The 144,179-nt window shown below is 34.1% G+C and overlaps 3 protein-coding genes and 1 long non-coding RNA gene across 6 annotated transcripts; 2 read left to right on the top strand and 2 right to left on the bottom strand.

Moving 5' to 3' along the window:
- Positions 1-22,375: 22,375 nt before the first annotated feature.
- LOC148945559 (uncharacterized) lies at positions 22,376-71,617 on the bottom strand. 2 transcript variants are annotated; one of them, XM_089098706.1, is made up of 6 exons: positions 71,592-71,617; positions 61,648-62,279; positions 55,210-55,311; positions 53,225-53,288; positions 35,444-35,614; positions 22,376-24,763 (listed from the first exon to the last, which is right to left on the bottom strand). In XM_089098706.1, exons 2-6 carry the CDS (start codon positions 62,236-62,238, stop codon positions 24,258-24,260), a joined length of 1,434 nt encoding a protein of 477 aa, XP_088954832.1. In that variant the 5' UTR covers positions 62,239-62,279; positions 71,592-71,617; the 3' UTR covers positions 22,376-24,257. The 2 variants fall into 2 exon arrangements, with proteins under 2 accessions (XP_088954832.1, XP_088954833.1); XM_089098707.1 differs by lacking the exon at positions 71,592-71,617 and adding an exon at positions 57,160-57,211 and having other exon boundaries at positions 61,648-61,771.
- A 3,369-nt stretch (positions 71,618-74,986) lies between these two features.
- Positions 74,987-82,756, top strand: LOC148945560 (uncharacterized). The gene is made up of 4 exons (XM_089099081.1): positions 74,987-75,182; positions 79,508-79,863; positions 81,933-82,074; positions 82,745-82,756. The coding sequence occupies exons 2-4, from the start codon at positions 79,715-79,717 to the stop codon at positions 82,754-82,756; spliced, it is 303 nt and encodes a 100-aa protein (XP_088955207.1). The 5' UTR covers positions 74,987-75,182; positions 79,508-79,714.
- LOC148945561 (uncharacterized) lies at positions 78,328-78,780 on the bottom strand. The gene has a single exon (XM_089099080.1). The coding sequence runs from the start codon at positions 78,778-78,780 to the stop codon at positions 78,328-78,330; it is 453 nt and encodes a 150-aa protein (XP_088955206.1).
- Positions 82,757-105,593: 22,837 nt separating the features above from the next.
- On the top strand, positions 105,594-120,437 carry LOC148945562 (uncharacterized). 2 transcript variants are annotated; one of them, XR_016142690.1, is made up of 3 exons: positions 105,594-105,676; positions 111,700-111,801; positions 120,220-120,437. It is a non-coding gene; the product is annotated as an uncharacterized LOC148945562 (long non-coding RNA). The 2 variants fall into 2 exon arrangements; XR_016142691.1 differs by having other exon boundaries at positions 105,600-105,919.
- The last annotated feature ends 23,742 nt before the right edge of the window (positions 120,438-144,179 follow it).

Below are 144,179 nucleotides of genomic sequence, written 5' to 3' on the forward strand. Positions count from 1 at the left end.
TTTTGAATTTCTTTCGTGAAATGCATGAGTTGGAATATTTCAGTAGTGTTTTGTCGTGGTTTACCTTGTCACAGTTACATTCTCTTGATTTTTCAAAGTTCATTTTGAATTTCTTTCATGAAATTCAACAGTTGGAATACTTCAGTAGTGTTTTGTCGTGGTTTACCTTGTCACAGTTACATTCTCTTGATTTTTCAAAGTTCATTTTGAATTTCTTTCGTGAAATGCTAGAGTTGGAATATTTCAGTAGTGTTTTGTCGTGGTTTACCATGTCACAGTTACCTTCTATTTATTTTCCAACATTCATTTTGAATTTCTTTCGTCAAATGCAAGAGTTGGAATATTTCAGCAGTGTATTGTTGTGCTTTACCTTGTCACAGTTATATTCTCTTGATTTTTCAAAGTTCATTTTGGATTTCTTTCCTTGAAATGCAAGAGTTGGAATATTTCAGTAGTGTCTTGTTGTGGTTTACCTTGTAACAGTTAGATTCTCTTTATTTTTCAAAGTTCATTTTAAATTTCTTTCGTGAAATGCAAGAGTTTAAATATTTTAGTAGTGTTTTGTAGTTGTTTACTATGTCATAGTTACATTCTCTTGATTTTTTCAAGTTCATTTTGAATTTCTGTCGTGAAATGCAAGAGTTGGAATATTTAAGTAGTGTCTTATAGTGCTTCACCTTGTCACAGTTACATTCTCTTGATTTTTCAAAGTTCATTTTTGATTTCTTTCGTTGAAATGCAAGAGTTGGAATATTTAAGTAGTGTTTTATTGTGCTTTACATTGTCACAGTTAAACTCTCTTGATTTTTCAAAGTTCTTTTTGAATTTATTTCGTGAAATGCAAGAGTTGGAATATTTCAGTAGTGTTTTATTGGGGTTTAATATGTCACTCTAGCATTCTCATATTATTTCAAATTTCAATTTGATCATATTTTATGAAATGCATTAGTTGGAATATTTAAGTAGTGGTTATTCGTGTTTTACCATATCAAAGTTGCATTAACTTGATTTTTATAAGGTCATTTTGATTTTCCTTCGTGAAATGCAATAGTCGGAATATTTCAGTAGTGTTTTGTCGTGGTTTACCATGTCACAGTTACATTCTCTTAATTTTTTCAAGTTCATTTTGGATTTCATTCGTGAAATGGAAGATTTTGAACATTTCAGAAGTGTTTTGCCGTTGTTTGCCTTGTCACAGTTATATTATCTTGATTTTTCAAAGTTTGTTTTGAATTTCTTTCGTGAAATGCAAGAGTTGGAATATTTCAGTAGTGTTTTGTCATGTTTTACTATGTCATAGTTACATTCTCTTGATTTTTCAAAGTTCATTTTGAACTTCTTTCGTGAAATGCAAGAGTTGGAATATTTCAGTAGTGTTCTGTCGGGGTTTACCTTGTCACAGTTACATTCTCATTATTTTTGAAAGTACAATTTTAATTTCTTGCCTTGAAAGTCAAGAATTGCAATATTTCATTAGTGTCTCGTTGAACTTTGCCCTCTCACAGCAAAATTTCCTTGATTTTTAAAAATTTGTTTTTAGTTTCTTTTGTTTAGATGAAAGAGTTGTAGTATTGAAATAGTTTCTTGTTGTGATTCACACTTTCGAGGCTAAATTACTTTGAATTTTCGAAGTTCAATTTGAATTTCTTTCATCGAAATATAAGAGTTAGAATATTTAAGTAGTGTTTTGTCGTGGTTTACCTTGTCACATTTACATTCTCTTGATTTTCAAAATTTATTTTGGATTTCTTTCGTTGAAATGCAAGAGTTGGAATATATCAGTAGTGTTTTGTCATGGTTCACCTTGTCACAGTTATATTCTCTTGATTTTTTTCAAAGTTCATTTTGGATTTCTTTCGTTGAAATGCAAGAGTTGGAATATTTCAGTAGTGTTTTGTCGTGGTTTACTTTGTCGCAGTTACATTCGCTTGATTATTCAAAGTTAATTTTTGGATTTCTTTCGTTGAAATGCAACAGTTGGAATATTTCAGTAGTGTTTTGTTATGGTTTACCTTGCCACAGTTACATTCTCTGTATTTTTCAAAGTTCATTTCGGATTTCTTTCCTTGAAATGCAAGAGTTGGAATACCATTTTTCGGAAAGTGTCAGAGTGAATAAATTCATTATCAACATCCTTTGGAAGTTACATAAAATGAAATTGACAAAATCTAAATTTCAGAATGAATAAATGCTTTAACAACATCATTTATCGAATATGGTGGCTAAATTTGACAAAATCTAAGCATCAGAGTGACTAAATTTTTTATCAATTACCTTTTCCAGATATATCAAAAAAAATAGATAAATAATAAGTGTTAGAGTGAATATAATTTTTTAAAAACGTACTTTCCCAGATACATCAAATAAAATGGATAAAATCTAAGTATCAGAGTTAGTAAATGCTTTATCAACATCCTTTATCAGATATGTCGGATAAAATTGACAAAACCTAAGTATCAGAGTAACTAAATTCTACATTATCAACCCTTTCTCGAATACATGGGATAAAATTGACAGAATCTAAGTGGAATATTTCAGTAGTGTTTTGTTGTGCTTTACCTTGTCACAGTTACATTCTCTTGATTTTTCCAAGTTCATTTTGAATTTCTTTCGTGAAATGCAAGAGTTGGAATATTTTAGTAGTGTCTTCTTATGGTTTAAATTATCACAGTTACATTCTCTTGTTTTTTCATATCTAGATGTGGATTTCTTTTCTTTAAATGCAAGACTTGGAATAATTAAGTAGTGTCTTGTTGTGCTTTACCTGGTCACAGTTACATTCTCTTGATTTTTCAAAGTTCATTTTGAATTTCTTTCGTGAAATGAAATGAACTCTTGATTTTTTTCAAAGTTCATTTTGGATTTCTTTCGTTGAAATGCAACAGTTGGAATATTTCAGTAGTGTTTTGTCGTGGTTTACTTTGTCGCAGTTACATTCGCTTGATTTTTCAAAGTTAATTTTTGGATTTCTTTCGTTGAAATGCAACAGTTGGAATATTTCAGTAGTGTTTTGTTGTGGTTTACCTTGTCACAGTAACAATCTCTTGATTTTGGATTTCTTTCCTTGAAATGCAAGAGTTGGAATACCATTTTTTGGTAAGTGTCAGAGTGAATAAATTCATTATCAACATCCTTTGTCAGATACATCAAATAAAATTGACATAATCTAAATTTCAGAATGAATAAATGCTTTAACAACATCCTTTATCGGATATGTCAGCTAAAATTAACAAAATCTAAGTATCAGAGTGACTAAATTTTTTATCAACATCCTTTGCCAGATACATCGAATAAAATTAATAAAATATAAGTGTTAGAGTGAATAAATTTTTTTATCAACATTCTTTGTCAGACACATCAAATAAAATTGACAAAATCTAAATTTCAGAATGAATAAATTCATTATCAACATCTTTTGTCGGATATGTTGGATAAAATTGACAAAATCTAAGTATCAGAGTGAAAATTTATTTTAACAACATCCTTTGCCAGATACATCGAATAAAATTGATAAAATATGAGTGTAAGAGTGAATAAATTTTTCTATCAACATCCTTTGTCAGATGCTTCAAATATAATTGACAAAATCTAAATTTCAGAACGAGTAAATGCCTTAACAACATCCTTTATCAGATATGTCGGATAAAATTGACAAAATCTAAGTATCAGAGTGATTAAATTCTATATCAACATCTTTTTCTCGGATACATAGGATAAAATTGACAAAATCTAAGTGTCAGTGTGAATAAATTTTTGTATCAACATCATTTGTCAGATACAGCAAATAAAATTGACAAAATCTAAATTTCAGAATGAAAAAATTCATTATTGACATCGTTTTGTCGGATATGTCAGATAAAATTAACAAAATCTAAGTATCGGAGTGAATAATTTTTATAACAACATCCCTTGCCAGATACATCGAATAAAATTGATAAAATATAAGTGTCAGAGTGAATAAAATTTTTTTATCAACATCCTTTGTCAGATACATCAAATAAAATTGACAAAATCTAAGTATCAGAGTGACTGAATTCTATATCAACATCCTTTTCTCGGATACATAGGATAAAATTGACAGAATCTAAGTGTCAGTGGGAATAAATTTTTTTATCGGCATCCTTTGTCAGATAAATCAAATAAAGTTGACAAAATCTAAATTTTAGAATGAATAAATTCATTATCACCATCCTTTGTCGGATATGTCGGATAAAATTGACAAAATCTAAGTATCAGAGTGAATATTTTTTTTATCAACATCCTTTGCCAAATACATCAAATAAAATTATAAAATATAAAAGTGGCGGATAAAATTGACATAATCTAAATTTCAGAATGAATAAATTCTATATCAACATCCTTTGTCGGATATGTCGGATAAAATTGACAAAATATAAGGGTCAGAGTGAATAATTTTTTTTATCAACATCCTTTGGAAGATACATCGGATAAAATTGACAAAATCTAAATTTCAGAATGAAAAAATTCTTTAACAACATCCTTTATTGGATTTGTCGGATAAAATTGAAAAAATCTAAGTATAAGAGTGACTAAATTCTATATAAACATTCTTTTCTCGGATACATAGGATAAAATTGACATATTCTAAGTGTTAGAGTGAATAATTTTTTTTATCAACATCCTTTGGCAGATACGTCAAATAAAATTGACAAAATCTAAATTTCAGAATGAATAAATGCTTTAACAACATCCTTTATCGGATTTGTCGAATAAAATTGACATAATCTAAATTTCAGAGTGACTAAATTCTATATCAACATACTTTTCTCAGATACATAGGATAAAATTGACAAATTCTAAGTGTTAGAGTGAATAATTTTTTCTATCGACATCCTTTGGCAGATACATCGGATAAAATTGACAAAATCTAAATTTCAGAATTAATAAATTCATTATCAACATCCTTTGTCTGATATGTTGGATAAAATTGACAAAATCTAAGTATCAGAGTGAATATTTTTTTAACAACATCCTATGCCAGATACATCGAATAAAATTGATAAAATATAAGTGCCAGAGTGAATACATTTTTTTAATCAACATCCTTTGTCAGATACATCAAATAAAATTGACAAAATATAAATTTGCAGAATAAATAAATGCTTTAACAACATCCTTTATCGGATATGTCAGATAAAATTGACAAAATCTAAGTATCAGAGTGACTAAATTCTATATCAACATCCTTTTCTCGGATACATAGGATAAAATTGAAAGAATCTAAGTGTCAGAGTGAAAAAATTTTTTATCAACATCCTTTTGTCGGATATATAAGATAAAATTGACAAAACATGAATTTCAGAATGAATAAATTCATTATCAACATCCTTTGTCGGATATGTTGCATAAAATTGACAAAATCTAAATTTCAGAATGAATAAATGCTATAACAATATCCTTTATCGGATATGTCTGATAAAATTGACAAAATCTAAGTATCAGAGTGACTAAATTCTATATCAACATCCTTTTCTCGGATATATAGGATTAAAATTGACAAATTCCAAGTGTTACAATGAATAAATTTCTTTTATCAACATCCTTTGCCAGATACATCGGATAAAATTGACAAACTCTAAGTATCAGAGTGAATAAATTCATTATCAACATCCTTTGTCGGATTATTCAGATAAAATTGACAAAATATAAGTATCAGAGTGAATAATTTTTTTATCAACATCCTTTGCCAGATACATCGAATAAAATTGACAGAATCTAAGTGTCAGAGTGAATAAATTTTTTTTATCAACATCCTTTGTCAGATGCATCGAATAAAAATTGACAAAATTTAAATATTAGAATGAATAAATACTTTAACAACATCCTTCATCGGATTTGCCAGATAAAATTGACAAAATCTAAGTATCAGAGTGATTAAAATCTACATCAACATCCTTTTCTCGGATACATAGATTAAAATTGACAAAATCTAAGTGTTAGTGTGAATTTTTTTATATCAACATCCTTTGCCAGTTACATAGGATAAAATTGACAAAATCTAAGTTTCAGAGTGACTAAATTCATTATCAACATCCTTTGTCGGGTATGTCGGATAAAATTGATAAAATCTAAGTATCAGTGTGATTAAATTCCATATTAATATCATATTCTTGGATACATGCGATAAAATTGACAAAATCTAAGCATCAGAGTGAATAAATGCTTTATCAACATCCTTTAAATGAATTATCAACATCATTTGTCGGCATTATCAGATAAAATTAACAAGAAAGACATGGAGTGTACACCGCAACGGCGCATATATAGTGAGAGAGACATGCAAAGTCGACATAGCTTTATTTCATTTTTTAAGGTTAATTTAGACGAGGTTACGTGCGCACACGTAACCTCGTCTAAATTAAGCTTAAAAAATGAAATAAAGCTATGTCGACTTTGCATGTCTCTCTCACTATGTATGCGCCGTTGCGGTGTACACTCCATGTCTTTCTTGTCAGTTTTATCCGATATAGCCGACAAATGATGTTGATAATGCATTTAAAGGATGTTGATAAAGCATTTATTCACTCTGATACTTAGATTTTGTCAATTTTATCCAATGTATCCAAGAATAGGATATTAATATGGAATTTAGTTACACTGATACTTAGATTTTATCAATTTTATCCGACATATCCGAGAAAGGATGTTGATAATGAATTTAGTCACTCTGACACTTAGATTTTGTCAATTTTATCCTATGTAACTGGCAAAGGATGTTGATGTAAAAAAAATATTCACTCTAACACTTAGATTTTGTCAATTTTAATCTATGTATCCGAGAAAAGGATGTTGATGTAGAATCTAATCACTCTGATACTTAGATTTTGTCAATCTTAATCAAAATATCCAACGATTGTTGTTGTTAAAGAATTTATTAATTATAATATTTAAATGGGTTAAATTTTTAACCGAGGCATCTGAAAACAAATTTTGATAAAAACAAATTTATTAACTCTTATACTTAGACCATTTATATTTTTTTCGATGTATATGGCAGTGGATGTTGACCAAAAAAATTATTCACTCTGATACTTATATTTTGTCAATTTTATCCGAATAATCCGACAAAGGATGTTGATAATGAATTTATTCACTCTGATACTTAGAGTTTGTCAATTTTATCCGATGTATCTGGCAAAGGATGTTGATAAAAAAAAAATTATTCACTCTAACACTTAGAATTTGTCAATTTTATCCTATGTATCTGAGAAAAGGATATTGATATAGAATTTAGTCGCGCTGATACTTAGATTTTGTCAATTTTATCCGATATATCCGATAGAGGATATTGTTGAAGCATTTATTCATTCTGAAATTTAGATTTTGTCAATTTTATCCAACATATCCGACAAAGGATGTTGATAATGAATTTATTTATTCTGAAATTCAGATTTTGTCAATTTTATCCTATGTATCCGAGAAAAGGATGTTAATAAGAAAATTTATTCACTCTGACACTTAGATTCTGTCAATTTTATCCTATGTACCCGAGAAAAGGATTCTGATTTTTAATTTCGCCTCCATGAGACTTAGATTTTGTCAATTGTATCCGACATATCTGATGAAGGATGTCTTTAAAACATCTAATCATTCTGAAATTTAGATTTTTTCAATTTTGTTTGATATGTATTGAAAGAGATGTTAATAAAAAAATGTATTCACTCTGGCACTTATATTTTATCAATTTTATTCGATGTATCTGGCAAAGGATGTTGTTAAAAAAAAATATTCCCTCTGATACTTGAACTTTGTCAATTTTATCTGACATATCCGACAAAGGATGTTGATAATGAATTTATTCATTCTGAAATTTAGATTTTGTCAATTTTATCCGATGTATCTGCCAAAGGATGTTGATAATAGAAATTTATTCCCTCTAACACTTAGAATTTGTCAATTTTATCCTATGTATCTGAGAAAAGGATGTTGATATAGAATTTAGTCACTCTGATACTTAGATTATGTCAATTTTATTCGACAAATCCGATAAAGGATGTTGTTAAAGCATTTATTCATTCTGAAATTTAGATTTTGTCATCTTTATTTGATGTATCTACCAAAGGATGTTGATAAAAAAAAATTTATTCACTCTAACACTTAGAATTTGTCAATTTTATCCTATGTATCCGAGAAAAGAATGTTTATATATAATTGAGTCACTCTTATACTTAGATTTTTTCAATTTTATCCGACATATCTAATAAAGAATGTTGTTAAAGCATTTTTTCATTCTGAAATTTAGATTTTGTCAATTTTATCAGATGTATCTGCCAAAGGATGTTGATAAAAAAACAATTATTCACTCTGACCCTTATATTTTGTCCATTTTATCCGACATATCCGACAAAGGATGTTGATATAGAATTTATTCATTCTGAAATTTAGATTATGTCAATTTTATCCACCATATCAAATAAAGGATGTTGTTAAAGCATTTATTCATTCTGAAATTTAGATTTTGTCAATTTTGTTTGATGTAACTGACAAAGGATGCTGATAAAAAAGATTATTCACACTAACACTTAGATTTTGTTAATTTTATCCAACATATTCGACAAAGGATGTTCATAAAGCATTTATTCATTCTGAAATTTAGATTTTGTCAACTTTATTTGATTTATCTGACAAAGGACGCCGATAAAAAAATTTATTCACACTGAAACTTATACTCTGTCAATTTTATCCTATCTATCTGAGAAAAGGATGTTGATATAGAATTCAGTCACTCTGATACTTAGATTTTGTCAATTTTATCCCACATATCCGACAAAGGATGTTAATAATGAATTTATTCATTCTGAAATTTAGATTTTGTCAATTTTATTTGATGTATCTGACAAAGGATGTTGATAAAAAAATTTATTCACTCTGACACTTATATTTTATCAATTTTATTCGATGCACCTGGCAAAGGATGTTGATATAAAAATTATTCACTCTGATACTTAGATTTTGTCAATTTTATCCACTATATCCGACAAAAGGATGTTGATAATGAATTTATTCATTCTGAAATTTAGATTTTGTCAATTTTATTTGATGTATTTGACAAATGATGTTGATAAAAAAATTTATTCACACTGACACCTAGATTCTGTCAATTTTATCCTATATATCCGAGAAAAGGATGTTGATATAGAATTTTATCACTCTGATACTTAGATTTTGTCAATTTTATCCGACATATCTGATAAAGGATGTTGTTAAAGCATTTATTCGTTCTGAAATTAAGATTTTGTCAATTTTATTTGATGTATCTGACAAAGGATGTTGATAGAAAAATTTATTCACTCTTACACTCATATTTTATCAATTTTATTCGATGTATCTGGCAAAGGATGTTGATAAAAAAAATATTCACTCTGATACTTGGATTTTGTCAATTTTATCTGACATATCCGACAAATGATGTTGATAATGAATTTACTCATTCTGAAATTTAGATTTTGTCAATTTTATTCGATGCATCTGGCAAAGGACGTTGATAAAAAATATTCACTCTAACACTTATTTTTTATCAATTTTATTCGATGTATCTGGCAAAGGAAGTTGATAAAAAATTTAGTCACTCTGATACTTAGCTTTTGTCAATTTTATCCGACATATCCGATAAAGGATGTTGTTAAAGCATTTATTCATTCTGAAATTTAGATTATGTCAATTTTATTTGATGTAACTGACAAAGGATGTTGATAATGAATTTATTCACTCTGACACTTAACGAAAAATGGTATTCCAACTCCTGCATTTCAAGGAAAGAAATCCGAAATAAACTTTGAAAAATCAAGAGAATGTAACTGTGACAAGGTAAACCATAACAAAACACTACTGAAATATTCCAACTGTTGCATTTCAACGAAAGAAATCCAAAAATGAACTTTGAAAAATCAAGCAAATATAACTGCGGCAAGGTAAACCACGACAAAACACTACTGAAATATTCCAGCTCTTACATTTCAACGAAAGAAATCCAAAATGAACTTTGAAAAAAATCAAGAGAATGTAACTGTGACAAGGTAAACCATGACAAAACACTACTGAAATATTCCAACTCTTGAATTTTAAAGAAAGAAATCCAAAATAAATTTTGAAAATCAAGAGAATGTAACTGTGAGAAGGTAAACCACGATAAAACACTACTTAAATATTCCAACTCTTACATTTCAACGAAAGAAATTCAAAATGAACTTTGAAAATTCAAGAGAATGTAACTGTGACAAGGTAAAGCACAATAAGACACTACTGAAATATTCCAACTCTTGTATTTCAACGAAAGAAATCCAAAATGAACTTTGAAAAATCAAGACAATGTAACTGCGACAAGGTAAAGCACAATAAGACACTACTGAAATATTCCAACTCTTGCATTTCAAGGAAAGAAATCCAAAATGAACTTTGAAAAATCAAGAGAATATAACTGTGACATGATAAACCACGACAAAACACTACTGAAATATTCCAATTCTTGCATTTCACGAAAGAAATTCAAAATGAACTTTGAAAAATCAAGAGAATGTAACTGTGACATAGTAAACCACGACAAAACACTACTGAAATATTCCAACTCTTGCATTTGACGAAAGAAATTCAAAATGAACTTTGAAAAATCAAGAGAATGTAACTGTGACAAGGCAAACCACGACAAAACACTACTGAAATATTCCAACTCTTGCATTTCACGAAAGAAATTCAAAATGAACTTTGAAAAATCAAGAGAACCACGACGAAACACTACTGAAATATTCCGACTCTTGCATTTCACGAAAGAAATTCAAAATGAACTTTGAAAAATCATGAGAATGTATCTTGGACAATTTAAAACAGTATAAAACACTACTTAAATATACATACTCTTGAATTTCACGATATAAATTCAAAATGAACTTTGAAAAATAAATAGAATGTAACAGTTAAATTTTAAACCACGACAAAACACTACTGAAATATTCCAACTCTTGCATTTCACGAATGAAATTCAAAATCAACTTTGAAAAATTAAGAGAATGTAACTGTGACAAGGTAAAGCACAACAAGACACAACTGAAATATTTCAACTCTTGCATTTAACGACAGAAATTCAAAATGAACTTTGAAAAATCAAGAGAATGTAACTGTAACAAGGTAAACCACAATAAAACACTACTGAAATATTCCAACTCTTGTATTTCAACGAAAGAAATCCAAATTGAACTTTGAAAAATCAAGAGAATATAACTGTGACAAGGTAAAGCACAACCAGACACTACTGAAATATTCCAACTCTTGCATTTCAATGAAAGAAAATCAAAATGAACTTTGAAAAATTAAGAGAATGTAACTGGTACAAGGTAAACCACGACAGAACACTACTGAATTTAAGTTTGTTTCATCTGATTCGAAGACATTTAAAAAAAAGTTGAAAAAAATATATCATGTTAAAAAAAAGGGGGGGGGGCAAAAAGTTGGAGGGAGGGGTCGCCCCTCGAGTCTGGGGATAAGGGACCTTTGGGGAGTTTATGTCTCTGCTGGTTAGGGAAGTTGGTGCTTATGATCCTTGATGGTTCGTACTCACATAGGACCAGCTCACCTTCACCACGGAGACCAGCTCACCTTCACCACGGTCCAGGTTCGTCATTTCAAAATTACTCGAACACATAGTGTTCAAAACCCAGGAAACTTTGCCAATGGAAGAGCCATCTACTAGCGATACTTTATTAGTGCAGAGAATTTGCCTTCAGTTGTAAGTAAATTTTTTTTAAAATTGGTATATTTTTTTCCTGCAGAATGCTATATTTTATGTCTTAGAAAAAAAGCTATTCAAGAGCTATTTTAAAAGATTTGGTAATTGTCTGTTACCTAATATATCTCTCAGTTTATGCTACCACACTCTTCAAAATCAATTGGCACCATCTATCAAGAGTTACAGATTAGACCAAAACTTCATGTAGATAACCCTTTGCCCACGTTTGCCATAAATTTCCTGCTCAAGTTCGCCAGGCTAAGGTATGGCGAACCATGGCTGGTGAACCTGGGCTGGTGAGCTTTCATTTGGTTTTCATTGTAGTATTTTGTTATGTGTTGTTGTACTATTCTGTATTTTACTAGTTCTGTATTTTTCAGAAATATTGTGTATTTGACTAGTAATATTCTGTGTTTTACTAGCCTATCTAAATGAAGAGTTGTTACTGGCAATAATAATAGGATAAAAACAATTGGATCGAGTCAATTTGCATGCCCAGAAGTTGCGACATTGATTCGAAATTTAAGAGTTTGTTATGTTGATGTAACATTCGACAAAGAATATTGAGACGAAACGTATTACCTTGAGGTTACTACGTAAAAAAGACCTCTTAAAATTTTATTTGATCTTTCAAGCTCAGAACACATTATATTTCTGTTAAAAACAAACTGGGCAATCCAACTAACATATTCTAAAGTTTGAAGTAGTCAATGTTGTTTCCTTGCCAAAATAAGTAGGTTATACATCATGACAAAAGACAAGGCTAAAAACTTTGAAAAATTTAAGACTGGACATGTAGGGTAAACTTCTTCTGCAAAAATCTTCAATGTTACATCAAACATATTGGTGCACTATTCTGTATTTTATTAACAGTATATTTTCTTTTGTTTTCAGACATCATGCGACCGCCAAAGCCTGCTACAAAAAGGAAAAAAGGTACGACTGAACCAGAACTGCTTCATGAAGCTGTGCTAGAAGTCATTGAGAAGCAAGTTCCAAAGGCAACAGCTTCGAGAAAATACCAGATTCCTCGTGCAACCTTACGAGATTATTTGAAAAGAATCAGCAAGAACGGCCTGGAGGTTAGAAGTTTGCCTCTCTCTCTTTTTTTCACCACGATACGCCAATCGTAAAATTTTTACGGACGAACAAGAACGGGCTCTTGTCAAATACCTGCAAATAATATGCCATATGCATTATGGACTATCACCCCTTGAGGTACGTCAACTTTGTAACAAATACGCCACGTCGAAACAGCTTAAAATTACAGTTTAATGGACTTGTGGTGAAAAAAATCAAGCTGCGGGAGAGGATTGGTATCGGGGATTTATGTAGCGACACCTCGAGCTTACAGTCTGACAGGCAGAACCTACCAGTCTGGAAAGGGCTACTGCCTTCAACCGCTTTACAGTTCAGCAGTTCTTTAACAATCTTCGGACTCTATACGATCGTCACTGCTTTAGCCCAGAAAATATTTGGAACGTCAATGAGACAGGATTATCGACTGTTGGGCCAAAGGCAAGTCAGAAAGGTAACGTCTGGCGAAAGAGGGCAGAATATCACGCTTTGTATCTGTGTTAGCGCTATTGGAAATACAGTTCCTCCAATGATGATTTTTCCCAGAAAAACGTGCCCTGATATCCTACTAAAGGGAGCTCCACCAGGGACCATTGGATTCGGAAATAAAAAAGCTTCTGGAATGATGACGACCGAGCTCTTTGTCATTTGGCTGAACCACTTTATTAGTCATGTAAAACCAACAAAATCAAAACCAGTTCTTCTTATTTTGGACAATCATATTACCAGATATTCTAGCGATCTGCTTGAGCTGGCTAAGGAGAACGGTGTTAATATTTTAACCATGCCCCCACATACGACTCATAAATTGCAGTCTCTGGATCGCTCTGTTATGTTTCCGATTAAGGCATACTACAATCGAGAAGCCGCAGTTTTTATGGGCAGAAACAAATGCGAAACCATAGCTATTGCTAATATCGCAAAGATTCTTGGCTAATCTTACTTCAAGGCTGTTACTCAAGAAAGCATAATCAGCGGGTTCCGCTGCACAGGAATTTATCGATTCAACCCGGAAATTTTTCAAGACCAGGAATACCTAAGTTCATCCGTTTCCGATAGACCAGAAGTATCGCCACTGGCCCCTTTCAGCTCAGAAGGTAACTCTGCGTGATATTCAGAAGCACCATGTGCAAGTGAACCACCCCTGAGAAACTTGAGTCCAGAACAGCTGCCTGCTACAATGTCTGGTTCTGTTAACGATAGCTATTCAGAAATTATAGATCTTTTCCCATTGCTGAAAGGATTCCCCAGGAAGCAAAAAAGAAGAACTGCAAATAGAAAGAAAACAGAAATCCTAACAGATACACCAGTAAAAGAAAGAATTCAGCAAGAGGTGTAAAAGAAAAATAAGAAACAAAAAGTGCTAGAAATGAAGAAACTAAGCATGACAGTTGCAAAGCAATATAAATTTCCAAAAAGGAAGCTTTTTTGCGAAGCATTTGAGTATAAAAGCAGCTCTGAAGATTTTGTAGTTGATTATGATTGTTGCAGTGACGAGAGTCTGAATGTTGGCGATGTCGAGACTGAAACTGAAATATCTAGAGAGATTACAGTCGGTGATTTCATTCTCACTGGAATCGATGTGAAAAGAAGCGGGAAAACATACTATGTTGCGTCGGTGTTAGAAATCAATGGTGATTATCTTGATGTCAAATTTCTCAAAAAGGTTGAACCAGACAAGTTTGTTTATACAGATGAACAGGCTTTTGTAGAGAGACAATCAGTGGAAATTAAACTTGATCAACCCGTCTCATGCGGAGGGACTAAAAGGCAATCAGAAAAGCTGACATTTGGTGTCGATCTTTCCGCATACAAAATAAAATGATCAGACAAATGTAATATGAGTTACCTGTATTAAATATTCTTATACCAAGAGCTGATGAGTATTAGATATATTCTTAAATAAGAATGGCTCTTCATATCTTTTTAAAAGTTGTTTTCAATGCTTGGCGAACCAGAAACCGGGGATAGCGAAGCTGTACTGGGGTCGTACAGGCTCGCCATATCTGACCAAGGTCATTGTTCTTTGAATTATGGCTATAACTGATAGGCTAAATAAAATATCAAAATTTTGCTTGATGTCCTGAATGTGTAGGTACATTTTGGTGGGAAAAAGTTTACTGTAGGTTGACAAGCATAGTAGAAAAAAATTATTTTCTAAAAAAGTGATGAACGTGGGCGGGTCTCCCCTACACCTTACTACTTGATTTGCAAGGATTTCTAAGGTTTGTTCTGAATTTCATTATTAAAATTTTTTTCTTACCATCTACATCTCTCTTAGTATCAACTTTTTAGTATACTAAAACGTTAGAACCTATTTTAAATTGACAACACTGTTCAAACATCACTTGTGTATTATACAGTACACAATCAACCCATCTCCCCCAAAAAATATTTTATTCAGAGATTTCATGTTAAAAAGTTATCCAATCACTAATTAGAATCAATCACACTCCTATTATTCAAAACATTATTAATATCGTTCATAGTGTCCAATTTGCGAATTCCTTATCCCTTTTTGCAAAAATGTCAATCAAAACAATTCCTAAATACGCAATTTGACAATCTCTAGTTTTCGATTAAAAAAAAAACAGCAGGGAATCCCCCCTCGTAATTGCTATCACTTTAACCCTTTTTCTCCATCGTCAAGTACATGCTCTGGAAAGGTGCCATGGAACGTAAACCCTTAGAATAGCATAGGAAGGAACATAAACCCTTAGAATAGCATGGGAGGGAACATAAGCCCTTAGAATAGCATGGGAGGGAATATAAGCCCTTTGAATAGCATTGGAGGGAACATAAACCCTTCGAATAGCATGTGAGGGAACATTAACTCTTATAATAGCATGGGAGGGAACATAACCCTTAAAATAGCCTGGGAGGTAATATAAACCCTTAGAATAACATGGGAGGGAACATAAGCCCTTATAAAAGCATGGGAGGGAGCATAATCCACCCAAATCCATAAGTACATGCTCTGGAAAGACACCAAGGAACATAAGGCGAGCAAATCCATAAGTACATGCTCTGGAAATGTTTTTCCTATATGTCTCGGCAAATAGCATGGCAATTAATATATGTCTAAGCAAAATGGTAGGTACTACTCTACTGGGGCATAACTTAAAACACTTGTTCCCGGGCTCTGGGGGTTTGTGCTAACCTCGAAGATTTTATTATTTGATGTTTGAACTATTGTTAACAAAATAGCTATCTCAAAATTTTTATTGGATGGGTTTTGGGAAACAAGGGCGTGGAGGGGGGGGGGGGGCTAATTGGCCTTCAATCTCTGTTGACTCTATAAAAGTGAACTAGAACTTTCAATTTTAAATCAAATGAGCCCTCTCTGAAGTTTATACGATCATTCCTTCTAGAAGAACCACATATGCCCCCGGGTGTAACTTACAGCGCCTGTCCCCGGACCCTGGGGGGTTGTGTCAACGCAGAAGTCTAACCATATGGTGTTTGAATTATTCTTTATCTTAGTTGATTTTATTTATGCATTAAATTTTTTGTTTGATGCATTTGGGGGGAGGGAGGGAGGGGAGGGGCTAGTTGCCCTCCGATATCTTTTGACTCTTCAAAAGGGAACTAACAGTTACACTTTTCAAACAAATGAGCCCTCTTTGAAGTTTATACGACCATCCCTTCCATAGGAACCATAAATGCCCCCAGGGCGTAACTTACAACGCCTGTCCGCAGGCCCTGGGGATTTTGTTGACCCCAGAGTTTTTGTTATCTAACCTTTTAACTATTTTTAACAAAAGGGCTATCTCAAAATTTTTATTTGATGCACTTGGGTAAAAATGGCGTGGAGGGTGGTTGCCCTCCGATCCCTTTTGACTCTTAAAAAGTGATCTAGAGCTTTCACTTTCCAAACAAGTGAGCCCTCTCTAAAGTTTATACGAGCATCTCTTCCATAAGAACCATATATACCCTCAGGGCATAACTTACAACACCTGTCCCTGGACCCTGGAGGGATGTGTCGAAACAGAAAATTTTGTTATCTGACCCTTGAACTATTATTAACATTCTAAATGATTTTTTTTGGTAATCACCAGTTTTCTTCTCAATGTCTATGAACATACAGTCAGCAACACGATCAAACGGACAGCAGACTTTTCAATAATGGAAATTTTTTCTATAGTAAGATGAAATCTTAGTACTTTAAAGCATACAGCATACCATAATGCTATTATCTAATTGCATAGAACAATTTTAGAGTAAAATCAAGCCTATGGCCCAAAGTTTTTTCAAAGAATTCCATTTAAAAAATCTCCTAATGAGATGTATTACAAGCAAAATTTATAATAAATTTATCAATTTCAAGCTAAAATTTGTTAATGATACATAATCCTATGTAAAATCAATTAAGTTGTAGTTCTAATAGAATAGTATATACAGTTTATACATGCTTTTGTGTCTAAATGAATTTTTTTTGGTAATCATCAGTTTTTTTCTCAATGTCTATAAACACACAGTCAGTAACACGATCAAACGGACAGCAGACTTTTCAACAATCGAAATTTTTTCTTTAGCAAGATGACATCTTGGTACTTTAAAGCACACAGCATACCATATTGCTGTATGCTTTATATACTCCTTCTTTATTTTATCTGAAGGCTCGTGGAGATTTACATAATTTCGGCATGATGTTCTCTTTTTGAGGCATATACGACCCCTTCCCTCGCCAAACACATGACCCACCACCCCTCCTCGATAATAGCTGCTGCACTCTTATATAATTTTCTTCGTTATTTTTATTTGTCTGCATTTCCATATGGCTGCTCTGCTCAATTTTAAATGTGGGGATGATTTCCCAGGGTGGAATTTTTCTTTAAATTTTTTTAATGTAAAACTGAATATGATATCTTATTTTTATTTATATAGAATAATTTTTAAAACACACGGTCAGAAAACTTGTCAATAATTCTTTTCACAGTTATTATCGATTTCAGAATGTCTGACTTGATTAGAAATTTACATCAGAATAATAATTTAATATGTAATAGATTGTTAATTTATTTTTCACTATCTTATACATTTTATGTAATTCATTCTCTGTTATTCGTACTTGTTTTCGTTCACTCCAAACTACAAAGCGATTTTTACAGCAAACATTTTATATGTAAATGATTCAAACCATGATTAATGGGAGATATGATTTATTTTTAGTCTTTTTCTACTGTTTATACCCATGATTCTTAACACTTGGCGAAGGCCCCACTGGTGATAAGTGAGAATATTTTGGTCGGACGTGGGCAAAACGTGGAACTTTCGACTGACTTTAGATTAGAGGCTTAATTTTGAAAAAAATTGCCTTAATGACGCCACATTCAAATGCATTTAAAGAGAAACGAAATAATGGAAAAACTGTTTATAATAACGCCACTTTATGATGACTATTGCCTTAATGACGCAACATTCAAATACATTTAACGAGAAAAGGAATAAAAGAAAAACTGTTTAATGTATAGGTTTGACCAAACTTATGAGACTGAAATGAAAAACCAGATTTGTATAATGAATTTGTCTCGGGTTAGTTTTTGTGGACTCATCAGATATTTCTAAAGCAAAATCTAAGGTCATATTTTTTCTTTATTTATTCAGAATAATTTTTAAAACACGGTGCAAAAGCTTATAAATAGTTCTTTTCACCGTTAATATCGATTTCAGAATGTCTGACTTGATTAAGATGAAAAAAAACCAGAAAATTTTAATTAAACACATATAGTTTTCTTTAAACATAATTTAAATACTATAAAACCCGATAGTTTGAAATAGTTTGCATCTGTTAACAGCCTGTATATATATATATATATATATATATATATATATATATATATATATATATATATATATATATATATATATATATATATGAGTAACTATATATAAGTAACTATATATATATATGAGGACACCAGAGTAACTCTTGAGTTACTCTGATGTCCTCACTGAAGTAACTCTATATTAGCATCTTTTCCCTACGTGGATTAGTTTGCGCCGATTGGACTTTTTTTTTTTTTTGTTTGTTTTTTTTTTTTTTGTGGTGGTTTTATTGGTTTTTAGTTTTTTCTTGTTTTTTTTTTTTTTTTTAATCTTGTTATTCTTGTCTTTTTTTCGTGCTGAAGACGCCTTGTTTGTATACAGGCAAAATATCTGCGTTGTTTTGTTTTTGTCGTTTTCTTTTCTTTCCACTGGCCGCGGTCTCGTTTGTTTGTTTTTTTTAGAGATTTTTCTCTTTGTTGGTTATATATATATATATATATATATATATATATATATATATATATATATATATATATATATATATATATATATATATATATATATATATATATATATATATATATATATATATATATATATATATATATATATATATATATATATATATATATATATATATATATATATATATATATATATATATATATATATACATATATATATATATATATATATATATATATATATATATATATATATATATATATATATATATATATATATATATATATATATATATATATATATATATATATATATATATATATATTTGAGATATACCTTGACTGTCAAAAGATGTGGCGCCAAATTCCTGGGTATCGCATTGAAGTTTACAAGATGCTGAAAACTCAGGAAAACTACCCAAAGCAATATCTTTACGTTTTGTGGCCAGACATCGCTGTGCCTGGTTTTCCAACTATAGATTTCATTGCACATTTTTGTTCATCTTTACGTCAAAAAGTTTTTTCCATGGCTTTTGCTTCAGCAGTTTGTATTCATACTTCATTTCACACTATCTATACATCAACGAATATTTACGGTTCGATCGTCAATTACGTTGAATGAAACTAGAGCAAAACACGAGTTCAATATTTTAATACGTTTATGAAACTCTTCAGAGAGAAAGTGACGTCCTAAAATAAGGCAAACCAACTCATTTGGAATTTGTAGGGGTGACAATGCTATTCGACCATACAAGCAGCAATCTCCAAATTAATTACCTTTGTTTCCTACTCTTTCTTTGGGAAAATGGAGGGCTCCACAGTGAATACAAACAATGTTGAAGGATCCCAATGACTCATATGTAACGCTTACTGAGTTGATGGCATCATAAGATTTCTTTTTTTCTTTTTCAAGGTTTTTGAATTGTTGTAATCCATTGTTAGGTATAGGTTGTTCATTTTTCCTCTACGCATTATTATTATTATTATTATTTATTTCTAACCCACACTGTACAGAGGTACAATACGTGGAGTATCACGAGGAAAAACACATAAAATTAAACACAAATCAATATATAAATCAAAGATTACCAGTTACAGAGTAACACATAAAAATTTAAAAGAAACTAAAACAAAATAGAAATAACATGAAAGGAGGGGGAAAAGAAGAAGAGAGAAAAAAAGAACTCACAACTTGCAGAATCTAATAAGCAGTAATATACACAAATATGGACACAAGCTGTAATTATTATTATCATTATTTGATTTTTACTCACTCTTTACATTGCTAAAAAATGTAGTTATGAAAAAAAGCAAGTAAGAAACCGCTTCAAACGCCTTTTGTAAATAGATTAATTACACTTGGTATTTTATACTGAGCCATGTTTCTTTGTAATGTTTCATTCGTCATAGATAAAATTCCGGCAAACCTGATTTCAATTACTTTGTTTTGTTGCGCTGAAAGCAACAAAACGTAATCCTACTGGTTTTTATTCTGTCGTATATCACTATAAGTGGATTTGACCTAATGGAAAATAAAACTTCTTTTAAAATTTTCAGGTATTTTTCTAGTATAAAGTGAAAAATTTATTTTTGATGAAACACCATTAATATTTTTGCGGTTTATATATATCTTGTCAATCATTTGTTTCTTGTGTTTTTTTTCCTGCATCATAGACACTTAAAACGATACAACCACTACTAAAGCAAATATGATGTATGTATTCTTTTCGAATGTATTCATAAATATGACGTCATTTACATAATTATTTGTGCCAAAATTATGGCTGTTAACGAATTTTCTCAGACTTCTAACTTATCTAGATCGTTTTTTATACAAGAATATCCCAAGATACCAATTTTTAAAAAAAAAAAATATAGAGCCGTTTTCGAGAAATAGAATATATACCTTTTTTTTTTCCCCATTTTCATTTTTGATTCTAATCATCGCATGTCTTGTAACCCCATTCGCTGCCGCTTATCTTTTGGACAAATCAATGCGATAAAATATTAATATAGTGCATAATTAAAAAAATATATATAATTGAGAGGTCAAATTATATTAGTTCTAGTCCGTGGAGACCAAAAATTACGTCAGAATTAGAAAATTCCATCGCTTAGTACTCCATTTCCACACAAGCAAGGTCAGAGGAAGATGAAAAATCAGTATCTTAACTCTTGCAGTATTTGATGGATAGAAAGGTCGTTTCCTATTAATTAAAGTCTGGGGACACCAAAAATTACGTAAGAATTGAAAAATTCCATCACGTAATTGCATGATTGAAATACAAATAGGTAAATAGATTAATAAGTGATAATCATTTTCAGTTTTAATGTGATTTTCGATATCCTAGGACTTAAATTATAGGAAATGATCTTTCAATCCAAGAAATTTTGCAGAACTTTAAATTTGTAATGCCCACCATTTCTCTGGCGCATTTCTGCATGTCCCATTTTGGTAATGTTATTAAGCTAATTTTCCTAATTATTTTGGTATCAAAAACATTTCTATTGCTCAAAATGAAAAGTGTTTGGCCTTTTTTCTTAGTTTTACTGGACAGCTTTTGTTTTTCCCGAGTACATATAATGACCAATCCGATAAAAGAACCCATTAGCAGATACCCGCTGGAATGAAAATCGTTGGTAGAGCCATTTTTCTACGGATGGTTTTCTCTAAACACTGCCAAAAGAAAAATCAGCATCCAAAAAAATTTCCAAATAAATCCATGTAAATACTTTGTCTTGGGAGCCTCTTTCGATGTCAAACAACTAAACTAGGAAATTATGTTTAATAATTTAAAGGATATACCAGGATATTCACGAAAAAGAGGAAGATAAACAATGTAAAAAAAATAAATTGAAATATACAGAGTTGTTTTTGTCAGCGTTCAAGTTTTCGATTAGTTAAAAAAACGAGCAAATGTATTCCCCAAGATGAACGAATCAATTACTATCTAAATAAATTATTTAGTAGAGTACAAGGAAAGAAAATTCGCAGGCAACCTTTAGGGTTAATTTGGAAGTGTTGTTGCTAGCCTTTGCCATGGTAAGTCCATCAAGCTAAATTTTTTTTAAAAGAACCTAAAAGACTCACATCTAGGATACATGGTGATCCAGTAGCAAAATTTTCAATCAGATAAACATAATAAAATTAAATAAGACAATAATATAAATAACAATACTCAATGGCCTGTAACTTAATTGAAAAAAAAGATAATAGTTAAAATACAAAATCGTAGATATATTTCAAAACATATTTTTGTAATGAATAACCAAGAAAAAGATTCCCTTCCAAGAACACAAAGCAATCTATTGCACTTCAAACGCAATTATGACTAAAAAAGTCAGTGGCACAATCAGAGGAAGGGTACAATTAAAACAGACCAGGAGAAGGAATAGTTTAGGGTTGAGAAAGCTTAAAAATAAGTGAAATATTTAGAAGGGTTTTTCTAGTTCGGTGCCTATGAGTGTATATTTTAAAAAGCCCCAATTAAACTGGTGTCTCAGTTATGGACCTCAAAAACACATACTCTTATATAATACAGAGGTTTAATTTTGCTTATTTTTCTCCAGGAAAAACCATCAATTCAATTTTTGAATCCAGCTGCAAAACGGTTTGAATTTGAATACTTTGATTAATTTACACAGTTTAATGCATTTCAAATGTTTTACAGAGGCATTACCTTGAATTCATTAGCTGCTGCATGAACTATGAGTAACTAAGGTGCCTTTTTAAATTATTTAGTCTAATACATTCTTATAAATATTTACTTAAGCAGGTGATATTAATCTTATATGCTTGAGAATTGTCTAATTTTTGTTACTTTTTTTGAAGATAGATTTATACAATTTACTTCATCTTACAGAGATTTTGTTCATTACTGTCAAAATATTCCCACAGAGATGGTGATTTACTGTAAAATAAAACACACCTTTCTGTGTTTATTTGGGATGAATGTTTTTATTCAGGGAAATAAAATAGTCAAAATTTACTTACTATTTGCCATTGTAAGTTTGCATCGCTATTCTTGGATAATGATAACAAAATGTTAAGAAAGCTAAACACAAAGATCGATTGCAAAGTGCTACAACTTTTTGAAATTTCAACAAATAGCTGGTTTTCTCTATTTTTATTAATTACTATTTCTATAACCTTTTTGTTCTTTTCATCCTTTTTCTCTAGCGTTCTTATTCTCTTCATCTTTTTTTAGCATTAAAGATGTAAATTTTGGATAAATTTTTGGATGCTTGCAATAACTAATAATAATTCTTTCGAAACCGCAGATTCTTTAGTTTCTGTACAAATTGCCTATTCAAGAAAATATTTTATTGCAAACTAAACATTTGGGTATTTTTATTATGATGCAATATTTCTTTTTCTAATTGATAAGTTTTCATGCACAAGAACTGCTATGGAAATAAGTTCAATTTCACCTCTATATATCTGACCCTTTCAGACCCTGGTCTTGATTTTTATTCAAAAAAGGGTTCAAAAGTCTTTTTATACCTCATATTGGCCATGTCCCTCCATAAGTTATGTTAGTACAAATAAAAAGAATGCCTTTTCAAAACCTCTAATAGAAAAGGATGAATATAGAAAACGATTAAAAAAATAAGGAGAACAGATTAGAGAGACTGAGAGTAAGTCAGAGAAAAAGAGAGAAAGAAAGACAATTATTAAAATTAACCCTGGTCTTGATTTTTATTCAAAATAGGGTTCAAAAGTCTTTTTATACCTCATATTGGCCATGTCCCTACATAAGTTATGTTAGTACAAATAAAAAGAATGCCTTTTCAAAACCTATAATAGAAAAGGATGAATATAGAAAACGATTATTAAAATAAGGAGAACAGATTAGAGAGACTGAGAGAAAGAAAGAGAAAAAGAGAGAAACAAAAGAAAATTTATAAGAAAAAAATTTTTTCTTCTTTTTTTTATACGGGGAGTTCAAAGGTCTTTTCATACCTCTCCTTGAACATGCCCCTAGATTATACAAATTTCATATCTGTTTATATAAAAATACTATTCTGTAAGAGGTTTTTATTGTAAACTATAAACTAGGATGCCCTTTCCTATAATGGGTTGACGTATGACGGTTCAGATTCGATTTATCACAAAATTCTCTCTCGCGTGTATGTACTCTTTGGTGACAATACAAACTGCTTGATTGACTAAAACACTTTATGCACGAATCACACTTAAACAGTTGCTAACGCGTATGCACTCTTTGGTGAAGATTCAAACTGCTTGATCGAGTAAAACGCTTTTTGCAAAAATCACATTTAAACGGTTTCTCACCTGTATGCAATCTGTGATGGTTGTTCAAATGGTTTGATTGAGTAAAACACTTTTTGCACAAATCACATTTAAAAGGTTTATCACCTGTATGCAGTCTTTGATGTTCTTTCAAACTGCCCATTTGAGCAAAGCTCTTCTGGCATATAACACATATAAACAGTTTTTCTCCCGTATGAACTCTTCGATGAAGTTTCAAACTGCTGGATTGAGTAAAACACTTTTTGCAAAAATCACATTTATACGGTTTTTCTCCCGTATGAACTCTTTGATGTTCTTCCAATTTTGAATGGAAAGGAAATCGTTTATGGCATATATTGCAATCATAGTCTTTTCTGAACTGTTTCTTATGCAAGTCAATATCAGAATTTGAAGCTTCCATAAGTGCATTGATATTACTTGATGATGTATCTGCAACTTCTACAATAATATAAAATAAAGGGGATGAAAATCCTAATACTTTATCATAAAACACTCTCAATCATATATCCTAAAGTAGTGATACTCACAAAAAAAAAATCAAAAAAGAATCTGACAAATTAAGAAAAAATAATTAATAGCCAAACGAGAGGCTTGAAAAGATTAAAGCCTATTGCTGTAAACATTATAAAAACTAAAGCGCAGAGAATATGTTGCCCAGCGGCGACTAGAGTACCAGACCTTGCCAATCCAGTAATTGTCAATCCCCAGCCATCTTATGCTGTTGTTCTCAAAATACCAAAATATTTCGAGAACCCAAATGCTTGTAAGCAGTTTTTGGACAGCATTTTCCCCGACTCAGCGGAAATCAGTGAGTTAAGAAAGTTGAAACAGGAATGGAAACTGTATGTCAAATCTAAATCATCTGCTGAGAAGATTGTTGAAAAAATAAAAGCTAGTAAGCATGAGGTTGCTGTCATGCTTAAAGAGAAACTATTTATTGCTCTCCTGAAACAGGTTTCGCCAAAAAGGATTCATATTGATGTAGAATCCCTTGTTCCAAATGCATAAAGGGCAATTGAAATCGGTAACTATGAACGTTCTAAAGTGTTTATAAGCTGTATTTCAGGACCAGGAGGGATCTTTAAGATTTTCTTGAAACATGAGTTCGGATACACCGGCACGCGACAGGCTTATATATATGAATTCTCACTGTCACTTGTCTTCAAACCGCACATAATTTGAGCCTTGTCTTGATGTCATGACGCCAAAAAAATGCTTTTTTTGGCACTTCTGTTTTTTCCAAACTTTATGAAGGTTTCCTCTGTGACTGGCTTAAGGATAAAATTTGTCCGCGTATTGACACCCGGCAGTTTGGTAACTTAAAGAAAACTTCCAGCACCCATTACCTTGTGCACTTAATGCATACCATCGTAAGTAACCTTGATAAACCAAATGTCTGGCTGAACCTTGTCTTGGTTGATTTCCAAAAAGCTTTTGACCTGGTTGACCACACAATCCTAATTCGTTCACAACTGGTTAACTTTAAACTTGATCCTCTGTTAGTAAATATTGTTATCTCGTTTCTTTCAAATAGATCCCAAATTGTTAAATACAAAAATATTTTCTCTAACCGCCTCCCTATATATTGTGGAATTCCTCAAGGAACCTTACTGGGACCACTTTTATTTCTAGTCATGATTAACGATATTGGTAAGGACTTCCCCCAAAGGTGGAAATACGTGGATGACTTGACGATCCTCGAAGTATGTCACAGGAATATTAAAGGTGACCCCCTTGAAATTCTAACCCACATTTCGGATGAAGCTAAGAACCTAAATATGAAAATAAATTCCACTAAATCAAACATAATGACAATAAATTTCTTGAAATCTATTCCCGCCTTCCTTGACCCTATCCCCCCAGATATTTTTGTGTCTTCCTTTAAATTACTTGGTGTTACAATTTCCTCTAATTTAAAGTGGGATATCCACGTGAAAGATATTGTCCGTAGAGCTAATGCGTCCATGTCTCTCCTTAAGCTCTTGAATAAATTTAACGTCCCCCCATCCCATTCTTTAAGGATTTATACTTCCTTTGTTCGCCCGCATCTTGAATATGCTTTTCCAGTTTGGCATCGTGGCATCTCCTGTGATGAATCCAATAAAATTGAATCTTTTCAGAAAAGAGCCCTAAGAATAATTTTTAAAGAAACTTTGGTACCATATTCACTCCGTCTAAAGAAGGCCAAGCTGGAAACTCTTGAGCACAGGAGAGGAACGCTGTGCCCCCGTTTTGCAAAAAAATGCAATAATAAACCCTCGCACGGAAAACATTTTCCCCATAAGACAATCCCCATCCAGACACCGCCTGCCACGTACTGTTTCTGAACCTGTCCCTATCTTGTCCCCCATCCGTTGTTTAACCTCCAGGTATGAAAAAACTTTTGTCCCCTTCATTACTGATCAAATAAACCACTAGTTTTTTGTTTTTTTTGTACTGGTGATACCCATGCTGGTGTCCGTTTGGCTCTTCCGTTCCCTCCCCTTTTTATATACTCTCTTTTAAACCTTTTTAACACTATTTTTATCTCATTTTTTTGGGGGTTTTGTTCTAATTTGTGCCTTTTTAACTTTCTTACATTTGACACTTTTTGTTTTTTAGACTAATGAATGGCTTTGCCTTTCTGATATTGTTGTTTTTGGCATTGTTTAGCCAGTTTTTTAGTTGTTGTGATATTTCTATGTCTTTTTTTATTATATGACCCCGAAATGCGAATTCGGCCCTTCGGGGCTTGTGATAGTCATTTTTTGAAATAAATATCTTATCTTATCTAGCCACCACAGGTTCGATACAACCCCCCTGGGAAAAATATAAATTCTTTCTAAAATTTCTGACTTAGCCTATTTATATTGTGTTTGGGGCCAGACATCGCTGTGCCTGGTTTTCCAACTATAGATTTCATTGCACATTTTGTTCATCTTTACCTCAAAAAGTTTTTTTCCACGGCTTTTGCTTAAGCAGTTTGGATTCGCATTAGTTCATTTCATTAAGTTCGTTTTGTTGCGTTGAAAGCAACAAAACGTTGTAAGCCTACTGGTTCATCGTTACGTCAAAAAGTTTTTTTTCATGGCTTTTGCTTAAGTAGTTTGGATTCGCATTAGTTTGGATTCGTACGTCATTTCACACTATCTATACATCAACGACTATTTACGGTTCGATGATCATTTACGTTGAATGAAACTAGAGCAAAACACGAGTTCAAGTTTTGAATACGTTTGTGAAACTCTTCAGAGAGCCAGTGGCGTCCTAAAAAAAGGCAAACCAAATCGTTAGGAAATTAAGGTAGTGATATTGCAATTCGACCATACAAGCAGCAATCTCCAAATGGATTACCTTTGTTTACTACTCTTTCCTTGGGAAAATGGAGGGATCCACAGTGAATACAAACAATGTTGAAGGATCCCAATGACTCATATGTAACGCTTACTGAGTTGATGGCATCATAAGATTTCTTTTTTGTTCTTTTTCAATGTTTTTGAATTGTTGTAATCCATTGTTAGGTAAAGGTTGTTCATTTGTTCTCTAGGCATTATGAAACCGCTTCAAACGCCTTTTGTAAATAGACTAATTACACTTGGTATTTTATACTGAGCCATGTTCCTTTGTAATGTTTCATTCGTCATAGATAGAATTCCGGCAAATCTGAATTCATTAACTTCGTTTTGTTGCGTTGAAAGCAACAAAACGCTGTAAGCCTACTGGTTTTTATTCTGTCGTATCTCACTATAAGTAGATTTAACCTAATGGAAAATAAAACTTCTTTTAAAATTTTTAGGTATTTTTCTAGTTTAAAGTATAAAATTTTAATTTTGATGAAACACCATTAACATTTTTGCTGCTTAAATATATCTTGTCAATCATTTGTTTCTTGTGTTATTTTGCCTGCATCATAGACACTTAAAACGATACAACCACTACTAAAGCAAATATGATGTATGTATACTTTTCGAATGTATTCATAAATATGACGTCATTTACATAATTATTTGTGCCAAAATTAAGGCTGTTAACGAATTTTCTCAGACTTCTAACCTATCTAGGATCGTTTTTTATGCAAGAATATCCCAAGATACCAATTTTCGAAAAAAAAATGTAGAGCCGTTTTCGAGAAATAGAATATATACTTTTTTGTTCCCCAATTTCATTTTTGATTCTAATCATCGCATGTCTTGTAACACCATTCGCTGCCGCTTATCTTTTGGACAATTCAATGTTTGTGTTCCAGTCAATGGGGACTTTCAGTCTCAAGGATTGAAAGGTCGTTTCCTATTATTCCGAGTGTGGAAAAACCGAAAAGGACATCAGAATTGGAAAATTCCAGCTATTAGTACCCCATTTTCACCCAAGGTCAGAGGGGGATGAAATACAAACATCAGAATGTATATTTGTGCAATATTTGGTGGGTGGTCGTATAGTCTAATATTTGGTGGTTGGTCGTATAGGAAAGGTCGTATAGTCTGAGGTGACCGAAAATGACATCAGAACTAGAAAATTCCATCACCTAGTTCCTCATTTTTACCCTAGGCAAGTTCAGAAGGGATAAAAATACCATTTGCGATAAAACAATAATATAGTGCATAATTGAAAAAAACATATAATTGAAAGGTCGAATTCTATTAATTATAGTCTGTGGAGACCAAAAATGACGTCAGAATTAGAAAATTCCATCGCTTAGTACCCCATTTCCACACAAGCAAGGTCAGAGGAAGATGAAAAATCTGTATTTTAATTAGTGCAGTATTTGGTGGCTAGAAAGGTCGTTTCCTATTAATTGAAGTTTGGGGAGACCGAAAATGACGTAAGAATTGAAAAATTCCATCACTTAGTTGCATGATTGAAATAAAAATGGATAAGTAGAGCAATAAGTGTTTCAGTTTTAATGTGATTGTCGATCTCCTAGGACTTAAATTATACAAAATGACCTTTCAATCCAGGAAATGTGGCAGAACTTTAAATTCGTAATCCCCCCCCCCCCTTTCCCTTAAAAAAGGCGTTTTTCTGAATGTCCCATTTTGTTAATGTTATTAAGCAAATTTTCCTAAACATTTTGGTATCAAAAACATTTCTATTGCTCAAAATGAAAAGTTTTTGGCCTTTTTTCTTAGTTTTACTGGACAACTTTTGGTTTTCCCGAGTACATATAATGACCAAACCGATAATAGAACCCATTAGCAGATACCCGCTGGAATGAAAATCGTTGGTAAAACTTCGTTTCTACGGATTTTTTTCTCTAAACACTGCCAAGAAAAATCAGCATCCAAAAAAAATTCCAAGTAAATCCATGTAAATACTTTCTCTTGGGAGCCTCTTTCGATGTCAAACAACTAAACTAGGAAATTATGTTTAATAATTTAAAGGATATACCAGGATATTAAAAAAAAAACCAGAAAGATAAACACTGTAAAAAGAATAAATTGAAATATACAATTTTTTTTGTCAGCGTTCAAGTTTTAGATTAGTTAAAAAAAAAAGAAGCAAAAGTATTCCCCTGGATGAACGAATCAATTATTATTTAAATAAATTATTTATTATAGTAAAAGGAAAGAGAATTTGCAGGCACCCTTCACGGTTAATTTTGCAGTGTTGTTACTAACCTTTGCCATGGTAAATCCATCAAGCTGAATTTTTTTTATGAAGAAGGAAAAAAACTCATATCCAGGATACATGGTGATCCAGTAGAAAAATTTTCAATCAGATATAAACATAATAACAATTAAATAAGACAATGCTATAAATATCAATACTCAATGGCCTGTAACTTAATTGAAAAAAAAGATAATAGTTAAAATACAAAATCGTAGATATATTTCAAAATATATTGTTGCAATGAATAACCTAGAAAAAGGTTCCCTTGCAAGCGAACAGAGCAATCTGTTACACTTCAAGCGCAATTATGACTAAAAAAGTCAATGGCACAATCAGAGTAAGGGTACAATTAAAACAGACCAGAAGAATGAATAGTTTAGCGGTGAGAAAGCTTCAAAACAAGTGAAATATCTAGAAGTGGTTTTCTAGTTCGGTGTCTTTGAGAGTCTATCTTAAATAGCCCCAATTAAACTGGTGTCTCAGTTATGGACCTCAAAGGCACATACTCATATATAATACAGACGTTTAATTTGGATTATTTTTTCTCTAGGAAAAACCATTCAAGTTCTATAATATCATATATTTGGATTCAATTTTTGAATTCAGTTGCAAAACGGTTTGAATTTGGATACTTTGATTTATTTACACAGTTAAATGCATTTCAAATGTTTTTACAGAGGCATAGCCTTGAATTCATTAGCTGTTGCATCAGCTAAGAGTAACTAAGATGAATCAACTAAGGTGCATTTTTAAATTATTTAGTCAAATACATTCTTATAAATATTTACTCAAGCAGGTGATATTAATCTTATATGCTTGAGAATTGTCTAATTTTTGTTACTTTTTTTAAGATAAATTTCTACAATTTACTTCATCTTACAGATTTTATTCATTACTGTCAAAATATTCCCACAGAGATGGTGATTTACTGTAAAATAAAACACACCTTTCTGTGTTTATTTAATATGAATGTTTTTATTCAGGGAAAAAAATAGTCAAATTTTACTTACTATTTACCATTGTAAGTTTGCATTGCTACTCTTGGATAATGATAACGAAAATGTTAAGAAAGCTAAACAAAAAGATCGATAGCAAAATGATCCAACTTTTGAAATTTCAACACATATCTGTTTTTCTCTATTTTTATTTATTACTATTTCTAGAACCTTTTTGTTCTTTTCATCCTTTGTCCCTAGCTTTATTATTCTCTTCTTATTTTATTGTAGCTTTAAAGATTTAAATTTAGTAAACATATTGGTATGCTTGAAGTTACTAATAATAATTCTTTCAAAAAATCATATTATTTAGCTTCTGTACAAATTGACTCTTCAAGAAAATATTTTATTGCAAACCATACGTTTGGATATTTTTATTATGATGCAATATTTCTTTTTCTAATCGATGAGTTTTCATGCACAAGAATTACTATGGAGATGAGTTCAATTTTACCTCTATACATCTGACCCTTAATACCCTGGTTTTGATCTTTATTCAATAGAGGGTTCAAAAGTCTTTTTATACCTCTCATTGGCCGTGTCCCTTCATAAGTTATGTTAGTACAAATAAAAAGAATGCCTTTTCAAAACAGCCAATAGAAAAGGATGAATATACAAAATGATTATAAAAATTAGGAGAACAGATTAGAGAGACTGAGAGAAAATCAGAGAAAAAGAGAGAAAGAAAGACAAATTTATAAAGAAAATATCTTTTTCTGTCTTTTTTTATACGGGGGGTTCAAAGGTCTTTTCATACCTCTCTTTGACCATACCCCTGATTATATAAATTTTAAATCTGTTTATATAAAAAAACTTTTCTGTAAGAGATTTTTATTGTAAATTATAAAGTAGAATGCCCTTTCCTATAATTCGTTGATGTATGACAGTTAAGATTCTATTTATCAAAAAATTCTCTCTCGCGTGTATGCACTCTTTGGTGACGATACAAACTGCGAGATTGAGTAAAACACTTTTTGCACGAATCACACTTAAACGGTTTCTCACGCGTATGCACTCTTTGGTGAAGATTCAAATTGCTTGATCGAGTAAAACACTTTTTGCAAAAATCACATTTAAACGGTTTCTCACCTGTATGCAATCTTTGATGGTTATTCAAATGGTTTGATTGAGTAAAACACTTTTTGCACAAATCACATTTAAAAGGTTTATCACCTGTATGCAGTCTTTGATGTTCTTTCAAACTTCCCATTTGAGTAAAGCTCTTCTGACATACAACACACATAAACGGTTTTTCTCCCGTATGAACTCTTTGATGTGATTCCAAAAGTGAATGAAAAGGAAATCTTTTATCGCATCTTTTATGCACTGAAAATCTTTTCTGAACTTTTTCCTATGCAAGCCAGTACAAGAATTTGAAGCTTCCATAAGTGCATTGGTATTACTTGATGAAGTATCTTCAACTTCTACAATAAAATAAAATTAAACGGATGAAAAACCTGAGACTTTATCATAAGACATTCTCAATCTTATATCCTAATGTAGTGATGCTCACAAAAAAATCAAAAAAGAATCTGACAAACTAAGAAAAAATAACTAATGGCCAAACAAGAGGCTTGAAAAGATTCAAGCCTATTGCTATAAGCATTATAAAAACAAAACTCCCTAATTGCAACTTAAATGCTAAACGGTTTATATTTAAAAACATTGTGTCTATAACTAAAGCGCGGAATCTATGTTGTCCAGCGGCAAGTAGGGTCCCAGACCTTGCCAATCCAGTAGTTGTCAATCCCCAGCCATCTTTTGGTGTTGTTCTTAAAATGTCAAATTCTCTCGAGAACCCCCAATGCTCGTACGGTGTTTTTGGACAGCGTTTGCCCCGACTCAACGGAAATCTGTGAGCTAAGAAAGTTGAAACAGGAATAGAAACTAAACGTCAAATCTAAATCATCTTCTGAGAAGATTGTTTAGAATAAAAGCTAGTAAGCCTGATGTTGCCGCCATGCTCAAAGAGAAACTATTTTTTCCCTCCTGAAACAGGTTTCGCCTAAAACGACTCATACTGATGTAGAATCCCTTGTTGCAAATGCATAAAGGGCAATAGAATTCGGTAACTTTGAGCTGTATTTCAGGACCAGGAGGGATCTTGAAGATTTTCATGAAGTATCAGTTCAGATCAACTATGAGAAGTTGCCTGTGGAAGAGTTCAAATTTCTCCCAGGAGAAATTTGTTTTTCCTTCCATAGAGTTTTTCACAGAGCATCCGAATGCGTCCTGACGCCTATTTGGGGTTGTTGTGGTGCTTCTTACCACATCTCCACGAAGAATAATATGCCCACGAAAGATATGTTCTGCATATAACCCACCCTCTCAAGCTATGATAAAGAAATGAGCCGAGAATCTTCCATCTTTTATGCGATAGTCTCATGTAAACTAAATAGAAATTTGCTAAATCGATCAATGTTTTTAAAGGACTTTCATCTAGATGTGACATAAGGTGTGTTCAGGAGCACTACTTTGGCTCAACTTCTTTGAGCCTGAGCCTTTTGGAAATATCAACCAGTCAAAAAGTATTCTCGGTCACTGTGTGCCGCTCTCAGTCCTATGGCTGGCCTTGCGGTTGTTTAGCAGCCTATGTGATGTCATGTCTTCCTTCGTCCATTTTTTATGCAGTAAGTGACTTTTTAGCAATTAGAATCCAAAACTTTGTTGGGTTGAAAATGTACCTGCCCACAAACTATCATGACGATCGATCTGAGAGACTTTTTGCAACTAGTGCCAATCGTTTATCTAAATGCTTGCTAAGAATAAAAGAGTAGGGTTTATGATGTATCGTGACTGGTGACTATAATTGTGACTCAACTGATCTGCTTAGTTCTTCCGCTGATTCGGATCACCGAAGTATTATTTTCAATCTGTTCGATGATGATTATGTAGTTTTGCCAGAGATTGATAGTTTTACTTACGTCCATAAGTCGGGTAGTACATCTAACTTAGGCCATGTTTTTCATACGTCACCCGTAACTATAGCAGATGTTGTAGTTAGTGATTCCAGTTTTACGTCAGATCATTTTTCTTTGTTTTTTTGGAGCTCAGATTGGTGATATTAGTCCTTCTTCTAATCCGTTTGCTAAAGAGCGATCTGTATTTTATACTAATGATTGGGACAAGGTGTCTCGAGATCTTTTCAAGAATGCGTGGAATAATGTTCTCGCGAAAATTTGCATACCATTTGATTTATTGATGCGGAGTTCAAGAAAGAATACCGTATGCGTGATTCTCAAGTTAGGCTGAACATTTACTGTAATAAACTTACTCATGCTCTTTCTTGCAGAACGATCGGCAGTGCCTATTAGGCGAGTAAAAGTTGGAATTGAAGAGCCCAGTTGGTTAACTAACTATAATTTGCGTAATGCTTGTTTTTCTGCTGAATTTAGGCTTTCAGTTTGGGTTGAAGTGGATAAGCCGCGTCGCGTGGCTGCATAAACTGTATAGTTGTACTAAACACCAGTTTGCAAAGCAGCTGTTTCTGCATTAAAGTTTGATTATTTCGTCTTGTTTAGAAGAAGTTCGGTCACGGCCAAATCAAACATGGTCCAGTGTTGTTAAAGTAGTGCCACGTCAAACACCGTCTCGTATACCATATTCATCATGGGTTGAGCATTATAAAAAAGAAATTGATGGATCTATCTTTATTTCCCCAGGATTTACGGCGCGCATTTGATTCGTTTCTCTACGAGGAGATCATATTTTATATGGATTTGACCAGTGACTATCCCTGCAGTCTAGCCCCACTCGCTGACATGTTAGAATCTAAAAGCGGAGCTTAAGCTTCCTCATCTGGCTATTAGGTGTACTAGCCTCCTACGATTTTGCTGTTTCTCAACGTGGAAATCCCCTCTCCTGGTAAAGAAGTGGGTAAAACAAGGTGCTATTTCGTTATCGACAGCATTTAATACCAGTATTGTAAAGCTAAAACCAAAGTCATTTATGACTTATATTCCGCAAGGTAGTGATTTGTCTTTGATTGGTTATGCAGATGACATACTGAATCTGAGCCTATTTTCGCAAGGGCAAGAAGATAATTTTACAGTTACGACAAGAGTATCCCCATATTGGACTCCAATCAGAATCTAGACAAGGAAGCAGCACCAGGTTTTAAACCCAATAAAACTTATATAAATCATGCTCAAACACACATACAAACCTAATGGACATACCAATTCTAGTAGAAACCATATAAAAATATTTTTTTAGCTAGAAATCCTTTTTGAAGGTACTAAAGGAATGGTACATTCAGGCAGACTCTAGGAACGTATTCCTGGTCGTATTACAAGCTATGAGAAGGTTAAACCACAGTTATGGAATATCAGGCACCGAACTCTAGAGCAATGAATACTATTCGAAGAACAAGGAGATGAGACAAGAAAAAAAGTTTGTCTTCAGATTACTCTAAATTCATAGTTTCATCCGCTTGTCCCTCCTGATTTTCTTCGAATAGCTGATATTCCAATACAGTTGATTCTAAAAAAAAATAATAAAAAAAAAACAAAAAAAAATATATATATTTGAGATATACCTTGACTGTCAAAAGACGTGGCGCCTGATTCCTGGGCATCGGGTTGAAGTTTACAAGGTCCTGAAAACTCAGGAAAATTACCCAAAGCAATGTCTTCACGTTTAGGAAACAAAAAAAGGTTCGGAACGCCAAAGACTTCTTCATTGTGACTTGGTAAAGCATCATCAACTTCTAAAACAATATAAAAATGAAATTGGCATTAAAAAAATAAAACAATAAAGTTTAATAAACAAATTCATCAAAATATCTTTTTATTATACGTTAGTCAAAAAGAATCGATATAAATAAGCAGTAAAAAAAAGCACTGTTAGTTTTCAGGGTCTGTGAATTTTTAGTATTTGCTTTTTTTTCAGATCACTTTTTAAGAGTTAAAAAGTGTTTTTTTTAAGAGTTAAAATTTGTTATTTTTAATAGTTAAAAGTTATATATCAACCACCCATCACTTTACTGAAAAAAGCAAAAAAAAAAAAAAAAAAAGCAAATGACCGTAGATTGTCAGTTTAATATACATATACTGATGTTTATTCCTTGAAGTCTTAATTTTTTTTTATTTAACTAAAAAAAGTGAAAACATAAGCTCAAAGATTGCACCCCTGGTGAAATAACTAAGGAAAATATACTTTGTCATTTCACTAGTTTTGAATAAGTTATTGGTAATTTTGTGGGATAATGTTGAAACCAGCTTTATAATTGTGATTTCACAAGTAAGTGAATATTTTTTTTTCGTTAAGAAGTGCCATAATTTAGGAATCCTGTGCGTCTCTTAGATGTACACGCGCTGACTGCGTGACTATCGGCCGCGCAGCGTTGCCATTTTCGTTTGTGAGTTTGGTTTTCGCGGGCAAAAGAAGGTTAAAATTGGCGTGTTTCCCCAGTTTGGGTTTGGTTTTTATAGATTTTTAAATTAAAGTTAAAAATAAGGAGGGGACTGAAAAAAAGGGAAGGGGGAGGAAAAAAAGAAGAGAAAAAGAGGGAAGACCGAAGAAAAAGAGGGAAGGAAAAGAGGGAAAGAAAGAGCGGAAAAAAATTTCCTTTGTTAAATTTTGTTTTTGTAGTAGGTTTATTTATTTTTGCTGGTGAATTAGAATAGTTGGTAAAAGAAAAAAAAAGAAAGGGAAAAAAAGAAAGAAAGAAAGGTATTGGTATTGCCTGGTATGATTAAAAAAAAGAGAAAAGAATGACGCAACAACCAGGAGAGGTACCAGCAAGGTATGTACGAACAAACACTGCGTTTCTTAGCTTTGTGGCTTTCCCGGATGGAGGTGTACCTTTAGAGGTAGAAGTACACAGATGGCTGAAACATTATGGAGTCGAAAAAGAGAACCTAATACGTATAGATGGATCAGGGCTGCGATATAGAAAAACTATGTCTGTGAAGTTCAGCACTGGCAACGAGCTCCAAGACTTCCTCGCTAAAACTGAAGAATGGATGTTATCATTTCATGAAAGAGTTGTATACGTCGAAAGTTGCGAAACAAAACCCACTTTTGTGAAAATAGAAAGAATGCCGCTAGATATGGAGTTGTTAGATGTCCAAGAGACATTGGAAAGGAATGGTAAGGTTTTCTCATGCAAATGTGAGCATTACTCTGGTGACGGATATCTCGAAACAGCCAAAACAAGACCAATAGCAAGCATGAGAGTAGATAAGAACATCCCTTCTTTCATTTTCGTAAATGGAATGAGAATGCGGATATGGTATGATGGCCAAATCAAAACATGCATTATATGTGATTAAACAGGACATTTAGCAGCTCAGTGTCCTTTTTCCTCACAAGAGGTCGTAAAGAAACATAACATCCGAACCAAGTGGCCCTAATGCGGGTAGTAGCCAAAGCAACGTTCGGCCGGAAAAATAACCTGAAAACCAAACCAACCTGAGACCCAAAGAAAAATAAACTGGACAGGCCAAGACCCATGCGCAGAAAACTCAGTAAGAAAAATAGATCGCGAAAGAGAGAAAATGACCCCCGAATTCGAAAGATCGGAAAAGCAGAAAACGACCCGTGAATACAAGGACGAGCTAGAAAGAAAAAAGAAACTGGAGAAAAAAGGACAAGATACTGATAGCGAAGATGAAGAGCTCCAAGAGGCTCGCAGCAGGAGTAGCTCACTGCCGGGAGTACTTACTAGGAGTATGAAAAGGACCAAAAGATAGCAAAGAACAGAATCACAGACAGGGCAAGCTGACCTTTCGAGCCGACTTGAAAGCATCGAAGATATGATCGATAGTGTGGAAGAAATCATACAGAGCACTAACAGCCCTTCGGCAAGCCAGGCTTTGGAACTAATCGATTACGCTGAGACGTCTTTCTCGTCAGTAGAAGGATTAGAAAACAAGAGCTAGAGCAAATGAAGAAGACATGGTGATAAATCAGCAAGAACTTCCAAAAAATTGGCAACTTTGAACGTAAATGAAATAAAGCAACAAAGTAGACAAGTAATACTAAAAGGGTATCTACTAAAATTAAGAATAGACTTAGCATTTATACAAGAGAACGACAGGAGCGAATTAAAAGGTTTAGAACCTGAATATAAGTATTTTACAAATTGCAATGCAGGTGGAGGAAGCGTACCAATAATATATAAAGAAAAGCTCCATGTAAAAGATGTTCAAACTAATACAGACGGGAGAATTATCAGGTGTGAGATAGGTGGGTGCAAATTTGTCAACATATATGCTCCATCTGCGTCGCAAAACAAAAAAGTACGAGAAGTATTCTACGAAGAAAAAACAGCCCCATATATACCAAAAGATATTGAAAACATAGTTTTGCTTGGAGATTTTAACTGCATAACAGATAAGCAAGATGCTATAGTACAAAGTGACAATAAATGCTCGTCACTGAAACGATTCATGCGTGCTGCAGGCTTTCTAGACGTTTGGAAAGAAAAAGTGAATCCAAGGAGTTTCACTAGGATAAGCTGGACGGCGTACGGAGGAGGAGCTAGACTCGACCGCATATACACGTCATGTGAGATCCTTCCACAAATATACAAAATTGAGAACAAAATTGTACCGTTTTCCGACCATCAAGCTGTGTTTGCCACATTGATAAACGACGAGAAAAAAGAAAATCTTCTTTCAGAAATTTGTCATGGAAGATGAATACTGAAGTAATGAGAAACAAAGAATTCACAAACGCAACAGAAAAGATATTAGAGGTACTGAAAACTGTCGAGAAAAGTAGCCTTCCGAAACATTGGGAGAGTGTACCTAAACCAGTGATTACAAAAGTGGCCCAACAAATCTCTCGTGATACAGCAAGGTTTGAAGAAAAACACGTCAGCTTTGTAGATAAAGTAGTTTACCAGCTAAAAGAAGAAATAAATGCAGGGAAAAACTGAAACAAGGAATATTTTGAGGCTCTATCAGAGATAAGTGAGGTTGAGCATAAGCGGGCAGAAGCAATAAAAATAAGAACTAAAATAGATGAACATATTCAAAAGGAACAGTTAACAACAACTCTCATATGCCGCGAGAAAAAAAATATAAGCCAATAACAAATGAGAAGAATAAGAAATCAGAAAGGGGAAGTCTTTGAAAACGAAAAAGATATATTAAACGAAGCAAGAGATTATTACCAGAAAGTGTTCAAGAAAGAAAAAGAAGAAACCGAAGACGAGCAAAAGAAGGTACGAGAATTTATTGAGGATATCAATATAACAAAAGTAACAGATGAACAGAATGAAATGCTAATAAGCGAAATCACTGCAGAAGAAATAAAAAAAGCATTATCGGAAACGAAAAATAACAACTCACCGGGCAGACACGGCATACCTTACGAATTTTATAAGCATCATGCCAATGAAATAGCCCCGATTCTGTCTGAAATGTTCAACGAGATGCTAAATAGCCCCGAAGAAAAAACTAGATGTATTGGAACAATGAAGCTCCTACCAAAGTCAGGAAATCTTGAAGAATTGAAGACCTGTAAATTTAAAAAACTGCGACTATCGGAATCCTCACCAAAGAACTTGCAAACCGACTAAAAAAGGTACTTGCTAAGTTGCTAAGTAAGCGACAAAAAGGAGGATTAGACGGAAGGAAAACAGCTGATGTTCTAAGAGCCATACGAAACGTAATATACGTGATGGAAAAAAAGAAGGAAAAGAGAAATACAGAATCACAAGCTTTGACATTCGAAAAGCATGTGACAAAATAAGAAGAACAATCCTACTTATTATACTAGTGGCATACGGTTTCTGTAAAGAGTTTATCGAATGGATAAAAACGACCTTGGAGAAAATAGAACAGACAATTGTGATAGGTAATAAGGAACGCGATAGCTTTGAAGCAGAGACAGGAGTGAGACAGGGATACACATTAAGCTCTTTATTGTTCGAAATATATATTGACCCTTTGTTGCGATATTTGGAGCATGAGATGCAAGGAATCGAGATAGGAGAAACCCAACAAAAGATAGAAGGATTTGTTGACGACCTCCCGACTTTCACAGAAACAGACATGTATTATTTACGAGCTCTGTATTGTTTAACTAAATACTGCGATTTGTTCAAACCAGAATTAAACGAGAAAAATGTGAAGTCATGTGTTTAAGCGAAGAAGAACCTCAGTTTATTGGCGGGATAGAAAGGAAAGATGAAACAAAGTTTTTAGGTATTCAATGGAGAAAAAAATGGAAAGAGACGGAAAAAGTAAAGTGGGTTATAACATTGCAGAAGTTTCAGTCGGCAATTGCTTACGGCTACAAAAGATCCTTTACAATATTTCAGAATGCTCAGTACGTTAATATTTACTGTTGTCCTGTGATATTGTATTTCGCTTCAGTATCATACCCCACAAAAGGCATCCAGAAGAAAATAAAATCAATGATATATCAGTTCGTCTAGTACGGAAAACCTCCTCCAAAGCTTAAACTTACAGATATGTTTCTAATGAAAAGCCAAGGAGGCCTACAAATAATTAGCACAGAAGGCAAGATAAAAGAACTTCATATGAAAACAATTATCGAAGAAATCCATTTTGAAGAAAAAAAACAATGACAAATTGGTATAACGCATGGGTGAGAAATGAAAGGAGTGACTGCCCAAATTCGGTACAAAAACATTTCGGAACTGTCAAAGAATTACTGGAAAAAAGCATCGCAGACCCTGATAGCAAAAAAATAAACAAAACGGATATAAAACAATGGTTCATTTCACAGGAAAACCTACCTCCAGCGAAAATTCTAGAGACGAGTGATCTTGACGATGAAAAACTGAAGAAAATGTTCGACCTGATACACTCTTAGTTTCTTACCGCCAAAGGTTAAAGAGCATGTGTTTTTCCAGGATCACAAAATACTGCTAACTGAAGAAAAAAACATAGGATAGACCCCACCAAGTCGACTGAAATGTGCGGAAGGTGTGGAAATCCAATTGAAACACTTGAGTTTAATTCTTCAGCGCACAAGTGTAAAAACAGAATTAGAAGAATTGAAACAACTGTTAGGTAGTGAAATACAAGAAAATGACGAACTGGTCACCGCAGAAAAGTTTGTAGAATAAAATTATGCACGGAAACCAATCAAACGAAAAAACACGAAGATTTGGCATACATTTTCACACATTTCAGCTACTATGTTTGGAAAGCGAAAATGAAAGATACGAACCCAACAGATAAATGAAAAAGGTAAGCGTTCAGTGGGATAGGCTAGTAAATATAAGGAAAGGCAAACAAAAAGAAGAAAAGTGAAGGTAAAGGTAAAAGTGAGTTTTTTTTTAGATGAGTAAGAAAAATGAAAAAGTTTTGTTAGAATTTACAATTAGAAATTGAAATGCTGTTATTTAAAAAATGAATAAAAAAATGATAAAGTACGCAGTATTAAAAGTAGGATAAAGATAATGTTTTAATCAGGAGTGAGCAGCCAAAGGGTAAATGAAAGATGAGTAATAAGGGTAAAGCAAATGAAGGAGAAAACTACTAACAAAGTCTACCTATTGGTTTTTATTTGTAACGATTGAGTATTTAATTTATTTCTTACTTTTTTTCTGTTCTTTTATATTCTTATTTCGGGGGACGGGAGAAACTGTGAATTATCTATGGGGGAAAATAAAGGTTGATGAAAATGGATATGAAAAGTGTAATTTGAGTTCATGATGGAAGGGGTGCCCTAGGGGGGACGGGCAGCCTGAGATATCGGATGAACCTAAAAGGTAAAGAAAATTAAAATGTAGTATACCTCTAATTTTATACCCTGGTAATGTTCAATTTTTATATAATATTAATAAATTGAATTTTTTGAAGAAGTTTTTTTTCTTTTTTTTTAAAAAAGAGTAGGTGACATTAGATAAATTATGAGATATTTTTAAAGAAAATTTGAAGGTCACCGAGAGGAGAGGAGGTGGGATTTAAAAAAAAAATTGAAAAAGAAAGTGAAAACATTTAAGTCGTATTTTCTTTTCAGTAAAGCGAAAATTATATTCTGGTTTTGAGAAGGCATGAGTGTTATCAGCCCTACTAATATTAATTTTTGCTTGTTTTGAGTCTGACTCGGCTATTTATTCTAATTTCTGTTCGTTTTGAGTTTCATTTATTTATTGATTGTGATTTGTGATAGTTTTACGCTCGGAATATAAATTATCTTTATTTCTGACAATGTTTGGCTCATTGTAGCTCTTTACGTTATTGTGAAAACTTGTATTGGGGAAATCATTAGCGTTGGGGGGCTGGTTGCCCTACAATCAGTTTTGACTATTAAAAAGACACTGTCCCTCTCAATTTCCAATCAAATGAGCTCTTTTTGAAGTTTCTACAGCATTGGAAGTGCCGATTTGACCGAGTAAGTCACCCTGAAATTCAACTTATGGGCGCCCATGGACACGGAAAACTTAAAATACCATCGAGGTGTCAATACTTTTCATGCTGCAACATAATGGTTTTGTATTCAAATAGCTCTGTTAAGATAAACTCTCGGACCGATTACTGTTATCAGTGGATCCAGTAGGCAACTCTTTGAGCGCAGCAACAAATCAATCTAGACCTCTCTTCGTGACTACACCTCTTCGCGCACGCGCAGTGACAAATGTTTAGCACTACGACGGGCTTATGGGAAAACTATTGCTCTGACGTACTGAAAACTTCCCAGTCAGCCCACTATGATGGGTGTCATTTTCTGTAGAAACTTTTCGCTGTTGTTCGTATTAATTAAAAAAAACTTTCCGAAAAATAAGTTTTTCAAAGAAAAGTAAAGGCCATTTTAAACTTAAGCTCAGGAGATATGAATACCTGTTAAAATTCAAACTTAAAACGACCAGAAATTACTATTAAAGAATAAATGAAACCCAAAAACAAACAGAAATTAAATAAACAATCATAGTAAAAAACATACAACAATTAATAATATAAATGAATAAATAGATTTTAAAGCGAGTAATGCTTTGACTGAATATTAAAATCAAGCTTAAAACGAAAAAAAAATAGTTTGCTATTAAAGTATAAATGAAACTTAAAACAAATAGAAATTAAATAAACAATCAATGCGAACAAACATACAATATATATTAATGTTAATGAAGAAATAAATCTTAAAACGAGTGAAACTTAAATTGAATATGCAAATAAAGTTTGAATCGAATAAAAATAACTACAAACAAGAGTTTGGGTATCGCCTCACTGCAGAAGCCTAAAACCTACTGCGTCATTGGCGCCTTACTGAAAACTATACGAGTCTTGAACAGTCTTGGAAAGTATAAACAAAATCAAATTGAATATTAGATATATAATGATACTAATTGTTGAAAGATCCATCAGTTAAAGATTTTTTTTCACTGTAAGTTTTATTTTCATTTACAATGCTGTAAGAACTGGAAAAGAATAAATTTGTAATATAAGAGTAATTTGTTTTCAGTGAAGCGCCAATGACGCGGAAGGCTTTAGGTTTTTGCAGTTAAAGAAGGGGGCAGTATCCAAATTTTGTTTGTAGTGAAACTATATTTGTCTTGACTAATCTTGGAAAGAACTAATAAATTAAACTGAATATTTGATGTATAATGATATTCATTGCTGAAAGCTCATCAGTTAAAAATTTTACTGTAATTTTAATATTTATTTTCAATATTAGGTACAAAAGAAAACATTTGTAATATAATTCGTTTTCAGTAAAGCGCCAATGACGCAGTAGGTTTTAGGCTTCTGCAGTGAGGCGATCCCCAAACTCTTGTTTGTAGTTATTTTTTATTCGATTCAAACTTGATTTGCATATTCAATTTCAGTTTCACTCGTTTTAAGATTTATTTATTCATTTACATTAATATATATTGTATGTTTGTTCACATTGATTGTTTATTTAATTTCTGCTCGTTTTAAGTTTCATTTATACTTTAATAGCAAACTATTTTTTTTCGTTTTAAGCTTGATTTTCATATTCAATCAAGGTATTCATATCTCCTGAGCTTAAGTTTAAAATGGCCTTTACTTTTCTTTGAAAAACTTACTTTTCGGAAAGTTTGTTTTAATTAATTTTTGTTCGTTTTTGATTGCAAAAAGTTTCAAGTTTTTATTGCATGGGGGGGGTGCTTACTGTCCAATTATTTTTGACTTTAAAAAAGGATCTAGAACTTTCAATTTAAATCGAATGAGGCTTTTTTCAAAGTCTTTACGATTACCTCTTTGATAAAAACCTTATATATGAACAACAGACAGCTTGCATAACTTGTGGACAGCGATTGGCAACAATGGATGGTTTGAAAAAATAGCTCCAATAAGGGTGTTTTGACCATTTCACTTGCTGACACAAAGGGATCACGACTGTTTGGAATTGACCTTAACAGGATTTTGTGTGCCAAAGCAATTTTGCATCTATCACAGAGTATGTATTTTAACCTTATAATTGGATAATTTTAATAGATTTACTATGTGTACTTTCCATACAAAACTTTACCTTATCAAAGTCTTTAGGGTGGGGGCGGCGTAGTTGGCAGAAGGAACAAAACTTTCGCGTCGACAGTAGGAGAGGGGGAGGGGGATGTTGGAGAATCATCCAATACGGGGCTGAACTTCATGTATCTCCTCCGTTCCCGATTTAGGAGATTAGACAGACTCATTGGGCTGTAGAATGTTGAAACGTTTGAGTTGTGGAAGACGTTAAAATACTCAAAAATACTTTATATTTTCAGTTATTGTAGGATTGATTTCATAGATTGTGGAATGGTCAGCCCCCTGGCCCATCATTTGGGTGAGCCTCAACTCATAATATGCAATTTTGATTATTTGTTCCGCTTTATATGCATATATTATTCTATATATGTTATTTTGAGTTATACTTTTATCGCATTGCGTTCATTTTTAAAGCTTGAGATAAAAACTGAAACCTAAGCGGAGACAGTGGTGGGGGGATGTCTCCCCCTCACATGCATAATTGCGCAGCCATAGAGAAAGTAAAATGAATGAAATTAATCAGTGTTTTGAAAATGTATTTTTTTAAAAGACTCGAACAAAATCGTCTAAAGGAACCTGAAGTGCTATCTCTGACATTTTCGTTGATTTTTTATTCTCGTTACTTTCAGATGTAAAATTTAGAATATTATCGAATGGGTTTAGTCGTTCCCTCCCTGAATAATTCAAATTTGGAAAACCCACCGCTGGGAAATTCCTCCCCCCTCAAAGAACATTTTTTTTTGCTGCTGATAATTCCCCCGCATTAAATTCCACCCAGCAGAAATTTCCCAGTCGTGGAATATGTTCCCTAAACATACTCCCCTCAGATAATTTCGGATATTCATAAAAATTGAAGCTGAAATTTCTACTCAACTTTTTAGGTCAGAAGCAATGCTATAGCGTTACCATAAGGGTTCAATGAATTAATACTTATTTATTTTTCCAGAGGAACTTTATGTGGAAGAGGTGGCTGCATAAACTTTGGAACGGGGTTCATTGAATTAAAAATTAAAATTTATAGTGCCCTTACACCAGGGGTGGATCCAGGATGTTTTAGTGGGGGGGGGGGGGGGTGGAAATAGGTTGATCCGATAAACTTGCGTTAGGAGCAAGTTTAATTAACGCAATCTTGCGTTAATTAAGTAAATTACATTACCTTACACTACGTGGGGGGGGGGCGCCCCTCCCCTGGATCCGCCACTGCCTTACACTCTCTGTTTCTTTCCTTGTTAGGGAGGAGAGCAGATGCCTAATAGGTGTGTGTTAATACCAAAACATTCCAACTCTCATTCGGCCTTCAGGTATAAACAGAATTAGTTCAAAGGGAGGGATGGGGGAAAAGGCCGTGGGGGGTATTTGCCCTTCGATCGATTTTGACTCGTAATAGCTGCACTAGAACTTCCAATTTCAAATCAAATGAGCCCTCTCTGAAGTTCATACGAGAATCCCTTCCTGCCCCCGGACCCTGGGAGGTTTTGTCGACGCCAGAGTTTTGTTACTTAACCTTTCAACTACTTTTAACAAAATTTTTATCTGATACATTTGGGGCATGGAGGAGGGGGAGGGGCTAGTTGCCCTCCAATCTCTTTTGACTCTTAAAAAGTGAACAAGAACTTTCAATTTCCAATCAAATGAGCCATCTCTAAAGTTTATACGAGTATCCCTTCCATAAAAAATTATATGAAGGATTCGGAGAATCCTTACATTACAACCCTTGCCCTGAGGGCTGTGGGGGAGTTGTCATTATGAAAGACCTAATTTCCAGACCTTAAAACTACGTTTAGTAAAATGGCTGTCTTAAAACTTTGATTGGATGTGTTTGGGGAAAAGGTGGGCGTGAGAGGGTTAGTTGCCCTCAAAACACTTTCGACTATTAAAAAGGGCACTAGCCCTTGGAATTTCCAATCGAATGAGCCTTATTTGAAGTTTTTACGACAACGCCTTCTACAAAAACCTTATATGCCCCCAGGGCATAACTTAATACCCTTGCCCTAAGGGTTGTGGGGGAGTGTCCTCCTCAAAAACATATTTTCTATGTGAAAATCAACTACGCTGAACAAAATAGTTATCTCAAAATTTTGATTGGACGTGTTTGGGGGAATGATGAGCGTGGGGGGGGGGCTAGTTGCCCTCCAATCACTTTCGACTATTAAAAAGGGCACTAGCCCTTTGAATTTCCAATCGAATGAGCCTTTTTTGAAGTTTCTACGACAACGCCTTCTACAAAAACCTTATATGCCCCCAGGGCATAACTTAAAACAATTGCCCAGAGGGTTGTGGGGGATTGTCCTCCACAAAAACATATTTTCTATCTGAAAATCAACTACGCTGAACAACATGGATAAACCAAAATTTTTATGGGATGTGTTTGGGGGACTGATGGACGGGGGGGGGGGCGAGTTGCCCTCCAATCACTTTCGACTATTAAAAAGGGCGCTATCCCTATGAATTTCTAATCGAATGAGCCTTTTTTGAAGTTTCTACGACAACGCCTTCTATAAAAAACCTTATATGCCCCCAGGGCATAACTTAAAACCCTTGCCCTGAAGGTTGTGGGGGAGTGTCTTCCTCAAAAACATATTTTCTATCTGGAAATCAACTACGCTGAACAAAATAGTTATCACAAAATTTTGGTTGGATGTGTTTGGGGGAATGATGGGCGTTGGGGGGCTAGTTGCCCTCCAATCACTTTCGACAAATAAAAAGGACACTATCCCTTTGAATCCAATCTAATGAAGCTTTTTTGATATTTCTACGGTAACGCCTCCTATAAAAACCGTATATACCCCCAGGGCATAACTTAAAACCCTTGCCCCGAGGGTGGTGGGGGATTGTCCTCCTCAAAAACATATTTTCTATCTGGAAATAAACTACGCTGAACAAAATAGCTATCTCAAAATTTTGATTGTTTTTTTTTGGGGGGGGAATGATGGGCGTGGGGGGGAAGCTAGTTGCGCTCCAATCATTTTCGACTGTTAAAAAGGGCACTAGAACTCTCGATTTCCAATCGAATGAGCCCCTTTGAAGTTTTTACGACGACCCCTTCCATATGGTATTGCTTGCAAAAGCTTTTGCCAGTGATTATTGAATTTTGAATTAAATTTTGGACTGAAAGTGGAATTACGATTTTAGGATTCGTTCGTTAAATGCTGTTTTTATAGCAGAGCAAAATTTAGGCTGGGTTGTGCCTTGCAAGTTTGGCCGGTTACAGAAGCACTCGTGGGGCACAGCCCTCACGTAAAGATAAGTCTTTTTCATTTTTGATCTTCATTTCTGATTTAAAATGGAAGATAATATTAATGCATTATTAACGCAAATTCAAGCAATTAATTTGAAGTTGGATATTATTGACCCGATGTCAAGGCAGGTCATTTCAATGACGTCGGATGTGGCTGAGTTTGGAAATAAATTTGAAAATGTTGCGTCGTTAATCCAGAATATTCAAAGGGAATCGCAGTCGGTTCGCAGAGATGTGTCAAATGTACGGGAAGAAGTTGGATTAGCACTGAGAAACATTCAGCATTTAGAAACTGACATGAAGCGAGGAAACGTAGTGCTTTATAACTTTTCGCCACAGCACAGTGGGTGCTCACTTCTGGAAGATGTTGTCAGTGCTTTGATTGCGGGAATTCCGAATTTAAATCTCCGTCTTTTTGATGTGCGTGACGCTATCAGACTTAAAAGTTCAATGAGCGTCCGTCCTGTAGTGATCAAATTTGCAAGTGTTGCAGGGCGGGACTATGCATTAAAATCAGGTTTTCTTTTGCGAAGGTTGGGATTTTCAATAAGTCCTGATTACACGGAACGTGAGTTGATTGCCAGAAAAAAACTGAAAGAGACTTTAGAAGATGCAAAGACTGAGGGTTTTGTTGATGTGAAATTACGAAGACTTAAGTTGTTAATCGGTAACCAGGTTTTCATGTATAATTACACAAGCGGCCTTGTTGAAGAACAAAAACGTAACACCGCTCATGACAGTGTAAACCCTCCTAGTAGAAATCAAGCTGATCCCCCTCCCCCCCAGAATAGTTCACACTCGGTGCCACCACCAGACACGGGCATGGTCGGTCGGGAAATCTTCAGCAACATGCCCCCTGAAGACGACGGTAGCTTGGCATATCCGTCTAATGCTAGGACTAGATCTGAATCTTCGGTAACGGTTGTATCTTTTAGTTTCGTAACCACTAGAATGGGGGAAAAAGATCTTAATTTGGTAATATCTTTTACAAAAACCCCAGCTGCAGGGGGATCGCAAGCTATCCCAGCACTAAAGCAGAGTATTCCCGCGAAAAGCTCGAATGCGGAAATTATTAGTCCCGATAACAACGAACCAATGAGGATAAACCGCCCAAGACCCACAGAGCAGAGTTTCAGAGTAAACTCAGGTGATGATGACGCTAAGAGAGTGATAGTAGCAAAAAAATTTTTCCGCCCAAGACAGCAAGAACCGACGATGGGAAATGATGCGGTATAGGGAAATTTGGGCCATGGTAGAAAATTCTCTATTAAATGTGTCACATTGGAATCTACAAGGGTTCACGCAAAATAAGTTTAAGGATCTGGTTGAAGCTTGTATTCCTCAAGTTATTTCTCTTGCGGAAACATGGTCTGGAGAAACTATTATAGTTAAGAATTATAGTGGTTTTAGTGCAAATCGTGAAATGTCGAAAAATGGTCGTTGTTATGGAGGTGTATCGTTGTTTGTATCAGATGTTTTTTTGTCATCTAATGATGTGATCCGGCTATAAAGTGAATCTTGTAACTTAGTTTGGGTAAGAATTTCACGGGGGAAAAGATGTCATGTGTTTTGTTCTGTGTATATTCCTGCAGAAAGTAGTTGTTTTTCAGAAGAGGATACATGGGAGATATTTCAAAAAGAGTTGCATATTTTTTTGACAAAGTTTCCTGCCGATGGCTTTATTCTTTTAGGAGATTTCAATGCATACACTGGGGAGTTGCAAGAGCCATGGTCCTGCTAATTTGAAAACCACACCCACTCGAAATCTCGTCGTGATGGAATTGGTGATGAAAAAATAAATGAGATTCCTCCAAGGACCAGTAAGGACCATTGCCAAAAAAATAGGTGGGGAAGTAAACTTTTGGAAATTTGTGGTAAGGGAAATTTTATTACAGTTAACGGGTGGATCGGGAGGATAAAGAGCGGGGAGAGTTTACTTGATTTTTTGGGAAGTATCCAAGTGTAGTAGATTATATAGTTGTAAATAAGTCTCTTTGGCCGGATTGTGCTTGTTTAGGGGTGGTCCCGGTTTTGGGTTCTGATCACCTGCCGATTAGGTTGTCTTTGAAAGTGTTAAAAAAGAGGGCATTAAAAAGGTCATTGGGGGGTTTTAGGAGCAAGGTATTAGAGGCAGGATTAGAAGTCAGTGATCCATTGAGACTAGAATCACAGGAAGGAGAGAAGGTTAAGGTTAAGCTGTTGGGAGATGAATTTCACGCAGGACTAGAGAAGGGAGTAATATTGACAAATGAAGGAAAAATAGAAGAGCTGTTAAAGGTATTAATTGATAGTTTGTATGAAGTAGGTGTTACTACAGCTCAGAAACAACCACGGAAGTTAAATGGTTTTTTTTATGGTGAATGCGTAGAGAAAAAATCAGAGTTGGTGCAAACATTGGAGCTACTGAGACAATGTTCATATGAGGAGAGGGAATATCTTTATAATATGTATAAAAGCCGAAGAAAAGAGTATAAGAAACTGTTAAAAGTGAAGAAGTATAAATTTCAAGAGGAGGAAGCAGAGAGAATGAAAAGGGAATTTAGGAATAGTAATAAGAATGAGTTTTGGAAAATAATAAAAAAATCAGTTACAAACGCTTCTGACAAGACGAGTATGCCGCCAGCGGAAAGTTGGCCAAAATTCATCGAAAGCAAGATGACAGAAAGAGAGGAAACGGATAGCCTGTGTCGGTGGGTGGTCGGCAAAAACCTTGCGGAATTCGCTCTAAAGGAAAAAGATTACAAACTACTGCAGCCTTTCACAGGTGAGGAAATATGGAATTCGCTAAAGAAGATGAGAGGGACCTCAGCAACAGGAGTTGATGGCATCCCAACAAGGCTCTGGAAGTGGTCTAGGGTATATTTGTTGCCTTTGTTAACAACGTTATTTTCAAGTATCCTTAGCAAGTTGGTTTGGCCTCAACAGTGGAATATTTCAACAGTTTTACCACTTTTTAAAAAGGGAGACCGAGCATTGCATAAGAATTATAGAGGGATTCATTTAGGAAATAGCCTTAGTAAATTATTTTGTAAAGTGTTAGCGGCTAGATTAGATAGTTGGCTTAAAGAATCAAATAAGTTAATAGAAATTCAGGCAGGGTTTCGAGAGGATTATAGTGGGGTAGATCAGATATTTATTTTGTATGGGCTTATTAGGAAGTATATGAGGAAAAGGGATGGTAGGCTATACGCAGCTTTTTGGACCTACAAGGTGCGTTTAATGAAGTTTCACGAGATTTGTTAGTAGAAGGACTTATAAAGTTAGGGCTGCCAAGACGTTTTGTAGGATTGGTTGTTAAAATGTATTTGGTTGTTAGAATGGTATTTAAGGCAGGAATGTCTTACTCTAGAGCAATTGTCAGTAAGTTAGGGGTTAAACAAGGTTGCACATTTTCACCTAGGTTGTTTTCCCTGTATGTTAATGATATAGAAGAATATATGGTAGGGCAGGGAGCCCCAACTCTAAATCTGTCTGCAATGCAGGTGTTCGCTCTGTTATTTGCGGATGATATAGTATTGGTGGCTAAAGATGGGTCTGACATTCAAAAACTGGTAGGAATGGTGTCCTCATACCTAGATGAGACGCGTTTGGTGCTAAATGTCACAAAGTCAGTAGTTATGGTATTTCGACAACATGGGAATATAGAGGAAAGGTTTAGTGTAGGAGAAGAAGTGCTTAAAGTAGTTGAAGATTTTGTTTATTTAGGATGCAAGTTTACTTCAAATGGTAGGTGGAAAGGGCAAATTGATTATGTAGCTAGTAAAGGTCTTAGGGCTAAATGGCTAGTTTTAAAGAGTAGTGTTTTGAAAGTAGGCCTGACAGACCTTAGGCTTCAGAAAAGGATATTCCAGACTAAGCTAGCTTCCGTAATGTCTTTTGCAGCAGAGGTGTGGGGTATGGAGAACGCTGATAAGGTAGACTGGTTACAGTTGATGTATTTTAAGCGGTTAATAGGGGTTAGTGATAAGTTTAATCATGTAGTATTAAAAGGTGATTTAGGTTTGTTATCATTAAGGGTGGGAAGGTTAGTGCGGATAGTAAATTATTGGGAAAGGATTATAAATCTGCCTAGTAGGAGGCTAGTAAAGAATGCATATGAGGAGATGCTAGTAGATGGCAGGAAAGGTTCTTGGCCAAACCGGGTTAAAGAGACTATTGATAGATGTGGCTTTAGTGAGTATTGGAATGAGGGGAAGGGGCTAGGTGTGGAAGTGGGGCTAGTTGCAAAAAAAGTAAAGGATAGACTAATAGAGTAGGAAATTCAAAGGTGGCAGAATCAGAAATCATCCTCGGCGTCCCTGGGGCTGTATCGGCTGGCAAAGGAGGTTTGGGGGGAGGAAGTTTACTTTAAAGCGGGGATGAGTAGTGAGGATTTAAGATGGGTAATTTTGGTTCGGGGTAATTTTTTGGGTATTGGAGAAAGGAGGAAATATATTGGGAATTATAGGATTAAAAATGGTACATATCAGTGTCCTATATGTGAAGAAGAGGAAGATCTTATCCATTTTATGGGTACATGCCAGGAGTTAAGAAATTTGAGGAGGGAAGTGTTTTCAACAGATTTTGGAGGGGTGGATTGGTTTGAAAAAAATTTAAAAAGTAGAAATTTTGATGATTTTAGAAGGTTGGGTAAATTTGTAAGAGTGGGTATGGCACATAGAGAAACTTTTTTGATGAATTGTGTGTAATTTAATGTTGTTTTTTTTTTTTTTTTTTTTCCATGGCCCGAAAAGGCTTTTGTTGCAATAAATATCAATAAATCTATCTATCTACGAAGTGCATCTGCAAAAAAATAATAATAACAATAAAACATTGGGGCCGTGTGGCCTTTACTATAGGCAACGCTACAGCGTTGCCTCTGATATATACTTATGCTGTGACTTTGAGCAACCAAATTAAACTAAAATTATTCAATAGTACTCCTGTCTAAGGGTGCCTTGGGGTGTGTTGCATTTAAAAGAGGAAGCAATGACCCTTACAACTGGTTTGAGGATATATAGAACATTGTATTTAAAGAATACAAGGATACCTATAAATTAAAATTAAAATCAAAGTATTAGAACCACTTGTGGATTTTTATCTAGACCGACTCTTTCTAGAACTGCATTTATATCTTGATAAAGATCTAGATAGATATCTAGATATAATAAGAAAGAACCATTGGAAGCAGGTGTGAATCTTCAAAGATAAAATTTAAAGCAGTTTTCTGTCATCTTAAGACTTAGACCTGCCAATATTTGATAAAATAGTCCATCGAGTTACATTAAAATTATTGTACTATTATGATTTTCTTTACAATAAAAAAAAAATCCCCTTTAGGCCAAAGAGTGCAAAATATTATTATAATGATAAACAAATATGATATATAAAATCATGACATTAAACGTAACCCCCTTTGGCTGCAGAGTGTATAATACGTATTATTATTTAAAATGTCCACAAAGTCTATGTGTTTTATTGATTCCTAAATAGAACCTTCAGTATTCCTAAGGGTAACAAATGAGAGAAGCATTAAGCAAAAGATTAAATTTGATAAGAGATTTTAATTGGTTTAAGCAAGTCATTACTCTTGTTTATTATATTCTAATCAAAGTAAATACACAGAAAAAGGGAGGACTGACCATGCTTCCCCAAATTTTTAATTAAACAATGAAAGACTAACCTGAAAAGTCTAAGCTTGTGTCTGGCTTTCTCTCTGTTCTTTGCAAAATCTGATTCCCAATTAGCTTAAAAAAAAAAAGAAAATTACACATGGAAATATGGACAAATGCTTAGAGTTGAAATAGACTTGAATTTGCAACATGTAACCACAAATCTTTCAGTAGTGTCAAGACTGTTATTATTGATGTCAATTTAATTGCTATTATTAAAAAAAACCATACAAGAAACCACAACCCCAAAACTACCAGGTCATAAAACAAAAAAGGAAGGAGTAAACACATCCATAAAAAAATACAAATTTCATTCACCCCAGAAGCGGTTTTATCAAACAGGTTATTAAAATTTCATCAGATACACTTCTTCATTTATACACTGAAAGGGGAGAGGGGTATCCGTCGACTTTACATAACTATGAATGCTTTTGAGGTTCTTTATCCCCTTCCCTTTGGTGAAAAACACTCTAAGGGGTCCAGCAGACGCAAAATTCTACTCTATGTTAAGTAGAGCAAAAGAAAATACATGGAACTTCAATTTGAGCAAGTTGAAGAGCCCAACACACTTGCAACAAGGTTTGAATAAGCCTCTTAGCTTTAAAATTAAGATATGCCAAACCAGAATAAAAAAAGAGACTAATAAGATCATAAATAAGAATGCTAATTAATATAAATATTGTAAATATTAATAAAAATAAGAATATTCAAGCATTGAATTCATGTTTATAAGTTGATAGAAAAATGAAAGAAGTCTCAGTAGCAGCATCAGTCACTAGTTGCTTTTAATTTGAATTTCCAATTTAATGAGGCCCTTGCAAAGCTTCTACAACTACTTTTAAATGAAGTAGACTGGAAACAAACTGCATAGAGGTAACTTGCCCATTACTAAGGCAACGCTGCAATAGCTTTGAGAAGGATGTCAATCTGAAGTCAATCCAACTCAATATTCTAATATACATGTTCAAGCATAAAAAATTAACTTTTTTAACCATAATACTGGGTTTTGACTTATATGGAGAAAAATGATGAGAACCTCTCTATAGGTAATTGTTTCAACCCAACACCCTTTTTAGAGGTTTCAGGCTGTTTTTCAAAATACCCTTAAATTTATTCTCAAAATAGCATTTTACTATTCAGACTGATTTAGATAATAATTACTATTTTTGCATCAGCAAGAAATGAAAATATATTTTCACGTGCCAGTTTTTTTTAAATGCGTTTTTAATTTTTGATTACTATGGACCATAAGCCATTACTATGATGCAGCCATGATTGTTGGTTGGATATAGTAAATAGCAAACACCATTTGAAACAAAAGTCATCATATAGTTTTACTGCAACGTAATTTATTGTTGTAACCAACGAGTATAACGTCATTCATCTTCTTATATTTGAAGATGAAATTTTTCTGGTCAAAAATTAATTTTATTTTAAATACTATGTTTGAACAAGATGTTGAACAATTTTTCCAGTTCAAATATCTAGGTAATATCATCAAAAATACTGGCTCAAGAGCAGCATCTGTGATTGGCTACTGCACATGGCTACTGCAGCATCTATGATTATTTGTAGCTTCAACTAAATACCTTTTGAATAAAAAACAATTTTGTACAAAGACAAATGTCATTTCTACTTTTTTGGTAAGTAGAATAAGATTCTTTTTAAGAAGAAGATAACAAAAACAACTAAATTTGAGAAAAACACCTATTTTACTAACTGGACCTTGTTTTAGTCTGAATTGCCTGAATTGAATCAACAGCCCTTATTTTCTGTTTAAACTCCTGTTTAAACCGAAAATAAGGGCTGTTCATTCAATTTATTTCAGTGAACATAAACAGATAAAGTCTTCTTTAACTATTCTTATTGCTGATTTAAAGATAGAAAGAGAACTAACAGTTAGGCAAATGGAAAAAGACATTTCAAAATAAAAAGCTATGATCAATCATGTGCTTTAATAAAAGCTAAAGAGTAATAAAGAAAAACAAATGCTTACTTTTTCACTACAATAATCAAACTGTTCTCCATCATCTTCAAACTGACTAGAACTATTGTTTCCCCCTTTGTCAATACCTACAGTAATTTCATCTTTGACAAGCTAAAAATAAAAATTCAAATGAAAACGAATGTTATCAAAGGATAAATATAAAGAGATGGGTGAAATTTAATCTTCCATTCAAATTAGGTATTTTATGGACTGAGAGATGAACTGTCAAACATCACAAGAAAATTGAAGTTTCTTTCAATGGACTTTACTTGATCCTGCTTGGCAAAATACAGATGCATTCTGGTAGCTCAGTAGTTTTTTATTACAATATACATAGTATGAGCATCTTTTTCAAATTAATCACAGCAGATACAGATAGCTATTCCAGAGAAATTCTTGATATGCCTGTCTATGCCAGAGCAGATTTGCCAGGACAAATCTACCGTGAAGAAATTACTAGATAATTTAGCCTAATCATTTTCTTTAGCTTGTTCAACAGTGTAAAATTAAAAATCTTATAAAATACAAAAAGAAAAGTTACACATGCCAGGAACACTTGTAAAAACAAAAAAAGTTAAGGCCCTATTCCCATCTTAAACAACGAGGAGAAAGAATGACCTTAAAATACAGTTTCCTTCGAAATTTAAACTAAATAGTAGAGAGATCTTCTGGTAGAGTTCAAATAGGACTTTAAAAACGACCCACCCTTGAAATTTAGCTTGCAGTAAATTCCTGAACTGAAAACAGTCTTGAAAGAAGTGAAAATTGGAAACTTATCAAGGTTTTTCTAATTAAAAAATCAGGAGCTTAAGATGGGTATTTTTTTTATCTTGGATTTGTCTTGAACAAGTGTTGTGAACATGTTAGTTTTTCTCAAAAAGTTTAAACAGATCACATATAAAGATGTTTAACAATGCCTATTCCCAGCAGATATCAGTTTATCTGGCTATGAAAAAAATTGAAAGAATTATCTTCACTTAAACCATAATGTGTAAAGACCCTACCCTCACACTTTAAATCTCAAACCATTTCCAAATGTATCTATGTTCATACTATGCAAATCAATGGTCTAAGGAATTTTATTTAAATTAAATTTAAAGTACCAAGGACACCTAGAATGAAAACTAATTCATTAAATTGGTCAAGTGCAAACTTACACAGCCATATACGTCTCAAATTAGTGTGAAAAACCGATAATTCATTTTTTAAGGAGAAAGATCGCCATTTTACATAATGTATTCCAATAGAAAAGTTCGTGGCCAATTTAAAAAATAAAGAACATGTACTGTTAAGTTACTAGGATTTTTGGCATTCCAGGATCTTTTAACCATGAAGCAGTGTAAAGGTAAACATTTATGATTCCAAAAGAAAATATCAATATATAGGCTACCCTATTGGTAGTTTTGCAGACCTAATGACTTCCACTGATAGCCTACCTTATGTTGGCTAAGGTAAGAAACCAAGTAGGCTGTGTGATTTGCTTGAATATTTTGATATAAATCTACCTCATAGTTATTATATAATAGTAGCATATACCTTTTATACTTTTTTTATATTAGAAATACAAATTACTTGGGTGAGCACTGTATAACTATTAAAGTCATTGGTTCTTTATACTCTAAGCAACAAATATTGTCATTTACTCTTATATACAAAGCACTATTAAGTCAAAACAATAGACAATATTGTGTTTCCTTTAAACATGGAGAATGATATAAGGTCTTCTGTATGACTTTTTAAACATCAAATTATTATAGAGAAACATGAAAAGGTATACAGAATACTTTTTGGTTTTCTTATTTAATATATGATCCACTAAAATGTTATACAAAAGAAATTACATTACCCCACTGATACATAGAAAAAACAATAAAGTCATACAGATGGCTTCTCATAGTTTTAATTGCAGTTAAGGCAACTTGGTGGTCACATATCAATCCTAAAACTTATTCAACCTACCTGAGAATTTATGTGGCCAGGAAAATTAGGCTCAGGATGCTTCTTCATCGGCCTTCAATAAATTGTGGGTATTTACTAGTGAAAAGGATGTCACACTTTTATACTAAAGCAATGCAAGAAAAAAAGGTACAGTTCTAATATCTCGGGAACATGCGAGAAGTGAAGTTTGGTTAATGCTAGTGAAATAAAACAAAATAGGATAAAAATATAATAGTTTAGAAACAAATTTTGGCTGTATATTTGCACATTCGGGGGGTGGGGGTAAAGCATAGCATATAATAAATACATAACCTAAACTAACCTAGCTACCTCTTTTCCTCCTAAACCCCAAAAAACTAAAGCTTAAATATAGTTCCTGGAGGGAGAAACCCCTTGTTTATAGAGCATAAGATACGAAATTACTGGGTAATGTTATCTGTTCTAGGCTTTTCTCAAGTTGCATTCTTGCATGTTGCCCATATATTAGAACAGTACCAAAAAAAAATTAATGAAAATAAACAGGAATTATATTAAGAACAAACTTAGAGAGTCATGGCTTCTCTGAATGACAAATGTTGATTAAATAAAGCAATACTATTAAATCATTATCTGTCATTGTTATTATGTAATATACATCATTGTATTATGAATCATATACAATATTTTATTGTATTGTTTGTACTTGCCATTGTACACTGTTTATTCTAATTCAGTATTAGGCCACATAATTTTGGGGTGCCAATTATGTGAGGGGGGAGCAGTTGCCTCAGTTAGACTTTGAAAAATACCTTCTTATTTCTATTTTGCTACTTTTTATTTTATCATGGCTAACTGGTTATTTTTGCCCCATTTACATTTTGAGGATTTGTATCACTGACATAATTACTAGATACAAATCATCAGCACAACTGGGTTATATTTTGTTTAGTGATGAGCCTGAATAAAAGATTCTTACTTAGTTACTTCATAATAAATAAATTATAATGGTTAATAGACTTTGAAGTTGATACCACGAGCTTATGCTTTACTTCCCCCCCTAATATGGAAATATATAGCCTAAGTCAGCTTCAATCATTAGTCAGCTACATATGACCTATTTTCTCCCTAGCCAGTTATTTAAACAAGCAAATTTTTGAGCATACGGTTACTAGGTTTCTATGGGCTGCTCTGGGCCTTCTAGCCCCATCGGGGCTCAAAATTAATAGTCCCTGTCAAGTGATTATTTAATTATAAAAGAGCATGAAAAATACTCATTATTTTGAATTGTGCTGAAATGCTAAATTATGTTGAAAACTGCAGTCTAGGCTTTGTACCAAAAAATTTTCACCATCATGGAGGGAGGGAGGGGGGGTCTTGATAAATTTAGCTATACATGGATTCACAATGGAATTCTGACAATACATATGTCTATTTTTTAGGCCAGACCATCTTAATATTAAATTAGGCTAATCAGAAAACTTTGAATATAGCTTTGAACTTAGAAACTTAATTTTTTCATAATGCCCTTTGCCTATCACCTTTAAAACAGTTGAAATGGGTGACTGATATTGATTGTTTTTTTTTTTTTTTGCACTTTTGGATTCTTGAAAAGATATCTTGTATTAAAAACAGGTTTTTAATAACAATTTAAAAAAATGCATCTTAAAGTTCTGTTTTGGCTTCTTTATAGAATATATGTCATGTAGGCTAAGGCTGAATTGCTGCTTTTTTATTGCTTTTGGCTGCTCTTTTGGATATGATTGGTTTTTTCTTTTGGGGATTCATTCCAAAGTATAAACTGCTAAATATCTAATATCAGTCAAATTATAAACTGCATCTAAAAGGAGTAAATTTATCAAATTGAAAAATACATGATGAACACTTCACATGAGAACGCTTCAACTACAATAAAACAAATAACACTTAATGGTTTATTTGGTATAATTTCAAATTTTTGGCATCCCTGCTTTCAATAAAAAAAAAATCTAGGTACTATCACTTAATTATAATAGCTCCCTATGCCCCCCTCTGGATACTATCTTGACAGGATACCGACTGTGCTTTAAATAACAAAAATATTTAACTTATTGGCACTCCTTCTTTAAAAAAAAATCGAGGTATTATGATTTAAATCTTATCGCTCACTACCCCCCCCCCCTCTCTGGCCTACCTTGCCCCTCTCTGGCCCCTCTCTACCTTGATAAAATACCATCTCTGCTTTAAATTAAAAAAAAAAAATTGGGATCCCTGCTTTCAATAAAAAAAATTTCGACGTATTATCATTTAAATGTAATACTTCCCTTCCCCCCCCCTCTGGATACCACATTGATAAGATACTGTCTCAGCTTTCATTAGAAAAGTAAGTTACTTAATAATTAACTAGGTCACTATATGGTTCAAACAAATACGCAAAATAACGTTAAAAAAGCTTAGTGTTTCTTGAAAAAAATTGATGGTATGAGTAAGGGGGTACAAAAACAACAAGAAAAATGTCGAAATTATTCATATATAACTCAAATTATTGGAAAACTGAGTCATAGATTTGCCGTGGCATTCAATAAGATCCAAAGAATCTAATTAAAAGGGAGAACACACAAAAGCCAAATTAGGCAAGTAGTCTATGATAAATTGCAAAATACCCAAGACAATGAATAAGTCCTAATGGGGGGCCTTGGGTCTATCAAAATATTTCAATGGTTTACTAGGGAATTTGATATCATTTTCTCCTGTCTCCACTTTAAATGAAAAAAATTTGGCATCCCCGCTTTCAATAAATAAATGAGGTATTATCATTTAAAAATGATAGCCCCCTATCCCCCCTCCTATAGGCAATAATTTACAATTTATTTTTGAATCATATTTTTTAGGTAACTTCCAGTTCAATCTTTAATCCCCAAACCTTTTGTCAGCTAAATTTTGTCACAATAGAAGGTTTTTTTGGGATTCAACTTGAAAATAACAATCTTGACTACAAACGATGTGAGAAATAGCGATTGAGAAACTGCATTCGAAATGATTTAAACTCATTTCATAAAGACAATCCTGTTTTTTGTCAACATATGAAGAACTGTGTATATTGCATCTGTCACGTTTTTTTTATACAAAGTAACAAAAGAGACGAAAATTAATGAACAAGAGAGTAGTGAAGAATTATGGTATTCCAAGTAATTTTTGGCAGGGAAAGTCACTGGAGATAAATCGCTAGGGGTGGCACCGTGATTGCGTGGTTTTCGGGGATTCGGGGAACCAAATTTTTTTTCGGGTGACGCATAGATTTTCGGGGAAATTCCCGAAAATTTGGGGATAGTACAAGCCCTGCTTGATTTCTAATCAGGAAAATTGAAATACTAAAAATCGAAATACTAAGCTCCGAATTTGCGGTTGACGCAATAAAGAATTGCTGCAAAATTAATGCAAAATCGACCGAACGCCGCCGCCTCTATTGATGGCGGCGTGCTAGTGGCGTTACGACACTTCGGCGGCGTTCGACCGGGCCTCTTGTCGGCGGCGTTTGGTCAATCTGCCAGCGCGGCGTTGGGGTCTAGCTGGAACAAGTATCCTGAAATGGTATCTTGCATATCATCTACCGCTTGGTCACCATCAAAAACATTTTCTAACACATCAGAATAGTCACTTCTGAACTTGAGGTCATATTTTTTCACAAAATGTATTTTCAATAATATATATAACAATCAAGAGATTTTGTAAATTTGAATTTTCACAAATGAAAAACGTTGTCGGATTCATAGGAAATAGTTTCCGCTAATATTATTCAGCTCCACAGTTTATCCTTGTTTTATTATTGACAACACTGTTTGCGAATTTATTCAAACTAAAAATGCTTATAGCAGCTAAACAAAAATTCGTAGCAAACCCGGATTTTCAGGTATGAATAGACCTAAAATAGATTAAGAGGGCTAAATATGTTTTCATTTTGGTGTCCTTGGTACTTTAATAAATTCTAAGGAAATTATTTAAATTAAATTTATTTTATTTAAATTTATAATCAGAGAAATTAGTTTCAGCAAGATAGTTCACCAACTTATTATTTGAGGTATCTACTACAGGAGGTTCTAGATTACTGGAAGAATCTTCAGCCAAGAAACAGTTTTCAGAGGTATTCAAATCAATGGTGTAAGAAATTTTATTTAAATATTATTAAAATCCTCTATCATTGTCTAATAGCAAAAAAAATAAATTTAATTAAGCAGTTTTGGCAAAGATCAGGGAGCAAAATGATAGCCTATTGGCACTTTGAACTAAACAAAACCAGAATGCAAGAAAAGATAAATGTCAGATAAGGGAAAAAATGTTAATAGCAAAATCATGGTGCTTTGTACTTTTTAACTGTTGAAGTTAATAAATTTCAAGCCAAAGACTTTATTCGGCTGGGGATGAAAATTCTAGTGTTTAGGTATTACACAAGTGTTCAAACTAGCCTAGTCCTTTATTGAAATTAATATAAAATTAAATACTTAACCATCCTTTGGTCACTTGACTTTGAAAAAAGTGAATTCCAATAAAACTTACAAGTGAGTTGTATGCAGCAAGATCTGTTTTATGAACAGAGGAAGTAGTTTCAGCAGGATAGTTCACCAACTTATTATTTGAGGTATCTACTACAGGAGGTTCTAGTTTATTGAAAGAATCTTCAGCCAAGAAGCTGTTTTTAGAGGTCGAATCAACTCTGTTTCTCTTTGCAGTAGGTTGAGTCATTTGAGTGTTTTGAAAGTGATAGTTAGGTTTCTGTATCTGGTTAACTGTCTCATCAGGATAAGCAAGACCTTTAACTTTAAGCATTTCAGCCACTTTTATTAATGAACTAGCTTGAGCTTGTGAAACAGTCACTTCACCTGTATACATAAATGTAACCAAAGCTAGCAGATCATGAAATTTCGCATCCTTTAGAATAATAATAGGATGAGGGTGTGAAATTCCTAGAAGTAGTGTTTCAAAGTAGGAACTACAAGATGAGAGAACAAGTCTGTGGCATTTAATGCTTTGACTGTCACATGATAGGGTGACATCTGTGAAATGTTCACTGTTTAATAGAGATAAAAAAGCTCCATGAAATACATCCAGGTAGTTGTTCCACTTTAAACAAAATTCTTTTTGCTCCATTTCAAAAAATGGTGACTAAATCCTTGAATAACTCAAACTCGCTGAAATAGATTGAAACATGTAAATAAGTATTCCAAATCACAGGCATTATAGGCACTAAAGTTCAAAATTAAGAACGTACTCTACAATTAGAAACTCAATACAAAGACTTTTATTTCAAAACTTTAACATACTATTTTAATTTATAAATATGCCTAGCTTGGTAATAATTCTTTCTCTCTGAATATCAAAAAATATGCTTCCATAGATTGCAACAAATCTTGAATCAGTTTCATTTAATTAAAAAAATGGTTGGCTATATTTCTATGAGCAAATAAATCCAAACATGATTCTATATATAATCACTGAAGTGAAAAAAGATAAATATACTTTGAGCATCTGTTGATAAAGAAAGGACATAAGAAAAAAAAGAATATTATTCTTCAACAGGAAATGATGAGTTTAAAACTCATAAGCATATTCTTGCAAGAGGTTAATATTCAATAGTTAAACTGTGCCATAAGAAGAACTAAATAGTTTTCTTTGGTACAAAACATTATAAATTTTCAACAGAGGATGGTATTCTGATTAAGATTTAAAATGTGCAAAATATAAGTATAACACCTCATTTTCTTTTTGTTGCCACCAAAAATCTTATTAAGCAGAGTCAGCACATATTTAGATCAGGACAATCCATTGATACAAATCTGATAGATGCATAGAATTTTGTTACAGAGCTCCTACATAGAATACCAGGAGACCTCATTCTCCTAGATTTTACCAAAGCATTTGACAAAGAGTATCATTGTCAACTAGAGGCAAAATTATTTGCAATCAGGGTAAGCCAGGAGGCTGTTGAGTGGGTGATGCCATTCCTGAAAGATAGAAGGCAGAGCATAAAGGTGCATGGAGAAAATGGTCAGGTATTTTCCTCAGTTAGTACTGAAGTGGAAAGTGGAATCCCACAGGGAGCAATCCTTGGTACAGCATTATTTAGCATCTATATCAACAATACCCCAAAATGTGTCATAAATAAAATTAACCTGTAAAATGAACTCATGCCAATGATTCAAAATCATCAGCCCTTCAAAAACAACCACAGAGCAAGCATTATTACAAGCTGACCCAGACAAACTCTCAGATTGGGGAAAACTCAGGAGGTTAGGATTCAACGTTAAGAAATGCAGGACAATTCATTTTGGTAGAAAAAATGTGAGGTATCAGTATCACATGTGTGGAATAGATGGTGTTGAGCAAATGATTGGTTCCTCCTATGTTGAAAGAGAACTGGGTATACTAGTGGATGATGAATTGAGTTTTGACCAACATGCTCAGTTAGTTGCCTTGGTATGTGTATGGATACACCATTAAATACCACACCACCCTAATTCGTTCACTCCTGGTTAACTTTAAACTTGATCCTCTGTTAGTTTGTTATATCGTTTCTTTCAAATAGATCCCAAGTTGTTAAATACAAAAATATTTTCTCTAACCCCCTCCGTATATATTATAGAATTCCTCAAGGAACCTTATTGGGACCACTTTTATTTCTAGTCATGATTAACGATATTGGTAAGGACTTCCCCCAAAGGTGGAAATACGTGGATGACTTGACGATCCTCGAAGTATGTCGCAGGAATATTAAAAATGACCCCCTTGAAATTCTTTCCCACATTTCGGATGAGGCTAAGAACCTACATATGAAAGTAAATTCCACTAAATCAAATATAATAACAATAAATTTCTTGAAATCTATTCCCGCCTTCCTTGACCCTATACCCCCTGATATTTCTGTGTCTTCCTTTAAATTACTCGGGGTTACAATTTTCTCTAATTTAAAGTGGGATATCCACGTGAAAGATATTGTCTGTACAGCTAATGCGTCCATGTCTCTCCTTAAGCTCTTGAATAAATTTAAAATCCCCCCATCCCATTCTTTAAGGATTTATGCTTCCTTTGTCCGCCTGCATCTTGAATATGCTTGTCCAGTTTGGCATCCTGGCATCTCCCGTGAATCAGATAAAATTGAATCTATTCAAAAAAGAGCCCTAAGAATAATTTTTAAAGAAACTTTTGTACCATATTCACTCCTTCTAAAAAAGGCCAAGCTGGAAACTCTTGAGCACAGGGAAGGAACGCTGTGCCTCCGTTTTGCAAAGAATGCAATAATAAACCCTCGCACGGAAAACATATTCCCCAAAAGACACTCCCCATCCAGACACCGCCTGCCACGTACTGTATCTGAACCCATCCCTATCTTGTCCCCCATCCGTTGTTTAACCTCCAGATATGAAAAAACCTTTGTCCCCTTCATTACTGATTAAATAAACCACTAGTTTTTTTGTACTGGTGATACCCATGCTGGTGTCCGTTTGGCTCTTCCGTTCCCTCCCCTTTTTATATAATCTCTTTTACTTTTTTAACATTATTTTTATCTCGATTTTTTTTTTTTTTTTTGGTTTTGTTTTAATTTGTGCCTTTTTAACTTTCTTACATTTGAAACTTTTTGTTATACTAATTAATGGCTATGCCTTTCTGATATTGTTTTTTTTTGCATTGGTTAGCCAGTATTTTAGTTGTTGTGCTATTTATGTCTTTTTTTATTATATGACCCCGAAATGCGAATTCGGCCCTTCGGGGCTTGTGATAGCCATTTTTTTAAATAAATATCTTATCTTATCTAAATAAAAGCAACTAAAAAAAGCTAAAGAGTGTCCAAAGGCAAGCAACTAAATCAAAAGAGGGTTTTAAAGCTTGGAGTACCCATCTCGCCAGGAGAAGTTACAGATTCCTGCCCTCTCCTATAGACGAATGCATGCGGATATAATCATGACATACAAAATACTGCACATTGCTGCATGCTGCAAAGCAAGAGTGTACTATTGATAGAAGCATGGGGATGTTATCATTATGTACAAAATGCTGCACATTCGGTCCTTGCAACAAAATATGCTTGAACTTGACCAGTCAACTAGAACTAGAGGAAACACCAAGAAGCTGTACTGTAAACAAGCCAACACCAGAATATGGAACAACCTCTTCTCAAATAGAGTCGTGGGGCTTTAGAACTCCTTCACCAAAGGAACAGTCTCAGCCCCTAGTGTGGAGGCCTTCAAGTGAGCTGTGGACAAAGATTGGTCATCCAATCCATGGCTTTCAGAATGGGATGCAGCCAACATGTTTGCTTAACATCTTGACTAACCAGCACCTACAGGATAATTCCTTATTTGCTGGACAATGCAATTTAAGGTAAATAATTAAGGTAAAAAGCAATTTAAGGAAAGATATTGGTAAAATACATAAAATACCATTAAAATAGGTAAAACACAAAAATTATATAAATACAAATTTTATGGGGGTTTGTTGAATTATGGTAAAATACGTAAAATACCCAATTTTACCAGTTACAACACTATAATAAATGCAATGCAAAACAAAAGAAAGATGCTCTTAGGATTGTCAGAAAAGTCAGATTTGACAATATAATTTTTCAGCATGATCCCTTGCTCTTTTCTAAGCTTGCATATATTTACCAATGATAATGCATTTACATGGTTTAAGTTAAAATCAGTCAGTTTCCTATATTTCCATTAAGGGGTAAAGGCAGTCCAAGTCACATGGATATCTCTTCAATGTTAAAGAAATTTTGTTTGTTTAAAGAAACAGATATATTAGAGAACTTAAATTATGGTTCACCTGATTTGTGAGACTAATGGATATCATTTGGTCAGGTTTACTTTTTTTTCTTAAGCTTCTTCTATTTTTTTAAATGGTTTTTTTATACAAAAACTCTTTTGGCTTTGTTCAAGAAAACGATATTAACAACTTTAATAAAATTCATACTAGCTTGTAAATATTTTTAAGCCAAACTAATTGTTCAGACAGTTTATGTTGATTTTACTCAATTAAAGACCTTGTTTATCCTTTGTATTTTTTTTTTTTTTTTGCTGCAATCAATTTGGAGTTACGAAGCCCTCAAGTTGAACAAGGGTTGTTTAATTTTTGGGTCAGTCTTTCAATTAACAGGCGCTGATACCACTTGTGCATGATACCACTAAACTTAGATAAACATGCTGTATCTGCTGTATGCTGTTGTTCAAAACCAATCGAAATATATCAAGAATTGAGCAAGTTCTATTCAAGAGATTGAAAAAAATTTTGAGCTATGGGAAAAAAGCGCAATAAAAGAGGACTTAATTTAATTAATTTGCAGGTGGGGTCGCCCCCTCCTCAACACCTCGTTCTTCACGCTAAAGTGTTTTAGTACTTATAAAAAAAATTTTATTGTCCTAATTAAATAACCCTTGTGTTTAATGAGTCATTATTAAGGAATTGGGACAAAATTCCAACTTTAGTGTAAAGAAAGTACTAAAAAAACTTTAGTGTAAAGAGCGATATATTGACTAGGGGGCAAACCCAATCATAAACGTAATAATTTCTGTTCGTTTTAAGTTTTGATGTTGCTTTCAGTTGAAAAATTTTTTTTTTAATTTAATTTCTGATCTTTTTTTAAATAATGCTGGGAAATCTGGTGCCCCCTTCATAGCAATATCCCTTCCTCCATGAACGGTAAATAAAACTGCATACATGCTTTCAAAGGTAATGTATTTCAGCATTAGTGTTTATATACTACATGCACTAAAAATGTCTTAAATGCTGAAAACGAATGCATTTGTACATATGTATGTTATTACTATGTAGTGGATATAAATTTACGTTTCTTAGCTGCCTTTGTCATTGAAATTTTCCTGTCTAGATTATGCTAAAACCATGGTAGGATTTTTTTAAATTGACAAAAATTTTCTTTTATATGCAATGTCAGTCTGGACCAAAAGATAAAAGGCAAGCCCCATGTGTATGAATTTTCTAACCCCTTCATATACAATAAGATACGCAATTTCGTAAGGAATACAATTGCTTCTATCACAAAAGAAGGAAATAAAGCCCAGGGCTAAGTCAGGGCTCTGAAAGTCATTGTGGTGCTTACAAGTACCACATATTATCACAATCTGCAAGCCATTTCTGGATAACAGATCAAGAGCAGGAGCGTAATTTGCTATGGGATAGGGGGTGGGGGGGGGGACAACTGTTCCTTGCAGGTCCAATTTTACCCCCCCCCAGACCTCACTTTGAATTTCCCCCCCGCCAGCTAAAATTGATTTTTCGCAAAAAAATCTTGTCAAAACTAAGATAAGCCTGCATAATTTAGGCATCCAAAGAAACTGGTCAGTTTTCTTTAATATATCTTTGCCTTTGTGGTAATATATGGCTCATTTTTTACTGTCATTTTCACTTGATTTGGGAAAAGTGGCTCCAGCTTTGCCCCCCTCCCTCCAGAGTTTAGCAAAATTATGCTACTGATCGAGGGACAAATAAAATTGCTTGTATGGATTCTAAGCAAGGCAGTATCTGCTGTTTTTTTTAGAGGGGGAATACAAAAAACACCTGTCAAAAATAGATTATATCCACTTTTGTAGGTTTTTTACCAGTCTGAAAAAATTTTGGGGAGGTTAAATCACCTCTGGATGCAGTCTTGCTTCTATGGAAATGTATTTTACCATTAATGTTTATATGTTCCTTGCATTTAAAAGCATCAACTGTCTAATCTGAATGAATTTATATGGTTTTCTTCAAACTTTCCCAAAAACTTGCATTTTTTTTTAGTTGTTTATATATTTAAATCTCAATTTATTCCTGCCCCGACCCTATTTCAGTCTATTTTTCAATCATATTTTATTTTTCAATAAGTAGGGCAAACCCAATGAACATTCAAGTTTTGAATTAGGTTTGTAATGAAAGTTTCTTTTAGCTGCTCAAGTATTTAACGTGTCTGCTAATTCTTTCCTCAGACAGTTCCCTCTCAGAAAAATCCTCCCCATGTATAAAATGTTTGTCAATGAAAATAACCTCATTTTGTAAAATTACCAATTTATTTAAAATAACCTCAGGCTCATTCTTTTGGTTTTCCTCCATCAAGGTACAAAGCATTTTGCAAAGGAAAATTTGCTTCAATACATTCATTTGAAAACTTCAACCAATTCTTGTTCCCTTAGTACTAGTCAAACCACAAATTCTTGATGACAACTAGTCACCTGTAAGAGCTCACTAAATGTTAGATTCCTTCTAAAATGTTACAGATTCTTGCCACTAGATTAAATAATCTCTATGCTTTTTATATTTTGGAAAAAAAAATTCAGAATCAATATCCTGGAAAAAAATTTGCTAAGTAACAGCCCATAATAGAAAGACATGGAAACACTGCCATAATAAATGTATGTCATTCCTTTTAAAACCCGTCTATTTCTGCATCCATCCATTATCAAAGTTGAATTGTATGCTTACTGCACGTGGACAACAGGCGCCCCTTAATGCAAAGAAAGAAAATCAGTATTTTTAACTGGGTGATCTCTTTCAAAACTTCTAATGGCTTGTTGGGGAAATACAAACAGGACAAAACCTTTTTAAAACATTTACCACAATAGTGCAATACTAAGTATTGACTTATAAAGGCCTGAAATACAACTTCAATAGAAATCAAACCCCCAAATGTGACAAATTTATTTACCTTGTTTTTCACTTAGACTCTGTGCTCCATTAGGCTAGTAGCCTAAAATTTATGCTTAGAACAGCAGACACCTTCAATTCAAGTAGTACTAAAAACTGAGGATAAAAAAAACTGTATGTTCCATAAATATATCAAGCAAAATATCTCACTTTGGCACATATGGCCAGTCCTTAGGATATTATAATTGAATAGGTTAAAGGTACCAATTATACAACAAGTTTTTGTAAAAAAAAAAAACAGTTTTTATAATCCAGAATTATAAATTTAATGACTTTGGGTTTGAAAAGGATCTCAGTATGTAGTAAAAAAATATAGGAATCTAACTGTTTGGTGAGAGGTTTGAAGTTTTATCTGAAAACAGTACAAAAGTCTTATTTTCCAAAATTAGAGCATTTTTACCTACAAATTTGACACAACAAAAAATTTACCTGTTTTTGACTTAAGTCAGAATCCAATTCAACATGTGTCAAAATACTTGGGGAATACTTGTTGGTGGAACCTGGTGTATTTGTCACATGTCAAAATACCTTGAGAATACCTGTGGGTGGAACCTGGTATATTTGACCCATATATTCTTGTTTCTTTGTCATTCTTCAACTTCATTTAATGTATGAAAGTATAAAACTATTCAAAAAGTAGAAGTAATAAAACTAACAAAATTGTTTCAAGTATGAAGTATTTGGTATAAAAAAACTGGTTTAACAAATTTTAATACACAATATTAAATAAAAATAGTATTTAGTATAACAAGTTCAGTAGAAAAAAATAGTTTCACTAGCATTTCAGAAGTGACAGGGTCTAGGACAATGGGAATAGATTTCAAGAAATTTAAGATGTTCAGTGTCATTTTATTTGCCTTGGTGGATTTTATTTTCAAATGTAGATTATTAGTTTCATCCAAAACATATCTTAGGAATTTTTTTGTGGGGGGGGGGGTCACTTTTTATATTTATATTACATGGTTCTAGTTGTATAACAAAAAAGCTAATGTGACTATAATTCAGATAAAATAAGATGTATCTTGATGCATTGGTGCTAATCCCAATCTTTTTTTGCAATAAATAACCCAGTAACATCAGTTCATACATTAAATACTTGAAATATTGTTGGGAGCTCCTTTCTTGCTGAAAACAGGAAACTGAATGAATTGAATGTTTTTTTTTTCTTATCTGGGTGTACCAGATAATGTGTCAACGCTTCCCGTTGTTGAAATACAAAAACAGTTTCAAGAGATGGCACTAGAAGTCATGGTTAAGTGGTGTTATTCTGTTTTGAAGGAAAATTTCAAAAAGGGTTCCAAAATTGCACTGTCAAATCATTTGTACATTTACCCTACCCAGCATTTGAATACACAAAATTAGATCTTTTTATACCTGCTTAAAAGATTATTAATAGTATCCCACTTCTATATTTTTGTTAATTTAACAGCAATTGGTAAACAATTGACAAAAAATAAATTCACCCTACACTTTCTTAGCTCAATTGTTAGGCCTATTGCTAGCAATAACAATTAAAACAAAACAATAAGAAATATATATAGTAAAATTCTACTTTAGCTACTTCTGGCTTTCTTAGAAAGGGTTAGGTTAGGAAAATGAAACTTTCAGAGGTGAGTCAACAGGTTCAACTATGTCTCGGGAAGTTATTTTGAAGTGCCTATCTCTACTCCTTCTCCCTCTAGAGGGTCCTGAAATTTGCCTACCTGACAAGTCTGTACCAATTGAAATTTTGACAAAATATTATTTTAGCTTTATTTTCAGTTATCAGTTTCTTTTTCTCTGGCTTTAGTTCTGAAAATGGCATTAGTTCTAAATTCCTGTTATTTGAGTAGAATTTTAAGTCATGTCAATATTTTTACCAAAATATAAGAAATTTATTTGCATATCTTTAAACCTTAGAAATTGGGATTCAGCAAAGGGTCAATATCTACCAAATCATATTATTGAGTTAGGACTAAAGTGAATACACCATTCAATGCCTTTTTTTATGCTGATTATAAATATAATAAGCATTTCTATTGGAAATGAATTTCAGCCCCCACCCTATAGCCTATAGGCCTATGCCAATTCAGGGTTAGGTTAGGTATAGCCTATATAGGGGGGGGGGGTCTGAAATTCATTTCTGATAGAAATGCTTATTATATTTGTAATCAGCATAAAAAAGGGTCAATATATACCAAATCATATTATTGAGTTTCAAATATAGTGAATACACCATTCGATGCCTTTTTTTATGCTTATTACGAATCTAATAAGCATTTCTATCGAAAATGAATTTCAGCCCCCCCCCCTATATCGGCTATACCTAACTTAACCTAACCCTGAATTGGCATACATAGGGGGGGGGGCTGAAATTAATTTGTGATAGAAATGCTTATTATATTCGTAATCAGCATAAGAAAAGGCATCAAATGGTGTATTCACTTTAGTCCTAACTCAATAATATGATTTGGTATATATTGACCAAAAAAGGCATCAAATGGTGTATTCACTTTATTCCTAACTCAATAATATGATTTGTTAGATATTGACCCAGCAAAGTTGTGAAGCTAAAAATAATTTTATTGTACTTCATTTAAGCAGAAGATCTATTTTGCAAAGTTTGACTTTTATGACACACAGATTTTTAAAGGTCAGGACCCTCTAGAGGGAGAAGGAGTGGAAGTAAGTTCTTCAAATACCTTCGCAGGACAAACTTTAGCCTGTAAACCCATCCCTGAAAGTATCATTTTCGTAACCTAGCCCCTTTCCAAGATATCCAAAAGTAGCTAAATTAGAATTTTACCATATATATATATTTATAGGCCTACTCCCTTCAGACAAAAACCATTAATTTATCTAAAAAATACTCTTTTGTTATAAGTATTAGTGTTGGGCGATATTCAATATCGATATTGATATATCGATATATCACAGCAAATATCGATATCAAATATCGAAAAGAAAATATCGATATTGAAAGCGATATTTGAACATATTTGACTATTTTCGGCCTTTTCTGCTACTGGTAAACGTCCTGCAGAAAAGATCCAACATAGAAAATTGTTATGGAAAATGGGCGAGAAGAAGAACAATGATGCATTTAATCCATTGACTCATACATGCTGATACACAGCATACTTACCTGTATCCATAAGTTGGTATAGCCTGTTCTCAAACTCAAAATACGTTTAGTCAGGAGGACTTCCAAATGTTGCTGAGAACCTCCAAAAGGCCTTGGCTGTATTAATGCCTTCTAAGCTGATAGGCCTTGCTCATATAAAAGAGAATTGGCTTTCTATGCTGAATCCAAATATATAGAATTCATTCAGTTTAGTGTTCCCATCAAAAGATACGAGCCTGAGAAAATTTGCGTGATTTTTGGGAAAGGGGAGAAACCCCCCAAAAAGTCAAAGAATCTTAAAGAAAAGCGTACCATCAAATTCAGCATATCATGGAACCCTACTTGTAAAGATTTTAACCTCCCGTCAGCGTAAATGTAGAATTTTGTATTTTTTGTGAGAATAAAAATCACGGATGCATGTTTATTTATTCCTCTTTCTTTCGCCAGCGTGATCGCATCAATTCAAAGGCCCAAGAATTTTGAGAAAGTGCTCGTTCGAAAGAAAATAACAGTTCTAGTTCCCTTTTAAAGTGACCCGAGATATTGGAGAGCCAATAGCCCCCCTCCCAAGCCCTTTTTCCCTGAAAACACCCGATCCCAATTTTGAGATATTCATTTTGTTCACCATAGTTGAAAGATCGAAAAAATGTTCCTCCGGAGATAGCCTGACTCCCCGCAACTTGAGGAAAGGGTTTTAAGTTATGAATTTTCCTATTGTTTACGTATCGTATTTTTTATTTGTCATTAAACAGGCCTTTTTAGGGGAGGGGAACTTTTAGGGGGGGGGATTGTCCACAGGTAGAATTTCCCATGGGCGGGGACGTTTACGGGGCTGAAATAAACAGGGGGAATTTTACACAGGAGAATTTGTCATAACACCTATACGAAATTCGTCATAATGTTTCTCTGCCAATTCAATTTTTGTTGTAGAGATGTTCCGAGGAAATTGTCATGATCCCCCCCTGGTACCCGGAGGAAGGGCTATAAGTTATGAATTTTGTCTGTTGTTTACATATAGTTTCTGTTATTTGGAAGTAAACAGACGTTTTTAGGGAGGGAAATTTTGCGCAAGGGGATTTTCCGCGGGGAGAATTTTCCATGGGCAGGGAAGTTTTCGAAGATGAACTTATAAGGAGAATATTACACGTGAGAATTTGCCAGAACTCTTATATCAAATTTATTTTACTTTCTCTTTGCTGATTCAATTTAACATCTATAGATGTTTCGGGAATATTATCCAGGGTAAATTTTGAGAGAGGCTAAAATTGCCTGGGAGATTTTTTGTGGGAGGGAGGGAGTTTCCAAGGGGGAAATTTTCCATGGGAAAGTTTTCAGTGGGAGCAATTCTTCGTGGCGGAATTTTTCGCAGGAGATATTCTCCATGTGGAAATTTTTTGCGGGAGAAATTCTTCATCAGAGGATTTTCCGTGGAAGAAACTTTCCATTCGGAGGATGGGATTTCAATGAAAAATTTCCTGTTGAAGGAGTTTTACGGCATGATTTGAAAAAGATCAAAAATTAAATGAAAGACAAGTCTTTTTTTTCAAATGGAAATAGGCGTAAGAGAAATTTCTAGGCGAAATTGTCCACAAGAAAATATCTGGGTGGAATTTTCAGCAGGGACGGATTTGTAGTGATGATTTCCTGGTATTAAAGGATAACAACCAAAAATTAAATAAAAAAAAAAATTCAACGGAAACTAGGGAGACATATTGAAAATTGAAACAAAAAGAAATCCTTCCGTATGCAAGGGGAGTTACCCCCTCCTTTAAAGAGTTCCAATTATTTAAAAACAACTCCTGAAACACAAGGGCTATTTAATTAGAATAAGAAGCTTGTTTTTAAAATACTAGAAAAAAACGTATATGAAGGGCATCCCTCTCATATACAGAATAATTTCTGTTTGTTTTAAGTTTTAATAATGAACCTTACTTTCAGTTGAAAAAACCTGTTTTCTTTTTTTTGTATTTAATCACTGAAAGGTAGAACAAATGCTCAAGGAAAAAACATTGACATGTTGCTAAGTTTGAATAGCCAAAAGTAGCCAGTAGGTCATCTTTCTTTACCCTGAGCCCGAGTAATTTCAAGTCTAGATTTCTATGATATTCACTCTTGTAATCAAAGTTTGTTTTTATTGCTTGATTTTCTATTATTCAAAGTTTAAAAAAATTGCGCAAAATACACTTTTTTTATAATTGTTCGTACTTTTCTATCAGCCAGTACACATTCGAGAATTTGGATCTACAGGTACGGGGTAGAAACAACTGCTATGCTTGGGAAATAGATAGGATATAATAATAATAATAATATATATTGAATCTATAATATGCGTACCATTCAGAATCAGGGATAGCAGATGCGAATAAAGACTCATCGCTTTTAAAGGACAGAAAACGCCAAAGGAGAGAAGGATTAATTTTGGCCCGTGTAGATTCGATATCAATCATCCTTTTTCATATGTAAAAAAATCATCATATAAAATCATCAATCATATACATAATTTGGGCTGTATTTTTGCACACTCGGGGGATGGTGGGGTGGGGGTTAAGTATAGCGGGGCTGCATGCAATAAGTAACCTAACCTAAATAAACCAAAATACCAACTAAATATATAACTAAAATATAGCTACAATGTAGTTTTCCACTGAGTCGAAGCTAATTGTCTCCGTATACAGACAGCTATAAACCGGTTGTTGTATGATTTTATAGATTCAGATTCTCGAGTGTGTAGTGGCTAACAGAGAAGTACCCAATTTTTTTTTAACTTTGCAAAGCCAAGAGTTAATCTGAATAAAAACTGATCAGAAATATCGAAATCTATATATCGATTATCGAATATCGAAAGTAAAAATATCGATACTTCGATATATCGTTTGATCAAATTATCGCCCAACACTAAAGCGGGGCTCCCACTGCGTCAATAAAGTTAATAAAGCTGTCCGTAAGGTTAATAAACCGTTTTCCTCTTATAACTTTATTGACTTTATGGTTGTCGGAAAGAAGTTAAACTTTATTTAACTTTTTCCATACGTTCCGGAAAGTTTTGCCAATAGGAAAAGACTTGTAGAAAATATCAATTCAGATAAAAGAAACTAATTAGATAGCCTGTCTTGAACTTTTTTCTCTAATATGTGGAACATTGAAGCAGAAGACTTGCTTATTTCACTAGTGAGAAATAAACCTTTGATATACAGTTCCTCACAAGGGGAACATAAGGACAGAATTTGTGTTGAAAATGCATTCAAGGAAATAAGTGAAGTAGGCCTAATGTGTCAAGAATTGGGTCCTCATTTTGTAGGTGAGCTAACATCTGTGTTCATTCTTTTGAAAATATTGCTAGGGTATTGATAATAGGTTTCTTTTTAGGCTATCCCATGCCAGAAGTTCTCTTAAGGCATATAGGGAGAATTAGTCAAAATAATTAAACCATCTAGAGAGAATCAATCAGTTGTCCTAGTATTGTGAATTTAAAGCTTAAACAAAACCCAGGAAAAGTGTCTCTATTAATAGCCGACCATATCCAAAAGTCAACATAAAAGCCAGTTCAATCTTTGGTAAAATTCTACATTAGCTACTTTTGGCTCTTTTGAAAAGGGACTAGTTTAGGAAAATGAAACTTTCAGGGATAGATCTACAGGCTTAAGTATGTCCCAGAAAGGTATTTTAAAGTACATATCTCCACTTGTCCTCCCTCTAGAGGGTCCTGAAATTTATATACCTATGGAAAACTTCACAAAACAACGTTTTACCTTAATTTTTAGCAATCATTTTCTTTTTGTCTGACTAGTTCTGAAAATGTAATTCTTGTCATTTGAGTAGAATTTTAAGCCATATTACTGTTTATTTCTTCAAGATTTAGAAAATGTATATAGACTATCTTTAAAATCTTATAAATTGGGATTGAGCAAAGTTGTGAAACTGAAAACAATTTCATTTGAGAAGATCCATTTTGCAAGCTCCAATTTTTATAACACAGATTTTTAAAGATCATCAAAGGTCAGGACCCTCTTGAAATAGAAACAGTGTAAAGTAGGTACTTCAAAATACATTCCTGGGACATACTTTCGTCAATATCTACCAAATCATATTATTGAGTTGGGTTTAGAAATAGGCATGAAAATCAACTTTAAGGTAATTTTGCCCTAATATACCTTCCATTAGATTTTCGAATTTTTGGTCCCTGTAAGTACAACTTTGCTGCTCTAATGATGATCTCCTCTGCCCACTCACCCCTAGTGGTCCTAGCCATACCCTCATATAATATATTTCACTTTTGTTTTTATATGCTTATTGTTTACATTTTTTTTTCAATGGTTATATTCATTCTTGACTTTTGAAAATCATGATATTATAGATTAATTGTAGAATTCATTTGCTTGAAAAGAATAAATCTGAGTGGCATAAATATGTTATCTAAAAATGCAGAAAACAATTAGTAGAAAATTAAAATCTGATTCATAAAATCATGTTGCATATCAGAGTAATAATTTATTTTTTTGGGGAGGCAAAGTCTTTGGCTGTTACTGGTACTAATAGCCTAGAGGGATAGGGTGCATAGTCAAGAGTAGAAATTATTAGAATTGTCTATAACTTAATTTTACCAATGCTGACACTACCAATTTTAGTCCCTTTTCTGTGATATATATATATATATATATATATATATATATATATATATATATATATATATATATATATATATATATATATATATATATATATATATATATATATATATATATATATATATATATATATATATATATATATATATATATATATATATATATATATATATATATATATATATATATTTTTTTTTTATATATATATATATTGTCCTCATTTTCTGGTATTGCAAATGCATGTACTGGTAGTTTTCTAGTTTTTACACATTGAACAATGTTGTTTTGTTATTGTAGAGTTGTTTATGGATGTTTAAAAACTGTCAACAAGCTACCAACATTCACCTTAAAAATTTGGACAGATTGATCAACACCATTTTCCAATTTTTATTGCCCAAAATAAGAAAATTTCAGCAAATCTCCAACTATCACCTTAAAAAACTGTAGAAAATTGGGACTCTCATTCCTAGGTCTGTCCTCATCACACTGTGGGTAAGACTGTACAGGCATGGGCGCCCCGAAGCTGAATTCCAGGGGGGGCAAACCTCATAGAATGTGCACTTGTTATGCTATAGAATATAAAACTCCGACCACAAATATAACAATAATGCAGCAACATTCCGCCAGGGGGGGGAGCCCCCCCCCAAATGGGTACCCATGTGTACAGGTAAAGAGAAAGCAGGTTGATAACGGTTGCATTAACGTGAATTGGATAGAGATTAATTAACATAAAGTAAACATAAGATAGAATCTATTTTGATAGATGTTTCAGACCTTCATAATAAGGAGAAGTTGTAGGTAAAATGTTAGTTTAGAAATACTCAGAGCACTATTTTTACTATCAATTTGGAATGTTTCCAATTTGCAAAATTATACAGAGTCTAACTAGAAAAGGACCATTGCAAATTTGGCTTTTAACATGATCTAAGCCCTAAGACCTTTCTAGCCATAACCTATAGCCCAAGAGGATAAAATTCATAGGTCTTAAATTTAAAGTATAAATTTAGAATTTGGCTTACAAAATTATTTAGACACTGAGACCTACCTTGTCAAATTCTACAGCCAATGAGATCATTGTTGTTTCACTACTTAAATTACTTACATGATCCTCAGTGCCTTTAGGGAAACATCCCTGTTATGGCACTCTCTAGGTGGCTGTCAGTTAGTTTGTCAGGTCTTGTTTCTCTGATACTTGGCTATCTGAAATTTTGCAATTTAAACTGTTGGTAAGGGTCTCCCCAGAGTGTTTGGCCAGTGGAGCCCAAACTCATGAACTTTGAAGGAGTGTGTACACATTGTAGTATTAACAGTTCTCAGTCATTAAAGGGAGATGTTTAAGAGTTGTGTGTGTACATGTGTTCTTTCAATAATTGGTCAAGTCAATTTTTATCATGCATTTAGTGTGTCTCCTTTCACAACACTTTCTGGGAGACTTTTCCAGTTGTAAAAAGCTCTGACTCTCCAAAAATTGGTTCTTGATTTATTTAGGGCATGGGACTAAGAACAGTTTTACCAATTGACATTGTGTAGTCGGGGTTTAGGAGAGCTGAAAGTAATGTTTGAAGCTAAGTTTTTTTCAACTTGTTTTTAAGTTTGAACATCTGGAGTTTGTCTCTTCTGTACTTGAGTGGTGGACCTTGCACTTTCTGTAACCTCTCTTCATCTTGTCTAAGTCTGTATTAGAGTTAGAACCCCATATGACACTACTATACTCAATAACAGGCCTGACTAACCCTTTGTACAGCTTTACAAAAGTCTGCTGGTTGAGATGCTTGAAGCTCTGCCCAATTAGACCAGTGAGTTGAGAGGCCTTCAAAGCTATTTTATTTGTATTGCTTTTATAGCCAAACCATAGCTTTTGTAAATCAATCTTTCTATAGTTAACTGTGGGGCTGTTTCTTTTCTCTTGCTGATCTGTATGACTTTTTTTTTGCTTGATTTGAATTTTAGCCCAAGGTTTTTCAGGTTTTCTGTCAGTTTGTCAACATCTTCTTGAATGATGGCTTTTTCTGTGTGTGATACCATTTTTCTGCAGAGTTTAGGGTCATCTGCAAAAGTATTGGTAGAGCTTGAGATATTGCTGTTAATTTTGTTGGTAAATAGTATGACCAAGAGGGGTCCAAGAACACTACCTTGAATGACTCCACTTGTATCTCTGGCTGGTTCAGAAAAGGTCTCACCAACCTTGACTCTTTGCATTTGGTTTTTCAGGAAAGACTGAACCCAGTTTAGTTGTTTTTGTCTGGATACCAAAATTCCGTAGATGTCCATCAAGATGTGGATGGGATCAAGATGTGTTCATTTGTTCAGCGTGTCTAATAGTTGCGTGGCACAACTTTTGTTTGGAAGGAACCTGTACTGATCTGGGTTTATCAGTTTGTTCTTTAGGACATTGTGCAGTATGCGGTTTCTGATACACCCTTCCATTAGTTTACAGACAAGTGACGTGAGACATTCTGGTCTGTAATTTTCTCCATTTGCCCTTTCTGCTTTCAATCAAAATTGAGTGTTTGATTCACTCATCCATATAATTTGAGGTTGATAGGTTCTGATAGAATTTTGGTACATTTATATTATGATGTTTCTTATAAATTGAAAGATCAGGATTCAAAGGGATCTTTTTCTTCTTTACTATAGATTCCCTTTTTAAACTCCAGAAGTCATGAGAATTTAGTTTGGGATTTGATAATACAAATAAAGCTAAAACAATATATAAACAAATAACAAGTAAATAATACATTATATATATTTTGTTCCAGACATGCAGTTTTTTTTTCATTATTTGTGGAACTTAAGGTATGAAATTTTATTTTTCCAGCTGGGTAATGTTATGCCATCTCTGCTGCTGGTGTATTTTTATTTTTATTATACCCATGTTAAAATGCCAATAATCTGGTACCATTTAGGTTTTTAGATGGAATTCTGTCAGTAGAATTCACTGTAACATGTTTTATATTTATTAACTTCAAATTTATATGAGTTATCTTTTTTCTTATAGCTCATGAATGTGAAGATAAATTCAAAAAATTGAGGGAAACCTATTACTGACAAAAGCGAAGCATAAAAAAACCATCAGGATCCTCAGGAGAAGAGAGGAAAATTATGTGATGCTTTTTGGTCAGACCACATTAAACTCCGGCAAAGCAAAAAAAGCAGGGTCTCAAATTATAAACCAGACCAAAGTAGGGAAAGCACAAGCTCACCCATGGAATACATAGTAAGAAGTCCATCAATGGAGTATATGGAAGAAAATGATATGCCCAGCACTTCTGTGTATGAGGAAGAATCCAACCCTCTTGAACAGACTTCTCAAAGTTCTTCTCACGTCAATGCTGGTATTGGAACACCTGGAAGGTTTGCTCTCTTCATTCTTCTCACTTTTTCAAAGGAAATAAGTCTCCTCCTAAAATCAAATATCCATTCAAGAGATAAAGCTCAATATATTTTTGAGGCAAACCAATAGAAAAAAGTGGTATGAAAGTATTCTTCGTTTCATTAAGTATAGACTATATATAATCTTTTTTTAAGTTAATTAAAAAAAGCTTTTCAGAAAAGTAAGTTTTTTAAAAAAGTAAAGAACTCCATTAAACCCAAATGAACAAAAATAGAATCAAATAATCTACCAAGAAAAAGACAGACTATATTTTTTACTTTAATGAACAGAATTAAAATGAATTTACTGAAAAAAAATCTGCATTGTCAGTTTAATATAAATATGATGATATTTATTCCTTAAAATCTTAATTGGTTTTGACTTCTTAAAGTTAGAAAAGTGAAGACATTTAAAAGAATATTTTCAGTAAAGTACAAATTATATTCTGGCTTTTGGAAAGCTTGGAATTTAGAACCCCACTCATATTAGTGTCTGCTTGTTTTGAGTTTGACTCTTATATATATTAATTTCTATTTGTTTTCTCTTTCATTTATTTATTGATACTGATTTGTGGAAGTTGTATTCTTGGTAGATTATTTGATTCTATCTTTGTTCATTTTGGTTTAATGTAGTTCTTTACTTTTTGTTAAAAAATTTATTTTTTTTAAAAAGTGTTTTGTTTAATTTCTGTTTGTTTTATATTTACATAGTCCTTTTCACGGAGAAAGACTGAGCCTCTTCTAAAGTTAAACAACTGTCTCTTCCATAAAAAAAAAATTTAAAGACCCCCTGGGCATAGCTTACAACCCTTGCCCCTAATCTTTTGGGATTGTTTCAGCCCCAAAGGCCTTGTTATATGATATTAGACTAGCTATCTCAAAATTTCTATTAGATGCATTTCAAGATAATACAATGTGTGTGTGTGTGGGGGGGGGGGGTAGATCCCCACTGATCACTTTGACTCTTAAAAAGAACAAGAGACAGTCTCATTACTAATCCAATTAGCCCCCTCCAAAGTTAATATGACCCACTTTCTATAAAAACCATCCCCAGGACATAACTTACAACCTTTGCCCTGGGTGCTCTGTCATCCTCAAATACATAATTTATAAAACTCTCCACTACATAGAACAAAATGGCTATCTCAAAACTTTGATTGGATGTGTTTTGGGAAATAGTGGGCTTGAAAGGGGTGTTAGTTGCCTTCCAATCACTTTCGACTATTAAAAAGGGTACAAGCCATTCCAATTTCCAATATAATGTTCCTTTTTTTAAGTTTATACAACAACACATTCAATAAACAGTGCCCCGGTATCACCCTCCCCCCCCCTCAAAAAAAGAAAAAAATAGTATTCATTATGACCACATTATTATTTTATTAATTTGCTATCAATTAAATTAACGATATTTATTGGGTTTTATATTTCTACAATTATCCATGTCTTTATTCACCCAACTTCAAAATACTTTATAAAAGGTTTTTTTTAAAGCTCTAAAACAATTAAAAAACAAACTTAAACTTGTTTTAAATGATCAAAATTGAACTAATAGCAAGCACACATAATCCTTCTTGTAAGTGGGTCTGCTGCCCCTTAAGGATTCTGCTGAATTTGAAGAGGTTTTTAAGTATTTTAAAAATTAACAAAACTACAAAAAAAAGGATAAATCGAGTATTAACAATAAAAAATTGAACGTTTAGGGGAAGTAGTGTATATTTGATTATTTTTTTCAATGTAATGATCTGTGTGGTAGTTTGTCTATAAAATTCAAATGAAAATGTAAGTTTTTGTGTTTTTATCTGATCTGGGAGAGAATATTTCAATTTTAACTACTGATGACTAGATTCATCAGATATGTAAAAATTTACTTCAATATGCTTGTGGTTTACGGAATTTGAAAAATCAATTTAGAGGCTAGTAATTCTACTAATTTCTTAGATAGTATATATATATATATATATATATATATATATATATATATATATATATATATATATATATATATATATATATATATATATAATCTTTAACTTGAATAATTCTACTTTTAGCTCTAATAGCAAGAAGAAATCCAAGTCTACAGAGCTGGATTTGCAAATCACTAGCTTAACCCAAAGAATTGGAGATGTTGTAGAGGCAATGGGGAATAAAAATAAAAAAGAACTGTCAAACGATGGACAAGAAATTCCAGATGTATTGTATATATATATATATATATATATATATATATATATATATATATATATATATATATATATATATATATATATATATATATATATATATATATATATATATATATATATATATATATATATATATATATATATATATATATATATATATATATATATATTATATATATATATACACATCATACTCACCCAAAGAATTGGAGATGTTGTAGAGGCAATGGGGAATAAAAATAAAAAAGAACTGTCAAACGATGGACAAGAAATTCCAGATGTATTTGCTGTGGCAATTTCAAAAGATTTAAAGACTTTACCAAGTGATTTGCAGATAAGTGCAAAAGCAGAAATGTATGCTGTACGAGCAAAATATTGAGACTTAGCATAAAAAATGATGAAGCAACAAGCATCTATCTTGAGAAACTTTGACTTTCATAATCATGCTAGGAAGTAAGTGGACTGCCATTTGCATACTTCCTAGGGTTTATTTTATTTTTAAACTAGCTAACTAGATGACTACCTCATGTTGCATATATACATATGTATATATATATATATATATATATATATATATATATATATATATATATATATATATATATATATATATATATACATTTATTATTATGTATATTTTTGTATGGCACTTAGTATGATTCTTTATTTTGTTTTAGTATAGCCAGTGAGTAAATAAACAATTATACAAACAATATATTGTACTTTATTTATAATTTGAATATTACTAGAACTGGACAATATGGTATGTAGCACAAGTTTATAATCAGATAGGAAAAGAAAATTGAGGATTTATTGTCTATTGATAATATCATTCTGCCAAGGCACACTCCCAACACCATTGAGGTAACTGCAGAATATATCTCGAAGTTGCCTCACCCTTGCAGTATAGTTATTTGCACTACTTCTTCTTATGTTAGTCCATGTATCAACTGGCCTTGAGAAATTTCTCCACTGGGCATTATTTTCATCACCATTATCAATTTCATCAGGACGTATGTATCGTGCATTAATTGATGTTATGCTATCCCTCACTCTCAAAAAATTATGCAAGATAACACAACACATAACAATTTGGTTTACTTTTTCAAGTGAGGCATCAATTGGTGTGTCGAAGATTTGCCACTTGGAGGCTAAAATGCCAAAACTGTTTTCAATTACTCTTCTGGCCCTTGCTAGTAGTTAAAAACTCTTTTGTCATTTGCTAAATATTTCCCTGGGTATGGCCTCATGATATGCATCCTCAAAGGAAAAACTTCATCTCCCACAATAAAGTGAGGAAACATTACTCTTGATTGTGGGAGGAGAACATTAGGTGGAAGAGGGAAGGTCCCATTATCCTAGTCTTGGGCAAATTTTGTTTTAGAAAATATACCTCCATCACTCCCACTACCAGGTGCACCAATGTCAACAAAGGTAAACTTGTAATCAGCATCACAAATTGCCATTAAGACAATACTAAAAAAAATCTTATAATTATAAAATGTTGAGCCTGAATTGTGAGGGGCAATGATGCGGATGTGCTTACCATCCACAGCACCACAACAATTTGGAATATTCCAAATATGAAGAAATTTATCAGCAATTTTCTTCAATGTTTCTGTAGACGGTGTGGGTAAATACTCACTTTGAAGAGTTTCAATAATTGCTGCCATGGTTTCCTGTGTTATTTTTACTATTGTACTGTGCCCAAGTCTGTGCTCATAGGTCAAAGACTTTTGGTAATTACCTGCTGCTAAGTAGTGCACAGTAACACAAAGTCTTTCAGCAAGAGTGATAGGTTTCCTCATATTGGTTGTCTTTTTTTCTAATCTTGCAAACACTTTACTTAGAAGGAAATTCCATGTTTCTGGGGACATTCTTACATAGTTGGCAAATAGAATTATGTCATTTGAAAAAAGTAACTCTTTCATTAAATTGTGAACTGGGCCCTGATCTTTTCACTTAGAAACTTTGAAGACGTTCCTCACACAAACTCTTCTTGTACTTTTTACAACTCTCCTTTTCTTCAAAAGTAATATCAGGAGCAACTGCATATTCAAAAGTAATAAAATTTCTTCTTCCATCTTGATCTAAAAAGCAAAGAACAGGGAATGTTAAACATATGTGTATATGCAACTAGAAAAAAATGGGAGGAATTCCATTGGTTGTACAGTGAATTTAGTTTGAAGCCATGCATCTTAAGAATTTGATCAATTAGTGGTTCCAGTCAGATCTCTTGTGTACTCTAGGTAACGTTCCTATTGGGAATCAGAATCAGAGGACAGCAAGCATTCCTAAATCTGTAATCCTTAGTCTCAGGATAGAGGTAACGAAACTCAATCAGATCCCATTACATTCAATTCATAGGAGAAGGGATTCAAACCCTTTGTCATGCTACCTCTAAATTAAAAGTCAGAAAACACCTTTAAGATATGAAAGCCTCCTTGAGATAAAGCAACCCATAAGTTTAAACATTACCCCCCATTTCAGTTCAATAAGAAGCATGTTGAACTTTGTTTATGCTCCAAGTCAATTTTAAACCTTAAAAAACATTTATTCATATTACACTTGATGTCATTGCTTGCCCTCTCTGAAAAATGTAATGCAAATGACCTAGTAAGAATCCTTTGCTACCACCAATTCTAGCTGTTTTGCCAAGTTCAGCACGTCCAGATCAATCTCCAACCCCCCAACCCCCTCTATACACACACTTTTAATATCCCATAAAACCAATGTTTTGCCCCTTCATAGACATTTTGTATTTTTTTTGTTAAACTTAGTGCAACAATTAAAAAAACCACACAGGCTATTTAGCTACCATACAAATCTAACCTTTTTGAGATAGTAATCTTACACCTCATTTGGAAGCATGCAGCATGAATGCTGAAACTTGTGTCTCAGTGTGTCTTGAATTGCACTGAAAGTTTACATGGGCTTCATTAGAGGTAAGTTCATTAGTTGATGCAAAAGTATGGTAAAACACAAAAACTTTATTTGGGGGCCATAAATTGGAAATTAAATACCAGATTTTTAATCAGAAAAAAACATGAATAATGATCAATCCATAAGAAATATAAAATGGTTTTTATATTTTTGCTTTGAGTGTGATAAATTTCTAGGCGACACAAAATTGTGTCGTAATTTTGTCTGTAGCATATATCTTTTGTTTATTTCAATATAAAACTTTGTTCACTATAAAAATAATACCAGTTTTGGAAAAATTCTAGTATAACTATTTTTACTATCTTGGAAAGGGGTTGGTTTATGAAAATGATGGTGTTGCCAAGCTTCCTCTGATTTCTTAAGCTCTTTTGTTTGCTTACTTGACAGGTCTTTAAAACCTATTGAAATTTTGACAAAACAACATGTTACCTTAATTTTCAGATACCAGTTTCTGTTTCTCTGGTCTTTATTGTGAAAATACCATTTCAGTAAAATTTTAAGCCATATTAATCATTTGTTTTTTAAAATTAGGAAATGTATTTTTAGAACTCTAAAACCTCATAAATTGGGACTGAGCAAAGATGTGAAGCTGAAAACAGTTTTGTTGTACTTCATTTAAGCAGAAAATTTGTTTTGTAAGGTTTCATGTTCATAACAATAAGATTTTTTAGGGTCATCAAATCTAACTGCCTTGTTTAGGGAGCAGAGAATGTAGGTACACTTAAAAGTGCCTTCCTGGGACACAGGGCTACTTTAGTCTGTGGACCTGTCCCTGAAAATTTCATTTCCCTGACCTAACTCCTTTCAAAGATATCAAAGTGTAGCTAAGCTAAAATTTTACCGCAGTTTCCTAAATGCAAATCATTAAATATTGCATCAGCCTAGATAAATAGGATTTCGGTTAAATCTGATACACACCTAGGCCAGCTTATAAATTCACAAGCTTGTAAGGAACTAATTTTGGTACAGACTCTGTTTATTGTTCAGATGAGCACAAATTGGCCTAGGTGTTTATGAATTTTGATGAACTAATAACTGATCAGCCTACTGGAAGTTTTTATCACATAGTCCAGCAAAAATTTGGGGGCCTAGGCTACTTTTTATCTGAGCCTTCTTTAATAAATTTTAATGTGAAAACAACGTCTAACTTAAGACTAACTTATTAAATTGAAAAAGTTATCAAAAAAAAAATGTCAGATATACTCAAGAATGAACGTGTGAATAATTCAAATTAATTGCTTCAAAATATTTCCATAAAGTCAGGAAGGTAAAATTCATGTGTGAGCGGGACGAACTTTACGGTATGTAACTTAGCGGAATACTTTATTAACTTTATTGACGCCGTGGGAGCCCCGCATAAGAAGTATGTTCTTTATCTAGGGTTGCCAGAAAAACAAACACGAAACAAGGGTTGCCAAAACTTTTAGGGACAAAAGTGTCCAAATCAGTCAAACAAGGATCTTTTAGTGTCCTTCTAGACAATTAAGGCCTGTTTTTTTAATAAAATCATCATTCCTCGTCATTCCTCATCATTCCACAATTTGTATGTTTTTTAATGGAATGATTGTAACTTTCAACTAACAGACTTTTAACTAACAGAGGAATGTGCGAATTTCTCCTGTGTTATTTAGAATTCCCCACAATTTGCAAAAAATCATAGCATATTTATGTTGGTAAGTCTATTTTTATGCTGGAAGTGCAATATTCTCCAAAAGTGTGTAATTAGTCTCATTTCAAACGTTTTCTTGTCATATTTACAAGTGAAATTTCATTAAGGGTCTCCTATTATGATTTTGTCTGTGGTATCATTATTCTACCTGGTTGATAGCCTAACAAATTAGTTTATGTGAAAACTTTGTGTGGGTTATAGAAAAATGTTGCCGGATCTAAGGCTGTTATGCCACCTGTGTAAATGAGTCACCCTTAGGGCTAGCCTATGTAAATTTTTCAGCAAGATTCTGGCAAATGTTTATAAAACTAAAAAAGCTTAGACTAGGCTATAGGGAAGGGGTTGCATTGAGAAAAATCCCCCAGTGCTTGGCCACCAATGCATAATCTTTGACTAAGTATCCTAATCAAAATATACTCATCCTAAACATAGTAAACAGGCCCCAAATCTGGGACAATATATTGGCTGTGTGTTTAGTCAGTGGGTATTGGCTGATAATTAAGATTAGTCTGCTTAGGATTTGCTGTACAATGTTGAAAAAAATTGGGTTAAAACATCTTGTATATCATAAAGGAAGAATCTAATTGTTTTGGTGTTTTCTTTTAGCTTTTTGATCCTTGGCCTATATTTAGTATCCTTATGGAAGGAGTGTATTTGTAAGGAAATTGCTTATTTTAGGCAATTTAGAAAAAGCATAAAAAACAGAATTGATTAACGCTTTTACCTTGTCCCTAGTTCAGTTATGGAATCTTGTACACTATACCAAGGCTGTACCCAGAGGGGGGCGGGTTGAACACCCCCCTCCCCAAAAAAAAATGTTTGTTTGACTTGTAAAAACTTAACAAAAACAATATAAAAAAATTTTGTATGCATTTTTTGAGGTTTTTGTGTAACCCCCCCCCCCCCCCAACCCCCAAAAAAATCTTTGAGTAAAACCCTCTCCAAAAAATCTTTAAGTAAAACCCCCTCCAAAACAAAATCCTGGGTACATCCTTGGGCTATACAACATATTTAGGCTACTATATTTCATTAACATTAACCAAACTTGACTTCTTTTGTGGGTACCATAAAATGCACAAGTACCCAAATTCTAGAATCATCTTGAAAAGAAGATATCAAACTTTTACTGCCAATAAAACAATGCACTATAATTTAAAATCCAAACATATTTTAGTTAAATCATATATAAATGTAAGCTAATAATTATAAAAAAAAAATAATATGCCCTAAAAAAAGCGATTGCCTAGGAAATTATGAAAATTCTAAATCACTGTTGAACCACTTGAAAACAAGCAAATGTGGATGCGGCTAGAGTTGGAGTAGGGTAACTCTTCTTACTTTAAGGTAATAATCATCCAAAAACAGAAAGTTTTTCCCAAAACATAATACAAAATATATATAACAATGTCCTCAATGTTAGAGCATGGAAGAGTCACTTTTTTTAAATGTTCATCTTACACATGGTAGTTTATGTTTGATTAACTCAACTTCAACAGTTATTAACTCACTTCAACAGTGAGAGATTTTGGATGTGGATGGGGGTGAAGGTTGGTATCTCTTCTTACTTAAAGCTAAAAGTCATTCAAATACAGAAAATATTCCAAGTATGTAACAACAAAATGCTCATAAAAAATCATTAATGTTAAATTATGGAAGTGCAAAATTTTATATTTTCATTGTATCTAAGGTATTTACATAAATTATATTTATATAAATTTTATAATATTTTACCTATAAAAGATGTTCATCTTGCATAAAACAGTTCTTGTTTGATTATTGAATCATTGGAAAAATAAGTTAGCTAATAGACAGCAAAAGACGGAGCATGTTTAAGGAGATATTTTTGAAAATATCGTCAATGGTAATTTATGAAAGTTCCACTCTTTTTCTAAAGGTTCAGTTTACATAGGATAATGTTTGAACTTATTGACTCACTTAACAATTGCATAAATCTGGATGTGGTTGGGGTTGAAGCAGGGCAACTCTCCTTATAGTTCCAAGGACACCAAAATGAAAACATATTTAGCCCTCTTAATCTATTTTAGGTCTATTCATACCTGAAAATCGGGTTTCCTAGGAGTTTTTATTTAGCTGCTAGGCTATAAGCATTTTTAGTTAGAATAAATTCGCAAAACAATGTTGTCAATAATAAAACAATGATAAACTGCGGATCTGAATAATATTAGGGAAAACTATTTCCTATGAATCCCACAGTGTTTTTCATTAGTGAAAATTAAAAATTTACAAAATCTGTTGATTGTTATATATATATTAGTGAAAATACATTTTGTGGAAAAATATGACCTAAACTTCAGAAAGTGACTATTCTGATGCGTCGCAAAATATTTTTAATGATGACCAAGAACTAGATGGAATGAAAGATACCATTTCAGGATATTTGTTCCAGCTAGACCCCGACGTCGCGCCGGCGGATCGATTGAACGCCGCCGACTAGACGCCCGGTTGAACGCTGCTGAAGTGTCGTAACGCCGCCGGCGCGCCACAGGCACGCCACCGCCAAAAGAGGTGGCGGCGTTTGGTCGACTTTAAATTAATTTTGCGGCAATTCTTTATTGCGTCAACCGCAAATTCGGAGCTTTTTATTCTCGAGTGGTTTAGTATTTCGATTTTCCTGATTAGAAATCAAGCAGGGCTTGCACTATCCCCGAATTTTCGGGTATTTCCCCGAAAATTTATGCGTCACTCCGAAAAAAAATTTGGTCCCCCGAATCCCCGAAAACCACGCAATCACAGTGCCACCCTTAGCGATTTATCACCAGTGACTTTCCCTGCCAAATATTACTTGGAATACCATAATTCTTCACTTCTCTTGTTCATTAATTTTCGTCTCTTTTGTTACTTTGCATAAAAAACAGACAGATGCAATATGCAATTGCAAATATTGCAATAGACACAGTTCTTCATATGTTGACAAAAAACAAGATCGTTTTTATGAAATGAATTTAAATCATTTCGAATGCAGTTTCCCAATCGCTATTTCTTACATCGTTTGCAGTCAAGAATTTTATTTTCAAGTTGAATCCCAAAAAAAATTTTGTGACAAAATTTAGCAATAGACTAAGCAATGTATAAGATTTAGGAATTAAAGATTGAACTGGAAGTTACCTCAAAAATATGATTCAATTCAATATATTCAATTTATTAAATACTATAATAAATACATAAATACACTTAAGCGCAAGAGGTCCCAAAAAGCATAGCTTGTAGAGGATCTCGTATCAATCACAAACTCGACACAAAACAAATCAGGGAAGGAAAAAAATAAAACAATATCTCAAAAATATAAACACAATGCGAGAAAAATCAACCAAAAAAAACAAAAACAACTGCTACACAATAACCTTTGAATTAATTTTATCCAAACTGAAAATGTCCTGTAATTTATTAAAATTTCAAACCATTAATGATATTATTAAACAACAGGGTTCGAATATAATTAAACATAATAAGTGAGGATAAAAGAAAAAAAAACTATATAAAGTAAAGAGGAAAAAATAGATAAAGCAAAATGAATAAAGAAATAAAGAAAAAAAAAACGAAATTACTTCAAGCCTTAGAGAATATTTTTCTGCCAAGGGAAGAAGAGTTTTGATAAGAGAAAGTTCACTGGGAATAGAGCTCCAAAGAGCAATTGCTCTATAAATTGGTGACTTCTCAGCTGCTGAGGATATCCTTTTAGGTAGCCGAAATTGGTGAACAGAGCTCCGAAGCAAAGTATGGCACTTACCTTTTGATACTAGATCAAAGTAGGATAAGATGTTGGGAGGAAGCAAGAAATTGAAGGCTCGATGAGCTAGTTTTAGGTTCTGCTTCTTGATAACCACATCTAAGGAATCTAGACCTGTATGACTGTTAAGATCAGCTGTAGGATAGAGTCGGGGAAGGCGAAAAGTCGCCGTCACCGCTCTATTCTGTGCTGTTCGGAGTTGCCGAAGGGAAGAATAGTTAGTAATGCCCCATACAGTGCAGCAATAAGAAAGATAAGGAAGGACAAATGAATAGTAAAGAGAAAGCATTACATCAGGAGGAAAAAATTGATTGGCACGATGAAGCATAGACACTTGACGAGAAATTATAGAATGTGTATAGAAAATATGAGTTTTGAAAGAAAGAAAACAATCAACATGCACACCAAAAAGTTTAACACAAGAGCACTGGGGAATTTATCAGTACCATAAAAAAATAACGATTGTTCGGAAAGGTTCAGACACGTGGTATGGGCTTCCAAAATGAATAATGCTACTCTTAGAGCTATTCAACAGCATCCCGTTCTGCTCACATCAATGACGCACATGGTTGAGCAGAAGCTGAGCCTTAGCAACAGCAGAGGGCAGATCATTAGAAACCACAAAAGAATTACTATCGTCTGCAAACAAAGCAGTGTGAGTATCAAGGCTGGGAGATGAAGGAAGATCATTAATATATATAAGAAAGAGGAGTGGTCCCAAAACTGAGCCTTGAGGTACCTCTTTGGAAACCGAAGCCAGATCCGAATATTTCCCATCGTAACGCACAAACTGATATCAATTAGCCAGGTAAGATTTAAACCATTCAAAGGTAATTCCCTGAACTCCAAGTAGAGACAGTTTTCTCAGTAAGAAAAAACGATCTACCATGTCAAAAGCTTTATAAAAATCAACAAATAGTCCTAGAACACAACGACCATTGTCTATGTTAACACGCAGGAATTCTGTAACGTCAACTAGAGCACATGCAGTAGAGAGTTTAGGTCGGAAGCCATACTGGTGATCAGACAGAACAGAACCGCTTCCAATTGAAGCACCAGTAGACAGGAATGAAAAAAGCCTCTTATGCACAACTTTTTCAAGTAATTTTGAGAAAATTGGGAGAATTGATATAGTTCTATAATTTGACACAAAGCTGGGATCACCCTTCGTAAAAAGAGGGAATACTTTTGCAACTTTAAACGAATCAGGGTATACACCTTTTGAAATAGATAGATTAAAAATATGGGTAAGGGGTTCAATAAAATAAGAAGAAACAGACTTAAGCACATGGTTTGTTAGTCCAAGCGCATCAGCTGTGTTACTGCTACTTAAAGAAGAAATAAAATCACATATCGCTATGCTTGTACAAGGAGTTAGAAAAATACTTCTCTCAGCTGGTGAAGATTTACCTAGTTTAGGAAAGGAGGGGGTCTTAACAGTTGGTAGGGAGGTAAAATAAGAGTTGAAGGCACTAGGTAAAGCTGCTTTTTCAATAGTTGAACTGTCTGCATTCTTGAAGGCAGTAGGCTGTTTCTTTGATTGTTTCCAACGATATAAAGCTTCATTAACTACACTCCAAACTTTCTGTAGATTACCTTTGCATTCCTGAATTTTCAACAAAAAATAATTCTTCTTAGATAGTCTAATTTTAGATATTAATACATTCTTATAATGCTTATACTTTGATAAATCATCAGGTTTAAGGGTTTTGCAAGCCAGCTTGAAAAGCTCTGACTTCTGCATTGTTTATCTCACAGGACGAGAAGAAATCCAAGGCATCTTGGGTTTATATTTACTAGAAGATTTTACTAGGGGAAATCTTTTTTCAATTATTGATGTCAGCCGACTCATTAATGAGGCTGAAGCCCTATTAACATCTTCAGAATTCATTACTGAACACCAATCACTAGCACTAAGACCAGCCATAAGGCTATGAACATTGCCCTGACTATAAATTCTTGAATAAGACTCACGTCTGGTATTTTCTTGGTTCAGCATTTTTAATTTGGGAACAAAAATAAACTGAAAAATGGTCAGAAAGATCAGAGAAAATAATACCAGAGGAAAATTTAATATCATTTTTAGAAGACAGGAAAATGTTGTCAATCAGAGTTGCAGAAGATCCGACTGGATCAACACGAGTAGGAAAAAAAATGCAAGGAAGAAGGCCAGAGGAAGAAATAGATTAAAAAAACGGTCAAACTCATTATCACAGCAACAGCAATCATATAAGAAAATTAAAATATATTTTCTTGTAAATTATTATCGCTTATAATCTGCAGTTGTACCAAACCAATCCTGCTCAACTCATTCTCAGAGCTATACTGTGGTGTTTCTACTCCCCATAGTATAGTGCCGACGGTTTGATATCATTCTATTTTCCCTTCTTGTTTTAGTTTTTTTTTTAAAGCTTTTTCCAATATGCAATGTTTAGAAGTTCTCCAAAAAAAAAAGTCCCACCAGATCCCAAATCAAATTCCAGTGAAAGTGCCATAGTGAAAGATACACATCTTGGCTGGTCAAGCACACTATCTTAAAGTTCAAATTATAGCTCCAATTCGGAGAATAGGACAATGATAAGTGTAGGGGCTAATGTAACCATAAATGATGATAATGGGTTTCAAGAGGTGCTCTCTAGAAGCTCTAAAAAAGGAAAAAAACCTCCCCAATCAAAAGTATTTCCCCTCTCCCTGCCCAAGATCATCCCTCCAAAAACTTAGGAATTTACCTTAAAATTACTCTTACTACCCCCTTTGAAATAAAAATGATCACTGCAATAAGAGTTGCAATTTTTAAATTGCTAAAATCAATGTTCTCTCTTAATATTAACCGTGATGGGTCTCTGCTAATAGCTGTAGAAGATCAGAAATCAGCGGATACAATAATTAACCTAAAATCCCTTCTGAAGACCCAAATTATTGCATCTAATTGGAACCCAAAACAATCACCAACAAAAATAGTAGTTCATAAGGTTCCCCAAGAGATATCCACTCAGGAGTTAAAAGAAGGCCTCTCAGATAGGGCTGGAATCACGATCCCAGTTGAGGATGTTACCCAACTTGGCAAACCTAACTCTAATGGCCTAAAAACTAGTAGATCCTTCTTATTCACACTGATGGAAAAAAGAAATATCCCAGAAAAATTATTCCTATTGGGGCAAACCAAACCACACAAGGAATACAAACCTAAGCCTATCCAGTGTCAGAATTGTCTCAAACTGGGACACACGACATAAATGCAATGAAATTCTCCGAGAGTGTAGTAATTGTAAAGCTTTCCATCCTAAAGAGCTGACAACTTGCAACAACACTCAGCCTACATGCATCAATTGCAAAAGCCCTCATGAATCTACAAATAAATCATTAAGCCCTGCTTACCCCTGCTTAACAAGAAAAGAGCTCTAACACTCCAAATATCAACAGAAAAGGCCATCCCATACCCCTTTGCAGCAATGGAAGCAAATGCTGCCCAACAATACCAAATAAAGCCTGTAATGAAACCAACCAAAACCCCCAAGTCAAACGCCCCCAATGTATCAAGCACCCCATATAAAACACCATCTTCTAAGCCCCCTAGCTCAAATTCCTATCAGAAGGAATCACCAAGCCAACAAGCCTCCTTGTCCGGTGAGATGGGGTCAGCCTGGCCCCCCCCCCTCCCAAGAAGAAACAAACCCGAAACACTACCAGGAATCAATCCACTAACCGACAAACAGGATGCACAACCAAAAATGCAATCCCCAAATAAATGCTTATTCATTCTAAACTGTAATGCAGTTCAGGCCACGAACATATATCAACTACAGAAAACAAAAATCATTGCAGAATTGACAAAAATCTACATCCCAGATTATATACTCATTCAAGCAAAAAAATATCTTGCTTTACTTTTAACAAAGCTGAACATTGATACACAGCCATATGAAGAATAAATCAACAACACAACGTATATCAATACTCCAATGGAATGTAAGATCACTCACAGAAAATAAGCTAAATGAACTAATATCTTTTATGAATAATAATTCCATTAATATTGCTTCCCTCCAGGAAACTCATTTAACCCAAAATCAACAAATTAAGTCTCTGGGATATACTATCCTCAGAAAGGATAGATCTTCAAAGAGAAAAGGAGGTGGGGTAGCTTTATTAGTTGAAAATAATATAAAATTTTGTTGCATCAATTTTCCAGATTTTGCAAATGATGTTGATGTAATTGGTATCAGTGTTTGGCTGAATAATTTGAAAACCTATATAATGAGCTTTTATAACCCTAATGGCCAAACTACAGATGCCAAGGATTTCTTCAATTATATAAATAATTCTAATATGTTAAAAAATATCATTATTTGTGGAGATTTCAATGCCCACAGCCTTTTGTGGGGGAATAAACCAGCAGATAAAGCTGGTAAATTCATTGAGCATATGACTTCATATAATAATGAATTAGCTGTCGCTACTCCTCCAAACCTGAATACATATTTCAACCCCAAAAGTGGCAGATTGTCTACAATTGTCCTACAAATTGTGTGATTAAATTTTTTGAATAAAATTTACATAAATAAAATTGTTAGTCTGTATATTAACCACTTTGTAGTTGGTTGCAATCTAAACAAACCTGCTGTCACTCTATATTATACCTCCAATTATATTATCACTAAAGCTACTTGGTTTATTCTTCAAAATAAGCTAAATGATGAAATTACAAGTTTCACCCAAAGTTCATGCATTTCAAACACAACAGTTGACACACATGCTGAAGCCTTGACATCTTTACTAATAAATACAGCTAATCATGCTATCCCCAGGACAACACCTAAGAAAACATTCCCTAAATAAATTCCTAAAGCATGGTGGACAAATGAGTGCCTAAATAAATGGAGAATAAAAAAGGCAGCTAGGACAGAATTCATAAAAAAAACATCACCTACTACATATTTAAAAAAATTACAAGCAGAATCTAATCTAAAAAGGACTATAATAGATGTTATATATAATTACTGGAATAATTTTGCAAATAATCTCTCCGGAGAAACACATGAGCCAATTATACATAAAGTCATAAGCCACATCTGTGGGAAAAAGACTTTCCCCAACCCACTCCTGTATGAGCTTATACATAATAATACCCATTATGACAATGATAATGAAAAAGCTAACCTATTTGCAACTCTTTTTGTGAATAAGCTAACATCAAATAATCAAAGCAAACTGTCCCCAATTCCTATGAACCCAAGTTACTAACCACGCCCAGGATCCGAGTACATAACTAATCCATTTCCAATCCAGGAATTGAATAAGGCAATATATCATATTAGGACCAAAACTAGCGGCAGCTATGACAATATACACCCTACATGGATAAAGAATCTCACCCCTTCATACAAACAAGAACTGCTAAATTGTTATAATCACGCTTGGTCATCTTCTCTGTTCCCCAATATATGGAAATGTTTGTCCCTCCTACCAATCCTAAAGAAAAATAAACCCAAAGATAACCCTGAGTCTTATAGACCCATAATGATTACTCCTGTGATGGGGAAAATAATGGAGAAAATGATATATCACAGACTCCTCTGGTTTGTTGAAAAAAATAATATGATCCCTCACGCTCAAACTGGTTTAAGGAAACACCACTCCTCAACAGATGCTTTCATTTTGCTAACAACTGCAATAAATGAATCTTTCTCAAAAAATAATCTCCTAGTTGCAGCTTTCCTAGATTTTGAAGGGGCATATGACAATGTGAACCACCAAAACCTTTTAAACAAACTTGCAAACCTTGGAGTACCCCCTAAGCTAGTATCTTTTATTATATCCTTCATAGAAGCGCGAAGTTTCATCGTTTGTGTTGGTTCAGCCTCTTCACCCCAAAACACAATAACCAAAGGCCTACCTCAAGGAGCAGTCATCAGTTGCCTCCTATTTGCCCTATATCCCTGGGACATGAACCTACCCCACACGAATCTACAATATGCTGATTATCTAGTGCTATGGTCATCTGGCAACACCTTCCAGATAGCACAGTCAAATCTGCAAAAGTCACTTTTCCAGTTTCAAAAATTCTCTCAACATTCAGATTTACCCATTGCACCCACCAAGTCAAAAATAATCCAATTTCACCGGAAGCGAAACCATGTTAATGCAAAACTAACTCTAAATAAAACAACTATTCCAGAAGATAATCATATTAATTACCTAGGTCTCATGCTTGACCAAAAACTTTGAAGGGGCATATGACAATGTGAACCACCAAAACCTTTTAAACAAACTTGCAAACCTTGGAGTACCCCCTAAGCTAGTATCTTTTATTATATCCTTCATAGAAGCGCGAAGTTTCATCGTTTGTGTTGGTTCAGCCTCTTCACCCCAAAACACAATAACCAAAGGCCTACCTCAAGGAGCAGTCATCAGTTGCCTCCTATTTGCCCTATATCCCTGGGACATGAACCTACCCCACACGAATCTACAATATGCTGATTATCTAGTGCTATGGTCATCTGGCAACACCTTCCAGATAGCACAGTCAAATCTGCAAAAGTCACTTTTCCAGTTTCAAAAATTCTCTCAACATTCAGATTTACCCATTGCACCCACCAAGTCAAAAATAATCCAATTTCACCGGAAGCGAAACCATGTTAATGCAAAACTAATTCTAAATAAAACAACTATTCCAGAAAATAATCATATTAATTACCTAGGTCTCATGCTTCACCAAAAACTCAATTTCCACCTTCACATTTCAAACACAATAAAAAAATGCAATAGAAAAGCAATTATACTAAAAAGACTTCTTTCCACACCCCGGGGTTGTAAGGAGAAAACCTTACTCCAGTTTTATAAATCACATATAAGACCCCATATTGACTATGGGCTCATCGTCTATGGAGCATGTGCAAAGACCCAGATGCAAAAAATTGAAAAAATACAAAATGATATAATATGTCTTATATTTGGCCTTAGGAAACCCATAAGCACCAAGTTTCTGCTTATGGAGAGTGGATTAACAACAATAAGGGAGAGACGTAGCTTTCTCTTGACAAAACATCTTACAAAAATCGAATCAAATAGCTCACACACACTACATAATTGGTTAAGAAATCCAGCCATGTATATAGGCATTGAAGATGAGTATGCCAATATTCATAAGAAGTTCTCAATACCAGCAAAGTCTATTACACCCACTTTCCCCCGATCCCCCCATGGAATTAGTCAAGTCCCATAATAAATAATGAGTTCTCAAAGTGGAATAAAGATGTAACCCCCATTGCTTTTGTCCAGAAAAAATTTGCAGAACTTAATACAATTACCTATAAAAATCACTTCCAAATATTTGTTGATGGGTCAAAAATGAATGAGAAGGTTGCAAGTGGTGTTTTCCTTCCTAACCAGAAAATTGCAATGGGCGAGAGATTATATAATAATTTATGTATAATGTCTGCTGAGTTAAATGCCATAATCATGGCATTAGAACACCTTAAAGAAAACCAACCTTTAATTGCAAATTCAAATAATATTATCATATATTCCGACTCTCTATCAAGCCTTGAGATGCTGGCCCCAGCTCCTCAATATAAGTTGGACATTGACACTTATCATTGTCTCAGTATTATTGATAATATTACTTCAAGTAGCATAAAAACTTATTTTCAGTACCTTCCTAGTCACTCTGGCATAAGTGGTAATCATCAGGTTGATAAAATAGCAAAAAATGCAATAAATATTGACCAGCCAAGTGGGAGACCAATCCCGATTAGAGATGTTTACCGATGCAGACTATCAGTTATTAATTTTAGTAAGTTTAATCCTATCCTTTTCGCCTTTCCCAATAAGTATCTTTCTAAAATTTATCATAGAATTCGTTCTGGAACAAATGGATTAAATTTTCTTGCATTCTCGTATAAGTTTTCTTATTCAAGTGGTTCAATTCCCTGTCCCCTTTTTGCAGGCGTTGTAGTATGAATAATGAAACAATAGACCATTGCCTATTTGAATGTAATATGCTGACGTCTGCACAACATACCTTGCTTTGTAAACTGTTAAAATGCTTCAAACACCACAAAATCTCACTATCAGACAAGAGTCTAGTCAACTATATCTACACACAGAGCACAGAAATCGACATCTGTCATCTTATATTTGAACTCCTTGAGTCAAAAGGTCTACTGAATGATGTCTGAGAATATCTAATAAATAAGAGATAACCAAGCCAGTAGCTCTGTAGCCCACAGAGTGAAGCAAAAAGAAGAGGGCTAAATAGTACCAACTGAATAGCCCGCCTGCTCAGTGTTTCCACTTCTCCCGATTTTTCGGGAGATCTACCGAATTTCTAATCCATCTCCCGACAAAAAAAGAAGATACCGAATCTCCCGAAAATCTCCAGAAAACTTGATCCCTGGGAAAAAAAGTATGCTTTCCCCGTAAAAAATAAACGATTTCTGGTAAATTTTTTGACAAACATTCGTGTAACAGGAAGTAACGCTCTTCATTTATCGATTATTCTCTTGTCTTGTGATGCTGAAGACGCTTTTAGATGCTGAAGACATTAATACATTACAGGACAGGTTTTAGAGACAAACAGGCCAGGATGCCACAAAGCATTTAGATCTATATTATTTGTAAGTATAGGCTATAAAGATTATAAGAAATTATCTTAAAATAAGATATTTTAACATAGGTAATTCATTATCTAAATACTCTCTTCCTGAAATCCTAGACTAAAAAGACAGTGTCGTATAATCAAAGATCTTAAAACCAGCAATTAAATAGGATACAACTGATTGTTTTGTTGATGAATGTTTTAAAAATATTTTGATCATTATCTAACCAAGTCTGATAAAATTATTACTGCTCTATATTCTGGAATTGTTTTTGGTACCTGTCTAATATACCACAACCAGTCGAGAATTTGTGACGCAAAAAACTAGTCAAGCAGCTTCTATAAAAAGAGAATTGCTATTGTGCGTTAAGCAAACTGGGGTCTCTCACTCCATGAACAATATTCCTTTGGGGTAGAAGGGCAAACGAAGATACCTAGGTTAGGTTAGGTTACGTATAAAATATATGCTATGCTTTACCCCCCCCCCCCTAATGTGCAAATATACAGCCCAAAATTGTTTCTAAACTGTTGAATTTTCATCATGTTGTTTAATTTAATTTGCATTAACCAAACTTCACTTCTCGAGTGGTTATCAAACAGCTCCTGGTAACGAACTGTAAGTAAGGAGCGACACGGCTCAATGGTAACCGAAACTCTAAAAAAATGAATTTTGATACCGATAGATACATCAAAAGAATCAGATTTTAATCAGTTTTCATCAAGTTTAGTCTTACCCATCAGAAGTTACGCGCCTGAGAAAATTTGGCTGATCTTGGAAAAAAAGAAGGAAAGACCCCTAAAAAATATAGAACCTTAATGAAAATCACACCATCATATTCAACGTATCAGAGAACTCTACTGTAGAGGTTTCAAGTTCCTATCTACAAAAATGTGGAATATTGAATTTTTTGCCAGAAGAAAAATCACGGATGCGTGTTTATGTTTTTTTTTTCCAGGGGTGAGTGTATCGACAGAGTGGTCCTAGAATATCGTGGAAGGGCTCATTGGAACGGAAATTAAAATTTCTAGTGCCCTTTTTAACTGACCAAAAAATGGAGGGCAACCAGGCCCCCTCCCACACTCATTTTTTCCCCAAAGTTATCCGATCAAAATTTTGAGATAGCCATTTTGTTCAGCGTGGTCGAAAATATGATAACTATGTCTTTCAGGATGACTTAATCCCCCGAAGTCTCCGAGGGGAGGGTTGAAAGTTATGAACTTTACCCAATGTTATCATATAGTATTGGTTATTGGGAAATGTACAGACGTTTTCAGGGGGGATTTTTTCTGGTAGGTGGGGGGATGGGTCGGGGGTTATACTGGAGGATCTTTCCATGAAGGAAGTTGTCGTGGGGAAAGGGACATTGCTGTAACGGGGGCGCCGGATTTACCAGCATTATTAAAGAAAAAGTTCAGAAATTAAATATAAATAGACAAGTTTTTCAAGTGAAAGTAAGGAGCAACATCAAAACTTAAAACGAACAGATATTATTACATATATGATTGGGTTCACTCCCTAGTCAATACCTCGCTCTTAAAGCAAAAGATTTTTTAGTACTTTCATAAGAGCTATTTATTCTAATTAACGGCCTTTGTGATTAAGGGGTAATTTTTGAAGAATTGGAACAAAATTCAAACTTTAACTTAATGAGAAAGGTATTGACTACGGGGCGAACCTCCTAATATATGTATTGAAAATCTATGCATATAGAAGTTCGTTACGTTAGTTATTTCATAAGTTACGTATATTTATTACTAATCAAAACGTTCGTAAATAAAATTAAACAAGTTTCGAGAAATCCATTTCACCAAATAAGAATTAAATTGTTATGCAAATTATTTTTTAATTATTCATGTACGGTTAGACAAAATTAAAACCTGCATTAATTCAAAAACGTTTAAAAATTAAATAAAAAAAGGTTTTTTTAACTGAAAGTAAGGAACGACGTTAAAACTTAAAACGAACAGAAATTATTCTGTATATGAAAGGGGCTGTCCCCTCGTCAACGCCTTGCTCTTTACGCTAAAGTTAGACTCTTTCTCACAACGCTATGTTTTAAAAAAATAACAACTTTAGCGTAAAGAGCGAGGCGGTGAAGAGGGGACAGCCCCTTTCATATACGGACTAATTTCCGTTCGTTTTAAGTTTTAACGTCGTTCCTTACTTTCAGTTAAAAAACCCAGTTTTTTTTTATTTAATTGTGTAACAGACAAGTAACGTGTTTTTATAGACATTTGCCTTTAATCGGATTTTTGAAATCTATTCTTGTTTAATCATTTACCCCAATCCCTCCCTAACTTAATGCTTGAATATTAGGTATCAGTGGCGTAAATTTGAGTATGGGGTACCCCCCCCCCCCTTTGATTCTTTGCCTCTATAAATTTTGAAAAAACTGCTTTGAGGGATTCTTTTATTTAAAAATGCAGTACTTATGTATTATACGAGAAACACTCGAGAGATGAAGTTTGGTGGTACCGTTGCATTACATGTCACCCACCTCTATAGACTGTACAAGGATATACTACACGAAAACCAGAAAAACGGGTATTTGCTAGATAAATTGATCGCAAAGCGTGGGTTTTCTTTGAGTTTATAATATTTAAACTGTTGTTTTTGGGGGTTTAGGGGGGAAAAGGTACTTAAGTTAGGTTACGTATTTAATATATGCTATGCTTTACCCCCACCCCCTCCAAATGTGCAAATATATAGCCCCAATTTGTTTATAAACTATTATATATTCATCCTGTTTTATTTTATTTTATTTCATTAGCATTAACCAAACTGGATTTCTTTCGTGGGTACCATATAATGCACAAGTACCAGTTTGGTTAATGCTAATGAAATAAAACAAAATATGACGAAAATACAATACTTTATTAGCAAAAATGGGAAAATACTACTTAAAATTATGTGCCCAGAACACAGTTCAGAAATGTTGGTTAGGTTAGGTTTTACAATTCCAAAGATATTGCTTCTCGTATGAGTAAAAAGTAATGGTGTCTCCATTGACGCACTGTTTTGTTTTGGGCAACAACCCCTTATCCTAGAAAAATACAATTGCCTGTTCTTCGGTCCTTGGAAAATCCTAAATCTTAATTTTAACATCCATGGTAATAAACTATATTCTGTCACTATCAAGGCCGTAACCAGTGGGGGGGTAGGGTTAGGGGGGTTCTGACCCCCCCCCCCCCCGAAATATTTGTTTGACTCGTAAAAACGTAACAAAAATGGATATAAACAAATTTTGTATGCGTTTTTTGAGTTTGTTTTGTGTCCCCCCCCCCCCCAAAAAAAAAAAAAAATCTTTTAGTAAAACCCCCTCCGAAAAAAAATCCTGGGAACGCCGAAATCCGTCTTTCGGATTTGATGTCTGATCCTCAATTCGCAGAAAGCAGCGAAAAAGTCAAGAGTATGGCCTAAGTACTAATTTCCAACACCAGCAAAAGTCCCTAATCTAGAATTGGTAAAATTCTACTTTGGCTACTTGAATGCTGAGGGACTTAACCTTGAGGAATTCCAGTAGCTTGAGACTGTACCATTAGGGTTCACCAACTGATAAACCTTTCTAGAATAACTTCCCCTTTCAAGAGATGGACTAACCTTTTGTTGGCAAACCTTTCCCGACCCAATCTTGAACTTAAGTGGCCTAGTAAAAATTTCACTTCCACTTGATGGGACTTATTAAAACCTGAGAAGTTTTCACTTTAGTCTCTTTTAATCATACCTCTTATAGGTCCGTGGTAAGATGGATCTAGAAGAAGGCTTGTGAGATTCAAATGAAGCATGTGAAATAAGAATGACAAGAAGTTCATCTTTTGACACTGAGAAAGAGAAGAAAAAAAAATATAAACAAAGATATTTAAAAGAATGGGAGACTGACAGAGAATTTGCTGGTTGGTTAACAAAGAAATTTAATGAATAATTGGCTTGGTGCTTAGCATGCTCAGTCAAATCTTCATATGAAGAAGGGAAAACAGCTTTGAGAAAACATTCCCTGTCAGAGAAACACAAGAAGAACCTCAAAGCTTCAAATTTAGTTCCAAAGTCTATAATTCAGTTCCTGGGATCTACATCAAATGATCCAGTACAAGATACAGAGACGAAAATTGCAGCATTTCTTATTGAAAACAATTTACCATTTTTGCTGGTTGACAAGTTAGTACCATTTCTGAAAAATATGCCACATAAGAATATTACTGATCAAGTAAGATTAGGTAAGCAGAAAGTGACGAATATAGTCCGCCAGGGCCTGTCAGTGTACTACAATGACATGCTGGTAGAGTCTCTGAAAATGAAACCTTTTTCAATCATAATTGATGAGACGACTGATGTTTCGACAGCTAAACAGTTGGCCTTCTGTTTTAGTTTTTCAAATGAAAATTTGGAAACAGAGGTAGATTTAATTGACCTTGTGGAATGTCCCAACGGAACTGTGGAAATGCTGTTCTCAAAACTGAGGAATTCTCTGCAGGTCCAGGAAAAAGATGGGGTTCCACTGACCAATTGGATTTGTTTCTGCAGTGACACTGCAAGCGTTATGATGGGGGCCCATGACTCTGTTTCTTTACTTATAAGGGAAAACTACCCATGGGTTACGATTGTAAAGTGAAGTTGCCGCCAGATCTATCCTGTGGCATCTTATGCTTGTAAAAAGCTTCCGAAATCTTTGGAAGATCTATGCAGGAAAACTTATAATCATTTTGCGAACAGTACAAAACGAGTCAGCGCTTTCGGAGAGTTTCCGGGACTTTTGCAATATAGTCTAACTGAAAATTCCTGCACCTGGACAAACAAGATGGCTCTCAGTTCATGCGCGTGTAAGACGGATTCTTCAGCTTTGGGAACCCTTGAAGCTTTATTTCAGGAATTTGGAATTTGAGGACCCCACGTATGGAAATGAGCTTGTGTTTAATGCATAACAGAATCCACTTATGAAAGTCATGATGATGTTTATGGAATACATCCTTGGATTATTAACAAAGTTAAATACGATGTTCCAAGCAGATGCCCCACTGTTTCATGTTTTGAAAGAAGAGACAATGAAACTTGTAAAGACTCCGTCGCTAAATTTCATGATCACCAAGTATGTTCAAGGAAAGGGATTAACCGTTGATCCTGAAAACAGTTCGCAGCACCTCCCTCTGAAAAATATTTACCTTGGCTTAGATGCAGCAGAAGAAATTGTCAAGTCGACCACAGATGCGAATGCTAGTGATCAGCCTGACGACCAAAGAGAAGCTAAAAACTGAGACTGAAAAAATGTATTTGTCAGCTCGCGAGTTTTATAAAGAGACTATTGTTCAGATACAGAAAAGATTCAGTTTTGATGATGATATCTATGAGGTGGTTAATTTTTTTGAACCCGAGAACGCTAAGTCACTAAACCCACCCACCCTTGGGCCATATTTAGGGTTCTACTCATTCCCAGGGTGGATGAAAAGTGCCACTGGCAAAGAGTGGGGAGAACAGGCCTATACTGCCTATGATGATGAAACAGTAGCTCTGACAGCCGTCGATTACTGGAAATCGACTTTGAGTGTGAGAGACCACCGTGGAAACAAACGCTTTCCTAACTTAGAAAAGTTTTTACAATACTTGTTCTCCTTGCCATTTTTGACTGTTGCTTCAGAAAGACTATTCAGCTTACTCAAGGAAGTAAAGACATACAGAAAGAATCGTTTGGCAACGGTAACTCTGGCTTCCATAATTCAGACGAAACTTGGAATGAAATGAGCCGGAGTTACAGCAGACAAACTGAAGTTTGAAATTCTCCTCAGAAAGAGGCTAAAACAAGTAGTAGCGTCTGCCAGCACAGCTGAGTAACTACATGATCAGAGTGGAATGCTCACACAAAAAGTGATGCGATAAAAATAGACTATGAACGTAATGGGATATATGTGTCTGAAAGTTTTGCTAATTTTTATACTTTTTTTCAGTTATATTATTATTAATGAGCTGCGAATTTGCGTTTTCTCTTTGTCATTTGAGAATAACTGTTTGGGGATGGTGGTAAAAAAAAAAAAATTATCCGCTTAACTCAGACTCAATTGTTAAATGCCTGATGTTCGTAATTCGTCCATATTTTCTGTCTCCGTCTTGAACTTAGCAGGCTGTTGTTTGGAGCCTGAAAGGATGAGAAAAAGTAGGGGTCGATGAAGAAAAATGTCTTAATTAAACAGCTTTAGAGTCTGAATGAAACGTGACTGCACTTAGTTGTAAAATTAAACACATTTCAAGCTTCTAGCTGCTTTATTTGGTCATGTTTGACAAAGCTGATCAACGAATTTTCTTTTCGGAATCGCAGCTGGCTCCAGTAAATATGCACTCTGAACTTTTAGAATGTGATGCTTTATTCGCAGATGACTCGAACAACACCAAAAACGTAATACAAAATATAAAAAAGTTCTTACTGAAATTTCTACAAAATCTTGAGAGCCATCTCCTGATTATCTCCCGAATCCTGAGAGCCATCTCCCGACTTTCTCCCGAAAACTGTCAAGATTCTACAGATTTTTTGAAAACATAAGTGGAAACACTGCGAATGCTGTGAATTAGAAGAAGAAGAAGAAAAATCACACCCAATTTTCAATAAATTACAGTTAACATATCTAAGCATAAAAACACTTCTTGAAGCAAGCTTATCAACTGAGTACATTTAATCAATTAATTCAGAAAATTTCGCAATTGGGAAAGCTGGAGGCTTATAAAATAAACAAAAAGTGTCACAACTTACTGTATCACATGACAGGTCAACAATCAAAGCATACACACTTCTATTATTTACGACTGGATCAAAAATCTTCTCAAGATCTGAACGTCTCACAACATTAAGATTACTTCTGACAAAATGGGATATACCACCAGAGCACTTAGTTAGAGATCTAGTTGAGTGGTAAGCATTAAAATCTGGTATGTCATATACAGACATATCATCACTTGAAGACAGCCAGGTCTCTGTGAGACCTACTACATCATAAGGGCAGTTGATACCACCAATATATTGCAGAACATTATCCCAGTTGTACCTTAAACCTTGCACATTCCAAGTAAACAGATTAAAGTTTTTAACAGAAGACATTGAGGGCAGCACTTTTTCAAAGTAATGTTCATAAGAATGGTAACAACAATCAGACTGATGAAGAGATTTTAACAGAGAATCATTTTCACTATCATCACTAGAAACAAAAGGTGAATCAAAACACACTGAATCTAGAAGAGAAAGTTTAATTAGGAAACAAAAATAATCTTGAGTATCATCCATTTTCATTAGATGCAGTTTATAATTTGACTTATATTAGATATTTATCAATTTATACTTTGGAATGAATCCCCCCCCCCCAAAAAAAAAATATCATATCCAAAAGAGCAGCCAAAAGCAATAAAAAAGCAGCAGTTCAGGGCCTTAGTCTACATGACATATATTCTATAAAAAAGCCAAAACAGAACTTTAAAATGCATTTTTTTAAATTGTTATTAAGAACCTGTTTTTAATACAAGATATCTTTTCAAGAATCCAAAAGTGCAAAAAAAAAAAAAAACAATCAATATCAAAGTCACCCATTTCTACTGTTTTAAAGGTGATAGGCAAAGGGCATTATAAAAAAATTAAGCTTCTAAGTTCAAAGCTATATTCAAAGTTTTCTGATTAGCCTAATTTAATATTAAGATGGTCTGGCCTAAAAAATAAGACGCATCAATAGTCAGAATTCCATTGTGAATCCATATATAGCTAAATTTATCAAACCCCCCCCCCCCTCCCTCCCTCCATAATGGTGAAAAATATACCCTGAATTATAAATCAACACCATATTTTTGGTACATTGTGTAGACTGCAGTTTTCAACAAAATTTAGCATTTCAGCACAATTCAAAATAATGAGTACTGGCTAGGGAGAAAAATAGGTCATATGTAGCTGACTAATGATTGAAGCTGACTTAGGCTATATATTTCCATATTTGGGAGTGAGAGGGTGGGGGGGGGGGGGTAAAGCATAGGCTCGTGGTATCAACTTCAAAGTTTACTAACCATTATAATTTATTTATTATGAAGTAACTAAGTAAGAGTCTTTTCTTCAGGTTCATCACTAAACAAAATATAACCCAGTTATGCTGATGATTTGTATCTAGTAATTATGTCAGTGATTCCAATCCTCAAAATGTAAATGGGGCAAAAATAACTAGTTAGCCATGATAAAATAAAAAGTAGCAAAATAGAAATAAGAAGGTATTTTTCAAAGTCTAACTGAGGCAACTGCTCCCCCCTCACATAATTGCCACCCCAAAATTATGTGGCCTAATGCTGAATTAGAATAAACAGTGTACAATGACAAGTACAAACAATCCAATAATATATTGTTTATGATTCATAATACAATGATATATATTACACAATAACAATGACAGATAATGATCTAATAGTATTGCTTTATTTAGTCAACGTTTGTCATTCAGAGAAGCCATGACTCTCTAATTTTGTTCTTAATATAATTCCTGTTTTGTTCCATTAATTTTTTTTGGTACTGTTCTAATATATGGGCAACATGCAAGAATGCAACTTGAGAAAAGCCAAGAACAGATAACATTACCCAGTAATTTCCTTTCTTATGCTCTATAAACAAGGGTTTCTCACTCCAAGAACTATATTTAAGCTTTAGATTTTTGGGGTTTAGGAAGAAAAAATTTAACTAGGTTAGTTTAGGTTATGTATTTATTATATGCTATGCTTTACCCCCACCCCCTAATGTGCAAATAAACAGCCAAAAATTATTTATAAACTTTATATTTTTATCCTATTTTGTTTTATTTCACTAGCATTAACCAAACTTCACTTCTCGCATGTTCCCCAGATGTTAGAACAGTACCTTTTTTTCTTGCATTGCTTTAGTATAACAGTGGGACATCCTTTTCACTAGTATATACCCACAATTTTTTGAAGGCCTATAGGATATATATTCTGAAAATTCAATCCATTATTATTATTGTTGCTGGTTTACCTGTGAGTCCAGGCAATTTGATGTTCATATGTTAGTCCTAAAACTCAGCTGCACTCGCCTGAGACTATAGGCAGGCAGACCTTATGTCACTTGTTCACCTGCAAATCCAGGCAACTTGTTGGGTCAACCAATTTTGAATGAACTTTGTGTTAGTGTAACTGTCTGAGCTTATAAACTGGGTTGCCTGTCTAAGACTTTAGCTGGGTAGACCCTATGCCACTTGTTTGCACACAAGGCCTGGCAACTTTTCAGTCAACCAATTTTCAATAAATTCTGTTTTAGTGTTGGCTTATAAATTGGGTTTCTGACTGAGGACTGCAAGTCCAGGTGACTTAGTGGTTATGTTAATCCTAAAACTTGGTCAAAATGCCTTGGACTCTAGGCAGACAGGCCTACTTGGAAAGTCTACTTGAATTACAATAGAGATGACTAAGATTTTTGGGTTGACTCATAACAGACAATGTCTACAGAACTTGCTGATGAAGAAGCATCCTGAGCCTAATTTTCCTGGCCACATAAATTCTCAGGTAGGTTGACTAAGTTTTAGGATTGATATATGACCACCAAGTTGCCTGAACTGCAATTCGAACTATGAAAAGCCATCTGTATGACTTTGTTGTTTTCTCTATGTATCAGTGGGGTAATGTAATTTTTTTATATGACATTTTAGTGGATCATACATTAAATAAGAAAACCAAAAAGTATTCTGTATAACTTTATTCCTGTTTCTCTATAATAATTTGATGTTTAAAAAGTCATACAGAAGACCTTATATCATTGTCCATGTTTAAAGGAAACACAATATTGTCTATTGTTTTGCCTTTATAGTGCTTTGTATATAAGAGTAAATGACAATATTTGTGGCTTAGAGTATAAAAAACCAATGACTTTAATAGTCAAACAGTGCTCACCCAAGTAATTTGTATTTCTAATATAAAAAGCATAAAAGGTATATGCTACTATTATATAATAACTATGAGGTAGATTTAAATCAAAATATTCAAGCAAATCACACAGCCTACTATGTGTCTTACCTTAGCCTACATAAGTTAGGCTATCAGTGGAAGTCATCAGGTCTGCAAAACTACCAATAGGGTAGCCTATATATTGATACTTTCTTTTAGAATCATTAATGTTTACCTTTAATCTGCTTCATGGTTAAAAGATCCTGGAATGCCAAAAATCGTAGTAATATCAAGACTAGGCCTAGCTCTTTTCAAGAAGCATTCCTTAAAAGTATTTTTCAAAGAAAAGAGAGGTAAATTTCACCAAATCATATTATTGAGTTAGGAATGAAGTGAATACACCATTCAATGCCTTTTTTTTATGCTGATTACAAATATAATAATCATTTCTATCGGAAATGAATTTCAGCCCCCCTTATATATGCCAATTCAGGGTATATATTTCTACATTAGGGGTTATTGCAAATTTTGTTTCTGATGTAAATGGGAGGTAAGTTTAAACTTTACAATCCCCCCTTCCCTTAATGTAGAAATATATACCCTGAATTGGCATATATAGGAGGGGGGTTGAAATTCATTTCCGATAGAAATGATTACTATATTCGTAATCAGCACAAAAAAAGGCATCGAGTGGTATATTCACTTTATGTGTAAGTCAATAATATGATTTGGTAGAAATTTAGCTAAAGAGCTTTGCTGAACTAGGTTCTGATTTCTGTTTCACTCGAACATACAAGAAAACAACACTTTCTAAGGCTATATGCTGATTTATTTATTTTTTGGTCATTTTCTGCTGTTTAACAGCACACGTTCTCACGAACTTTCCTATTGGAATGCATCATGTAAACTGGCGATCTTTCTCCTTAAAAAATGAATTATCGGTTTTTCACACTAATTTAAGACGTATATGGCTGTGTAAGTTTGCACTTGACCAATTTAATGAATTAGTTTTCATTTTAGGTGTCCTTGATACTTTAAGTTTAGTCCTACTCATTAACGGCTACCAGCCTGAAAAAACTTGCCTTATTTTGAACTAAAAGGGAAATAACCCCCTAGAAGTCATATAATCTTAATGAAAATCACACCATCAGATTCAGCGTACCAGAAAACCCTATTATCACGGATCACGGATGCGTGTTTGTTTGTTTTTTTTTCTCCTAGGGGTAATCACATCGACCCAGTGGTCCTAGAATATCGTGAGACGGCTCATTCGAACAGAAATTAAAAAAATAAAACTCAAATATAATTCTCAAATTTGGAAAGCCTTATTTTCCAAGGGGGGTGGGGGAGTTTTCCCCTGGGGGTATTATCCGCGGGGGTTAAATGCCAGCCACCTAAGGAATACCCATTTTAGATACCAGAGGGTCATCGAATTTGATACTAAAAAAAATAAACAAATAAACACGCGCCAGGGATTTTTTGTCTGGGGAAAAAACAGAATTCCATATTTTTGGCGATAGGAGCTTGAAACCTCTACTGTAGATTGTTGCTGAATCTGATAGTATGATTTTAATTAAGATTGCTTGACCTTTTTGGGTGTTCTTCCCTTATTTTCGAAGATCAAGCAAATTTTCTCAGGTTCGTAGGTTTTTATGGGTAACAATAAACTTCACATTTAGATTGAGTATAAAAAGCCAGTTTTTTTATTTATCAATTGTTATCCAAATTCTGTTTTTTAGAGTTTCGGTTACTGTTGGGTCGAATCGCTCTTGAGATATGATAAAATATATTTTTCAACAAAAAAAACCAAAAACGAAATTACACAATCACAGATCCTCACAAAGAATTCATGGTCCGTAAAGGAGGGGTTACTTACAGTTACCATAAACTGTTTGAAAATGACAAATTCCATGTTTTAGAAAATAATCTAATGTGCTGAATCTGATGATGTAGTTTTCATTAAAATCAATTGCCTTGGTTTTTTTTCCATCTTTATCAAAAATCAGCAAAATTTCTAAGGTGCGTTAAACTTCGGTGTTAAAAACTATTTTTTTTATGTACCAATTGCTATACAAATTTTGTTCTTAAAGGTATAGTTACTATTTTTTACTCGCTCCTTAGTTGCAGTTCCTTATCACGAACTTCTACTTTTGGTTCAGAATTAATATATTTTGAAATTATTTTTATTATGATAAAAAATAAGCAAAATTTCGAATAGAGCGTGGCAATCATGGTCCTTTAGTCACCCTAGACGAGCGCATAGTGACTAGACTTCCATCCTATGCTCTTCTGGACTTAAGTCCTGATGTTTGAGGGTTTGTTCTTCTGGGTTGAAGTTCTTTTATCGCCAATCTCTAATCTCGGTTTGGGCTAGGGGCAGGGCCGTATTAAGGATTTATTCCGGGGAAGGGGGGTTACACTAGAATCTATTTTTCGGGGGGAAGGTTTCAAAAAAACTATAAAAACGAATCAAAAATTTGTTTATATTAATTTTGTTACGTTTTTTACGAGTTGGAGAAACATTTCGGGGGTGGGGGTCTAATCCCCTACGCCACCTGGATACAGCCTTGGCTATGGGTCAGTGGCGTGACTCTAAAAGCTCAGCCACTGGTATAGATGTAATGGACCTTTGAGATCTGAAAATCTATCAAGTTGCGCCCAGTCCATCACAAATTATAATTATTAATTATCATGGCCCCTCTCTTAACATATTAATCACTGCTGTATTGGGCCTTGACCTATTAACTAGGAGTGACTTTAGCTCTTTTTTTTCAGGCTTGGCGTCCACTACGACTAAGAAAGATGCGGCAATTCCAAGAATCGTAGAAGGAAGAAATGACTTTTTCAGATTTTAGTTGATGAATATATCAAAAAAAGGTATTAATCAAAATATAGCTTAGATTTAATTTTTCTTTCTTTTTTTCAAAACAAATTGCAATACAGGGTAGTTTTTAAAATCCCTCTCAAGATTGGCCTCCTTCGCGTAGGACAGTGATTGGCTGATTAAATACTGCCCCACATTCTATCAGTAGTAAGGGTGCAAGTATGTGCAAGATTGGCTGCCACAACTTTGTCAAAGCTTTTTTTCCAACAAGAGGGCTCAGCATAATACAACAAGTGAAATTTTCTGATTCTATTGAAAAATCTGTTATTTTTTACATTAACATCTATTAAAGCATCGATGAAAACGTGGCTTTGAGGCAATTAGATACCCGAAAAATCATTTTGCAAGCCTCGGCATCGGCTGATCGTCTTAAAGACAAGAAGTCCCTTACCGAATCTTCCAATTACTATAGGGAAATCCCAAAAGTGCTACATTACCCAAATGACATTGCCCTAAAATAATGGTAAAAATTGATAGTTTCTTGAATCTGTCAACAGTTCGAAAAGCTAAAGGGAGGCTAGTTTAAAATAAAGAAAGAATAATCTTTTACTAATTGTTAAGCAAAGCACTGGCTATTCACTGTGCCTACAGCATAAATAATACGCCTCTGAGTGTGCGATGTTTTCAACCAAAGAGAACTCTCAGAGGTATCAAACTTCTAAGATGTTATTTCCTTTTAACAAATTTTTAATATTTTCCTTGCTGGTATACTTGTAATTGAACATTTTTAGGGACTGCTTTTTCGTTTTCTCGTTTTCATTTTTTTGTTTAAAAAGAAGATTTGGCTCAGTGTAATCGAAAAAAACAAGTTTGCGCTTTCTAATGAAGTAAGTTTCATTAAATCTGAATATCTCTTTCTCGGGCATAAAATTGGAGGAGTTAAATGGTTTTTCTAAGATTTCTATGGAAGTAGGTCTGCTTTTAGTTTTCTGTTGTTCGATCAGATTCCCTTAGCCAAGCTCTACAAGCTATGGCAAGACTGTCGAATCAATTCTAAATAATTTGACAGTACAAACTGAAAAGTTTATAATGAAGTATATAGGGCTATTTTTTAGGGTACCACATCGCTTTAAAGGACTGAGATGATGACAATTTTATTACGAAAATTTGAATTTCCTTGCTCTTCCTAATTGGGGAATTCAAACTTCTCGTTTACAGCTTTAGACAATGGATATTGTGTATGGTTTATATTTTTAAGTTTGACGTCATCTCTAAGGGGTTTTAGATTTTTTTCCCAATTTTCAAAAATTATTTTTATTGTTAAAAATTGCTAATCAGTTGATTCAGGATATATATCACAATTTTTGATTCAGTGCCAATGCGTAGCATGTGTATAAAAACAGACTAAAAGAAAAAAAGTAATTACTAAGGGCTCTAATTTGCTATTTTCCAGCCTGCACCTAACACTGTAACAATGTTATTGAAAACACTGTTATGAGTTGAATTGTACCTGAAACCCACTTAGCTCCTATTTGCTCTAATCATGGCAATTCTCACCACCATTCAACTCAATAGCTCCAGTCCCTTTAAGTCAGTCCAATTTAGTTTTTCCTCATTTTCTCCTCATTCCCCCACCCCAAGAGATATATTAAAATAAATAAATAAATCATGCGACCCCCAAAGAGGGGTAAGGTTACAATCTCAAATAAATGGGGTCGTGGTCAGTCAAAAAAAATCCTAACATACAAAAGAATTTTTATTTATTTATTAACAGCTTCAATGTAATATAATAGAGAAATGAAGACAAATGTAAACCAAAATTGTTATTTATTTAAAATATGAAACTATCTACTTAAAAAAAACTATCTACTATTATACTTCTATATGTAAATTTAAATTTTCCCATGTATATTTTTTGTTCTAAATTTAAATTCTACTGATTTTTGTTGTTGATAAATTACTGAGGCAGTGGACCTTTGTAAATTATCTTTATGAATACACCAGAATGCAAAAAAACGTAACCCTGCAAAGTAGCTCTACATCCCTAAATCCAAAAAAGCAAGATATCAAGCTCATGGGCTTCATCTATATTTGAATACCTCAGGTTGTTTTTTCAAATGTAAATGTCATGTAGTTAATTACAACTTCACATGAGCTATACGAGGGCAAGGAAGTTAAGTTGTAACGGTGTAAATAGACTCAGTATATTAAAAACTAATAAGCTATAATTGTTTTATTCCACCAAAGTTGCACAGTTCCACTAAAGATTATTTAACAGATGAAAAAAAATAAAAGCTTATTTACTTATTGGGTCTCAGTGATTGAACTATAGTTAAGTCTGTAAATTCCAGTTTCAGGGTTATTGGTGTATGTGATTAATTTTGAATGTTTTTCCACTAAAATTAAAGTTTAAACTAAAAAATTAAAACCAGGAGAAATTCCTTTGCCAAAAAGTCGAGACTAAAAACCAATATTACAGATGTATTGTTGTATTAACTAATTTTGTTTGTTTTTGAAAGCTGAAAAGTAAAGTCCAAATAAGATGAAAAACTATACTATCTTTGCGCTGTCAAGTTAATTAAGATTATTAGCCGAAATGAGTGTATGCTTGTGTTAAGCCAAGAAGTGGAGACAATAACTAGCCTCAGGGTAAAATTATTCTTAGGAGTTTCTTGCTATTTTTTGAAATTCCAACAGATTTCTTTTCGTAATAAAATGTGCTATGTGCCATTAATCCTCTCCACAGTGTTGCAGTAACCTGCTACTTCTGCTAGTGTGCCCACAGCTTATGAAACTTACTAGGGATTGGGAGGAAGAATTTACAGAACTCAGGCTTAAGGTTTTCAACTATGGAAATTATGATGGTACCCTTTTCATGCTTCCTAGCCTCTCCAGTCCAAATAAGGCCCATATGGCTCTTAATGGTGGCTTTATCGAGACGAATCTATAAAAAAACATTTATATGTAAAAACTATCTTTTAAACAAGGCCTTAAACAGCTCTTTATGATGCCTTTGTAGCCTGCTAGTTTTGTTTGCCAGCCGACAATTTATGAAAAATATTTAGTGGGCTGGGAAAGGGAATATATTACAGGAGAGGAGAGATTTCAAACCTTAGGTTCTGGGTTTTGACCATGGAGGTTATGATGGTACATTTTTCATTCTTTTATGCCTTTCCATTCTAAAAATAACATCCTAAGGTGCTATGTAACACTTCATGGTGGTGTCATAAAATTGGATTTATAAAAAAAGAACTTGACTTACTTACTTGACTTAAGTCCCATCCGTCCTCAAAGGTCGTTTTGGGGCCTCTTCATTCACTATGCTATTGATGTGGCGTCTGTATGAGCATCTATCTTCAGTCAGGCGTAGAAGTTGCGGCAGGTTGAGTGCAGAGAAGTTGTCTTTCCATCTCTTAGGGGGCCGACCTCTGGGACGAGAACCATGCACGCGACCGTCGAAGACTATTTTTGGCAGACGAGAATTTTCCATACGCTGGATGTGGCCTAGCCACCTAAGTTGTTGCAGTTTTATTTTATCAAGTATAGTGTGTTTGATCTTGAGGCTTTCAAACAACCTAATATTAAAGATCCTGTCCAGGTCTGTAATGCCAGCAATACGGCGGAGTGACTTTGTTTCAAATGCGGATAGGCGACGTTGGTCATCTGTTTTGAGGGTCCATGATTCACAGGCATACATGGCAATGGGGATAATCAGTGTGTTAAAGAGTCTTGTTTTCAGCAGTGTCGACAAATTCTTGTTCTTCCAGATCGGATTCAAGGCTTTAATGATTGAGTTGGTAAGCGCCAGGCGCCTCAATATATTTCGAGTGGTTGTTATCGGACATTATAAGGCTACCAAGATAGGTAAAGTGTGCGACCCACTCTATATTGTCACCACCGAGCTGGAGGCTTAAGGTTTCTTGGTTTACCGACTTTCGTGAGCAGAGCATGGCTTTCGTCTTTGAGGAATTGATGGTCATTCCATAGGAGCTGGTGGTTGATTGGATGTTGTCGGCCTGGGACTGAAGATCCCCAAGATTCTCAGCTACTTGGTCTATGTCGTCTGCATAAGCTAATTTATCAATCGATATTCCCCCAATGTGGACACCTGACGAGTTGTCAAGGAGTGAGAAGACAGCGGTAAGGAACAGGTTAAACAGTTCCGGTGAAAGCAAGCAACCCTGCAGCACACCAGTCGATGTTTCAAAGCTATCGGAAAGGCCTTCTCCCGTCATGAAGCGGCTTCTGGATTTTAAGTACATATCTCTGATCAATGATACTAAGTTCTGTGGTATACCAAAATGGAGAAGAATTTGCCATAGACCTTCTCTCCATATGAGGTCGAAAGCCTGCTTAAAGTCAATGAAAAGGTGGAAAATACTATGTCCAAGTTCAAGATATTTTTCCATAATCTGACGTCCCGTAAATATCTGTTGACCTGTTTGGGCGGAAACCGGCCTGATATTCTGGAATCACAGTTGAAGATATAGCTCTTATACGCTCCAGCATTACTCTAGTGAGTATTTTAGCGGCGTGGCTCGTAAGGCTTATAGGCCTGTAGTTATCACAGATTGCTTTCGAGCCTTTCTTATGGATTGGAACTATCGTGGCTTCACACCATGAGGAGGGGAACTGACCTTCTTCCCAAGCAGCAGTAGCAATTTTTAGCTATAGGTCAACAAGGGGATCGCAATTTACTTTTAGTAATTCCGGTTGGATTCCATCTGGGCCTGCAGCTTTGTTTGTCCTTAAACCCTTGATAGCCGATTCTATCTCAGATCGAAGTGGGAGTGGGCTTGGGTCTGCGGTGATTGCGGGGAAGCTGTTAAGCACCGTTGGGTCTGGGAGGATCGTTGAGTTTAATTTGCTCTCAAGGTGTTCTTTCCATCTGGTTCGGATCCCGTCTGTAGTTTGGATCCGGTTACCATCTTCATCAAGGAAGGTACAGGCTTTCAGTCCCTTTTTTTGAATAGTTTCCTCACTCGCCTGTGCATGAAGTGGGAGTCACCTTTCTTGAATGCCATTTTGCATTACTCACATTGTTCTCTTACATAGAAGCGGTGAGCATAGCGAATGGCCTTCTCTACCATATGTTTCAATCATTTGTTCATATCCCGACTTTCTCTATCTAGTTTGATCGTGTGACTGCGTTTTTCCTCACATAAGGAGATTCTTTCATCCGTGATCCAAGGTTTATGGTCCGCCTTTTGGACTCCCAGGGTTGACTGGGCGACATCGCATATAACCTGCAAGCTACTCTTCACAAGATTATCGATGTCATCTTTTGATAGAGTTAGCAGGGATGTAGAGAGGAGTTCAGAAATTCTTTTGGAAAGAGTAGCGGTGTAATTTTGTCGAGTAGTTTGGTCTTTTAAGAGGTCTACTCTGAATCTGGGAGGCTTTCTGGAGAGTTTCGCGGCCGCGTTTAGAAGCAATTTAAAGGAAGTCAAAAAAAACGAGTGGTCGCTATAGAACTCGCCGCCACCCAAAGTGACTGTGTTTGTTATGGAAGATTTCCAGCGTCTAGATACGAGGATATAATCTATTAGATTCTGAGTCCTTCCATCTGGGGATGTCCAGGTTGTTTTGCGTCGGGCTCTGTGTTTGAAGAATGTGTTAGTGATAACAAGATCACTATCTCGGAAAAATTCCATTAGGCGCTCACCTCTCTTGTTCAGCTGGCCATGGCCAAATTTGCCCATCACGTCCTTGTTGCCAGATGGGTCATCACCGACAATGGCGTTGAAGTCCCCGATGACAAAGACTATATCTTTTTTTGGTACGGGGTCCACTAGACACTGAAGTTGGAGATAAAAGTTTTCAGATTCTTCATCATCTCTGCTAGAGTCGGGTGCATATACTTGGATGATTGTAAGATTCGCCGTTGAGCCTTTCAGGCGGATCATGATCAAACGTTCTGAGATGGGTGTTGCTGCGATTAGTGATCTCCTAGCCTTACTGGAGAGAAAGAAGCCCACTCCCTTTCGGCGTGTCCCATCAGTACGTCTTGATATTACAAGAGTAGCTTCATCAAGTTTTTCGTCACCAGTGACTGGGAGGTGGGTTTCGGATAAACCAACTAGGTGCTAATTGTAACGGTTTATCTCTCTCAGGAGGGGTTTCTTTTTCCTTGTTTTGCAAGCGTTCTGATATTAAGGGTACAAATTGATAAAGTCAATTTAAGTGATATACTGGCCTCCAGGGATGGAGTTGTCAAAGTTGAGGTATTCGCGCGATTAGCGGTCGTCGTACCGTCGGCTGCCCCGAACGCGGTAGATCTAAACGCATGGCCTTCGTCGGTTTCCCCGGACGCGGTAGCACTGGTTCTCACATTCATTTGTTTGCTCATTATCATCATAAAAGTGAAAAAAGGGGTTTCTTTGCTGGTGTCAGGACAGCGGCAAGCCACTCCTCTCTGTCCCTAGCAGGGGCCGACTATATCTCCTACCGATAATGCGCCCTTATGGCATCCTGCATCACCAACAATTTACCCATTGCTGGGGGAGTGGATTGTGACTAGCGGGACGTGTCCACGCGCCGGTGGGCCCAGCCCAGTGCACATCAGAGGGGCCATCCTTCTCCTCCACCTGTATTTATGTCCCTCTGGTGAGGGTGTTCCAGTTATATTTCAAGACCCCCAGGGACTGGGTCCCCCCTTGGTCCGCGCCTCCTCTCTCCATGGAGGTATCCTACATATCTGTAGGAAGTTCCCCTATCCGCCACCTGGGGACGCGCTGAGTGGCCTCCAGTACCAGGTACCAGGCTCCAGTATCAGGCAAAAAAAAAAAACATCAGGGTCACTCACAAAAAGAAAAATTATTTTCCTTGCTTTTCCTGGTCAAGACATGTAATTTTCCTGTAATAAGGGATTTTTGACAAGTATCAATCCAATGGTATACTTTTCTTTCCAATCCAGCACTATTTTCAAATGGTTTCAGGCTCTTTTTCAAAACCATTGTATGTTTGTTTTTAGAATAGTATTTTACTTTTAAGATTAGGCAAAATAATAGTTACCATTCCTGAATCAGGTACATATTGTCATTTTTCCTCACTAGGGAGTTGTTAAAATAATTTTTTGTTACTTTTGGCAGCTCTTTACTAGGTTGCAGCTATTGCTGCGACAATGATACCAGGGGAAACTGAATGGCATTTGTGAAATGTTTTAACACAAACCACAGCTAGTTAGACAACTTTCCAAATAGTAAAAATACTCAATCCTGTACGTTTACCCATGTGCTTTTAAACCTGTTCTTAAGAATTTTCAAGGGGTTAATAAACAGGTAAGCACATTAGCGTTGTTAATTGGGTCTCGGTCATGATTTTGCAGTCTCTTAAAAAATAATTTTTCATTTCTTGGAGTTGCTAATTACTAAATAAAGGAAAAAAATTCAAAATTGAAAGTTTTTTTTTAAATGCGAGAATATTATATTAATTTAACACTAGAAGCTACTAGCCAAAAACAAGTTTTCCCTGTCAGCCTGTAACTAATTATTGTCTTCTCACAAATAAAAGCATGGCAGCTTTCTGCTAGTAAGGAATATTGGATAATAAACTACAGCATCTTTCCTACCCACTTTAAAAATAATACCCTCTTATTTGGACTTGTCTACTTACCTCACCATACACATTATTCTGGTTCTCATTCCCCCTCTTAGAGTATTAGAAGCTTAATGGCATGGGTTTCATGGCTTTCGAGGCCACTCATTCTAGCTGAGCTTTAATAATTCACATGGTCTTTGCTGCCTGCACTGATTTTGGTGATTCTGCCAGTGTAGCCTGAATGCGGAAGATGATGTCAATTCCCAGACTCCTCACGGGTTACATTACCTTATATGAGGATTAGAATTGTGTAACCAACTGTTTCTTGTCTGATGAAGTATTGTCAAATCTAAAGATTTAGTGTACATTGGCCAGCAGATAAAATCAGAATTTGAGTTATTTGCTGTCACCTCAAAAGAATTATCAAGCCAGCTATTAATAATATATTTTCTACAGTGTGTTTTATTCAGTGATCAAGAAAGAAGACTAAAAAAAATAAAGAAAAAGTATTTGAACTAAGTAAAGGTAAGATAATAATAAACAGGAATTTAATTCTGAATATGATGTCTTTAAAACAAAAAAGGGACCTAACATCCCTAGCCCTTGGAATTTAAATCTCACCTACCCTGCCAAATTTTATAAATTATTATCTATGAAATTCATAATTTACCTGTATAATTCTTATTGCTACATAACTACTTTTACTGACCCAATGGTGGCACTGTGGAAAGATGTTTTGCTAAAAAAAAAAGAAGCAAGTGACTGATCCCTACTTTTGCACAGTTGGACAACAGGCTTTTTACTTGTCCCTGTAAAAAAGACCCCGTAACAATAATGTCAATTCAATATCTTATGCAGCTAAAATGACCCTGGAGAATAGTTATCCTTATCCCTTTATAATTACTTTTACTATATTAATTTATTAATTACAGGTTACAAATGGAACCCTGTCCATAAACCCTAAGCATTCAGTCAAAATTGATGTCGGAAGGATTATGCGAGAATAGCTGTTCAGGTCAACGATAAAGATGACACTGGCAGTTGGAACACTTTACATTTTGTCCCCTTTTTTCTTAAATTTTATTTTCACATGAAGTAATGTATTTTGAATAAACTTGTATAGTAAATAATTCAAATTATGGTTTATTAAGAACCAACCCTTAGAGAAATTATCTACCAGTTGCATTTATTTGGCAAAATCCCAAATTTCGGAGCTTAAAACTGCAGCCTTAAACATTTATTTAGAAATATATTTCCAATAGAGCACAGGAGGTTGGGTGGGTAGATGAGAAAAGCTTAATAAAATAAGAAAATTCCAGCACAGCGAATTCAAGAAAATTTAAGAGGGGGACAAGGACTTTCCTTTGGTTTCCTTTTTTTTATTTAGATACTTAAAATGTTATTTATCAAAACCAATTCACATCTTTGCTCAAATTATCTGAAGAACGTGAAAGAATTTTTCTAGAAAAACATGGAAGGGTCACAGTCCAAAATGCCTTTGATCCAGTTAAATATTTTGTCTCCTTCTGTTAAAAATATTATCATCTCTTGAACTGACATCATTGCTCATTGTCCTTTAAAGACTTATAAATTTTTTTTTGATAAACGTAAGGACAATTCATGAATCTTTTTTATTTGGTAAGGGTAAAAATACTATAATTTATTAAGGAAAAGTTTCACACTGGCTTTTAATGTTTCTAAGGGATGGGCATTAAGTTTTTAGGAGGCACTGTCCTTCATTCTGCCTCCAGGAACTGACAAAACAGAGGTGGATATTTCAGCCTTATATTTTTATAGCAAAGTGGCATAGTTTTCTTATAAATTAGTAACAAATGGTGTAGAGCATGCATCTGTTTTGTTAGAATCTTATGTAAAGCACATAAGCTTGCCAGGCAACACCAGATGATTAACATTGTTTTGTATGGCTGTTTTACACTAAAAATACCTAATCTAAACATCCCAATAAATTACTAAGGCTTAAATGGTTGCCAAAAAATAAGGTCAATGTTTTCAAACACAGTGAAATAGTGCTGAGCAGCTTGGCTATTTTTTCAATTATTTTATTTTGAATTAATAAAAAAACTTGTTTTTGGAAGTAAAACTGGACATATTAAAGAAAATGCAGCAAAACAATTGTCTACCTCTCTTGGGAAACTGAGTAACCTTCATAAAAAAGAGGAACAAATTCTTCTCCGACACATTAATTTCTATAAGGATATCAACGAAGCTCCTGCAAAATTATTATAATGTTTATGGAAATAAAAAAGTACAATGAAAGCTAAACTTTGGGAGATTTTGACATTAAACTAAGAACAACAGAGAATATCTATTTTCAAATCATTTTACAATTTTTTCTCCTGTCTTTTGAATCATGTAACGGCCTTGTTACATATTGTTACATATAAACTTACCATTATATTAAATCAGGTAAACTTTAAGCCTTTCACCCAATAAATATCAAACCCTATTTATGTGTTCGATCCTCAAGAATCTTTGGAAAAGTCTGGAAGTTCAAACAGAGATGTAAGACAAAAACCAGAAATACATATTTATATATTGAGAACTTTTCTTAGGATTGTGCCAAGTAGCTCATAGTGTCTGAGGAAAAATGAGCAAAATAATATAATTTTCTTCATATCAGACCCCTCAGGAAAACCCCTCATACATGCATGCAAATATAAATTGTCAGTTTATGACTAAAAATATATTAGTAATATACTACCTTATGAAAAAAGGGAGGTCACAGAAGCCAAACAATTTTCAGCCAAATACCTTGAAGCAAAGTTAGGTAAGGATTCAAAACAAAAAAATGAGGACAATTTCAAGGCTTCTCTACATCTAAACAGTGTGCTAGAAATATATATTCTCATTTAGTGCACGTTAGTCTCCTGCTTTATTTATTATGCCCCCAGTTTCAATGGTGCATTTTAAAATAGATAGATAAAGATATTTCCAATGGGGTTGGAAACTGTAAAATACTGTAAAATTAGGAAAAACCTTAATTTCCTAAATTATTGTGACATCTGTAGTTCACAAAGGTAATCCATATTAACAACCAGTTTAAATTCCATTCAAACTTTAGGAAGAATGTCCCTTATGCACACTGTGTGGTGCATAAGGGACATGTGGTCTGTGTGATCGTCGAAGAAACTTCAAAGGGGGCTCATTCGATTGGAAATCGAGAGTTCTAGTGCGCTTTTTAAGAGTCAAAAGTGATCGGAGGACAACTCTCCCCCCTAAGCCCTTTTTCCCCTATACATCTGATAAAAATTTGAGGTAGTCATTTTGTTAAAAATAGTTCAAAGATCATATAACAAAAACTCCCTTACGTATGGCCATTTTGTTAAAAATAGTTCCAAGGTCAGATAAGAAAAAACCCTGTTTCGACACATCCCCCCTCTCCCAGGGCCCGGGCAAGACGTTGTAAGTATTGTTTTGGGGGTATATATGGTTCTTGTGGAAGGTATGCTCGTATAAACTTTGGAGGGTTCATATGATTGGAAATTGAAAGTTCTTGTTCACTTTTTAAGAGTCAAAAGAGATTAGAGGGCAACTAGCTCCTCTCTCCACTCCCTATTATCCTCAAAACCCATCCAATAAGAACTTTGAGAGAGACATTTTTTCAAAATAGCTAAAAGGTATAATAACAAAAACTCCGGTTCTCGACACATCCCCCAGGGCCCGTGGGACAGCTACTGCAAGCTATGTCCAGGGGCTGTATATGGTTCTTATCAAAGGGATACTCGTATAAACTTCAGAGAGGATTCATTTGAATGGAAATTAAAAGTTGTAGTTCATTTTCGCAGAGTGAAAAACATCGGAGGGCAACTAGCCCCCCCCCCTACCCTCCACGCCCTTGGGTGTATCGGATGGATGAACCCATCCAAAAAAAAATTGAGGTAACCATTTTTTTAAAAATACTTCAACCATCAGATATTAAAACTCCAGGGTTGACAAAACCCCCCAGGGCCCAGAGACAGGCGTTGTAAGTTACACTCTGAGGATATATATGGTTCTTATAGAAGGGATACTCTAGTTCATTTTAAAGAGTCAAAAGAGACCGAAGCTTAATTATTCCCCACACGCCCTTTTTCCCCAAACCCATCTGACAAAAATTTTGAGATACCAATTTTGTTAAAAATAGTTCAAACATCCGATAATAAAAACTCCGATGTTGACACAAACCCATTTTTTTAATTTGATATTACTACTTTTATACCAATTTTGATACTTTGATGAATATATGATTTATTTTTTTTAAGTTTGATTTTGAAATAAGGAATTTTTAAAAACTTGAAATTTTTTGCAATCAAAAACGAACAAAAATTAATAAAAAAAAAATTTTGAAAAATAAGTTTTTCAAAGAAGAGTAAAGGCCATTTCAAACTTAAGCTCAGTAGATACAAATACCTTTTAAAATCCAAACTCAAAACGACCAGAAATTACTATTAAAAAATAAATGAAACCCCAAACGAACAGAAATTAAATAAACAATCATAGCAAAAACATAACAAGTAATAATATAAATCAATAAATAGATCTTAAGGTGATTAATGCTTAGATTGAATATGAAAATCAAGCTTAAAATGAAAAAAAGATTTTCCTATTGAAGTATAAATGAAACTTAAAACGAACAGAAATTAAATAAACTATCAATGCAAACGAACATACATTCTGTAAGAACTGTAAAATAAATTTGTAACATAATTCGTTTTCAGTTAAGCGCCAATGACGTAGTAGGCTTTTAGTTTTTTATATACAGTTAGGAAAGGAGGTAGTATCCAAAAACTTGTTTGTAGTGAAACTATACTCGTCCTTAACAACTTTAAAAAGAGCTAATAAATCAAACTGAATATTTGGAGCATAATATTAATTGCTGAAGGCTCATCAGTTCAAAATGTTACTATAATTTTAATATTTATTTTCAATATTAAGCACAAAAGAAAATATTTCTCATAAAATTGGTTTTCAGTAAAACGCCCATGACGCAGTAGGTTTTAGACTTTCACAGTGAGAGAAGGAGGTCATACCCAAACTCTTGTCTGTAGTGATTTTTTGTTTGTTTTAAGCTTGATTTGCATATTCAATTTAAGTTTCACTCGTTTGCAGATTTATTTATTAATTTACATTAATATCTATTGTATGTTTGCTTGCATTGATTGTTCATTTAATTTCTTTTCGTTTTAAGTTTCATTTATACTTCAATACGGAAATATTTTTTTCGTTTAAAGCTTGATTTTCATATTCAATCTTAGCATTACTCGCTTTAAGATCTATTTATTCATTTAGGCTATATTATTACTTGTTGTATGTTTTTGCTGTGATTGTTTATTTAATTTTTGTTCGTTTTGGGTTCCATTTATTCTTTAGTAGCAATTTCTGGTCTTTTTGAGTTTGAATTTTAAAATGTATTTGTATCTGCTGAGCTTAAGTTTAAAATGGCCTTTACTTTTCTTTGAAAACTTATTTTTCAGAAATTTTTTAAATCAATTTTGCAGAAAAATCGGCAGTGCCTATTAGGTGAGTAAGCGTTGGAACTAAAGAGCCCAGTTAGTAAACTAATTATAATTTGCGTAATACTTGTTTTTCTGCTAATTTGGGCTTTCAGTTTAGATTGAACCAGGTAAACTGCGAGATGTGTGGCTGCAAAAACTGTGTAGTTGTATTAAACATCAGTTTCCAAAGCAGCTTTCTCTGAATTAATTTGATTATTTCGTCTTGTTTGGAAGAAGTTCAGTCGCGGTCAAATAAGATGTGGTCCAGTCTTGTAAAAGAAGTGCCATGTCAAGCACCGTCTCGTATACTACTTTCTTCATGGGTTGAGGAATAAAAATAAGAATTTTCTGCTCCGGATCCACGTCTGCAAAATAATTATAAAGTAAAACTCCGAGATTTTTTTGAGCATGCTTCTAGTCCGGGACTGATTATTACAAAGAGTCTGATTATTTCTCCGATTGGTAAACTGAAGAAAAAAAATTCAAGAGGATATGATTAGATTTATGCACAGCATTTTTCGTTGTGTGGTAAAATTATTTATAGAACACTTGCTCCTCCTTTATCAAATTATATTTAATTTAGGATTTATCCCTGATTCTTTCGCAATTGAATGTTTGATTCCCATCCATAAGAAAAATAAACCTCCTTCTGAGTGTTTGTGTTTCCACCCAATTATTGTTTCAGGTATTAGACAAGATGGTATTTCGTCACCGACAGCACTTAATAATAGTATTGTGAAGCTAAAACCAAAATCACTTATGACTTATATTTTGTGTGGTAAAATTTTTGTCTTTGATAGTTTATGCGGATGACATACTAAACTGAATCCGGTTTCTGTATGGACAAGAAGATAATTTTATCAAGTTACAATAAGAGTATACCCATATTAGACTCCAATTTAATGCTGAAAAGTTGGAAGTACTGCTTTTTAATTCGAAATCCGATGCAATCAGGGTGTAGCGATGAAATTTTTACTGTGGTTATAAAAGAAAAGGGACTGGGCTCAATTGTGGTCATAAATATTGACCGTGTCAAATGTAATATCGTACCCTAAAAGCTGAAAACTTAAACTTTATATGTTCTCCGATAGCGCCGGTTATAGCGCTAAAGATTGTGTCAACTAGGCTAGCGCCGCCCTCAGTTAATGGAAGAAAATAGAATATGTAGACATATAAATGTGGCCTCTTTTTTCTTGAGTTATCTGGAGATCAGATTCCCTGAGAACGTCCTTGGACATTTTGCGAACTAATTGCCTGTTACTAGACTAGATGCAGACATATAAAGTGAAATAAACACAGGTAAAAAACAATAGATTTATTGGGACTTACATATTTAGGTGCACAGCAGTGAGTCACTTCAAACGACAACAATGGTGACAGAGATACAACAATCAAAGAATTGCTAAGATTGTACGCCGAGTAAATCTGTCTAAGCGGTCCTGATTCTCAAATATGAATATCTTCAAAAAAGCACGTCTACCCCACTATCAAACTTAGCTCTTTAGTCTTGCACTGTAAGAACTGGCTCAAAATAGACTCGTGGCCCCAAGGATGTGAACCCTCGTCCAATAATACATCTTAAATATTTTTGATGATTTAGACGTTCACACGGTTCTTATCGTTGAAACTTCCTGTGAAAGTGACTGCACCTTTTCTCTTTGCTGATTAAGGACTTTTTATTTTTGAAACTAGATTTAACTTAATAAGAGGAAGTCGAAATTAACTTTAAAAAGAAGGAACATTGTTTTGGTATTTAAAATATATCGCAGTTTGCTCAAGGTACATTTTACCCTTCCCATCAATTAATGACGTCCCGTCATTAGTATTTGCTTGCCTTTGGGCTTTTAAAATGTTCGCCATTTATTAACTATTTCTTCTACATAATTATTTTATATTTATGTTATGGCTTTATCAGGAGTGCTAAAAATTTTCTCTATTACTTTTCTTATTTTATTCTACATCCCTATCTAAAATTCATCTACCGGACTAAGATTATTCATGGTTCTAGGCTAACTACTATACTAAAGATTTTTTTTCCTACGGCTAACACTGATTACTTTTACATTTCCAACAAGGTTGGGGCTATTCTACCTTCACATAAGATTTTTTTCTTTGAATTCACTTTTTACAAGGCTTTTTTAGCTGTCTATATGGCACACTACTTTCTATCTACGCTACATTAAATGAATAGCTCTACAACGCTACACATAACTCTATCTGTACATCTAACACTACATACAAAAACGATTTAAAACACACAATATTGGGTTTACCATATTCACTGGTAAAATTAAAACACTTTCACTGGGGATGTTTTGCTACGCAACGTTAATGATGGGATATTGGGATTTTTGAGTTATCAAAGTTATTAAGAAGTAACATATGTAAATTCACATCTATTTCAGTACATTCGAGTTTTTTTAGCGTACTCAATCCTTCTGTTGTAAATTATTTTCCTTCACTCTTTTCGTCTTGGCAAAATTTTTGAAGAACTTACGTTATGGTTTCTTCATGGGACAGTTCAAGCACGATTGTGTTCACACGACAGGCTTTCTCTAATTGTAAGCTGGGAAATAATGCTTCCACCTACAGGTGTTGGAATATGCCATCAGAGTTCATTCTCACCTGCTTTTCGATAGTTCATAGGGTGCTATATCTTTTGCGATACTTTGAGGCACTTAGAGAATGTATTCTCGTATAAAATTGTTCTTTTGTGTCTCTCATAAATTTGTTAGCTCATGGCTTGCGTCTATTAACCTTTGCGGTGATTCCTAGGTTAATCACGAGGGAATTGAAGTTTGGATTTGGACGGGTTGACATCAAACTATAGTGACTCCTTCAACATATTGTCTTTAACTTGTGGGAGGGGCATATTGTCACTGGCTTGGTCACTGGGGTTAATTTTGTTTTCTAGGTTCTTTTTTCAGAAATTATCTCGTACATTTATGGCATAACAGAGATATGAACTTTTCACACAGAGGGGATAGGATGGATTCTGAGAGATGGTTGAAAGGGATTGAAAGGGATACAACGCGTGAATCTGCGTTGTATAAATAATTTTCGGGATCATCAAATATCATCACTATACAGTCAAATGTTTCTGGGGTCCATAATTATTGTCAAAGGCGATATTTATGCACTTATATCTTGTACTGGTCGATGGGGTTCTCAGAATTTATGTGATTATATTGTTCGATAATGCACTGGATACTGAGATTCAAATACAATGTTACCTGATACGTTATATGATTCGTGGTAGAGGAAACGATCAAAGGTAACTGTTGTTTTCGTAGACAAAGCTGGGATGAAAATTGCTTGGAGTGTATGGAGAGTACTCGTCGTTGGCTGAGGTATGATGAAATCAGATGCTGCTAGGTTGCGTCTGCACTCGGCAATTCATTGTAATGCTCAAGATCCGATTCTTCAATCAGCTTCCCGTAATAAAAATATCAAGGCAGAATAACGCGTTTTTTAAAGTAAATACTTACAGTACATATAAGTCAAGAATTGATCGGGTACATGAATTTTACGCTATAAGACAGAGTTAAATAAATAAAATAATATTAGTACACAAAAATAAATTTTTATCGAGTTCAGCAATCCTTCAAAACTCAGTTAATTTTACATTAGATTTAAAATAATCATTTCAACTGATTTTATGCTGCATGGTTAACTTTGAGGTCTAATTTTACAACATGTTTCATGGCTGCATTGTTCACGCACGTCCGTGCTGTTTAAGAAACGCATGTTGCAGCGTCATAACCACACGGTTTTACGTAAACGATACTACAATGAGGGAACAAGACATAGCAAGGACGAGTGGAGACCTCTATACCCACTCGTTTTCTATTGTCTTCCCTATTTCTTGGCTTGGACGTTCTCATGAGGCTCCGGGTATAACCTCTTCATTTCAGCTGTTTCCCCGTGTTGTTCTCTTGGTTTTCGTCTTATTAGTCTTAGGATTTTTCCGTAATTACTATTCAATAGGGTTCTTATGGTCAGGGAAGTCGCGAATACGAAACATACGGCCAATAGTATGTTCAACCAGAAGTTGGTCGATTCTTTGAGTTCATTCGTGTTTCTTTCTAGTCTTGTTGCTTGTTGAAATAAGGTCTCGAAGGGTTTGGGGACCAATTTCATAAAGATCTTCCTTGCGTCATGGCTAGCTAGCAATGAATTTTCATGCTTGAATATTACTCCATGTTTTACAATATCTTGGGCCACTGCGTGAACAACGAGGATTATGATGATATTCTTATGCCTCATCTTATTTTTTGTTTCTAGAATTAATTTATCATTAATTTTACCCGTTTTTTTTACTAAATTTGTTTGTTTACTACTTTGTTATTATTATATTTTTTTTTTAAAGGCACTTTAATTTTTACTTAGGTTATTTCTCATTATGTAATCATTTTGTGGCATTGGCCAAAGAAAACCGATTTGTAGACGTAAAACAGAATAAATATTTTTATGATTAGATAGGTTAGGAAGTAAAGTTAGGACTTCCAAGCTTTATTTTGGTTGTTATATGCCTTTATGACTGGTTGAGATATACCTTTAAAGCTTAGTTAATAATCGCTATACAATCTAATTTTGCATTATATTTTTCGAGTAAGCAGCACATAAATAAGTAACCTAGCAGCACATAATTATACTGTTAACCAAATTTTTTTTTTTTTTTTTTTTTACATCAATCTTTGTTAGAACATGGGTCGATTTTTCATAGAAAATCCGGGGGCAAGCAAGCCCACAACAAATTAAAAGCTGCATGGGCTTTGAGTTCCTCCCTAGGCTTCCCACAAAACGTGGTCCAACACCACTTGTCGTTCTCAGTCGACCACGAGCTTCCTACCTTTGGGCCTTTCTCTCTGATCACCAACGTTTTGACATCACTTGTATTATATATTTTTTAATTTCATTAATAATTACTTGGTTAACTTTACTTGCAAGCTGTTTGATGTATTATGGTGGATCGTAAATTGATTTTCATAAGGGATCTAGAATTTGTTTTTAAAATAGTTATTGATATTTCCATCTGTCTGTTTTTTTAACCATTCTGCCTGACTTTGCCGTTATTTTCTACTCGGTTTCTTGCGGGTTTTTTATTTTTCAATTTTTCTAGTGAAATAATGTCGAAATTTTTGTTTTTTTTTTTCAAAAATTCTTTCCCTTTTAAGTTCGTTTGTTTACCGTGTTCGGCTGCTAATTTTCCTATTTCTTTAAGTAACAATGGGTTTATTAAAAAAAATATATATATACATCATCGATTCCCTGAAGCAATGCTTGTGCGGGAGAAAACCCTCCTAATAAATAAAAAAAAAACAATAAACAAAAAAAAAAGAGAGAAAAAAAAAGAAATATAGAAAAAAAAACAAAAAAAAAACATAATTAGAGCTCAACTTAACGGACCCGAAAACCAACGAACCTCCAAACAACACCCAACAAAAATATAATAATTATAATCATATTCAGCTGCAACTAAACCCACCTCAAAAACAAAACTTAAGTGGCGTGGAATAATCCATTCAAAATATACACATCAAAACAATGGTTCTTTAGCGACTTACGAAAATCCTGCAAACCTCCAACATTCCTCGAATCCTCTGGCAAACTCTCCCAAACTAACGGAACAACATGGTGACTTGAAAACTTAGACCTAGGCGTGACCATAGCTGGTCTTTTCACCAAGTGAGAAAATCGTGTTAAATGATCATGAATAGTAGACGCAAGACTAAACATTCCTGAAAAACATGATGGTAACTCCGAAGCTAAATATTTAAACATAAACAGAGCATTATAGAATACACATATTCCTGCTAACTGTAGAATTTTATACTCGCGGTAGAGATGCCTCACCGATACAGATAGGTCAATGTGATTACCATAAAGAACTCTAATTGCCAAATTCTGTGTTACGCAGAGCAGATGGTGGTGAGTTACGAATGTTTTCGACCAAGCCATACAACAGTAAATGAGATATGGGTGAACCATAGACAAATACAACATTCTCAGAATTTCAAATGGAAAAAGATACCTAAGTTTACGCATAATACCAATATTACGAGACAATTTGCTGTTAACAGATGCAATATGGTCTTTAAAACTAAGGCTTTCATCAATTATAACACCAAGGTATCTAGTACTAGTAGTATGGTGCCCTACTTCTACACTATTAATCCATGGATAATGTCCAGTAATTCTACCATAAATCAAAAAATTCGACTTATTGTGATTCAGTTTCAATTTATTTACTCGCATCCACTTTTCAATCGAAGAAATACCTTGTTTCAATATAGTCATCAACTCATTTTCAGTTCTAGCAGCTATAGTGTTATGGGCATCATCAGCAAAACATGGTAGAATTCCTTTAGTACCGTAAGTTTCAAGGTCTAAAGAACAAGACACATTACTTGAAGCTCTACAAAGGTCATTTATATAAACCAAAAACAACAAAGGGCCCAAAACAGAACCCTGGGGTACTCCAATCGAAATATATTCAATTTTAGATGTAACTCCATCCATCACAACACACTGAGTCCTTCCACTAAGAAAACTAACTATGACATTTAAAAAATCACCACGTATACCACTACTATATAGCTTTTGAACTAGTATATCATGATCAACAGAGTCAAATGCTTTAGTAATATCCAAAAATATCGAAGCTATCTTCAGACCCTTGTCTAAAGCATCATTAATAAAAGTTGTTAAAAACAAAACTCCATGCTCTGTAGAAAGATGACTCCTAAACCCGAACTGACTAGAACTAAAAAATTGACTTTTCTCGAAAAAACTTACCATGCTACTATGAATCAACTTTTCAAACACTCTAGAAATAAATGGCAGTAAAGAAATCGGTCTATAATCACTAAAACATTTATTATCCCCTCCTTTAGATATCGGGATAACATTCGCGCACTTTAGACAATCGGGAAATATTCCAGCTTTTAAACAATTATTTATCAGTCCTAAAAAATGACTAGATATAACAGGTAATATCGACTTCAAAACCTTCAACGAAATAAAATCGCCTGTTGATGCACCATTTTTCATATTATTTATAACATCAAATAATTCATCAATAGTTACAGATTTAAGGTACGCAGACACATCACAATCTTCAGGTAGGAACTGACGAAAATCTCCATCTTGATCAAATACTGGCACCGATGATGACACACGCTGCCCAATAGTAGCGAAGTGATTACACATCTCATCTGCAACATTATTATTCATTCCCATATTATCTGGGCGGATCAAGACGCTACCAGGGCAAGTCACTGACTTAATCAATGTCCAAGTCTTACTCGGGTTACCCTCAACTTTTTTCAATTTAACCTTATAATATTCTACCTTAGCCAGTCGGAGTGCAGCATTTAACCTACTATTATAAACTCTATATATTACATTATCATGAGTATCATTGCTCCTTGTTGACAACTTATATAAAAAATGTCTTCTATTAATTGACTGTAACAAACTCTTTGTAATCCAAGGTTTATTCGGAGACACCCTTCTCTTCTGTATTTCTGACACTTCACAACATTCCAGAAACGTATCCTTAATCTTACCATACCAAAGGTCAAACTTCAAATTTAAATCTAATTCTTCTTGTAAAAATTTAAAGTCTAACTGTTCTATCCTAAGCTTAAATCTTGAAATAGTATTTGAATCAACTAATAATTTCTTAGGCTTAGGGCGAGCACCTCAATTAATATTAATATTCTTAAATATACCCGGAACTAATATAGCCAAACCAAAGTGATCCGAAACATCATTTAACACAACACTTGACGAATTATGGGGAACATTCAAAAATATATTATCAATTAGAGATGAAGATGACTCCGTCACTCTAGTACAAATACTTACAGCAGGATGCATCCCATAACCTAACATTAAATTCAAAAAATTCTGGGCTTTTAAATTAGATGCTAACAATTTCAAATCAATTTAGCTACTATATGGTCTGATTCGCCGTCAGACTCTTCAGAACTAGTTTCGAAAAATCCGGATTAGTACGTTTAGAGGTGGCACTTTTTGAGGTATCACTGCCCTTCCTTCGTAAATTTCTACTCCTCTGGAAGTAGAAGGTTTATTCTCTAAATCCTCGCCTTAAGTTTTCAACTCGGGGGATTTGAAAGATTCTTGAGAGCTTTGGGAGGAATCAATAGTTTTTGCGGGGTTCCTCCACTGTTTGAATGCCATGTCTTCAGAAGGATGGGGCATTTTTTGCACTAAGGTTTCCTCCATGAAGTCCACTGTTTAGGTTTGACATTGGACACAGTTATATCATGATATTGACCTTGCTGGTCATCCTTGGGAGTTTTATTCTCGGTCAATGTACTTTGACTCGTTTTTATGGGAAAATGTATTAAATCCAGAGCCTATCGCAGATTTGTTTTAGTTGAATCTTTGGGAGGAGTTTTCTTTACGGTAACTCCGGGGGTTTCTACAGCTCTGTTCAATTCTTCCTGCAATGACAGGGGCCTTTCTATCGGTGTTGCGTGGGAACCTGTATCGTCCTGAAATTTTTTTGGGGGACTAGGGGTTGCAATTGTACCAGGAAAAAATTAGGTTTTTGGAGATATTGTATAATCTAATCCTCTCGCACTCTCTGTTGACGAGCCCTTTGATCTTTTTGGTATTTTTATTCTTACTGGTATTAGGGATTTATTCTTTGGAATAACTAGATTTTTCATAGCTAAAAATTCTTCAAAATTTTCCTCATCACTGTCATTCTCGAAATGGTCTTGCTTGAAATTCAAGGGTTGCAGCTATCCCTACTTTAAACTAGGAGGTTCGTTTTCCGAATCTGACGAATTAGCAGAATAGGGACGTGATACCCATCTTTCTCGAAATTTGGCTCTTTATTCTGATATCATGTGCCATGTAATTTTTTTCACTATCTGGGTTCTTCATTTTCAAAGTATAGTCGTTATCGTACCTTTTTACTATTCTGTACGGTCCAGACTATTTGTTGGAAAGTTTTTTGCCTTCCGTTTTTGCCTCGTTCTTTAGGTAAAAGAAGTCTCCTACTTTGAAATCTATACTCCCCTTGACTTTGGGTTGGTTTCTAAGCTCTTGGTTTATTTTACATTTTTCTAACTCTTGCCTAACTATTTTATAAGTTTTCCTCATCCTCTTTATGGATTCTTGTTTTTAATCACTCGAGCTATTATAATGCTGCTGAGATTCAATAATCTCATTATACGGGGTCCTGAAATCACGTCCAAAAATTAAATAAAATGGATTGTCTTTGTCTGTTTCTGAATAAGCCGTACTGATTACGTTAGTTAAGGAAGGTAAAAATTGATCCCAGCCGTCCCTATTGTCTTTTGTATAAATGCTTGATACATTCGAAAATATTTTATGTCTATTTTATATTTTACCATTAGCTTGTGGGTGGTACGGAGCTGTCACCATTTTCTCTATATTAATAAAACTCATTAAATCTTTTGTTACATTTGAAACAAAATTTCCTCCGTTGTCACTCAAAATCTTATTTGGAACGCCAAATTGTAAAAATAATTTCGCTAACTCCTTACTGGTGGCATAAGCACCTTGATATTTTAATGCTTTTGCAAAAGTAAATTCTGAAAAATGGTCTATAACTGAAAGAATACAAGTATGGCTTCTGCTAGAAAGAGGAAAGCTTCCGCTCGTTCAGTATAAGTCAAATGAGATAATATCGAATGGGTGCTTTGCTACTTGGACCCTTCCCATTGGAGGATTAGGATAAGCTGGGGGGATTTTTCTTAAGTTACATGCTTCGCTTGTACTTACAAATTCTTTAAGTTTTGTCATTGCCGACGGCACGTAAAAATACTGTTTTAATTTTTGGAAAGTTTCCATTAGTCCTAAATGTCCATTTATATCTGAATGAAAATATTCAAATAAAGGCACTATTAAGTTTTGTGGTAATACAGGTATTATTGAGGTTTGGTCTCTATTTGTCTCAGCAGTCACGATTCTACACAGTATCTCTTCAACAAGATCATAGTAAAAGTTATCTATCTCTTTTCTAAGAGTTTTGAATCTATCCGGTAACGCATCGTCATTCACAAAATAATTAATAAGCGCCGAACACATATCGTCCTTTTTTTGCTTTCTTTTTATATTTTCTAACGACAAGGGACAATAATTAACCTTATTTTCCTTTACTGTGTCTTTGGCTATATTTTTATTGCATTCGTGCTGGCTTTGAACGTTTATGGCGTTAACTTAATTTCCCTCAGTTTCCGACGGACTATTTTCTGGGTATCCACTCAAAAAGTCACAAGCTGTGTTTTTTTTAATCTTTAAATGTTCAAATTCATAATCTAGGTCTTGGATTTTCATAATCCTTCTAGCTAGAATGCCCGTGGGGTTTTTAAATGTGCAAAGGTACTGCAAGCTTTTATGGTCTGATCATAGTATAAATTTTCTACCAATTAAATAGTGTTTAAATTTGTCCAAGTGGTGGATTATAGATAATAATTCTAAGTTTGTGGCGGAATAACTACTTTAACCCTTTGATAAGGTTCTACTCGAATAGTATATAACTTTTTCTATTTTTTTTTTATTAGAAGATCCTTGGAAAGGATCAGGGTTTCCCATGGGAATTATTTGCGAAAGAATATCCCCAATGGCTTTTGAAGTAGCATCGGTCGTAACCACAAATCCTCCGTTTTCGAAATCAGGTAGTGATAATATTGGTTCAGAAGTGAGCGCCTTTTTGAGACGGTCTAGGGAAGTTTGAGCTTCCTGGGACCAGGTAACATTATGGGAGTTCCCTTTAGTTAATTCCGTGAGGGGTTTTGCAATTTGGGTGTAATTGCGTACGAATTTTCTAAAGTAGCCAGTAAGACCTAAAATTCCTCTTAATTCTTTCATAGTCCTGTGGGGTTTGAGGTTTTCAACACATTTTATTTTATCAGGGTCTGGGGATATCTCTCCTTGTGTCACTACTACTCCTAAAAATTTAATTTTATGTTGAAATAAATTTACTTTCTCAGGCCGGTATTTTAAATTGCCTTGTCTGAACTTCTCGAACACCTTAGCTAATGTCGCTAAGTGTTGTTCAGTGTTTTCCCCCACGCATATGACATCGTCGACAAAATGAATGATATTCTTTATTCCTCTTAACAGGTGCAGTAGGGGTCTACATAGCGCGCGTGAAATTGTTTTCAGTCCAAATGGTACCCTTAAGTATTCATATGAACCACATTCAGATGCTGAAAATGCAGTTTTATGGACATCCATTTCGGCTATTTTCACTTGGTGGTAGCCTTGGGTAAGGTCCAAAGAAGTAAAAAATTTTGTTTTTGCTTGAAATTGAGTCAAGAATTTCATCTATTCTTCGTAGAGGAAATTTATCGCTAACTACTTGTTAATTAAAGGCTCTATAGTCTACTACAAGTCTAAGATCACCATTCTTCTTTAATATGAATATCACAGGTGCAGTATACGGACTTATACTTGGGCATATATTTTAATTTTTTTTCTAATTCGTGAATTATATTTTTAACCATTCTTTGTGCCTATATGGTAATCCATATTGTTGTTTTGCTACGGGATTACCAGTCGTTAAAATTAAATATTCATAAAATGTATCAGCCCGATGTCATCTTCAGATGCAGCAAACACATCTTTAAAATTCCATAATAATTCGCATAATTTTTTCTTAAGTTCCAAGTCCGTAATATGATCCATCTTAGATTTGTTTAAAAATTACGATCTAGTTAAAGGATATTTGTTATTTGAAGTTTTAATGCCATTAACTAGAATTCTTTTAGAATTTTCCCTTGTATTTAAATCATTCTCCGTTAAAACCTGGATTTGAACTAAACACGTCCCCTTTTTAATTGTAATTGTATCATTTTCGTGGTTATTAGTTACCCAAATAAAACCTTCTTCTTTGTCATAAGATATAATCTGTTCCTCGCATAGCAGATTTTCGGGTATTTCAGATGGGGTAGCAAACCATATTTCGCATTTGCTAACCACTGGCTCAATCATCTGTGATATTTGAATTTTTTGCATCGTTTTGGGAGGGACTTTTGTTTTCCTTATCGCAAATCCGTAATATTGCTCTTTATTTTCATTATTTATTAGATTCATAATGGCGCTATGCTGCGCCATTGCGGCCTCTTGTGGCGTCACGTTGGGTTTTACTATGTTTTTCTATAGCTCCATAATTTTCTTGATTTCATTTGACCTGTACTGTCACATATCTCCTATTTTTATTTTTGCGAATTCAATACTTTAATTATTTAAATTTACTTCATCTCTGCAATGTCTTGTAGAATAATTGGACGAGTTTTTGATTATTCCTGTTTCTTCTTGCGAGAAATGAGGTTCTAAAGATTGCGGCATGATACCGTCAGAAATGTTTTTTACGGTTACGTTGCCTTCGTATCTTCTGTTACGATTTCTTAAGGTAGCAATTTCTTCCCCCACCGTAGCCGGGTAGACAAGCCTCTCATTTGCTACGTCTAATATTACTCTGTTAGACCTTAAAAAATTTGCCCCTATGATTGCTTCATATGGAAAGTTATCGCATATTATAAAATTTCTTATAAAGATCCTATTGTCTCTTTTTACGTTTAGGCTAATTGAACCTCTTGCGTCCAATTTATGGCCTTTCACACTAGTTAAATTGGGATTATTAGGGTTCCTCTGTCGCCTAATATGCAGAGGCAACATATTAAATACGCAAGAGTTTATGATACTGATCGTTGCGCCAGAGTCGATCAAAGCCTCAAAATAAATGTTTTCTACACAAAAATCATTAAATATAGGTTACTTGTTATTAATATCACTACAAGACGGCACCACCATTTTTTTGGACCTATTAAATATTACGGGCACCCTCTGGGTCCAATTTATATTTCTGAGGGGCCTGAAACGTGTCCATGAGGATTTATTTCATGTGTCGATGCCTGTAATAGATATTCAGACGTATGAGTTTCCGTGGGCATATCTAATTGATTTACGTCTTTCTGCCTTCGCCATGTCTTATTATGATAACGTTGATATCCTGTGTCGGTGCCGCTTGCTGGCACTGACTGGAATATTCGCTTATAATGGGTTTGGCGAGTATTTGAGTTTTCAAATCGACAATTAATTTGTCTGTTGGCGGGAGAGTTATACAAGTTTTGTTGGTACGTGTTGTAAGGTACTGATTGACGCAATCCCCCCTGGTTATAGCCTAGTGCACAGCCGGTGCTAAAATTTGTTCTTCTGAACAAATGGTTGCCGTAATTTTGCGTATTACTGACAGCAATTCTTGGTATGCGATTAGGGACATAACGGCACTCTCTCGCGATATGCCCAACACGATTAAAATTATAACACCTTATTATTGTAGGGTTATTTTCGTAATTGGCTTGTTTGATGAGCTGAAAACGTATTGTTTTCTGCCTAGCGAGTTCTTGCGTTTTGTTCCTTTCTGGTACTGGGGAGTTATCCCTTGAAAAGAAATTGGGGGATGCCTGATCGCCCTTGAAGTTTATGTTTGCATTTGAGTCACCTAAGCTGTTTATTTTTGTTTTACTATGATTTGTGACCGTCCCATTGACTTCGATCAATTGCTCTACCTCTTCAACTACAAGATTCAACGTCTGAATATTTTTGGAAATTGCCACTCTATATAGTTTTGAGGGTAGCCCTTGCAAAAAGGTATTTAGTATGACTTTTTCATATAGTTGCCCCGAACCACTTCCGTATTTTGCCTCTACAGAAATGCGTATATTATCAAGGTATTCTCTTATATTTTGTGAAAAGTCAAAGCTTACTGTTTCGTGTTTTAATTTATTTATGGAACTGGTTTCTATAAACCTATCTTTAAATGCTTTTAACAAGTTATCAACCGTATTTATTGGCAAGTTGGCGTTATTGCCTATGGTATGCTCGATATGTTTTAGAAAGGTTAAGGCCTGGCCTTTTAATCGTAGTAGGAGCATGTTGACTAACAGTTCTAGCTCTGTTTTTGTTAGTTGTACAAACTGGGCCAATTGGATATTAAATTCGTCAATATCTAATTGACCATTGTACTCCGTGATAGATTTTGCCATTTGTATATTTCTTATGACCAATTTTTGTGCTATTAATTGTTCTTCTAAATTCTCGGACATTTTTTTTGTATAAATTTTATTTTTTCACTTAACCTATTTTGGGGGAGGCTATTATCTCCTAAGAGATATTTTAAAGGGTTTCCTGTCGTAGCTTAGCGGTTATAGGCCTAATCACTTTATTTATATGTCTGTATCTCTCTAATAATTAAATTCGAATTACAAAGTTTATAGCGTAATTAGTTTGCAATTTTTCTTCCAATATCTGACTGTGCCATTTGTAGCGATGAAAGTTTTACTGTGGTTATAAAAGAAAAGGGACTGGGCTTAATTGTGATCATAAATATTGACCACGTCGAATGTAATATCATGCTCAAAAGCCGTGAACTTACACTTTATATGTTCTCCGATAGCGCCGCTTATAGCGCTAAAGATTGTGTCAACTAGGCTAGCGCCGCCCTCAGTTAATGGGAGAAAATAGAATAATTAGACACGTAATATGGCCTCTTTATTTTTGAACGATGTGGAGAACAGATTCGCTTGTAGTGTCCTTGCCGATTTTGCTAACTAGATACCCACTACCAGCCTAGATGCAGGCACACAAAATGAAATAAACACTGGTAAAAAATAGTAGATTAATTGGGAATTACATATTTAGGTGAACAGTAGTAAGTCAATTTAAACGACAACAATGGTGACAGAGATACAACAATGAAAGAATTGCCAAGATCGTACGCCTAGTAATTCTGTCTAAGCGGTCCTGATTCTAAATTACAAATATATTCAAAAAGTATTTTTACCCCACGATTAAACGTAGCTCTTCAGCCCTACGCTGTTAGAACTGGCTCACAATTGGCCCGAGTGGTCCCAAGGATGGGGGACCTCGTCAAATAATAGATCATAAATATTTTCGATGATTTAGACGTTCACAAGGTTCTTATCGTTTAAAATTCCTGCGAAAGTGACTGCAGTTTTTCTCTTTGCTTATTAAGGACTTTTCATTTTTGAAACTAGATTTTACTTCATTAGAGAAAGTCGAAATTATCTGAAAGAAGGATCTTTATTTTTGTATTTTAATTGTATTGCATTTTCCTCACAGTACAAGGGCGTCAACTTTGATGATTCTATTGTTGAGCTCACGGAGGGCCTTGTATATCCGGGCCTTCCAATTAGAGAGTCAATACTAGAAACGGGGTGGTTACTGCTTTCTCATTTTCATAAGTGGTCTTCTTTTAAGCATAGCTGTAAAGGGGCAAATAAACGGAAGTTTGACCGTAATCTGTTGGCCCAGGTGTTCAATGCTATGGTTCAGTCACAATATCTGCATCTTAGCCTATTTTAGCGCATTTATACGGCTTAGCAGAAGAAGTGGCATTTTTCCGCACAACCGATCGTCCTAATAAACTAAAATTTCATCACATTAGTGAAGCAGTAGACCAGATTTGCTCCAAAAATCCCCATTCTCCACTTGCTTTATACACACCATTATTTCCTATTCTAATGAATACTATTATGCAATCAAGATCTATAATATTTCAAGACAAAGATATTGGTAATCCTAGAGCTTGGTATCAATTTCGATTAGTACATTGGAATGATTTTAGCATACATTTGGAGAAGAAGATAAATTATGTAATTTTTGCTCTTTGAATGTATACAAATGTGATATTACTCATATACTCATTGGGCATGAATTCAATTCCTCCTTCATGTTTATCCTTCAAAAGCACTAAAATAACTTCATTTTCTTACAGGGTGGCTGAGAAATTCAGGCGTGGATTCACTTTCTCCTTCCTTTGCATCTTTACAGACGATGAAATAACACTTCATCCTTCTAGGATGAAAAACCGCCAATTTCAATTGAATTTAAAAGTTTTGAAGTAACTTCAATTCTTCCGTTCTTATTATCCTTCACACACTCAAGGAAGCTAAACTAAGACGTCCTTTTATTCTATTAATTAAAAAAAAGTCCACAAAATAAGTTTTTCAAAGAAAAGTAAAGAACTCCATTAAACAAAAAAATGAGCAAAAATAAAATCAAATAATCTACCAAGCGTGAAACTACCACAAATCAGCATCGATAAATAACCCAAAACGAACAGAAATTACAATAAATAACCGAGTCAAACTCAAAACGAGCAGAAATTAACATAAGTTGGGCACAAACCCCCTATGCCTTCCCAAGGCCAGAAAAAATTTGCACTTTACTGAAAAATATATAAATGTTGTTACTTTTACAAATTAAATAAATCAAATAATATTAACATTTTAATTACTAAATATCAGTATATGTATATTAAACTCACAATGCATATTCATTTGTATTTTTTCAGTAAAGTGCAAATTTTGTAACAAAAGCTGTAAACAAAAATTTCAAACTCGTGACGTTTCTAGATTTTGTTTTTAGGCCTGAAAATCCCTATTTTCCAAAGAAAAAAAAACTTTTTCAAGAAAAAACTTATAAATGCAAATGTCACTGTGATTATCCAAAATCTGGTGAATCTCAATATTCACCAATGAATGTCCGAAATTCCTTTTATTCTGCTTGGATTCAATTAGCTTTGAGAGTCAGATTTTTCAGTCTTTTAGAAGCTTTAATGGTAAAAGTTAAAGTTAGGCTAGGTTGGGTTAGGTTAAACTAGGTTATAAATGTCAGAAATGGGTTAATAACCTAATATAACCTGACCTAACCTAACCTGTCACCATCAAACTTTGCATAAAACAGAAAAAGTTGATTGGCAACAGTGACTAAATCCAAGGAAAAAAAAATCATTCCGAATATTCACCGGTGAATGTCGACATTCACCAATTTCGGAGATTCCCGGTAAGATATGCATACACAGTTTCTCGTTTAAAGAAAGTATATATCTACTCTATTTAAACGACTAATAGCTGTTAATGTATATATTTTTTTTCGTTAACAGTTCCATTTTTTTTAATTCTGTTCCTGATTTGGATTAATATCGAGACGTTTTCTCATAATCAAACAGTTCGTGGTAACGAACTGTAAGTAAGGAGCGACCCGGCTCAATGGTATCCGAAACTCTAGAAAACGGAAAAAGGTTTTTGATACCAATAGATATATCAAAAGAATCAGATTTCAATTCTGATTTCAAATATATAAATTTCATCAAGTTTAGTGCTACCCATCAAAAGCTACGCGCCTGAGAAAATGTGGCTGATTTTCAAAAAAGGGGGAAAGACCACCTAAAAGTTATAGAACCTTAATGAAAATCACACCATCATATTCAGCGTATCAGAGAACCCTACTGAGAGGTTTCAAGCTCCTATCTACAAAAATGTGGAATTTTACGTTTTTTGCCAGAAGAAAGATCACGGATGCGTGTTTATTTGTTTTTTTTCCCAGGGGTGATCGTATCGACCCAGTGGTCCTAGAATATCGTGGGAGGGCTCATTGGAACGGAAATTAGAAGTTCTAGTGCCCTTTTTAAGTGAAAAAAAAATGGAGGGCAGCTAGGCCCCCTCCCACGCTTATTTTTTCCCCAAAGTCACCCGATCAAAATTTTGAGATAGCCATTTTGTTCAGCATGGTCGAAAATATTATAAATATGTCTTTTAGGATGACTTAATCCCCCTATGTTCCCAGAGGTAGGGAAAAAATTTTTGAACTTAACACTATGTAACCTTTTTTCATGTGTTATTGTGTATCTACAAGTAGTTTTCTTTTGTTTTTTTTGGGGTTTTGGGTTGTGTTGGGTGGGTTAGGGGTTATGTTGAAGGATCTGTCCATGATGGAAGTTTTTATGGGGGAAGGGAAATTGCCATGAAGGGGGCGCCGGACTTTCCAGCATTATTTATTGGTTATTGGGAAGTATACAACCATTTTCAGGAAGGATTTTTTCTGGAGGGGGGGGGGGCTAGAGGAGGGGTTACTCTGGAGAATATTTCCGTGGAAGAAGTTTCTTTGGGGTAAGGAACATTTCTATGAAGGGGGCGCCGGATTTCCAAGCATTATTTAAAAAACGATCAGAAATTAAATAAAAAAAAACAAGTTTTTTCAACTGAAATGTAAGAAGGAATATTAGAACTTAAAACAAACAGAAATTATAACGTATGTGAGGGGGTTCTCCCCCAAGTCAATACCTCACTCTTTACGCTACAGTTTTTTTTAGTGCTTTCAAAAGAGCTATCTATTCTAATTAAACGGGCTTTGTGATTCAGGGGTTTGTGAATAAAAATTTTTTTTAACTTTTAACGTAAAGAGCGAGGTATTGACTAAGGGGAGAACCCCCTCATATACGTAATAACATATACGTAATAAAAAAACAATAAAAAAACAAGCGATACGGCTCAATAGTGATCTAAACTTTTAAAAACGGAATTTTGATGTCAATAAATGTATTAAAAGAATGGGTTTATAATGCTGATCCTAAATATATAAATTTTATTCAGTTTAGTATTATTCATCAAAGGCTAAAAGCCTGAGAAAATTTACTCGATTTTTTAAAGAGGGGGGAAACATCCCCTACAAGTGAAAGAATTTTAATGAAAATCACACCGTCAGATTCAGCGTATCAGAAAACCTTATTACATAGGTTTCAAGCTCATATCGGCAAAAATCTGCAACTTTGTATTTTTTGCCAGAAGAAAAATATACGAATATAGAAGTTAGTTACGTAAGTTAATTTGTAAAGACATCCATTTAGCAAAAGAAAAGTAAAATTTTTATGCAAATAAAAGCCGCATTAACTAAAAAACGAACAGAAATTAAATAAAAAAACAAGTTTTTTAAACTGAAAGTAAGGAGCAACATTAAAACTTAAAACAAACAGAAATTATTCTGTATATTAACGTGGATCTCCCCTTCTCAACGCCTCACTCTTTACGCTAAATTTTTACTCTGTCATACAATTTTATATTTAAAAATAATAAAAAACTTTAGCGTAAAGAGCGAGGCGTTGCGGAGGGGACAGCCCCTTTCATATACGGAATAATTACATTTCAACTGAAATGTAAGAAGGAATATTAGAACTTAAAACGAACAGAAATTATAACGTATGTGAGGGGGTTCTCCCCAAGTCAATACCTCGCTCTTTACGCTACAGTTTTTTTTAGTGCTTTCAAAAGAGCTATCTATTCTAATTAAACGGCCATTGTGATTCAGGGGTTTGTTAATCAAATTTTTTTTTAACTTTTAACGTAAAGAGCGTGGTATTGACTAAAGGGAGAACCTCCTCATAAACGTAATAACATATACGTAATAAAAAAAAAACAATAAGAAAACAAGCGATACGGCTCAATAGTAATCGAAACTTTTAAAAACGGAATTTTGATGTCAATAAATGTATCAAAAGAATGTGTTTATAATGCTGATTCTAAATA

This window comes from Artemia sp. Qi Xiang Cuo, chromosome 13 (assembly GCF_049724085.1).
Source record: "Artemia sp. Qi Xiang Cuo chromosome 13, ASM4972408v1, whole genome shotgun sequence".
NCBI classification, from domain to species: Eukaryota; Metazoa; Arthropoda; class Branchiopoda; order Anostraca; family Artemiidae; genus Artemia; species Artemia sp. Qi Xiang Cuo.

Bases quoted from the DNA above. Each gene is read 5' to 3' on its own strand.
- LOC148945560 (XM_089099081.1), top strand. From the start codon at position 79,715: ATGGAATACATAGTAAGAAGTCCATCAATGGAGTATATGGAAGAAAAT. The intron at 79,864-81,932 runs GTTTGCTCTCTT...TTCTACTTTTAG, and splicing joins GGTATTGGAACACCTGGAAG to CTCTAATAGCAAGAAGAAAT.
- LOC148945559 (XM_089098706.1), bottom strand. From the start codon at position 62,238: ATGGAGCAAAAAGAATTTTGTTTAAAGTGGAACAACTACCTGGATGTA. The intron at 55,312-61,647 runs GTAAGTTTTATT...TTTTATTTTTAG, and splicing joins TTGCTGCATACAACTCACTT to CTTGTCAAAGATGAAATTAC. The intron at 35,615-53,224 runs GTTAGTCTTTCA...ATATTGTTTTAG, and splicing joins CACAAGCTTAGACTTTTCAG to AAGTTGATGATGCTTTACCA.
- LOC148945561 (XM_089099080.1), bottom strand. From the start codon at position 78,780: ATGGACATCTACGGAATTTTGGTATCCAGACAAAAACAACTAAACTGG.